The sequence below is a fragment of the Mirounga angustirostris genome, unplaced genomic scaffold (genome assembly GCF_029215605.1).
Source record: "Mirounga angustirostris isolate CCGP_5_RB_7025 unplaced genomic scaffold, mMirAng1.0.hap1 SCAF_33, whole genome shotgun sequence".
Lineage (NCBI taxonomy): Eukaryota > Metazoa > Chordata > Mammalia > Carnivora > Phocidae > Mirounga > Mirounga angustirostris.
In genome coordinates this window covers 248,729-392,907 of record NW_026991741.1, presented here as the reverse complement: position 1 = coordinate 392,907, position 144,179 = coordinate 248,729, and the positions used below count along the sequence as shown (strand labels likewise).

The 144,179-nt window shown below is 39.1% G+C and overlaps 2 protein-coding genes and 1 pseudogene across 12 annotated transcripts; 1 reads left to right on the top strand and 2 right to left on the bottom strand.

The window, feature by feature from the left end:
• Positions 1-3,687: 3,687 nt before the first annotated feature.
• On the bottom strand, positions 3,688-6,217 carry GSPT2 (G1 to S phase transition 2). The gene is made up of 2 exons (XM_045870729.2): positions 6,111-6,217; positions 3,688-6,004 (listed from the first exon to the last, which is right to left on the bottom strand). Exon 2 carries the CDS (start codon positions 5,991-5,993, stop codon positions 4,110-4,112), a length of 1,884 nt encoding a protein of 627 aa, XP_045726685.1. The 5' UTR covers positions 5,994-6,004; positions 6,111-6,217; the 3' UTR covers positions 3,688-4,109.
• Positions 6,218-33,168: 26,951 nt separating this feature from the next.
• On the bottom strand, positions 33,169-40,484 carry LOC123843839 (pleckstrin homology domain-containing family A member 1-like; annotated as a pseudogene).
• A 16,952-nt stretch (positions 40,485-57,436) lies between these two features.
• MAGED1 (MAGE family member D1) lies at positions 57,437-123,069 on the top strand. Of its 11 annotated transcripts, none has more exons than XM_064583832.1 (15): positions 57,484-57,523; positions 77,199-77,286; positions 105,175-105,217; positions 116,798-116,871; positions 117,582-118,298; positions 118,973-119,641; positions 119,770-119,833; positions 120,058-120,137; positions 120,311-120,402; positions 120,626-120,705; positions 120,797-120,839; positions 121,098-121,160; positions 121,913-122,027; positions 122,267-122,652; positions 122,860-123,069. In XM_064583832.1, exons 4-14 carry the CDS (start codon positions 116,827-116,829, stop codon positions 122,642-122,644), a joined length of 2,346 nt encoding a protein of 781 aa, XP_064439902.1. In that variant the 5' UTR covers positions 57,484-57,523; positions 77,199-77,286; positions 105,175-105,217; positions 116,798-116,826; the 3' UTR covers positions 122,645-122,652; positions 122,860-123,069. The 11 variants fall into 11 exon arrangements, 10 of the variants coding, with proteins under 10 accessions (XP_045734024.1, XP_054364012.1, XP_045734034.1 ...); XM_045878062.3 differs by having other exon boundaries at positions 105,175-105,383; XM_045878068.3 differs by lacking the exon at positions 77,199-77,286 and having other exon boundaries at positions 57,437-57,523; positions 105,175-105,383.
• The last annotated feature ends 21,110 nt before the right edge of the window (positions 123,070-144,179 follow it).

Below are 144,179 nucleotides of genomic sequence, written 5' to 3'. Positions count from 1 at the left end.
CTGAGCTAAAGGCAGGCCCTTAACCGACTGAGCCACCCAGGTGTTCCCTGTGTGCCCTTCTTAAATATGTGAAATGCATAGTTGCAGCTCATCTACTATTTCAGACCACAGTTCTTTTTGGCTTAGCACGCACTGAGGAACACGGATGGGGATAGAGCATTCTGTCATTAGCACCACTCAGAGATAAGCCTTTAGATGTTTAAAAAATGTATTAATACATTTTATTTAACCTATTCACATATACCCTACCAAACTGGCAAAAGAGGCTAAAGCAGTTTAGAAAGCTAAATAATATATGTTACATGAACATCAGTTAAAGCAAGGTGCCAAAAGAAAGACAAAGGTAGAAATCAAACACTAACCTTTAATCCAAGGACTGTCAGTTAAACCTGCAGAAGCCATTTGGGGTCTGTCTTAGTCACTTGCCATGTGACAATGTATTCTGTGAATTTATTGGTGTGGCAAAAGGTCACTGGCAGAGCTAGTAAAAGCACTCTCTGGAGGAGATAATTCTAGTCTCTGTTAGAGACTTTAGGAAGCCTTTTACTAAGTGTACCAAATGTGACAGAAGAGTTTTAAGTGGATACATATTGGATACATAGTGTATCAAGTGAGAGATACACTGACTCGATTGCATACAGCAGCCTGACTATGGACAAGTCTTTTTGTTTGTTTTTGCCCTCTCATGCTAAAATTGGGGGACAATATTCTCTGCTTAGACTTTTGAAGTTCAGCAATCAAAGAGAACCTTCATTAGATGGCTGAGAAACGTCTTCAAATTTTCTGTGTAGGTAAATTCTGGTTGCTTAATAGGAATCTGTAGAAAATAAGGGGCTTTGCTGAACTTTTTATTGATGGCTGATTCTTAGAGCTTGAACCTTTTGCCCACTAACTTATAAAAGAAATCATACAATATTTTTAAGGGTAAGTAAAGCGGATATTGTAACTGAAAACTAGAACAAATGGAAATATACCAACAGTCTCAACAGAAAATATCAAAAGAACCCCTTTAAACATAAACATAAAATCTGGATCAATGTGAACATGTTCAAGTGCTCAGGTCTTGGCAGAACTTCCATGGTCGTTGGAGAGTTTCTTTTTTAATGGTCATGAAATGGTAACTAATCATCTCCCTACTGAAAAACAGTCCATTTTAACTAAAATGAGTTGAATATTTGAACTGCAAAATGTTTATAAGTAAACTTTATAAAAGCAGGTTCTTGCATTGCAGTAAAACAGAATCAAGAAATTGTGAAAGGAGTGTCTATTTTGAAAAAGGATTTATCTTTTGAAGACAGGAACAGTAACCGTAGTATTAAAAGCACTGGCAGTTTGTTCTGGGTACCAGAGAAAGATGCTCAAAGTGAGTGATGTGGGAGGTCTGCTAGCTTCTACCCAGTCCAAACCTTCCCTTTTCCTTTTTGGGTCTCTGCTGCAAAACAGAATAAGTTGGCCCCTTTCCCTGAATTTCAGATTTGTCCCATAATGACCAGAGAAATAAAGGCAGAGGTTTGGGAGAAAAACTGCCAAGAGCCAATGGGTAGACATTTATTGAGAAAGCCTTAAGCAGGAAGTTCATAATGTTTTTACAGCATGCAGCCTGACTTGGGGAGATTCTACATTATATTGGTTGCCAGATGAAGCTCTGAAGACAGTTAAGTTAAACTGGCCTGAAATGGAGGCAACAGGGGACCTCTGAAAGGACACTGCTCAGTATGCCCTAGGGAGAACTAGTGTTGTGTTTGTGAACAGCCCCACGTTTGCAGTATCGGAGACCACCATCAGACATTAAGAACTAGAAAGGACGGTATTCAGGAAGTTAGAAATGTTATCATGAGTTTATGTCCAGTTTCCTAAAGAGCCAGTCTGGTGTCTCCAATCACCTGGACGATCTGTTTTTCACTGAAATGAAAAGAACTAGTTTCTGAAATCTATTTCCAGAGGTTTATGTCCTGGTCTCTGAAGTATGTATACATGTGCGCATGCACGCACACGCACACACACACACACACACACACACACGGTTCAGAGCTCCTGGTGGAGAATTTGCTATTCAACTGGCTATTGAGAAAGACATTTAGGAGCCAGTTTTTGAGGGGAAATTATCCAAATTGGATGGAGAAAAAGTTCTGTCCTGCTTGTGGCTTTGGCCTATTAGTGAAAGATATCTGCAATAATCCTATTGGTAAACTACTAAAATTCTGAAAAAATGAGGTTGATGCAACACCAGAAATATATTTTTTTAAGTGGCTGCAGGGCAAAACTTCTGGCAGATACTGAATTGGTCTGTTTTGTACAAAATTCAGAGCACAGAGGCAAGAGAAGGAATCTAAAATAAAGATGAAACTCTTGCCACTGACATTTTATTAAAGGACTGGGTCCAAGACAATATGAGGTGTATCCATGTAGATTAGGTTAGCTGACATAGGACAAAAGAAAAATCCTTGTTTCCCATGTGGGTGCCCCTGAAGATCTATGATGGATGAGTCACAGAACCATGCTACTGATGCTCTGAAAAGACCTGTGGCTATCTCTGACAGGTTAGAAATCCTGGAGGAACATGGGTACACAAACCAAGGGACCATGGCGTACCTTGCCTAAGCATGGGCCCAGGTTGTTCTGCAGCCAGTCTCCACCCCTTTCCAACCATCCCATGAGTGTGAAGAACAGGCCCTGCCCACCATTGGGCAGATGTTCACATTGGGTCACTACCACTTACCAAGACTGAAAGCTCTTGCAGCTGTAGATAGTTATGCAGGTTATAAAGCTGCCGTCCCAGCAATCAAAGCAGCCACCTCAGGATGGAGAGTTGGATGTTTTCCTTAATACACTGTTCAGAGACAAGTCTAGTGACTCTGACTCAAAAGTGGGCTGTGATCTGATTGTAAAAATGACCTTCTACCTTTCCTACCAACTCCAAGCACGGAAGAATACAAAAGTGGAATAGGCTAATTTCCCAGCTCAGGGCCCACACTAACCCTTACTTTTCAGGAAATGACTTACAGCCCTATTGCAAGCATGTATCTTCTCAACATTCATGTCCCCTATCGTGTTGTATCCCGCATCACAAGTCTCATGGTGAACAAAGCAAAGGGGTATATTCAGATGATGGAGTATGGATAAGAGTTTAGTCAACATATGGTCTGAATCCCCAGGTATTCTTGTAATATGGCAATGCTTTCTTCTCCAAATCACAAGTGGGGAGACAGAAGAGCTCCTTTATTGATTCGAATTGGACAGAGAAAACAAAATTCACTGGGAAGAGCCCTCAAATAGATTTTTTTTCCGAATGGAAAATCTTCTTTTAATACAAACCTGTGCATTGTTTGTAAATGCCTCTTTCAAAACAGTGAGTGTAGGACAGTATTTAAAAGCCCAAGTAGGGGTGCCTGGGTGGCTCAGTCGTTAAGCGTCTGCCTTCGGCTCAGGTCATGATCCCAGGATCCTGGGATCGAGCCCCGCATCGGGCTCCCTGCTCGGCGGGAAGCCTGCTTCTCCCTCTCCCACTCCCTCTGCTTGTGTTCCCTCTCTCGCTGTGTCTCTCTGTCAAAAAAATAAATCTTTAAAAAAAATAAAATAAAAGCCCAAGTAATATGATGTGTTCAATGACTTGAGAAAGTAAAAAAGCTAATTGAATACTATTATGTACAAATTTTTAAAAATATTCAAAAGCATTTCAGATACCAATAAGAGTTTCAAATGGAATATTTTATTGACATGTTAGTTGTCTTTTTAACATGTACACACACTGACACACTCTGATCTGCGTGGAACAAGGGTTGTCTAAATATCCTAAGAGAAAATGAAAAATTAAAAAATATATTAATTTTTCATTGTTATAGACAATTACACCCACATCACTTACAAAGCTATTACTGGTTCTGTCCAAGGGAGCAAAATGGCAGAGGAGGAGGAAAGTTGTGGGTCAATTCAACAGTGATATAACTGAGATCTCAACATGAGAAAGCTGACAAAACATGGATTTTTGCTGTGAATTTTCTCTTTGCAAAATATGAAGAAAAGTCTGTCAATGGGCAGTAAATAAGAGAAAGTGGTGAACTTTTGTAGTCAATTCTCACAGTATTGTGCAGGGGCATCAAGAAAACTGCTTAGTCCTTCTCTGGGACCAGTTTGAGAACTTTTCCAATTGCAATGGTCTTACCCTCATCTCTTAAAGTAAAACGACCCATCTGAGGAAAATCTTTGAATGTTTCAAGGCAGATAGTCCCTGCTGTCCTTAAACGGGCAATGCACACTTGATCTTGTTTCACGAAGCGGGGCCGTGTCTTACTTTTCTCTCCTGACTTTTTGTCTACCAAGGAGATTAAGGCTGTTATCTCAACTTCCTCAATACAAGTATGAATGTGCAGCACCGCATTATAGCCTGGGCAGATGATGGACTTGTGCTCAATAATCACTATCTGAACATCAAAGGTGCGTCCAGAATGGCACAGATTATTGGGGTCACAAAGTATGAATCCTGGAAGAATCTCTTCTTCTTCAATTCCCTTCAGTCTGATTTTAAGGTTTTCACCTGGGGCTACATAATCAGTTTCAGCATCATCAGAAAGAATTCCAAGAACTTCCACATTGTGCTTGTTTGGCATCATCACAAGCTGCTGGCCCTTAAAAATGGATCCTGATTCCAGCTTTCCCAGGACTACAGTGCCCATATCCTTGTACTTATCCACAATTGGCAGTCTAATTGGTCCATCAATTGATCTGTTGAAGTTTGGCATATTATCCAAATATGGAATAAATGGTAATCCAGTGTACCAAGGGCAAAAATCTGATTGCTCTTTAATATTTGCCCCCGTCAGCCCTGAGCAGGGCATAAAGTGAATGTCCTTTTTGGGACTAAAGCCGACTTTTTTCAAAAAGGGCACCAGTTTTTCTTTACATTCTTCATATCTCTCGCTGCTCCAATTAACTGTGGGATCATCCATCTTATTAATAAGCACTACTAAATGTTTTACCCCTGCTGTTTTTGCCAACATTGCATGTTCTCTTGTCTGTCCACCCTTCTCAAATCCAGTTTCAAATTCTCCTTTCCTGGCAGAGATTACCAGTACAGCCAGATCAGCTTGAGAAGCACCACCAATCATATTTGGGACAAAACTCTTGTGTCCAGGAGCATCTAAAATGGTGAAATGTTTCTTTTCTGTTTCAAAATAGGCACGACCCACTTCTACTGTTTTACCCTTGTCTCGTTCTTCCTGATTTGTATCTAAGGCCCAGGACAAATACCAAGTTTCTCTGTTTTTTTCCTTAGCTTCTCTCTCATATTTCTCAAGTGTCCTTTTGTCAACCATTCCTGTCAAAAACATGATTTGTCCTCCAATGGTTGACTTTCCAGCATCTACATGCCCAATGAATACCACATTTACGTGTTCTTTTTTAGGAGCACCTGAGGGCACGAACACAGATTTAGCTTTTCTCATTTCCTCTTTCTCCATCATTTCCTGGCCACTTTCTTCTGGGGGCCCTGAATCTCCCAAGGAACTACCCCCTGGCTCAGCTTCACTTACTTCTTTATTGTGCTCCCATGACTCTTCTAGGATCATCTCCACCTCTCCATTTTCTACAACAGGTTCTGAAAGTTCCATGGTAACGGCTGAATTGGAACCTTCATGCAACACTAACTGTTCCTCTTTGGAATGTTCCACAGGTGCCCCCCGTCCCAGCCTTTTACCTTGAGGGTCGCCCGCGCCGGGGCAGGTTTCATCGATGCTGGTGATGTCGGCCGGGGGTGTCTGCGGCTGGGCCGAGCCCCGCAGAAAGGACGGCACGAACTCCGCGGCGTGTACGTTAGGCACGAAGGGTTTGGCATTGACGTTGAGCTGACGGCTGAAGGCCGAACTGAGATGCTCCCGCTGGGCCTCGGCAAGCGCCGAGGAGGCTCGGTCTCCGCTCGGGGCCGAACCCGGGGCTTCCATGTCCACCTGGTCCCAGCAGTCGGGCGCCGAGTCGCTGCTGCTGCTGCCCGGATCCATGGTCTGAGGACCTGATGGGTGGCGGGGAGGGAGCGGGGTTAACACGCCAGAAAGAGCGGGCTACGCCGCCAAGGGGTAAGGCTGCAAGAGCGAAGTGCCGGGGGGAGCGACACGAACCTTAGCGGCAGCGCGGCGGCAGCTACGTCCCAACACTGCATTCGCAACTGCGGCGGCAGCAGCAGCAGATATGGCGGCTCAACCCTCTCCTCTTGTGTGTGAGCGGATCTCCTCCCCCAAACCCCAACCACTTCCGACTCCTCCACCGCCGACCCAACGCGGGGCGTGGACTGACCCCTCGCTGCCATCCGTACGCTCGCCTCCTTGGTTCTCAGCCATGGGCTAAGTCCAAAAGTAGAATTTGCAAAACGAAATTGTCCATTCATTTCTGTTCACACGGTCTGGGAGAGCAATTGGACGGTGTAATGATTAACCCTAGACTGGCACACGTGGCTTACAATTCTACTCAGAGATCCAAGTAAAAACGAGAATGGCTATTGAACAAATGGAGGCAGGAGATGGGTTAACTACCCCGAAACCCAGCAACCAAAGGAAGACATTAGCGACTAGAGAGGCACTCATGAAATAGATGAAGATGTACCTGAACCTAGGAAATGCCACTTAAGATCGCTCATTAATTTGAAACCCAGAGGCTTTTTGATTTTCCTTCTTCCGGAGGGCCCCCGTAAGCCTGTAACTCTTGCTGATGGCTTCTGTGCTGTAAGCATGGGGTTAGAACTTGTTTTCATGTTAAGCACCGTGGCTGTGTATGTGGAAGGAACGCCGAAGGAAAACCTTGTCCTGGTGAAGCTGCCCAACTTACAGCTTTTGTGCAGGTGCCTGAAAAATGGCTACCCTAAAATGCTCTGGTGGGTCCCACAGGCAAACCCTGGACTCAGATCATTTGTATGCTAACCAACTGTATCCGGCCCCACTCACCAGCACCTCCCCAGACTACACTCTGGGTCCACAGTCTTTCTTGCCCCATTCTGGAGGCTTGGAACCCTACTCACTGCTGGTATTGCTGGTACTGGGTTTGTCTAAGAACAAATCAGTGTCATGTTGGACCCTTTCTCAGTTAGTAGTAATGACATGGGGCTGTGGATGTCAGCCTAATTAAACTGATGAAGACCTCTGAGATGAACAAAGTCCATAGACACTAATCAATAGAATCTCACCCTCAGAAAGAGCTTGTAACATTTGAGCCAAAGCCTAGAAGAGCTGGTCTGTAAATTATCTTAATTTAGATAAAACTGAAATAGAAAAAAAAAGATCTTGGGAAAATACAATTTGCTAGTACAAGGTAAGGTCATAAAGTTGGATATTAAATAAATCCAACAACAAATCAAAATACGTTTAAAAATTGGTGACTGATTTCTAACTTAACAATTTTGTTCTCAGGACTTTAGGAGTAGAAAAAAAAAGTTCTATGTCTAACAGACCTGGACCCTTGATGGTTTTGGTCTAGTGCTGTCACTATTTTACTAGTTCTGTGCTGTTCCCAAGCCATTAGATATCAAACCCCTTCATTCTTTTTGCCTCTGGTAATGGCTTAATTATTTGTTGTCACATAAAGAGAGTGTGCATGCTTATTCACAATGAATAGGAAGAACTGTGAGGTTGAATGTGCAGAGAACCTTGGACAATACTCCACACGTGCTGGAGCCTTTCTTGGGCATTCTGTAAACCTAGGATAGACTTAATAAAATGTCTCTGGGAGAACTTGTCAAGCAAGGTTTAGGCAGTTGTGTTCACATTAGTTTCGTATTAGCAAGGAAGCTGGACAGACCTGGGATGTTTTCTTCACCTGGGTCAATTGCATTGATTATGAGAATGTTAACATGACTACTATTTAATAATATCTCTGCTAGAGAACAGAGGATGCTTCACTTCTAAAACCTTAAAGAAAAAATGAGAAATAGTGAGAGGATATCCTCACAAGCCATCATCCTTGGGGCTCAGGGTGGGGGCAGGTCCATCCAAGAGAGAGAAACATTGACAGGACTATACACACAGAAACTAACCTTGGACCAAATTCATTTGATTTGCAACATGGGGTGAGTGTCTCAAGTTTATCTGCCTAGAACTTTGAAAGAGTTCATCAATAAGTGAGCGAATTGTCTTCACCAAAGGTTTTTTTTTTTTTTTTTTTTTTTTAAGTGCAGGCAATATCTGGTCATTGCCTAATCATTTCTTCTTAAATTTTTTTGTGAAATATAGCACAAATATAGAAATTTGCATAACGAAAAATTATTGTTTATTGACTTAGAAGGGAAACACACTTGTAACCACCACAAATCAATGATTAGAAATTTGCTGGCCAACTCAGCAGACTTCTCAGTACCCTGTCCAGTCACAACCCACCCCCTCTCTCTCTAAGTGTAACCACTATCCTGACATTTATGGTTTATCCATTATTTCCTGTATAGTTTTATCACACTGATGTATACTCAAACACTACAGTTCAATTTTACCTAGCTTTTTTTTTTTTTGATACCTCTTTTAAGTCTCAATCTACAGGTTCCCAACCTATCCTCCCTTATTTCTATATCATTTATTCATTGAAGAAAATGGATGATGTGACTTGTAGAGTTTTCTACATTCTTGAGTTTGCTGATTGTATCTTTATAGTATAGTTTAGAATTTTTTTCCCTCTATTTCCTGTATATCAATAATTGGATCTATGAGCTTGACCAGATATAGGTGCAATTTTTAGCATTTGAGTATTTCCATAAAGAGGCACATAAGATCAAATTGTGACTTATTTTACAGTTAGCAGAAATTAATGATGATTGTGTAGAAACACTATATCATTAGGGGTTGCAAAATTGTGATATTGGACTTCTGTCCTTTCTTTATTAATTGGAATACAGCTTTAAAACAATTTTCCTTCAACAATTTTGTTACTTTGAGGTATAAATTTGAAAGGAAACACAGGGAAGCGATTGATTATTTCTCTTTGAGAGTTTTCAAAATAATGATTTAGTTGCCTATAATCCTTCACAGATGACAAATAAGGATATTTCAAAAGAATAATTATGAATTATTGGATTTACATATATTTGATGTATTTAAAACAATTTTCCTTACCATACTTACTGGTTTATTTATTATCTGGTATGACAAAATGTACCAGACCAATTTTATACATTTCTATTAAACCAGGAATACTGGTTGTCAATGATAACAGGGATAATAAAATTTGAAAATAAAATACTCATTTGACTTATTACATTTTTACATAAGTAGTCTCAGTACTACCAACACCAGTATGATTAGAGGAAACAGATTTTTTTCACAAGGTCTCCATGTTCTCATCCAGTACATTACAGTTAAACTACATCTATCTGATGATAACTCACTTTGTTGTGTGTGTGTGTGTGTTTTAGTAGCAGGTCGTATTTCAATGATTTTCGATGGATTCTCTTATTTCATTTTCCCTACCATTCTGTGAAGAAGGTAATCTTAAATCACTCTCTTTTACAGATAAGAAATGGATGTTTAGAGAGGCTGAGTGAATTATCCAAGGTTACATAGCTAGTAAATACTGGACTTGGTGTTCAAACACGGACAAAAAGATTCTAAGGCCATACTGACTTGTAGCATCTATTATATATCAAGAAAGGAATCGGGAGATTTGGTGAGTATAAATCACAAATGGAGGAAGAGGATATAGTCTTAGATTATCTGCAGAGAATGGAAATATGGATGAATTTAAGAAAGGATAATTCAGTTGAGTTCTTCCTGAAGTAAGAGATAACCCTGTGGAGATTCTGAGGGAAGATTGCAATAAGAAAAATGAGGAATGGGGGAAGATATAGAATAGACCTTTGGGGTATAGGTAAGGTGGCTGACTTGGGAGTAGTAAAATTATTTTTTTAAGAATTCCAATTAAACAAAAGCATAATACATAAACACATAAAAACATAATACAGTACTCCAGGTTTGGAGATTCCCTTTTCCCCCCAACATACACCAAGCATCATTGAGCAGCCTAGAGTACAAGCTGAGTTTTAAATTTCATCCAGGATTGAGGAATAGTAGCATCAGATGGGCTAAAAGAAGAACAGGAAAATATCAAGACCCTAGTGAACACAGGGTTAAGAAGACTGTTTTGGATGCCTTATATTGGTTCTCTCAGGATATCTTTGAGCTCTGTTCATAAATTTGCCTCTCTGTATTAAAGAAGATGGAAAGCTTAAGTTTCCATTTCCTAGAGTTTTTGCTCCTAAGGTTCCCGATGCATTTTACCTTCTGTCAATCTGATGCACACTGATCAGATTTACTTTAAAGCCAACTTAAATGTAGAGACATGTGGGGTAAGGCAGGCTTGATCTGAGCTATGGAGCCACCTGAAGAAGTATCTTCACTGAGATAACAACTCTGGCAGACTTTCCTGCTTCCAGGTAGGCAACTAAGGCACCCTATGCCTAAAGCCAACAGTTGCACTGAAAATATACTGATTTCCCCTCTCCTCAACTGTGGCAGCAGTGACAGCTCCCCTTGGGGGCCAATTCTGATGTATGTAATAATCATTCTGAGAGGCCATGAATACACTTATATCTCCAGGCCCTTCAAGGACAATATTTAAAAGTCTCTAACTCCCCAATTAATCCCTGTGCTATTAACATAGAGTGTTTTCTATTAATAGCAACCAAACACTGACTAGTAGAAGTGCCAAAAAAGCTGGGGTTCAAATTCAAGGCCTGGCATTTCAAACTATTTCCTTTGTTAAATTTCTTTAACTACTCTGTGACTGTTTCCTTAGATAAGTGGAGATGAGTCCATATTCACACGTACATCCTAGGGTGCAAGGTGCAAGGATACATGGTGGGGACAAAGAATCACAGAGGCTGAAATTACAAGATACTTCAGCAGCTTCATTACTGCTCAGATACCACTACTATAGTAAAGTGTGGGACAGCAACATCAATCGTGGCTGAAATGCCTGATAGCCAAGCCTGGGAGTATGCGCAGAGAACATAGCCTCATTTGAGTTTAAACTGGGGAAAATGCATCTCCATTCTAAGGCAGTCCCTATTGCCTACAGTGTTCACACCACACACACTGGGAAGTTATTCATCCAATGTTGCAAATACTAGGTGAGAACATAACTACAAAACTAAAGCTGATGAGGCAATCCTGTAACTTTCAGAAAAATTTACACACAATTAAGGGGAATATGAAGAACACTGTACCCTCAGCATTGATAATTTTCTACCAGAACCAAAAACGGCTACAGTAAAATTCAAGGAGGCATACAAATAATAATTGTGTGACATCATAGAAATATTAGTTAATACTAGGAGGTGATCAAGTACATTATGTGTGTCATACACACATACACATACATACATACATATAAAATAATATACCAAAATAATCATGCCCACCTTAAATTTACACAAAATAATATGTCATTTATACCTTAATAAGAAAAAAAATTAAAATAAAATTTGAGGAATCAACCTCCACTAGAATTGAATTACCCAATAGCCAATTGCTGGAGTAGCCTTTCCAGAAAGTAGTTAAATCTGGGGGTTAAAGGGGGAAAAGGGATCCCTACATGTTAACACAATAGCCAACCAACTCCTGCAGATAATACAGTGATCCATGTGTAAATATTACCGCCATCTCTAAGAGTGCTGGGATAAGTTCAAAGTGTTGTCAAATTCCCCCACATTTAATCCAACACAGGTCATTGTGGGCACAGAAAGCTTACACATCCGGACGTTGTATGATTTATGACGTTCTAACAATCTCTTGTGGAACTCATTTCACATCAGTACAGGAGAGCCAGCTCTTACCCCATGTCAGAAATCAGAAAACTGAAGTTTGAGGACACGGAGGCTGGTCACCAAAGGGTCTTTGATGTGACCCAGGTCAAACACTCGGCCTTCAACAGGCACAGCCATAACCGGAAAAACCACTGAGATGAAGAAGCAGAATAAAGACACTTGTTGATGTGCTGACAAACTACTTCCATAGGAGTGCTGGGACAGTGATAAGGAGGAGCTGTATGAGGGAAAGAGGAAATCTGGGCTCTGCAAGCTTCTGGGAAGTAGAGAAATAGCAGATGATGGCACAGATGAGCAGAGAGAAAACAGTGTGAGTGAGAATTAATGGTCATGGGGGAAATGAATTTTGGAAGCCAAAAGACAATCAGACCCATGAGTTGAGGTCACTTGTCCCCCACCGCGCCCCCACGAATGTAGAAAGATCCCAGGAAGGAGGGTGAGTGTTCAATTTTCTGCTCCCACTGTAGTACTACTTGAATAACACCAAAGAGGGCAAAGGGGTGATGTCAGTTTCAAGCATTTGTTGGAGGGGCAGGCCCAGTAATATAATGTTGTGGCAAAACAATCGAGGATGGTAGCGATACACCTCACTCAGTTCTTTGACACACTTTCAGCACCATTTACTAAGCCCCTGCTGAGAGCTCGCGCCTGTGCCGGCAGATTGAGATTGAGTCTGCGTCACTTAGGGACAAACCGAGTGTCAGTAAGAATCAGAACTGAGATGGACCTAAACACATCAACTGTGATTAAATATTGAGTCCACAGCGACTCTAAGGAGACAAAGACCTCAGAGTCACCATTATTAAATACTACGAAACAAATTCATTATCTTGAAATTGGGTGCGCAGAGGCCAATAATGAAACGATTATCCCGTGTCTGGCATATGAACTGTAACACTGGTTCCCGAAGAGTGGATGGGGGAAGTTGCTCATCAGAGAAGAATTCCATCTCATACATAAAGAAGGGTAGATAGAATTAAAAAATCTCAATTTTAAGCCTCAAGGGCCGCCGGCGCCCCATGCCGGCATTATAAAAAGAGGGGCAGCCGTGCAGTATGTGCCTCCTGAGAGAATAATGCAACACTGCCTCTGAGACTTTCTTGCCAAACTAGGAAGACCGGATCGGAAGATTCCAGCTCTAATTCCCTGTCGCAAATGGCAGGATTTCCTTCTTTCTGATGGCTGGATTAACATCCCACTGCACATTCGTCCTTCTTATCAAGAAACAGAATCTTCCACAGAAGACCCCTACATGTGGCCCATCCACTTCTGTGGGCAGAACTGGGTCACGTGGCCACCACCGTTAGGTGTAGGGGAGGCGGGAAACACCATCACCCGGCAAAGGGGAATGGGATAGCCATGACTGCACTGGAGAGATCCAGAGTCCCACCCCGGGATCGGGCATGATACTTAAAAAAAAATCAGTTTTTCTTACAATAGGGCATTGGTAGGAAAGGCTGCTGCGTCAGAGATGAACAAATCCAGTGAGAAGGAGAGGCAGGGCTCCTAGGATCAAAAACACAGCCAAGGGTAAGGATTGGATATGCACGGAAGGGTGTAAACTCACACAGATTGGGCCACATACCATTTCAAGGCACTTTCATAACTGCCACCTTCTTCCGTGCTTCCAACCATCCTATAACACAGGTAGCCGGCATTAATCTCCTTGCTATGCATGAGGGACCACAGACTCCTAGAGACGGGGTGAGGTGGCTTGTTCAGGGTTCCGATTAGTGCCTCTAAGGCACATTATTTTCCCTCTACCCTGGATCATCGTCCCACCTCTGACTTGACTCCGTTCACCGTGGGAAACACAAGCAGCGGAAGGGAAAGAGGTCCGCTATTTCCTCAGCACAGTGCAAGGCGTATTGCATGTCAGGAAGGGGACACACTTTTAATTCTGGCCACTTCTCTGATGATGGGAGACGGTGGCACAAAAGGGGCTGACAGGGTGTCTCAGAGCTGATCCTGCCTGTTATGGGCTGAATCGTGTGCCCTCAAAATTCATATCTTAAAACTTTAACTGCCAGTACCTCAGAATATGACTGTACTCGAAGGCTGGGTTTTTGAATACGTGATGATCAGGTTAAAATGAAGCCGTTAGGGTGGTCCCTACTCCAATCTGACTGGTGTCCTCATGAGAAGAGGAGATGAGGACACACGGAAGGAAACCAGGGGTGTGTGACCACAGATGGACAACACGTGAAGAGGCAGCAAGACGGCGTCCATGTGCAAGCCAAGGACAGAGGTTCCAGGGGAAGCCAACCATGTGGGGACCTTGACCTTGGCCTTCCTAACTCGAGCTGTGAGAAAATAAACTTTTGTTCTTAAAGCCACCCAGTGGGGGACATTTTGTTATGGCAGCTCTTGTAAATGAATGCACTGCCCCGCACTATCCCTGCTGCCCATTCTGCACAGCCTGATCAGACATGACATGTGGGATCACATGAGCTCAGCCATGCACTGACACAAGAAGACTCCGAGGCCTAACACACGACTAGGGAGAGGGTCTCACAGACTTAGCAATCTTACCATACTCAGAGGTAGCTGCCACCCTGGTCGTGTTGCCAGCACGCCCAACCAGAATCACAAAGAATGCCTCTGATGTGCATTTGGTTCCACGTGCCTCTGTCATGACACCAGAGGCCGGCTGATGTCCTGCCAGAACATCAGAGGAAGTTCCCGGAAGGCCTTTCTTATGCCCCATGCTCCCTTTCATGCCATACTACGTTGCCATTCACAAAGGCAAATAGTTGTTCCGTTTTATGTCGACTTTGCTCCCCTACCGTGTTTTACCCCACGCCAGGAGGGTGTGACTCAGTTCTCCTCTGTCCCCAAGGATTGTGTTTCCTGAGATGAGAATCCTGCCAACTGAACGCTCCGTTCTCTAGTTAGGTAGATGCATGTGGCTCAACGCCATTTGTAGACTGACGAGTTCTTGGTGTGTGAGTCTGTTGTGAAGAGCACCGGGGAGAGGGAACTTCCCATTACCAAAACAACCCAGGATCTAGTCTTTGGGTGTTTTAAAAATATTCCGTTACATTTCAATCAATGTTTTCATATGTCATGAGAAACTCGGTTGCGACATCATAATCCTGCAGACTCACCTGTTGACATGTGACATTTCCTCTCTCCTCTGAAAACTTATTGTGGACTTACTCAACTCTTCCCAGAAAATCACGGCCCTGAAGGTAAGAAGCATACCTGCTCACAGTAGGTACTGTAGGCGAGTAAGAGCAAGGACGCAGGAGGATGCCCCGTCATTACTAATTCTATTATTATCCTGTTGATAGTTCCATGCTTGCCTATTGGTTATAAAATCTGTCTTGCAATAGATGAAGCAAACCGTTCAGATGCCCAAATGAGAAAGGAGAAGTAGTGTGGTGTCTGGGTGCTGTCTCCGTCGATTATATTGGGTGTATTGTCAGAGAAGAGTCGCCTAATGTGAGAGAAACGGTGAACAAACACTGACCCTGGAAAAAATGGGGTTTTCTTTGTTTGTTTGTTTGTTTGTTTGTTTGTTTTTCTTTCCCACAGGAGATGGCTGAGTTTCTTTGATGTGAGTTCAGGAAGAGAGTACAGTTTCTCTGCTCTGATCTTGAAGTAATTCACCTCCTAAGAAAAGAAACTTCACCACCAGAGGTCTGAGAAACCAGTGTAGATAACTTCTTATCTCACTTAATTTGATCTTGAATAGAAAATAAAGAGTCTGTGATGAAAAAGCCTTTTGATTCTTTTCTGTCCCCCAGAATGGAGAGCATCCCACTCACTCGTTTACTGAAACAACACAGCTATTACGGGAGACTTGTCGGCGAGGGGGAACCTTACTCGATCATTGCCTAAACTCACCCCTAAAATATCTGAGGTGTGGCTGAAAAGGCATTTGGTGAATTATGCACATGCTTACAGTGGGATCCCAAAGGTTGGTTCCAAATTCTTCCTGCCAACCGGAAAGAAAAATGGAAACCTTGTTGTCTCTAACCTTTAAAGCGTCTTTAGGATACATGCTACAAGATGGTTAACCTTGCAAACATTATGCCAAGTGAAATACCCCAGACACAAAAGGACACATCCCTTAGGATTTGACAGATCTGCAATGTCTAAAGGAGGCAAAATCATAGAGGCTGAAAGTAGAGTAGAGGATACCAGGGACTAAGTGGGAAGAGTAGAGGGGGACTCACTGTTCATTGTGTACAGAGTTTCTGTTCACAATAGCAAAAGGTTTGGCAAGAGTGGTGACAGTTGCCCAAGATTGTGAACCTAATTAATGCCCTGAACTGTACACTTAAAATGATTAAAGTGACCGTTTCACACTCTATACACGTTTTGACCACAATAAAAACATTTTGGGGCTTTTGATCAGGAGGCAGAAGTGTCTCTTGAGGGCCAGAGGCAGCCATCTCGAAGGGGTCCCTAAGTCTGTCTCTGGATAAGGATTGCACAGCCCAGGCAGAGTGTCCAGTATCCAGCAAGGGCTGCATGGGTATTAGCTGCCGCTTGAACCATCGTCTGTCCTGTTCCTTCTATGCACGGGTTGTGTCTCTGAGATCCCACGGACAAACCTGTGCACCTGTCAGCCTTCTGCTTGCCCTTTCCCTGAACTTTTCTCTCTCTTCCCCCTCCATTCTGCTGGTTCTGATATGTTGTTGCACTCAAATGTAGAATTCTTAATGTCAGCGATTGTATTTTTCAGTTTTCCATCTTCCAGTGTAGCTATTTGATTGATTTAGAACTTCTAGTGTTCTGATGAAATCTCAAGTTTGTCATCCATATTCTTGGACATATTAATCACAATGATTTCACAGTCCATGTCTGATAAGTACGCTACTGGGGTATTCTGGGGGATGTTTTTTTCTTCCTCTTTCTCTTAATCTGGTTTTCTGATATGTCTGGTGGTTTAGTTGTCAGGCATTGTTTATGGAAAAGCTGAGTGGTTCTGGATGATGCTTCTCCCCTCCATAGAAGTTTCGCCTTCTCCCTGGCAGGCCTCCAGGGTAGGGGCCATGACATCATCAACCCAGCCAGGCGCTGAGCTGACTCACGGGTCCTCGGGGCTTTATACGATTTGCACCACCTCAGGTTTTCCCCCCTCCCAGATGGCGGCACTTCAGGGGTCCCCACTGACAGTCTGGGGTGTTTCCTGGGGGACGTCTTTCTGGTGAGTTCTGCACTCTTCTTTTTACTTCCCTGCACCGTGGGACTGCTGAGAAACCTGTTGAGACTTTTCACAGCTGCCTGCTCAGCTTCATCGTCCCATGTCCCGTGCAGCTTAGGTATGGAGAAATGCCTCCAGAGAGAAAACCCCTCAAGGCAGGCCTCACGTCTGCTGCCTTTCTTCTTCCGAAGGCCTTGACTTCTCAAATATTGACTGCTTTGTAAGTTGGACTCCAAGTTTTGTTTCCCCAGCCCCGTGAGTTTTCTGAGGAGCTGCTGTCTTCTCTCACTTGGTGGGTGCTTTGTCTACCGAACGAACGATGCCCTGTCCCTCAGGGTAGTGCGGCCTTCAGCAGTTCCCTGAGGGGAGAAAAGAAGCACAGGATGGCTGCATTCCCCTGCAGAGCTTCCCTACTCTCCAGTAGGAAATGGAAGCTCAACTGTGGCATAAAGGAGAGATGGACACACAACAGAAGCACCAAGAGGGACTGCCTGCAGCATTTCTAAGAGCTGGTCCTGGCCTGCGGGGCAGGTCCATCCACTCTGCACCCCAGAACGAAGGAAACGACAGGATCCACCTTCCCAAAGCAGCACCTATAGCTGATTCTCAGAGGCCTGACCCACCCCACGCACTTGTCAAGACTACCACAGTTGTGCCTCGCCACCAGCGCAGGTGACTCCAGCAGGATTCATGTCTCCTAGGGGTCCCTTCAATGGCAGAAGGGGATCCAAGGCCAGCACTTCCCTCTACTCCAGCCAACACAAAGGTTCCAACTGGATATGGTGGCTCATGGTATTCTGCCCAGCAAAGCAACCCCCAGGCCAGGCACCTGCAGTCCCTCCACTCACTGGCAGAAAGCAACCAGGCCTGGTATTTGCACCAGAAGGTGAACTGCTTTTGGGGTGCCTCCACCCAGTGGCGGAGAAATAGCCAGGCCTGCAGCTCCTAGTCCTCCCAGCAGCAGCAGCAGGTGTCAGGGTAGATGGCTCCCTCCCCTGGGTATCCGGGCAGATATAGAGTAGGAAGGCCAGTGGTAGGGGCGACTGAAAAACAGGCCAGGGGGAAATGCTCTACATCCTTTAGGTCCTGAATCCCACACCCCCACCTAATGACACCCCACGGCCCGTGGAAGCATTTTCTGCTACCACGGGCATCTCTGGCAATCGCCCGTCAGAAAATCAGGTGGACTCGGAACAATGTGGTTCAGGAATGCTTTGCAAAAGCACATGAAACTAAGTGACTATGGGACTACAGGCCCCCACAAAGTAGGCCAGAACAGACAGGCCAAACCTGAAAACAGGGCAACTTCCGATGAAAGGAGCAAGAGTCTTTTCGTAGAATACGCAAACTATGCAGGCCAGGATAAAAAATCCTTCTTCATATGTAGAACCAGGGAAGCCAAAGCTTAAATGACAAAAGGCAATCCCCGACAGCAACAGAGATGAATCAGATGTTGGGACCAGTTTGCAAAGATTTTAAAGTAGCCAATATAAAATTTCTTGAAGGAGGAATTATGGATTCCTGTGAAATTAAAAAAAGATAGCCAACCTCTGCCAAGTTACAGAAATGACATAAAACGTACCAAAAGGAAATTAAATATTTAAAAATATAATAAACAAAATTAAAAACTTGCTGGCTGGGATCCATTGTAGAATGTAGGTGACAGAAGATGAAATCCGTGAACTTGAGGACAGATCAACAGAATACGCTGCTGTTCAGGAACGAATATGTTGTTAAGGAAAATGGTACAACAAGCAAACAAACATGGGCAGAGAGTTTGGGAGCTGTGGGACGAAAGCCAAAGGGCTAACATTTGAATCATCTGAGTTCCAGAAAGAACAAACAGTCGAAGCAATACAGATCCAATTCAGATATGACACAGCAGCTGGAGTGATCAGACAGGGAAGATAAAACAACTATGATAAATATGCTAGGACTTCTAATGGGAAAAGTAGACAACGTAATGGAAGTAGGCAGATGGAAACTGTGAAAGAGAATAAAAAGGGAATGCCAGAATTCATGCTACTGCAATAGCTGTGAAAAATGTCTTTGATGGGGTCCTCAGTTGTGACCTGTCCTAGGAAAGAATCAGTGACCTTGAAGAACGGCCAGCAAGGACTTCCCAAAGTGAACCGCAAATAGAAAAAAGATGAAAAAATGCGGAGTAGAACATCCAAAAACTGTGAAACAATTTCAAAATACATGACATAGACGTAATTGGAATGCCAGAAGTGGAAGTAAGAGAAAAAAGAGCAGAAAAAATATTTGAAAAATGATGACTGCAATTTCCAAATTACTCTTAGGCACTGAATCAGATACCCAGAAAGCTCACAGGACAGCAAGCTACCTCATGGCCTATAAATTTGAATTAAAGAAAAGATAAAGAAGAAATCTTGAAGAAAGCCAGACCAAGACACACACACACACACACACACACACTCTCACACACACACACACACCAAGAATACCAAGAACGAAACCTCCTTACCCATAGAGGGACAAGAGGAAAATTACAGTGAAGTCGTGTGAGTGACCATGCAAGCAAGAAGAGAGTTAGGGGACATTTTTAATGCGCCAAAAGAAAAATATTTCACCAACCTAGGATCCTTATATATCTAAGAAAAACTATTTGGTAAAAAAGACAGAGTAAATAAAGGCTTTTTCTCTCAGACAAATAAAAATGAAGGGACTTGTCACCATTAGACCTATCCACAAAAAATAGAAAAGATTTTATTCAGGAAGAAGAAAAATGATAAAGGTCGGAAATTTGGATTTACATAAAAAAGGAAGTGCATCAGGGAAGAAACACATAAAGGTAAATAAAGTTAATTTTTCTTGTTCTTAATAGATCAAAAGGTAACTTGTTTGTTTATGTTTTTAAAGATTTTATTTATTTATTTGAGAGAGAGAGACAGAGATAGCGAGAGAGAGCCCATGAGCGGGGAGGAGAGGGAGAAGCAGACTCCCCACTGAGCTGGGAACCTGATGTGGGACTGGACCCCAGGACTCCGGGATCGTGACCTGAGCCAAAGGCAGACGCTTAAGCACCTGAGCCACCCAGGCGCCCAAAAAGTAACTTGTTTAAATAATAAAATTTATCTTATTCTTGATAAATGCCAAATAAATGTTTAAATAAGGACAGTCATAATGTGGCCGGGGAGTATAGCATATGAGTAAGTGAAAAGGATGGCAGTCATGGGAAAATGGGCAGAAATATTGTAAGTTACCCGCTCAACTCGTCAACAGTGTCACTTGAAGGTGGACTTAAATTAGTTTGAAATGTATATGTAACCTCTAAGGAAAGATCTAAAATGCTTTTAAGCACCCATAATTGGGACACTAAGAGGTGAACAAAAAAACTGCCTTCATATAAAATGTTCAATTAAAACCTGCGAAGGCAGGAAAGTAAGCCTCTTGTAATGAATACAGAACGGCTACAAACATGGTTGATATCAATGCAAGTATTTCAATAACCACTTTAAATAGGAATGGTCTGTAAATAGCAATCAAGAGACAGTGAATTTTAGAACTTCAGCAGTATATATTGTCTGCAAGCACCTATTTTCAATACAGTGATTCTGATAGGCTTAAGTAAAGGGATGGAGAAAGACATACCATGTTAACAGTAAGCTAAAGAACTCTGGAGTATTGATATTAATTTCAAACTGTCAGGGGCATAAAACTCACAGAAATCGACAGAATTGTCACAGCCACGAGAAGCCTAAGAAGATACTAAGAGTACGAAATATGAGTTTGTATCCTGCGTGGGACCTTGGAATCCAAAAACAACATTAGGGAAAGTCTGAATAAAGTATAGCCTTTGGTTAATGATGACATCTCAATATCAGTTCGTTAATGTTACAAATGTACCCCGTTAACATAAAATGATAATAATAGGGGAATCACTTGTGGGGTATATGGGAACCATCCTTACTCTCTTCATAGTAATTCTGTAAGCCTGAAACTGTTTCAAAATGTAAGGTTTATTTTCAAGAAGCACATTGCTACTATGTTGCAAGAGTTGCAGTTATCTTGAGGCCCTCTGGACAGATACTTTTAAAGACGTGAAATGTCAGTTTTTTTAAAAAAAAGTATACTTAACCCTACTCCTGCAACAGGGCTGTGGGCCAGCAGCGTCCGAACAGCTGAAGTGTGGATGATGAATTTAAAGAGATCTATGGCCATCACAACCCCCTGGACATCCCTGCCGTGTTCCTGACCTTAGGGGGAAAGCTCTCAGTTTTTCCCCATTGAGAATGATATTTGCTGCGGGTTTTTTATAAATGGCTTTTATAATATTGAGGTATGTACCCTCTATCCCTACAGTCTGAAGAGTTTAATCAAGAAAGGATGCTGTACTTTGTCAAATGCTTTTTCTGCATCTATTAAGAGGATCATATGGTTCTTGTTCTTTCTTTTATTAATGTATTGTATCACATTGATTTGCTGATGTTGAACCAACCTTGCAGCCCAGGGATAAATCCCACTTGGTCATGGTGAATAATCCTTTTAAAGTACTGTTGGATCCTATTGGCTAGTATTTTGGTGAGAATTTTTGCATCCATGTTCATCAGGGATGTTGGTCTGTAATTCTCCTTTTTGATGGGGTAATTGTTTGGTTTTGGGATCAAGGTAATGCTGGCCTCATAAAACGAGTTTGGATGTTTTCCTTCCATTTCTCTTTTTTGGAACAGTTTCAGAAGAATAGGTATTAATTCTTCTTTAAATGTTTGGTAGAATTCCCCTGGGAAGCCATCTGGCCCTGGGCTCTTGTTTGTTGGGAGATTTTTTTTACTGCTTCAATTTCCTTAGTGGTTATAAGTCTATTCAGGTTTTCTATTTCTTCCTGGTTCAGTTTTGGTAGTTTATACATCTCTAGGAATGCAACCATTTCTTCCAGATTATCTAATTTGCTGGCATGTAGTTGCTCATAATATGTTCTTATAATTGTATTTCTTTGGTGTTGGTTGTGATCTCTCCTCTTTCATTCATGATTTTATTTATTTGGGTCATTTCTCTTTTCTTTTTGATAAGTCTGGCTAGGGGTTTATCAATCTTATTAGTTCTTTCAAAGAACCAGCTCCTAGTTTTGTTGATCTGTTCTACTGTTCTTTTGGTTTCTATTTCATTGGTATCTGCTCTGATCTTTACTATTTCTCTTCTCCTGCTGGGTTTAGGCTTTATTTCCTGTTCTTTCTCCAGCTTCTTTAGGTATAGGGTTAAGTTGTGTATTTGAGACCTTTCTTGTTTCTTGAGAAAGGCTTGTATTGCTAAATACTTTCCTCTTAGGATCACCGTTGCTGCATCCCAACTATTTTGAACAGTTGTATTTTCATTTTCATTTGTTTCCATGAATTTTAAAAATTGTTCTTTAATTTCCTGGTTGACCCATTCATTCTTTAGGATGTTCTTTAGCCTCCATGTATTTGAGTTCTTTCCAACTTTCCTCTTGTGATTGAGTTCTAGTTTCAAAGCATTGTGGCCCAAAAATATGCAGAGAATGATCCCAACCTTTTGGTACCAGTTGAGACCTGATTTGTGACCTAGGATATGATCTATTCTGGAGAATGTTCCATGGGCAGTAGAGAAGAATGTGTATTCTGTTGCTTTGGGATGGAATGTTCTGAATAGATCTGTGAAGTCCATTTGGTCCAGTGTGTCATTTAAAGTGTTTATTTCCTTGTTGATCTTTTGCTTAGACGATCTGTCCATTTCAGTGAGGGGGATGTTAAAGTCCCCTACTATTATTGTATTGTTGTCAATGTGTTTCTTTGCTTTTGTTCTTAATTGGCTTATATAATTGGCTGCTCCCATGTTAGGGGCATAGATATTTACAATCGTTTGATCTTCTTGTTGGATAGACCCTTTAAGTATGATATAGTGTCCTTCCTCATCTCTTATTATAGTCTTGGGTTTAAAATCTAATTTGTCTGATCTAAGGATTGCCACCCCAGCTTTCTTTTGGTGTCCATTAGCATGGTAAATGGTTTTCCAAGCCCTCACTTTCAATCTGGAGGTGTCTTTGTTTCTAAAATGAGTCTCTTGCAGACAGCATATCAATGGGTCTTGTTTTTTTATCCAATCTGATACCCTGTGTCTTTTGATTGAGGCATTTAGTCCATTTACATTCAGGGTAACCATTGAAAGATATGAATTTAGTGCCATTGTATTGCCTGTACGGTGACTGTTACTGTATATTATCTCTGTTCCTTTCTGGTTTATGTTACTTTTAGGCTCTCTCTTTGCTTAGAGGACCCGTTTCAATATTTCTTGTAGGGCAGGTTTCGTGTTTGCATAGTTTTTGTTTGTCCTGGAGGCTTTTAATCTCTCTTTCTATTTTCAGTGACAGCCTACCTGGATATAGTATTCTTGGCTCCATATTTTTCTTGCTTAGTGCTCTGAATATATATGCCAGTCCTATCTGGCCTGGCATGTCTCTGTGGATAGGTCTGTTGCCAATCTAATATTCCTACCATTGTAGGTTACAGACCTCTTGTCCTGAGCCACTTTCAGGATTTTCTCTTTGTCTCTGAGACTTGTAAGTTTTACTATTAGATGTTGGGGTGTTGTCCTATTTTTATTGATTTTGAGGGGGGTTCTTTGTGCCTCCTGGATTTTGATGCCTTTTTCCTTCCCCAAATTAGGGAAGTTCTCTGCTATAATTTCATCCAGTATACCTTCTGCCCCTTCTCTCTTTCTTCTTCTTCTTCTGGGATCCCAATTATTCTAATATTGTTTTGTCTCGTGGCATCACTTATCTCTCAAATTCTGCCCTCGTGATCCAGTAGTTTTTTATCTCTCTTTTTCTCAGCTTCTTTATTTTCCATCATTTGGTCTTCTATATCACTAATTCTCTCTTCTGCCTCATTTATTCTAACAGTTAGAGCCTCCATTTTTGATTGCACCTCATTAATAGCCTTTTTGATTTCGACTTGGTTAGATTTTAGTTCTTTTATTTCTCCAGAAAGGGTTTCTCTAGTATCTTCTATGCTTTTTTCAAGCCCAGCTAGTATCTTTATAATTGTCATTCTGAACTCTAGTTCTGACATCTTACTAGTGTCCGTATTGATTAAGTCCCTGGCATTCGGTATTGCCTCTTGTTCTTTTTTTTTGAGGTGAGTTTTTCCATCTTGTCATTTTGTCCAGAGGAGAATAGATGAATGAGAGAACAGAATGCTAACAGGGCAACAAAGATCCCAGAAAAATATACACTAAACAAATCAGAAGAGACCTGAAACTGGGGGAAAAGAAAGAAAAAAAGAAAAAAAGAAGAATATGATCAGGCTGGTGAATAGATTAGTGCCACACCCTGGATTCGGGGCATATTTTGGTCTGCTAGACGAAACTGCCTCCCAAAATTTTAAAGAAAGAAAAACTTATATATGTACAAAAATAAGGGTAAATATGATGAAGGGATGGAATATGACTATAAAGATGAAAATTATAAAAGATTTTATAGAAAGAATTGATAAGACGTTTATTGAAAAAAGAAAGAAGAGAAATTTTAAAAAAATAGGGAGAGAATATGATCAGGCAGGAGACTAGAACAAAGCCATACACTAGAGATTTAGGGTATATTTTAGTCTGTTAGAAGAAACTGTAACGCAAAATTTTAAAGAGAGAACAACTTATATATATACCAAAAATAAGGTTAACTACTATGAAGGGATAGAATATGACTCTAAAAATGAAAAATAAAAAATATTTTTTAAAAAGGAATAAGATGTTGGTTGAAAAAGGGAAAAAGAAAAATTCAGAAAAATAGAAAAAGAAAAAAAAATTTTTTAAATTGACTTTGAAAGACGAAAGAATCATGGGGAAAAAAGCCATGAATTCTATGTGCTGTATTCCCCAAGTCCTGGAGTTCTGCCATTTTCATTGATCGATAAACTTGGTCTTGGCGGGCTGTTCTTGCTGATCTTCTGGGGGAGGGGCCTGTCACAGTGGTTCTCAAGTGTCTTTGCCAGAGGCGGAATTGTCCCACCCTTGCCGGGGCTGGGCTGTAATCTGCTCCTGTTTGCTCTTGGGAGCTTTTGTTCCCTGCAAGCTTTCCGTACAGCTTTGGAGGACAAGAGTGAAAATGGCAGCCTCCCATTCTCCATCCCAGAGGAGCCGAGAATTCAGGGTCCCACTCCTCAGTGAGCCCCCAGAGAATAGCAGTCAATCACTCCCGTCGCCCCAGTCTCAGGCCACACTCCATGCTCACCTGGCCTGTGACCGAGCATTTCTATCTCTGGCTCACGACACCGTGTGGAGTCTCCAAACCCAGCAGATCCCTGTGGTGTGCTCCCGCACCACTCCTCCCGGGGGAGGAAGGGGAGTCTCCCTGGATCTGCCACTTGTAGGGTCCCTGCTGGAAGAGGGGTGGCCCGACTGTGCCGTGGATCATGGTTTATGGCAACCCCCAGCTGAGAGCCCACTCCTTGGCTTCCCCGCTCCAATATCTGGGAGCTCTGCCGCACTCAGGCACCCCCGGTCTTTCTGTGACCCTGAGGGTCCTGAGACCACACTGTCCCAGCGAGGGTTCCACCCCCCGCTTAGCCACTGGAGTGACATCCCTCAGTGGAGCCGACTTCTAAAAGTTCCGATTTTGTGCTCTGCTGCTCTATCACTTGCTGGTAGCAGCTGATGGAGGCTCCCTCCCCCTGCAGTCTATCTTCCCGAATATTGCCTCGGATTCATTTCTTCGCACTTCCTACCTTCCAGAAAGTGGTCGCTTTTCTGTTCAGAGAGTTGTTGCTATTCTTTTCTTCAATCTCCTGGAGTTGAGTTCATAGGTGTTCAGAATGGTTTGATCCCTATCTAGCTGAATTCCTGGGACAAGATGAAATTTAGGTCTCCTGCTCCTCCACCATCTTGCTCCTCCCCCCCTGGCAAGTTGTAATTTTTGAGGACTATTTCTTTCTCTTTTAAGTTGCCAAATTTATGACTATAAAGTTGTTTGTAATATTTCCTATTATGTTTTTAATTATGTAGGATCTATAATGAGATCCCCTATTTCATTCCTGGTATTGGTGATTTGTGTATTCTCTCATTTTATTTTTGCTCTTCTAGCAAAAGGTTTATCAATGTTATCGATTTTTTTTATAATTTTTTATTATGTTAGTTACCATAAGTAGTACCTCATTAGTTTTTCATGTAGTGTTCCATGATTCATTGTTTGCGTATAACACCCAGTGCTCCATTCAATACATGCCCTCCTTAATACCCATCACCAGGCTAATCCATACCCCTAGCCCCCTCCCCTCTAAAACCCTCAGTTTGTTTCTCAGAGTCCATAATCTCTCATGGTTCATCTCCCCCTCTGATTTCCCCCCTTCATTTTTCCCTTCCTTCTCCTAATGTCCTCCATGCTATTCCTTATGTTCCACAAATTAGTGAAACCATATGATAATCGTCTTTCTCAGTTTGACTTATTTCACTTAGCATAATCTCCTCCAGTCCCATCCATGTTGATATAAAAGTTGGGTATTCATCTTTCTGATGGCTGAGTAATATTCCATTGTATATATGGACCACATCTTCTTTATCCATTTGTCTAATGTAGGGCATCTCAGCTCCTTCCACAGTTTGGCTATTGTGGACATTGCTGCTATGAACATTGGGGTGCATATGGCTCTTCTTTTCACTACAGTTACTGATTTTTTTTAAAAAAAATCCCTTTATTAATACTTACATTGTTTATTGTTTATTTTTTCTGTTTTCAGTATAATCAAACTATGTCATTGAATTTGAAGTTTCTTATAAACAGCAGCATGCAGTTAGTTTTTTTGTTATTTTGTCACAGGTTCTTCAGGCTTTGGTTTGTTTGTTTTTACTCTATTTCTATGTCCACATTGGATAAATGCTATTGATATGTCCTCAATTCATTGATTCAATGCTTTGTCTTCTCCATTCTACTATAGAGTCTACCTTAGGCAGAGTTTTCTTATTTCAGTTATATTATTATTTCTTACCGAGAATTTCTATTTTTCTTCACTTAAGAGAATTTTAAATTGCTTGTTGAAGCATTTTTATAATGGCTGCTTTAAAGTTTTTGTCTTTGATGTCTCAGGCCCTGGGGATGAAGAAGCTTCCTGAATGGAGCTACTTGTTGTCCAGGGAAGAAAAGCACTTCCCCTACTTGCTTATTATCAGCAGGTCTCCTGATAGATCCTCCTGGCCATTGCCACCAGGCCTCATTGGTGTTGGTGATGGTACTTCAATTCAAGGGAGAAATGAACCTATCTGAGCTTTCTGCTATTGATAGATTGGGCTTTGGGAATTGCCAGACCTGGGTTGCTTTATTCTGTTGAGTTGGAGGGAAGGTAATAAGATATTCTCTCCACCTTCCAAGGTCTTGTTATATATTTTTTATGTACCAGGTGTAGAATTTTTAGTTGTACTTGGTGGGAATTTATCTTGTCCCAGAACCATAAACCAACAGGTGATTTTTAATAAGAATTTTAGTTTGCAAGTGGATCAATGATCTGTATCTTTCTGTCTACATGTTCTTTTCCTATCTACACTGGATAAAATCCTAATAATAAGGTTCCTTTGTGCACAATAAGTCATAACTCTTATGAGTTATGATTCTTATGTCAATGACCCTAACATACTCATCACTCTTACCAAAAGGAATTAAATGTTCAAATTTTCTTAATGCACCACTTTCTGGACTCTATACTGAGAATCCACTCCCTCTTTTTTTTTAAGATTTATTTATTTATTTGTAAGAGAGAGAGGGAGAGGGAGCAATAAGCAGAGGGGGAGGGAGACTCTCTGCCGAGTAGGGAGCCTGACGTGGGACTCAGTCTCAGAACGGTGAGATGATGACCCTAGCAGAAGGCAGACAATCGACTGAGCCACTCAGGCGTCCCCCACTCCCTCTTTGTTTATTAATTTTTCTACAGTCTGTGCCCAATGGAGTTTTTTAGGTTTCAAGTTTCTTGGATTCTATCTACTCTTTTAATATTTCACTCTTGTCATTTATACAGACCTATGTATTGGTAAATTACCTCAGGTACAAATTTGGAAATATGAGTGCAATATAGTGTACATGATAAACCATCTTATGCTATGTAAAAGCATCTAATATCTGAATAATACATGATAAAATTGTTAAAGTGAACTTAATATATGTTAGAGGCATTATAAAATCATTTTATAAGTTTAAAAAGAGATAGAACTAAATTATCTGAGTTCTTATGATCATTAATTTAAAGTACTAAATAACATGTTAAAGACATAAAAATGTATACAGAGGGCTTGCCATCCTGTGCCATCTGCATCTGCAGCACTGGCTCCACCCGCACTGAGAAATGGACCAATTTTGACAAGATGTAGTGCTGCAGTGTGCCTGATGGGATATATTCAATCATGGCATCCAAACTTTCCAGAAAACCTTGCTCAGAAGCTTCCAAACCCTGTGGAAGTGTACCTTCACTCAAATGACATAATTGTGATTCCAAAAGCCATTGGGTCCCTTGTAAAATTCCAATGTTTGGATCTTTGTGACAATGCCTTAAAAATTATTTGCCCAGAATTTGGTTATCTGAGAGCATTATGTCATTTTCAATTAGCTAATAACCAACTGCAATTCCTACCTCCAGTACCTCACTGTGGACCAATATCATCTATGGTGTGTGCTGTACCAACTCTGCTAGCTTCCCAGCCTCAGTGAGCTTTCCATGGCTGGTAACCATCTTGCATTTTTGCCACTTGGCAAGGACAACAAGAGCAAAAATAATCAAATGGGACTACATCAAACTAAAAAATTTTTGCACAGTGAAGAAGACCATCAACAGAACAAAAAAGCAACTTACTGAATGGGAAAAGATATTTGCAAATGATATAGCCAGTAAGGGGTTAACATCCAAAAATATAAAGAATTCATAAAACTCAATATCAAAAAAATAAACTGGTTAAAAAATGGACAGAGGACCTGAATAGACATTTTTCCAAAGAAAACATACAGATGGTCAACAGGCACATGAAGAGATGCTCAACATCACTAACCATCAGGGAAATACAAATCAAAGCCACAGTTTGATATTTCACCTCACACTTGTCAGAATGGCTATTATTAAAGAAATAAGCAATAACCAATGTTTGGGAGGATGTGGAGAAAAGGAAACCTTCATATACTGTAAATTGGTGCAGTCACTATGGAAAACAGTATGGTGGTTCCTCAAAAAATTTAAAATAGAACTACATTACGATCCAGCAATTCCACTTCTAGGTATTTATCCAAAGAAAATGAAAACCCTAATTTGAAAAGACATATGTACCCCTATATTCATTACAGCATTATTTACAATAGTTAAGGTATGAGAGCCACCTAAATGCCCACTGATAGATGAATGGATGAGAAAGATGTCGTATATACATACAATGGAATATTAGTCATAAAAAAGAATGAAATCTTCCTATTTGTGAAAACATGGATGGACCAAGAGGGTATTATGCTAAGTGAAATAAACCAGACAGACAAAGACAAATATTGTATGACTTAACTTATATGAGGACTCTAAAATACAAGACTAACTAACAATCTAACAAATTTACCAACTATCTATGAGTTTTGATCATAGATACGGAGAACATAGATAGCTACAGAAAACAAACTAATAGATGCTAGAGTAGAGGAGGTGGAGGGATAGATGAAACAGATGAGGGGGATTAAGTGGTATGATTTTCCAGTTATTTTTTTTAAGATTTTATTTATTTATTTGACAGAGAGAAAAAGAGATAGAGAGAGAGCACAAGCAGGGGGAGTAGCAGGCAGAGGGAGAGAGAAAAGCAGGTTCCCTGCTTGAGCAAGGAGCCTGACACAGGGCTCGATCCCAGGACCTTGGGATCATGACCTGAGCCAAAAGCACACGCTTAACCGACTGAGCGACCCAGGTGCCCCCAGTTTTCCAGTTATAAAATAAATAACACACAGTGATGTAATGTACAGCATAGGGAATATAGTAAAAAAAGGTACAGATGTGAAATTTAGAAAAATAAGTAGTATGAGGACTAGGTCTTTGAGCAGAATCCTGGTCAGGAAAGTTTTTGTTAATTTGGTTTTGGAATTCAGAGTTTTTAAAATAGTGACAAGAATGTGCACTACTAGGAAAATCTGGAAGATGTTGTCAGTTGACTTCAAAGCAAAAATCTGGAGTTTCTATCAGTCATTGTTTTCAATAAAGTTCTTCAGTTTTGGGGAGGGAGAAAAAAATCAGGTGCAAGTCCAGCTAGGCAACAGCTCAAGATGAAATGCAGAATGAAGACATTGTGCTCTCCACACTGCTGCCATGGCATCGGAAGATAAACTGTTGTAAGTCCTGAGTCTGTGTTGGGCAAACAGCATGAAATCTCGTTCTCTAGGATCTTCTCTGAGGGAATTCTTGGTATTTCTTGAGATTATTGTTGTAAATCTGTAAGTCAGAACTACCTCACCAGGTTTTGATCTTTTAAAGGAAGCATAGAGATATTTTGTTCATCACATGTCTCCTTGGCAGTGTCTCCTGACATCATACCTGGATGCTTGGGCACAGTGCCTGTCCTTTGGCACCCACAGCATTTATGCAGCTTGCTAGGTAGTATCACCTCCTACATTATGTGGGAGTTCCCTGCTTATATGGAAGTGATGTGTTTTGGGAGGCTGTCTAACTAACATCATGGTGAACCAGGCTGACATCCTTTTAAATTCCAGCTCTGCTATTTAATAGCTGGGTGAACTTGGGCTTAGAAAAGCTTTTAATTTGTCTGTCTCAGAAACAGGGTAAAATTAATACCTACTTCATAGCATTATTTGAAAATTAAATAAGATCCATTTAAAATACTTCTATCACTCATAAATACTACACAAGCATGCAGTCAATTTGAACTATTACTATTGTTTCACTAGACTGTTAGAAAGGGTTGGAACTGTGTGTGTCTTCACTTTTGTACCCCAAGCATCTAGCACAATGTCTAGTCCATTGCTCATAATAATTTCTTTGTTACCTGAACTATGCAACAGAAATAAATATGCTGATGCCTGAATATTTAAACCAACAGAAAAGGAAGTTTTCATTCAAATTCATTAAAATAAGTTTAATTTTTAAAAAATGTATACAGGAGTTGTACAATGTAGCCCATGCATCCACCAGCCAACCTAATAAATTAAACTATGCTTATGCTAAATTTTGTGTTCTTTGGATCATTATTATGGTTCTGCAGATTTTTTTTAGTAACTCAGTGTGAGAGTTTATTATCTGAAAAGCAAACAAAACACACACCCAGAGCAGAAGCATGAGCCATGCAGCATACATGTGCAAGTTCCTTCTTAAAGCAATGCATTTTAATTACATTGTTTTTAATTTTTTTTGAGTATAGTTGACACACATTATATTAGTTTCAAGTGTACAACATAGTGATTTGAAAAGTTTATATATTATGCTATGTTCACCACAATGCTATTACAATATCATTGACTATATTCCTTAGGCTGTGCCTCTTATTTCCATGACTTATTCATTCCATAACTGGAAATATTTATCTTCCACTCCCCTTCACCCATTTTGCCCATTCCCCTCACCCCCCCTCCACTCTGGCAACCATTACTTTGCTCTCTGTATTTATAGGTCTGATTCTGCTTTTTGTTTCTTTACTCATTTGTTCTTTTTAGATTCCTCATATGAGTGAAATCATATGGCATTTGTCTTTCCCAATCCAAGACAATGCATTTTTTTAAATTTTTTATTCTTATGTTAATCCCCATACATTACATCATTAGTTTTAGATGAAGTGTTCCATGATTCATTGTTTGTGCATAACACCCAGTGCTCCATGCAGAATGTGCCCTCCTCAATACCCACCACCAGGCTAACCCATCCTCCCACCCCCCTCCCCTCTAGAACCCTGTTTGTTTTTCAGAGTCCATCGCAAGACAATGCATTTTTAAGAGTGAGTTTAAAGCAATGACACTTAACCATCATTTCCACTATCGTTTCCACTAAGAAATCAGCTCTGTCACCAAAGCCAAATTTGGCAGCTTTGCCACCTGAAGATTCAGTCAGCCTAAACTAGAATGCAGTGTTCCGGTTGCAACTAAATTGTATTTAAAAGGAAGCCTACCAGTTTTATCCTTTTATTTCAGTGTATATTCTCAATCGACACTAGGAATTATCCCACATATTTTAGAAGAACAAAAAATGAAAATGCAGAAAATAAAAATAAAAGGTCATGTTTCTTTATATTTCTTTAATTAGCAGAACTCAACATTTTTCACACCTATTATTTTGTCTGGCCATCTGACAAATTTAGTTTTCTTCCCTGAATCTCACTGTAACCAATAACAGCATAGTCTTTTCACCTTTCCTTTAATTGTATTTATTTAGTGTTGAATATGTCACACATTCATATAACTTAAGATTTTAAATGTAACAAAGGGCACATATTTAATCATTTACTAAAACTGCAGTGAAAAAAACTGCAGTGAAATAATTATCAGTTGTAAATATTAATTTTAATTTGTTTCCACCTAAATCAAATCTAAATATATCCTTAAATATGACCATTCTAAATGCACTGCCATACAGTCCCTAGTATGCTGTGTTTATTTATGACACTAGTGACTTTGAAAACAAAGTGGTACAAATTAACAAAACACTATAGATTCCTATGAGGTGGCTAAATTTCACCTGATATTTAAAATTCCATGCAAACTATAGTAATGTAGAGTTTATCCAATGCATATGCATGTATGAGTTTGCATGTACTCTTAGAACAAAGGTGCATTTCAGGGCGCCTGGGTGGCTCAGTTGGTTGAGCGACTGCCTTCGGCTCAGGTCATGATCCTGGAGTCCCTGGATCGAGTCCCGCATCGGGCTCCCTGCTCGGTGGGGAGCCTGCTTCTCCCTCTGACCCTCCCCCCTCTCATGTGCTCTCTGTCTCTCTCATTCTCTGTCTCAAATAAATAAATAAAATCTTAAAAAAAAAAAAAGAACAAAGGTGCATTTCAAGTGGTGTGGTATAAAAAATTTCAAAATACATAAAACATAGAAATTGAAACTCTAGGGCCAATTCAGTACATTAATTTTTAGTAGATAGCTTAATGTGATTTTTTTCACATTAAAGTTCCATTTTTTCATAATTTATCATTTAAAAAATATACTTATACAACCTGATGACTGTCGAGAAAGTTTGCATTGTTGTTGACAAAGTCAGTTACCGTAACTGTAAAAGGCAGTTTGGTTAACTCAACTTTCTATGATCAGTTGTAAGTACTGAGTAAGTCCTGGGACTTGTTTTTTTTTGAGTCAGTCCCAGAGACTTCTTTAATTCACCTGTGCATCTCTTCAGGGCTATCAGCCTGCACATAGAAAGTTTAAAACAATGTTACACTTTCAAAGAGATTGTCCCTCATCATTACATTGCTCTGTCTACATTCCTGTACTTCGTGATCTTCTTTAAGTGGTATTATCTGGAGAGATTCCTTCTCCAGTTCAGATTTGAAGTAGCCTATTGTGTTTTCATTCAATTGAAAAAAATATCTTCTACTCCAGTTGCTTCATCACCACTCCTTGCTTAACACAATATCCAGCTTTGATAACTGCACTATCTGAAGGAGGTTTAGGAGTAAAGAAGATGGCTTCATGACCACTTCAAATTATTTGCCAATACTTTCACCATATTTATTTACTTCTTACTGAGTTGGAGTAATGATGGGTATACCACCAATGCCAGTTTTCTAAGATGCTTGCTTCTTCCTACATTCACCCTGCTGACTTATGTCATCAGAATGATGCTGTGAATCTGACTGCTTTGGTCTTGTAGTTTTTATGGCTTAGTTCAACATATTTACTCATTCTACTAGATCCTGCTGATCATTAGCTTGTAAGGAAATATTTCCTCATCCCTGCATTCATGACAAGAAAAAAATCAGCCTTTGGTCTTAGCTTACTTGCATTGCTACCTTTGAAATGTAGGTAAGATTAATGGCTCCAATGTATGATGATCCAGAAGGTAGGTCTTGTGGATTACCCATGCACCATACAAAGCAATCTTCTCTGGACAGAAGAAGATGGTGGTGGAGTAGGAGGTCACCTCATCCCATGAACACAACTAGATAACTATCAAATCATCCTAAATACCCCAGAAATCAACCTGAAAACTGACAGAAAAAAATTCCACACCTAAAGGGAGAGAAGAGTCTACATCAAAGAAGGTAGAAAGTGTGGAGACCTGGTTTGGGGAGAAATGTATTGTGGGTGCTGCAGAGGGGAGGGAGCCCTAGTTGTGGAGAGGGCGAGAGAGAGAGAGAAAGAAAGAGAGAGGAGTACATGGAAGAACCCACAAAGAGAACATTTCTCCAAAGTCGTTGCCTTGGAAAATAAGAAGGGCTGAATTTCATGAGTTCTTACAACCAGCAGGGCTTAAAGACTGGAGTTTTAATTGTTTTAAGATTTTATTTATTTATTTGGGAGAGAGAGAAGAGCACACAAGCAGGGGTAGAGGGAGAGGGAGAAACAGACTCCCCGCTGAGCAGGGAGCCCAATGTGGAGCTTGATCCCAGGACCCTGAGATCATGACCTGAACTGAAGTCAGCCCAACGACTGAGCCACCCAGGTGCCCCTAAAGCCTAGAGGTTAGTGAGCTTGGCTGGGATAGAGCCTGAGGGCACAGTGTTGCTCCTGGAGAGAAGGCAGGCAAACAACACAGGGTCAGACAGCATGGAAACAGTAATCTGAAGAATGCCTGGGACACACATGGGGAGATTATTTGTTTTTCTCCCAGTGTGTCCCTGAGAGGTAGTGTTCATGGAGACACTTCTCCAGGAAGAAAGGAGATGTCTGGCACCATTTTCCTACACTGTCCCTCAGCATAAACACAGAGCCACCTGTGGGAAGCAGTGTAGCACCAACACTGGATGCCAACTTGCTTACACCAAACCCCACCACTCTATACTCCAGTAGTACTACCCTTCTTAGTCACACATGCCTCAGTCCCTCCCCCAGAAGACCAGCACAAACCACTGCCCACACCACATCCCCAGAGAGTTCTGCAAGGCCTCAGTTCTGGTGGAGATAGTGTCAGGTCTCATTTCACAAGCAGAGCACATGTAGTTAAAAAATCACCACACTCTGGCCAAGGACCAAACACTGCCCAGAGCAGGCAAGGAGAGCCTCTGCAGATGACTGGCCTGAAGGACAGAGCAGCCAAAACACAACAGCAGAGTACACATGGCACACAACAGAGACATTCCCTGAAGTGGCAAGCCCTGGGCACTACATGACTTCTTCTTCAAAGGTCATTACTCTCAGGAGCAGGAAACATGACTGCCTTTTCTAACACAGAGAAGAAGGCAGAGACCTAGACAAAATGTGAAGATGAAGGAATTTATCCCATATGAAAGACCAAGATAAGGCCATGGCCAGAGATCTAAGAGAAACAGATATAAGTAACATGCTGATGGAGAATTTAAAGCAATGATAATAAGGATACTCACTGGGCTTGAGAAAAGAATAGAAGACATCAGTGATACCCTTACCACAGAGATAAATGAGTTAAAAAAGAATTAGTCAGAAATGAAGAGTGCAATAAATGAGATTGGAAACAGGCTTGATGCAATGAACAGCAGACTGGAAGAAGCAGAGGAACAAATAAGTGATATAGAAGATAAAATAATGGAAAATAATATAGCTCAACAAAAAGAGAAAGAAGAATTACACAACATGAGAATAGACATAAGGAACTCAGTGACTCCATCAAATGTAATAACATTCATATTATAGGAGTCCCAGAAGAAGAAGAAGAGAGAAAAAAAAGAGAGCAGAAAATTTATTTGAAGAAATAATAGCTGAAAACTTCCCTAATCTGGGGAAGGAAACAGACATCCAGATACAGGAGGCACAGAGAACCCCCATCAAAATCAACAAAAGCAGGCCAACACCAACACATATTGTAATGAAATTTGCAAAATACAGTGATAAAGAAAAATCTTAAAAGTAGCAGGACAAAAGAAGTCCTTAACTTACAAGGGAAGACCCATAAAGTTAGCTTCAGATCTCTCCACAGAAACTTGGCAAGCCAGAAAAGACTGGCATGATATATTCAAAGTGCTGAATGGGACAAATCTGCAGGCAAGAACACTCTATCCAGCAGGACTATCATTCAGAATAGAAGGAGAAATAAAGAGTTTCCCAGACAAACCAAAACAAAAGGAGTTCGGGGCGCCTGGGTGGCTCAGTTGTTAAGCGTCTGCCCAGGGTCCTGGGATTCCCGCTGGGCTCTCTCTTCCGCGGGAAGCCTGCTTCTCCCTCTCCCACTCCCCCTGCTGTGTTCCCTCTCTTGTTGTCTCTCTCTCTGTCAAATAAATAAATAAAATCTTAAAAAAAAAAAAAAGGAGTTCATAACCACTAAGCCAGCCGTGCAAGAAATACTAAAGTGGACTCTTTGAGTCCACTCTTTTGTCAAAAGTGACAAAGACAAAGGATCAGAGAAATCTCAGGAAACAATGACAAAACAAGTAATAAAATGGCACTAAATACATATCTATCAATAATTACTTTGAAAGCAAATGGACTAAATGCTCCAATCAAAAGACATAGGGTGTCAGAATGCATAAATAAAAAACAAGACCCATCTATATGCTGCCTATAAGACACTCATTTTAGACCTAAAGGCACATGCAGCTCAGAAGTGAGGGGATGGAGAAACACTTATCAAACAACTTTTTTCAGAAGAAGTAGACTTTAAAACAAAGCTTAACAGGAGACAAAGAAGCAAATATATAATCATAAAGGGGACAATGCAACAAGAAGATATCATAATTGTAAATATTTATGTACCTAACATGTGAGTGCCCAAATATATAAAACAAAGGCAAACATAAAGGAACTAATTGATAATAATACAATAATAGTAGGGGACTTTAACACCCCACTTACATCAATGGACAGATCATTGTAACACAACATCAACAAGGAAACAATGGCTTTGAATGACACACTGGACCAGATTGACTTAGACATATTCAGAACATTCCATCCTAAAGTAGCAGAACACACATTCTTTTCAAGTGTACATGGGATATTCTCCTGAACAGATCACCTACTGGGTCAAAACAAATACAAAGAGATTGACATCACACCATTCATCTTTTCTAACCACAACATTATGAAACTAGAAATCAACCCAAAGAAAAATTTTGGAAAGACTACAAATACATGGAGGTTAAACAACATGCTACCAAACAATGAATGGGCCAACCAGGAAATCAAAGAAGAAATAAAAAAATACATGGAAACAAATGAAAATTAAAGCACAATGGTCCAAAACCATTTAGATGCAGCAAAAGTTGTCCTAAGAAGGAAATATATAGAAATAGAGGCCTACCTGAAGAAGCAAGTAAAATCTGAAATAAACAACTTACACCTAAAGAACAACAAAGCTTAAAGCTAGCAGAAGGAAAGAAGTATTAAAGATCAGAGTACAAATAAATGATATAGAAACTAAAAAAACGATAGAACAGATCAATGAAACTAGGAGCTGGTTCTTTGAAAAAACTTAATAACATTGGTAAACTTCTAGCCAGACTTATCAAAAAGAAAAGAGAAAGTACCCAAATAAATAAAATCACAAATAAGAGAAGATAAATAACAACCAACACCTCAGAAATACAATTATAAGACAATATTATGAAAAACTATATGCCAATAAATTGGACAACCTGGAAGAAATGGACAAATTCCTAGACACATATAAACTATCAAAACTGAAGCAGGAAGAAATAGAAAACTTGAACAGACTGATAACCAGCAAAGAAATTTAATCAGTTATGAAAATCTCCCAACAAACAAAAGTCCAGGGCCAGATGGCTTCACAGGCAAATTCTACCAAACATTTAAAGAAGAGTTAATACCTTTTCTCATAAAACTATTCCAAAAACTAGAAGAGGAAGGAAAACTTCCAAATACATTCTATGAGGCCAGCATTACCCTGATATTAAAACCAAGTAAAGGCTCCACTAAAAAAGAGAACTACAGGCCACCATCCCTGATGAATATGAATGCAAAAATTCTCAATAAAATACTAGCAAACTGAATGCAACAGCACATTAAAAGAATCATTCACCACAATCAAGGGACATTTATTCCTGGGTTGCAAGGGTGTTTCAATATTTGCAAATCAATCAACGTGATATACAACATTAATAAAAGAAAGGATAAGAACTATATGATCCTTTCAATAGATATAGAAAAATCATTTCACAAGGTACAACATCCATTCATGATAAAAACCCCTCAAAAAAGTGTGGTTAGAGGAAACTTACCTCAACATTACTAAAGGACATATATGAAAAACCCACAGTGAATATCATAAATGGGGAAAAACTGGGAGCTCCTCCTCTAAGGTCAGGAACATGACAGGGATGTCCACTCTCACCACTATTATTTAACATAGTACTGGAGGTCTTAGCCAGAACAATCAGACAAGAAAAAAATAAAAGACATCCAAATTGGCAAGGAAGAATTAAAATTGTAATGATTTGCAGATAACATGATACTCTACATAGAAAACCCTAAAGACTCCACCAAAACCTGCTAGAACTGATACACGAATTCAGTAATATTGCAGGATACAAGATCAATGTACAAAAATCTGTTGCATTTCTATACACCAATAATGAAGCAGCAGAAAGAGAAATCAAGGAATCAACTCCATTTACAATTGCACCCCAAACCATAAAATACCTAGGAATAAACCTAACCAAAGAGGTGAAAGACCTGTATTCTGAAAACTATAAAACACTGATGAAAGAAATCGAAGAAGGCACAAAGAAATGGAAAGACATTCCATGCTCATGGATTGGAGGAACAAATAGTTAAAATGTCTGTACTGCCCAAAGCAATCTACACATTCAATGCACTCCCTATCAAAATATCACCAGCATTTTTCACAGAGCTAAAAAAAGCAATCCTAAAATTTGTATGGAACCAAAAAAAACCCCCAAATAGCCAAAGCAAACTTGAAAAAGAAAAGCAACTCTGGAGTCATCACAATTCTGGATTTCAACATATATTACAAAGCTGTAGTCATCAAAACAGTATGTGCTGGCCCAAAAATAAACAAATTGATCAACAGAACAGAATAGAAAACCCAGAAATAAACCCACAACTATATTGTCAATTAATTTTCAATGAAGAAGGAAAGATTATCCAAAGGGAAAAGGACAATCTCTTGAACAAATGATGTTCAGAAAACAGGACAGCACCATGCAAAAGAGTGAAACTTAACAACTTTCTTACACCACGCACAAAAATAAGTTCAAAATGGATTAAGACCTAAATGTGAGACCTGAAACCATGAAAATTTTAGAGAAGAACATAGGCAGTGACCTCTTTGACATTGGCCATAGCTACTTCTTTCTAGATATATCTCCTGAGGCAAGGGAAACAAAAGCAAAGATAGATTATTGGGACTTCATAAAAATAAAAAGCGTCTGCATAGCGAAGGAAACAACCAAGAAAACTGAAAGGTAACCAATGGAATGGGTGAAGATACTTGCAAATGACATATCCAATATAGGATTAGTATCCAAAATATATAAGGAACTTATAAAACTCAACACTCAAAAAATAAATAATCCAATTAAAAATGGGCAGAAGACATGAAAAGACATTTTTCCAAAGAAGACATACAGATGGTCAACAGACACATGAAAAGATGCTCAACATCACTGATCATCAGGGAAATACAAATCAAAACTATAATGAGATATCACCCCACACCTGTCAGAATAGCTAAAATCAACAACACAAGAAACAACAAGTGTTGGTGAGGATGTGGAGAAAGGAGAGCCCTCTTACACCATTGGTGGGAATGCAAACTGGTGCCCCCACTGTGGAAAATAGTATGGAGATTTCTCAGAAAGCTAAAAATAGAAGTATCCTAGGATCCACCAACTGCACTACTGGATATTTACCCAATGAATACAAAATTACTAATTCAAATGGATACATGCACCCCTATGTTTATAGCAGCATTACTTTCAATAGTCCAGTTATGGAAACAGCCCAAGTGTCCATTGACTGATGAATGGATATGGAGGATGTGGTACATACATACAATAGAATATTACTCAGCCATAAAAATCAGTGAAATCTTGCTATTTGCAATGACGTGAATTGAGCTAGAGAATATTATGTTAAGTGAAATAAGTCAGTCAGAGAAAGACAAATACTGTATGATTTCACTCATATGTGGGACTTAAGAAACAAAAGAAATGAGCAAAAGCAAAAGGAGAGAGAAAGGCAAACCAAGAGATAGATTCTTAACTATAGTGAACAAACTGATGGTTACCAGAGGGGAGGGGGGTGGGGGCGTAGTTTAAATAGGTGATGGGGATTAAGGAATGCACCTGTGATGAGCACCAGGTGTTGTCTGGAAGTGTTGAATCACTATGTTGGATCCTGAAACTATTACACTGTGTGTTAACTAACTAGAATTTGAATAAAAACTTTAAAAATAACTATCTTCTCTGGTATCCAGTATGAAGTACCTTTGGAGAAATTTCCCCGTTTTCATTTTCTTTGATGTCTCATAAAATCACAAATGTGGCTGTGACATTTCACACAGGTATTCCTGAGCTTCAACATTACACTGGGTGACCTTGGGCAAGTCACTTTCAACTCTGGCACCAGTCATCTGCACCATTAAGGTGTGAACGTAAAGCACGATTCTATGGCACAGGGCAAAATCCACTTCTGACTCAGGGAGTCCAGTGCTTGCTAGCCCCTTAGCAGACCAGCAGTTGCCTCACACCTTGCCCAGCTGCTCTTCAAGCCAAACTGCACTGCAGTCCTCCACCCATCCACGGCCCTCCATCCATGCAGCCCTCATGCCTCTGTGGCTCATGCTCTCATAGGCATGAACTGCTGGCACTATGCACGTGTTCCTGGCTGTCTCAGCCTCCACATGGTGGCAGAGATTCCAGAGCCCACACTCCCAGTCCATGGAGACTCATGGTTCTGCAAATTTTGAGTACAGCATAAAGATCATGGGTATTGATGTCAGGCCTAGATTCTAGTCCAAGTTTTAATGGACCCAGACAAGTCATTTAACCTCTTTGAGACTCAGTTTCATCATCTGTAATACTGTGGAAAAGATAGCACCCATTGCTCAAGTCAGTTGTTATACTTAAATTAGATCATTTTGTTAATTAAGATGCTTTATCACAGGGCCTGGCACCCAATAAATGTAGTTTCTATTGTCATTTTTGTATCATCCCAAGCACTGCAAGGGGTACAGAAGTGAGTAAGCCATGGTTCTTGTTTTCAAGGAGCTTGTGATGAGCACTGGTGTTATAAGCAACTAATGAATTGTTGAACACTACCTCAAGAACTAATGATGTACTATATGTTGGCTAATTGAACATAATAATTAAAAAGTAAGGATATAATGGATATACAAATAGCTACTCTAAGAGCTATAGCTCTTATAAGATAAATGAAACAAGGGTAGGGTTATCAAAATGCTGTGAGTTCAAAAGCTTGAAATGTGGTAGCTGATGTCAGAATTTTGTATCTAATTGTTACATGTGTGATTTTGTTAACGCTGATGTCTGGGAATACAGTGTTAAAGCTAGGAGGCAAGTATGCTGCCACCCTCTTTCCTATATCCATTGGCAGACACCACTACTTGATCTCAGATATGGCCTTAAAATTTTTGACATACTGCTTCAGACATCATTACTAATCAATTGGATTTGTCCTTGAAATGGTACCTGAAGTATGATGCTCCTGAGAGGACATCAAGAAGAAGGGGACATAGGCTAACAGTACCAAGTAGTAGAGGTAAAAGAGATAGAAAGGTATCAATTTTGAAGAAAATTATCACTGATGAATATTGAGAGACAAATTATATTAAGTTGTAATGTATGATCCATAGTAAAAGTCATAGAGTTGGAGTTTAAGGTAGATAGAATTAATGGCTATTGGAGTTGTGGGCATCAAGGAGCTTTGAAGCTAAATTTGGATGAACAATCTAAAAAAATCTTGAAGTTGCCCATGATGATGGTAGAAATTGCAGTGGAAAACAAGAACTGACTGCATGCCAAAGAGCAATGACTTAGGACACAGTAGATTATAACAAAGAAGATTTATTAAACATGTTCACTCCCTTTACTAGATTGTGACATGTAAAACCCAAGGAATTAAATCTTATTTTCTTTGAATCCCAGGATTTAAATGCAATGTACAAAACATTGAATAAATGGACGAATGAATGAAGGAACGTTTAGTGATCACCAAGAAAGTTAATGTAGACAACTTATTTGAGCACAAGTTGAAAAACCATCCTAAAAGAGATTAGTTTGGGACTAAAGAGAAGTAATGAAAACTGAGTTTCCCTTGAGCAAATCATATCCTCCTTTTCCTGGGTATTCAATAGGTAATTTGTCCTACTAAGCACTCATTCTTATCTCAGTCTATGCCAAAGGTACTTTATCTGCAAGTTAGAAACACCTAAATACTTTTTAAAAAATCCAATTGCCCCAGCTTCACCTCAGACACATCAAATTAGAATCTCTGGAGGTGTGATCTAGTCTTCAATATTTCTTAAACTCTTTTTTAAAGGTTTATATTTCTAAGTAATCTTTATACCCAATGTGGGGTTTGAATTTATAACCCTGAGATCAAGAGTGGCACACTCTACTGACTGAGCCAGTCAGGTAGGCCTAGTCTTTCATATTTTTAAAAGCGCCCCAGGTCAGGACACTTGATGTAATGAACACTGGTTGTTATATGCAACTGATGAATCACTAATAATACACTATATGTTAATTAATTGAATTTAACTTTAAAAATAAATACATACATACATACATACATACATACATACATACATACATACATTTTTAAAAAGCTCCCCAGGTAATTTATGCTGTCAAGATTGAGAACTATGGGGTTGGGACTAGATAAAACAAGGTGCAAGTGTATTAAATTATCTAATTACACAAAAATTCTACATTACAGCTAGAATTGCTAATAATTTTCTGTAAGAAATGAAGTATCTCAGTTCTCAACTTCTACTTAAAATGTTTATCCCATAATTACATAGTGCCCGGAAGCCTACAGATGGGTTGTGTTTGGCCCTCATAATGCTGAAAATTTTTGAATTGATGGCCAACATTTAAAAATCAAATTTCACATAAAAATGAGAACTTGCAACTTTTCTTCACAATTAGAAGCACCAGTAACATGATGTTTGCATTCCCTAGTGGAAGAAGTCAAAACTCAGTAACTGCTGCCCCATTTAGATATAAATGGTCATTGAATTTTCTTTTTTTCACTTTGATTAGAGATTTATCAATTTTATTGATCTCATAGAACCAGATTTTGGGTTCACTGATCTTCCATTGTTTTAATTTTTTTCTCTTCCATCAGTTTCTACTTTGATCTTTATTATTCCCTTTCTTCTGCTTACTTTGGGATTAATTCTCTCTCTGTGCCACCCAGAAGCCTCTATTTGGACTTGTTTTTATTCCACAGAATATTATTCATATTGTTAAGTGTTCCACGTGTACTTGAGAAGAATGTATATTCTACCGTTGCTCAGTAGAGTGTTCTATAAATGTCAATCAAGTCTAGCTGGTTGATTGTGTTGTTCAAGTCTGCTTCATATCCATGATGATTTTCTGCTTACATTTTCTATCAGATATGAGAGAAGAGTATTGAAGTCCTTGACTATAATTGTGGATTTGAATATTTCACATTGCAGTTGTGAGATAATAGAAAAAAAATATATTGGTTTCAGGCCCCAGTTTCTGGCACAGAGCTCCTAACACCCTTGTAAATTCCTAAGTGATAAGAACACCAGGAGCATCTTTTGTTATAATACTTGCTCTTTGACCCTGGTTCCAGACACTGAGCTCCTGACACCCTTGCAAATTCTCAAGTGATAAAAGGACTAGTGATGTGGGAAACAAAGGCAAAAGAAATGTAGCTTAAATTAAAATCTCCTTACAGCTTGCAACCCACTGATAGATACCTGAAACATGCAGGGTGTGACCTTCCTCAAGGAACTCGTGGCTGCCTTAGTGACTTAATGTTTAAAAGGAACTTGATCTTGGCAGCAGTTGGCCCCTCAAGGTCCTGAAGACTTGCTTCCAGATTCTTGGAGATTTGCACTATCCCTAACACCCACTAATAAAAAAGTATACAATCAGTCACCCCTCACAATCCCAGTATAGCCCTTTCTGCCCACAGGTCCTGTCCCATGAATAGGGAAGGGGTTAAGGTATAGGCAGAAGAGAGAGGAGGCCCCTGATTCCTCTGACTAGGTTCTGAAACTATTCCTGGCAGGTGGAGACGCTGAGACAGAATGCAACAAGAGATAAAGAAACAAACCAAGATGGCACAAGAATCTCAAGGCCACAAGCTTCCCAGTCAGTTCTCAATAAAAGACTGCCTCTAAAGGCCCTCAGTGGCAACCCATTCGGGACCCCTCTCACTCTAGAGAGCTTTTGTCTTTCCTTTCTGCTCTCACCTTCACTTAATAAACTTACACTTCACTTCACCCTTTTGTGTCCGTGAGATTCATTCTTGGACTCTGTGAAACAAGAACCCTGCAATCCTGCAACACTAGGAGCATCTTTTGTTCCAGTGAGGTGACTTTAAGTGGGATCCTGGATGGTGATTGGTCACCAGAAAGTCCAAGCTAAGATTAGAAGCTTGGAGTTTGCAGCCCTATCCACCCCATCCCCATCCTCCAGAAAGGGGACGAGGGCTGGAAATGGAGTTAATAATTGACCATGCCTATGTGAGGAAGTCTCCATAAAATCCCAATAAGTATGGGATTCAAAGAGCTTCTAGGTTGTTGAACACATCCACATACCAAGAGGGTGATGCAGCCCAACTCCATGGGGATAGAAGTTCTGGTGCTCAGGACCATCCCAGACCTCATCCTATGCATCTCTCCATCTGACTGTTCCTCTGTATCTTCAATCATATCCTTTAACAAACTGGTAAATAGGGACGCCTGGGTGGCTCAGTTGGTTATGCAGCTGCCTTTAGCTCAGCTCATGATCTCGGGGTCGGGAGATTGAGTCCCACATCGGGCTCCCTGCTCAGTGGGGAACCTGCTTCTCCCTCTGCCCCACCCCACCCCCCTGCTTATGCTCTCTCTATCAAATAAATAAATACAATTTTTTAAAAATAAGTAAATTGGTAAACATAAGTGTTTCCCTGAGTCTTGTGAGTCACTGTAGCAAATTAATCAAATCCAAAGAGGGGGTTGTGGGAGCCTCAGATTTATAATCCATTAGTCAGAAGCACAGGTCTTGTGGGCCTGAGTTCTTAACCTGTGTACCTGATGCTATCTTCAGGTAGATAGTGTCAGAACTGACTTGAACTGAGTTAAATCGTAGGACACCCAGCTGGTGTAGCAGAATTGCTTGTTTGGGAAAACCCCACACACATCTGGTGTCAGAAGTGTTATGAGTGTGTTAGTACTGTGAGAATAAAGGAGAAATACTGGAGGAGGACTAGGTTTTATCCTAACACAATAGTTCTATCAGGTTTTCCTCCATGTATTTTGATGCTCTATTATTAGGTAGATAAACATAATTGTTATGTTCTCTATCTGATTGACTAATTTATCATTATTAAATATCCTTATTTTAACGTGGTGTTATTCTTTGCCCTAAAATCTACTTTGTCTCTTCTTTACACTAGAGTTAACATGGTATATTTTTATCAAATCTTTTATGTTTATTCTATTTGTGTCTTTAAAAGTAAAGTGTACCTCTTATAGGCAGCAGATAGTTGTTTCATTTTTATCCAATCTGCCAATCTATGACATTAAACTGGAATGTTCAGACCAGTTATATTTTGTCATTATTGATATGGTTTGGTTTGAGTCTAGTATTTTTCTATCTTTTATTAGTCTTATTGTTTTCTGTTCTTTTTTCTCTCTTTTTCTGCCTTCTTTTCCATTAGTCAAGTATTTTTCTGAATTCATTTTATCCTTGTTGTCAGCTTATTACCTATAACTTTTTTATTTATTTATTTTATTTTTTATTTTTTTATTTTTTTAGTGGTCAGTCTTGGATTTATGGCATGCGTTTTTAACTTACTGTAGTCTACGTTCAAGTAATATTATACCAGTTTGGGTACAATATAAGATCTTTAAAATAGCTTGCCCATTCTTGCCTCTTGACCTTTATTCCATTGTTGTATACATTTTACTTTTACATATGTTATAAAACTTACAATACATATTATTATTTTTGTCTAAACATTCAATTTTCTTTTAAAGAGTTTTAAATAAGAAAAACACTTTCTTATCCATTTTGTTACCATTTCCAGAAGAAAAACACCCTTCTGTGTGTCTCCTCCACTCTCAATACTCTACTACAATACTACTTCACTTCTAACACCAGATGTGTGTGTGTATGTGTATGTATGTGTGTGTGTAGGGAGGCATTCCCCCATACCAAACAATTCTTAACCAGTTGAGTTTCCTACAATTTAATTCCACAGGTTAAAGGCTCAGTCCCACAGAACTGCCCCCCCCCATAACTTCAGACACCAATAGCAAGTCCAAGTTGTTACCTATGCTTCTGACCAACTGACTGTGAATTGGAGTTTCACATGACCCCCTCCTTGAGTTTGATTAATTTGCTAAACCAGCTCACATAACTTAGGAAAACACTTACTTACTAGATTACTGGTTTATTATAAAAGGATATAACTCAGGAACAGCCAGATGGAAGAGATACACAGGACAGTTTCCATGCTCTCTCCAGGCACACAATTCTCACATCTCCAAATATTCACCAACCTGGAAGTTCTCTGAACCCATCCATTTGGGTTTTCATCGAGGCTTTACTACATAGGCATGATGGATTAAATCTTTGGCTGTAAGTGACTGAACTCAATCTCCAGCCCCTCTCCCTTTCCCACAGGTTGGGGAGGGTAGATAGAATTGAAAGTTCCAACCCTGTTATCAGGCTTGGTTCCCCTGGCAACCAGCCTCCATCCCTAGAAGCTTTCCAAAAGTCACCTCGTTAACATAATCTCAGGTGTTGTTGAAAGGGGTTTGTTATGAATAACAAAAGACATCCACTTCACCTTTATGTTCTGAAGCTATTTCAGGAACTAAGGACAACAGACCAAATATTATAACAAAGGATGTCCCTATGGCTCTTAAGAAATTATAAGTATTTTAGGAAATATGTGCCAGGAATAGTGGACAAAGACCAATATGTATTTATTATAAATAGCAATATCACACCATTTCTGGCCCTCTTCATTCCTTTCTATAGATGCATATTTTTATCTGCTATCATTTTAGTTCTGCAGGAAGCACTTTCTTTAACATTTCTTATAGTACAGGCCTGCCAGTAATAAATTATTTCAGCTTTTCTAAGTCTGAAAAAAATGTCTTTATTTTACCTTCACTATCAAAAGATATTCTTGTCAGTATAGAATTTTACCTTGACTTTTTTTTTCTTTCGGTATGTTAAAAATGTTTCTTCACTGTCTTGTGTGCGTTGTTTCCAAGGGGAAATAAGATGTATCGTTATTTTTGTTCCTCCAGACACAACATGGCTTTTATCTCTGGATGTTTTAAAATTTTTCTCTTCTTCACTGGTTTTAAGCAATTTGATCATAATATACACAGTTGTAATTTTCTTCATTTTTCTTGTGCTTGGAATTTATCTTCCTGTTTCTTTATGTTTATAGTTTTCATCAAATTTAGAAATCTTCAGCTATTATTTCTTCAGTTTTTTTTCTCTCTCCTTCCCCTTTCCTCTTTCAGACACTCCAATTATCCATCCAGTAGTCACTTGGTAAATTGTCCCACAATTCACTGATCTCACTGACACTCTGTTCATTTTGTAGAATTCATTTTTTCTACTGTGTTTTATTTTGGATAGTTTATGTCATCAACTACATTAATCTTTTTTTTCTGCAGTGCCTAATCTGCCATTAATTCTATCCATCATATTTTACATCGAACAAATTTTAGTTTTCATCTCCAGAATGTCTATTTGGGTCTTTTTATATATATTCCATGTCTCTACTCAATTTTCTGAACAGATGGAACATAGTTAAAATGTCTTTAAATGTCTATGGTTCCTAATTCTAACATCTCTATCAGCCTTGGATCAGTTCCAATTGTTTTAATTTTCTCCTCGATATAATTTGTATTTTTATGTATTCTTTTCATTCTTTGTAATGTTTTATGAGATATTAGCCAGACATTGTAGATTTTACCTTGTTCAATGCTGAATATGTCTGTATTCCTTTAAATATTCTTGACATAGTTCTGGGACACGTTAAGGTACCTGGAAATACTTTGATCCTTTTGAGTCATGCTTTTAAGTTTTGTTACAGGACTGGAATAGTGTTCAATATGGGTCTAATTATTCCCTTACCAAAGCCACCCTTCTGTGTACTTTACCCAATGCCCAATGAATTTTGAGGTTTTCTAGTGTAGCTGGTGTGAACAGGCATTGTTTCTGGCTCTGCATTCACCCCAGACACTGTTAGCTCTAATCCTTTTGGGTGATTTTCTACCTTGCCTTGAGGGTACTTTCCTCAAATGTGTGTTCTGATCAGTCCTTAGCTGAACGCTAAAGGGGGATCTTTGTAGGTATCTGGGGTTTTACCTCTATGCAGTTTCTCCTCTTTAGTACTCTCTCCTGAAAATTCTAGCCATCTATGTCTTTCTGGACACTCATCTCTATCTTCTCAATGCAGGGAGTCCATCAGTCTTTTCTTCAATTCTCCCTCCCTGCACCATAGCACAGAAAAATCTCTCAAGACAATAAACTGGGGAAATCTTTGAACTCACCTCATTTGTTTCCATATCTGCATCTCTGGATCTCCAGTGTCTTGAAAACTGATGTTTCATATGATTTGAAACATTTTTTGTTGTCTCAGCTATGAGGGTAAATCTGACCTTTTACTCCATATTGCCCATAAGTGAAAGCATCTGTTCTTTTTTTTAAATGCCTTTTAAATTGAGGTATTTTACAAGCAGTAATATGCACTACTCATGTGTGTACAGCTCAATTATTTATATATCTGTGCAATCACCATCAAGATATTAAAATTTTCAAGCACTTCTAGAAGGCTCCCTCATCCCCCTCCATTGTTGTTTTACTGGAAGCTAAACACTTTGTTATTTCACTTTGACCATGAGGAAACTTACACTACAGTCGGGATAAAGCCATGTAATTTTATTGTTGCTGCACTTCAACTATAAATCCCTGTCTTCTAGAAGTAGTCTCATGTCGTATATTCTCTATTTTTTTTATAGATGGCCGTTACAAAATAGAGTGAATTTTTTGCTTTATTTTTTTATTGAGGTATAATTGACATATAACATTATATTAGTTTCAGCCCTACAGCATAATGAGTCAGTATACATATATATTGTGAAATGATCACAAGTCTAGTTAACATCCATCATTATACATAGTTACAAAATTTTTTTCTTGTGATGAGGACTTTTAAGATTTACTCTCTTAGCAACTTTCAATGCAATGCAATATTATTAACTATAGTCACCATGCTTACATTACATCCTATAACATATTTATTTTATAACTGAAGTTTATGCCTTTTGACCCCCTTCACCCATTTTGCCCATCCCCTACCCTCTGCCTCTGACAACCAGTTTGTTCTGTGTCTGTGAGCTTGGTTTTTGTTTTGTTTTAAATTTCACTGTAAGTGGGATCATATGGTATTTGTCTTTCTCTGTCTGACTTATTTCACTTAGCATAATGCCCTCAAGGTCCATCCATATTGTTGCAAATGGCAAAATTTCCTCCTTTTTTATGGCTGAATAGTATTCCTGTGTGTGTGTGTGTGTGTGTGTGTGTGTGTGACACATCTTCTTTATCCATTTTCCCCTTGATAGACACTTAAATTGCTTGCGTATCTTGGCTATTGTAAATAGTGCTGCAATGAACATGGGGGTGCATAGACCTTTTCAAATTAGTGATTTTGTTTTCTTTGGATAAATACCCAGAAGTGGAATGGCTGGATCATACGGTAATCCTATTTTTAATAGTCAAGGAACCTTCATACTATTTCCCATTGTTGTGGAACCAATTTACATTCCCACTAAGTGCAAGAGGGTTCCCTTTTCTCCACATTCTCGCAAACACTTTTCTCCCAAAGTACTGGGCTTACCTAAATATACAGATTTTCCCAGTTTTATACTAAAACCCACCCCAATCTCATTGTTATCAGTTGTTTATCATTCACATAGTAGAATATCAAAAGACGGTAGCAAAGGTGAGTGGTGCTAATGGAATTATGATTATGACTTTGATCAGGAAAAAAATAATGAATTCCTCTTTTTCATCTTTTTTTGTCTACATAATAAGCCAAAAACTATTTTTAAAGACATGGTGTTCTTTTCTGAGTTTATGATTTTTTTGTTTGCCAATTACCAATATTTCATGTTTCCTAGACCTCAGCAACCAAGAAATAAAATAACACTTAAAAAGGAATATTCCTTTAATTCTGCTTTCACTTAGTCTTCAGAAACTTCAGTCCTTGACAAATTCTACCTAAATGGCTTTGAATGAACCTAGGGAGGTTTCTTATGCCCCCAGGTTTTCTCGCCTTGATCGTTATCAAAATTATCTCAGAACTATCTCGGATCCCATCCTCAAGGAGCTGTTATGGTTCCTTTTATTTTGTATTCTGCTTTTATTACCATAATCTTTCCCTAAAACTCAATCTTTGAGTCCTTGAGGCAGGGCTGGTGGACAGTCTGAATGACTGGCTAGGTTATATTTATCATTCCTCTCTTCATGGCTTTGATATGCATTTTCCTGATGGCTAATGATGTTGAGCATCTTTTCGTGTATTCACTGGCCATTTGAGGAATGTCCATTTGGATCCATTGCCCATTTTTTAAGTTGGGTTATTTGTTTTTGAGTTGTATAAATTCTTTATATATTACATATACAAGTCCTTTATCAGATACACGATTTACAAACATTTTCACCCATTTTGAGTGTTTTCTTTTCACCTTCTTGATGGTATCCATTGAAGCATGAAAGATTTTAATTTTGGTAAGTCAAAATTTACCTATTAGTTTTTTATTTTGTTATTTGGACATTTGTATCATATCTAAGAGGGCTTTGCCTAACTTGTAGTCACAAAGATTTACTCCTATATTTTTTTCTAAGATTTGTATAGCTTCTGCACTTATATTTAGGTCTATGGTCCACTTTGTGCTAATTTTTATATATAATATGAGGTAGGGTCAGGAGGCTTCATTCTATTCCTAGTTTGATGTTTTTTATTTTTATCATGAAAGGGTGTTGGATTTTATCAAATGTTTTTTTTTTTCTGTGTCTGTCCAAATGATTATTTGGTTTTTGTCCTTTATTTTATTGATATACTGTTTTACTTTAATAGATTTTCAGATGTTATACCAACTTTGCATTTCTTGGATATATTCCACTTGCTCATGGGGTATAATTCTTTATATATGTCAGTGGGTTTGGTTTGATAGTATTTTACTGAGGATTTTGGAATAAAGGCCTGTGGTTTTCTTTTCTTGTCATGGTTTTGTCTACTTTTGTTAGCAGGAAAATACCAGCCTTACAGAATTTGGAAAATGTTTCTCTTCTATTTTCTGTAACAATTTGTAAAGAATAGGTATTGATTGTAATTAGTTATTTAAAAGTTTGGTAGACTTTATCAGTGAATTTGGACATGGACTTTTTCTTGTGGGAAGTTTTTTAAATTACAAATATAGAGATTGCTCTATAGTTGTTATGGGTCTTCTTTGGATTTTCTACTTCTTGAATTTGTTCAGTAGTTTGTTTCTTTCTAAGAATATGCCCATTTTGCCTAATCTATCTAATTTATTGCAAACAGTTATTCATATCTTATTTTCTTTCTCTTTCTTTAAAGTCTGTAGTAACAACTGCTCTGTCATCACTCCTTTTAGTAATTTGAGTCTTCTCTTTTTTCTTGGTCAGTTTAGCTAAAGATTTATGAATTTTGTTGGTCTTTTCAGAGAAGCAATTTTTTTTGTTTTGTTGATTTTCAATTTATTGAGGCTTATTTTGTGACCTAACATATTGTCTATCCTGGGGAATGTTCCATATGTACTTGAAAAGAATATGTATTCTGCCTTTTCGGAGGGGAGTATACTATTAAGCCGAGATTCTTTATATTGTTGTTCAAGTCTTCTATTTCCTTTCCAATCTTCTGCTTTGTTGTCCTATACATTCCTGAAAGTGGAGTATTAAAGTTTCCAACTATTGTTGAATTCTCCATAACACTCTTAAGTTCTATAACTTTCTGTTTCTCTTCTTTGGGGTTCTGGTTTCAGGCGGATATGCACCTGTGTTTGTAATTTTAATATCTTATAGATGGATATACTCTGTTATCATTATACAATGTTTTTCTTTACTTGTAATAAAATTTTCTGTTTTAAAGTCTATTTTTTTCTAATATTATAGCCACTCCAGCTTTACTTAATACTGGAAAACTGAATGCTTTCCCTTTAATTTCTGGAACAAAGCAGAGATTCTTCTCACCACTCCTATTCAACATTGTAGTGGAAGTCCTAAACAGTGCAATTACTCATGAAAAAGAAACAACATTAATACTAATTGGGAAGGGGAAAAAACTTTCCTTACATTCAGACAACATATTTGTCCAGAAAAAATTCCCCAAAAATCTACAAAACAAAAACCCTTAGAAATATCAAGTGAGTTTAACAAAAACTCAGGATGTAAGTCAATACACAAAATCTATCATATATCTAAAAACCAGTAAGAAATCTTAAAAAAAATTACAATAGCTCCAACAATTAAACAAAATTGAAGAAGACAATACAACTTATGATAACTCAAAAAAAGAACAATTAGGTGTGAATTTAGCAAAAAGTAAACACAATCTGCATGTTGAAAACTATAAAGCACTGATTCAAGAAATCTAGAAAGATTTAAAGAAATGGAGGAATCTCCTATTCATGGATTTGTAGGATCTACAGAAATGAAGAATATCCCCCAATTAATCTAGATTTAACACAATTTACACCAAAACCACAAGATTTTTTGTAGTTAGAGAAAAGCTGATTCCATAACATATAGGAAAAATCAAAGGAATTAGAATAACTAAACCAATTTTGAAAAAGAAGAATAAATGTGAAGGGATTACACTACTTGAGATTAAAACTCACTTTAAAACTATAGTTATCAAGACAGTGTGGTATTGGTAAAAGGGGGACATATACATCAGTGGAAAAGAATAAAGTATTTAGAAATAGACCAATACAAATATGGTGAGCTGATTTTTTACAAAGGTGCTGTTTCAATGGAGAAAAAATAGTCCTTTTAACAAATAGTGTGCATACTAAAGCCACAGAGATTCTATCTACCACATACCTATTTGAATAATTAACATTAAGAAAAGTATGAAGGGGCGCCTGGCTGGCTCAGCTGGAAGAGCATGTGACTCTTGATCTTGGGCTTGTGAGTTCGAGCCCCATGTTGGGTGTAGAAATTCCTTAAATAAATAAAAACTTTAAAAAATATATGAAGAATACCAGGTGCTGGCAAGGACATTCAGCAATTAGAACTCACACATTGCTGGTAGGAATGCAAAATGCTTCAGCACTTTGGAAAACATTTTGGCAGTTTCTTATAAAGTTAAACATCCAGATACCATAACAATTTATGAGCAATCTTACTCCTAGGCCTTTCTTTTGAGATATTAAAACTATGTTCATACAAAAACCTGCATATAAATGTTATAGTCTTTTAACTCATCATCTCCAAAAGTGGAAATTACCCAAATGTTTCAATTGGTGAATGGATAAACAATCTGTGATACATCTATACAATGAAATACTATTCGGAAATAAAAACTAATGAACAATTGATACATGTAACAACTTGGATGAATCTCAAAGGTGTTATCCTAAGTAAAAGAAGCCTGTCTCAAAAGGTTACTTATTCTATGCTTCCATATATATGATATTTTAGAAAAGTAGAAACTAGATTGAAAGAGAACAGGAGTCTTTGCCAGGGTTTTTGGGTGAGGAAGACTGTGTGACTAAAACAGGGTATCATAGAGACTTTTGGGGGTTATGGGATTGTTCTATATCCTGACTGTGGTGTGGTTACATGAATCTATGCATGTGTTAATACTCATAGTACTGTTCATACCAAAAAAGTAATTTACTATATGTAATTTTAAGAAATGACAAATCTTTTTATTTAACAAGGTGAAACACATGCCTACATATATAGTTAAGTAAAAAAAATCTTGGTGCAAAATAGTTTGTATTATATGTTGTTGTTTGGTAAAAATGTAAAAAATACATATACATGTGTTTGCTTGCGTATGTATAAAATATCTTTGAAAGAATAACTAAGAAACTTACGAGGTGACTAGGGGCCAGGTATAAGGTGGAAAGTTTTTATTGTATATCATTTTGTGTCAGTTTTGGGTAACTGTTTAAAATTATTCTTTAGATCTTTTATTATAATATATGATATATACAAAATAATGCATGTGGTTTTCATGGGCACCCAGAGTTGAAAACTACTGTTTTATAAGTTCCATATTTATTATGCTATTTTGTTTATTGCTTGTCTTCCTCACTAAAATGTAAGTTTTAAAAGTGGGAGGATTTTTTTCCACTCCTTTGTTTATGCAAGTATCTCTACTGCCTTGAACAGTGACAACCACGCAGTGGTTGACCAACAAATGTTTGTTGAATGAATAAAATAAAGTGATAAGAACAGGATGTATGGTGGAAGCAGAAAAGAGGAACAGTTGTCTGGTTTTGGTTAAGGAGTGGAAGGAAGAGTCAGTAAGGCTTAATGAAAGAGTTAAAATATCAGCTGATCTATGAAAGGTGAATACTAGATAGCAGGGTGTGAAAGCACACATATTTGAGATCTCAGTACACTTTCCAAATTGTAAGCACTTGTGTGAGACTTTGACTTAGGGTGGGAAAAGCTGAGTGGTGAGAGATGAGGCTGGAGAGACAGAGAGACCAAGTTAGGCTACCAAGGCTTTTGTATACCATGCTAAGGAGTTGGGATTTGGGGAGAAACATGGAGGGTCTGAACTAAGTGATCCTGATGACTGAGAGAAATGGATGAAGTCTATAAACATTCATATATCACCCTTTCAGTGAGCTTTTCCATAATGGCCATCTTCTCCCCCTCCCCTGTGTGCATTGCTATCCTACTTACTTGCTTTATTTCTTCATAGTACTTGTCAATTTCTGGCATGTATTTTCTTAAGTATTTTATTATCTGCCACAAGAATGTAGTTTATGTGAGGGCAGAAATTTTTGTCCATTTTGGTCATGGTTCTATCCTTACATCTTGGTGCATATTAACTGCTTGATAAATATTTGTTGCATGAATTTTTCAAAACTTTGACTGTGGAGGAAGTCAAAGAAAAATGATCAGGTTTCAATGCCTCTGGATTTCTGATAATCCATTGGCTAATTTTTCCACCTCAATTCCCAAATATAATTAATTATTAATAGCATAAGCCGCTAATTTTCTGTATTTATTAATTGATTACTGTAATATCCTCTAAATCAACTTCTCTGCTTCCAGATTGCACCAGTACAACCCATTTTCTATATTCTGGTTTTAAACATTACCATATACTTTTTTTTAAAACTTATAATGTATTATTTGTTTCAGAGGTACAGATCTGTGATTCAACAGTCTTACACAATTCACAGTGCTCACCATAGCACATACCCTCCCCACTGTCTATCACCCAGCCACCCCATCCCTCCCACCCCCCACCACTCCAGCAACCCTCAGTTTATTTCCTGAGATTAAGAATTCCTCATATCAGTGAGACCATATGATACATGTCTTTCTCTGATTGACTTATTTCACTCAGCATAACACCCTCCAGTTCCATCCATGTCATTGCAAATGGCAAGATTTCATTCCTTTTGATGGCTGCATAATATTCCATTGTGTATATATATATATATATATATATATATATATATATATATACCACATCTTCTTTATCCATTCATCTGTCGATGGCCATCTTGGCTCTTTCCACAGTTTGGCTATTGTGGACATTGCTGCTATAAACATCGGGGTGCACATACCCCTTCAGATCCCTACATTATTTGTATCTTTGGGGTAAATACCCAGTAGTGCATATACTTTCTTGCTTAAAATTCTTCTTTGGATTTCTGTTTCCCTTAAGCTCAAACTCCATGACATGGCTTGCAAGGTCCGTCCTTCTCTGCCTTCTTACATTCAGCTTCATCACTCATTACTGTTCCTTTCACACCATACTTCAAGTCCACTGCCATTCTTCCCTTTCACTCATCCATTCAATAATCTAGTCAACATTAAACAAGTCTTCATTGAGCACCCCTTAGGAGATAAGGTATATTTCGGGTTTTTAATATTCACCAATCAATGGGATAACCATAGTTCCTACACTGCCTCCTCTACCTATTATTTTGTCACATTATAATGCTGTTAGTTGTTTATGTGTTCATTTCTCCCACTGTTTGGATGACCTTGAAATCCAGGATTGTGTCTTATTTTTCTTTATATGAGCAATATCAGGAACAGAACCTTACACTGAGTGGTTGCTCAGAATCTGCTGGTTGAGTGACAAAATATGAGTTAAAATGTTGAAATGAACTATAAAAATACCAGCAAAAGTAAGGACCTCGTGCTGGCCCCTGTCATTTCCCTGACCACATTTTGGTTATTTATTCATCAAACATTGATAATCACCTATTTTATGCCAGGCTGTTATGCATTTAAAATGTCACCTTTAGCTCCTAAGCTGTGGGGTTCCTATTACAATGCTCATTGGTGTAGCATAGTATTTGGGACATGGTAGATGCCCACTATATACTTGTAGATTGACTGAAAATAACCACAAAAAAGAACTGGGGTACAGACTTTGGGCCCAGAAGATCTTTCTGGAAGTAGTGGCAATAGGTAATTCAATACTGAACTTTTAACCACAGTAAGAATTATTCTTATTATTTAAAATTTTGTCAACTGTCATTTTCTTGGGGGGGGTATATACATATACAAGAATGCTTTCTAGATGAGTTTCCCTTATTTATTTGGAAATTTGAGTATGGCATGTAACTCTTTGGATACCATTCTGAGACAAAAAGATTCAGACTTCAGATTTTTTAAGATCTTGAAATCAAAGTATGCCACTAAAAAAAATGAAATTTTTTTCCAACATGGTATGCCAGAAAACAGTAAATCAGTATGACAAATACGTAACTGTAGACATCCAAGAGTTAAGGGACTAGGGTTAGGAAGGTGATACGTGCGGTTTGGCTGAAATAATGCAGTTCTTGGGATGATGAGAGCTAGGATTTGTAAAAACTTACTGATTCCCTCTCCCAGCCTGTTTACATCACTATCCACCTTCTGATAGGGTAAGAGAGCCAGAGCGATAAAGTATTGTAAGAGATTGCTAGAGAGGCACAGGAAGTTGCCTGGTAAAGGGGGCGTGGCGGAGGAAGTCAGGCTTCCGCCAAACGAAGGAAAATAGCACTTCCGGTCACGCCATCGTTGCGTCGCGGCTTTCTTCGGCAAGGTGAGTGTAAAGAAAGAGACTGATAATTTTCACAAGTGAGTCCCCAAACACCCCGGGGAAGCTTTCCTCCTTGCTTCAACATGGGGCGGAAAGACGTTTTCATTCCTGGAGTACGTTGTGTGAAGGATGTTTCTGACGCTTAGGTTCCGGTCGCCTGTCTTCTCTCCCCCACTCTGAAGATGGCAGGCCGTCATCCCCTCCCCTTTCTCTCGTAGTCCTTTTATCCCTAGTCATTCTTCACTTCTCCTCATTATCCCAGATCCTCTTCCTGATCTTTCTGAGCCTGGGTCATTCCCTCTACCACAGATTCTTTTCCTGTCTTTTACCTCCCACTTGTTCCCCGCCCCCTTTTAGCCTCAGAACTTTTGCAACCCCCTTCTCCCACTCTTCCTTTTCCTTCGATTCCAATACTTTACTCCCCTTCCTGCCCCACAAGGCTTCTGATCCCTCCTGTCCCCCTCCTGCAGAGGCAATTGAATTATGTACTTGCCAAAGCCAGGTGTGACTTCAATTTCATGGTCAGCGTTGTTTTTGTTCATAAAAATAAGCAGTGGCAGAAATTTTAGCCCTAAGAGACGTAGGGTCTTGTTCAAATAATAATGATAATTATTATCATTATTATTTTTATTTTTACTCTAAACAAAATGATACATCAGAAACTGCACTGATTTTAACCCTCTACTCATGACATTTAAAAAAAATTGGCATAGAATGCAGTCCCCACTTTTTAAAGGGGCAAACAAAGTGGGTTTTGTCTGTAACCTGGTGTCAGCTCTTGACGGTGGAAGCTTTCCCATCTCCTTTAGAACTTCTCATGGAATAGAAATGGTTGACAGATATGACATCCAATTACAAATTTATTTTTTCATATGAGTTACGTTTATTATGCAAATCCTTTTCTGGTCTCTTGTAGCAACATTGAACAAGAAAGCTGGCAGATTTTTCAGACAAAGTTTTCCTGGGAACTTTGCAAGTATTCTCTATTTGGTGCAAAAATGTATTTTTCTGTCCCATTCATCAGGTTTAATTTGTCTTGTGAGAACGTTAGTTAATCACAATTTATTATTCCAATTATTTACCCAAGAGAGGAGACATCATGATCATTAAACTTAAGATGAGGCTCAGGGTTTTTCAGGCTCTAAAGAGGAATTTAACCAAGGATCTCCTTGAACAAGCAATTTATTCCTCTTCTCCTGTAACTACTGTGTTATACTTGCCAAAATAAGAGGTAACTCTTTTTCTGGGCCAGGTATAACTTTCAGTTCTTTTAGAAAAAACAAGGCAGAGATTTTCATGATACTAAAACACTTAGGAACTCTTTTGAAGGATATTGCTGGTGTCTCTGCTCTCTCTTCAAGTCATAATTACACAGCATTTAAATATCACCCAGCTTCAACCCAGTGTGCAACCATCATTTATTCATCCAAGAACTTTTATTGAATAACTTTATGTGTCATACAGTGTTAAGCCCTGAGGATACAACAGTGGAAAATAAAAAATGTATTAAGCTGTAGTTGAGAGACAGACAGTAAATGAATATATAATAAATACGAATAGGTTGTGATGGGGAGGGGGTGTACTGTTTTAAATAGTCCCTGGTAAGGCAACATTTGAGCAGAACCTAAAGGAAGTGAGGGCACAAACTATACAGCTATTAGTAGGAAAAACAGGATATATCTATGTTGGTGTCTCTGTATTTGTTGTTCACTGTGCTTCCTACACACCCCCCCCCCCTTTCCCGTGGTCACTTTTCTGCATAGCTTTAAGGCAGCACTCTGCATACTGAAATAACCTAATCCAGGTACATACATTTCCCATATTCTTTTTATCCTAGCTAGCTTCTTCCTGTCATTTAGGTATATTGTCAGTTACTAGCCCCGCTAGGAAGACATCTTTATATCCATCCTCAGTTCTCCCTCAGTCTGTTTATCTGTGGTGCATTGTGTGCTATTCTACCGCATATTTGCTTACCTCTGTCACTGCCCTTATCACTGTGTGTTCATGATATGTTGCCCATAAATGTTTGGTATGTTAAATTGGAAGAATTCAGTACTTGCTCTGTCTGTACAGGCAACCTTTTAAATATAGTTGGTCCCTTAATGTTCAAAACCATCCTCTAAGGTCAGTATTATCATTATCATTTTACTGATGATAAAACCAAGACTCAGAGGTAGATAGTAACTACTATTGGTGGAGTTCATGGAGGTGTGGTCTGCGAAACGCTCAGCCCTGGCCTGATTCTCTTTGTCTTTCTGTCTGTCTCTCTTTCTCTGTTTATTAATGAGAAATAGAAAATATATGGAGTATTTTATTATTTTATAAAACATAATCTGGGTATAGAAATTACATTTTAAAAAATTTCCTTTCTTGGGGGCGCCTGGGTGGCTCAGTTGGTTAAGCGACTGCCTTCGGCTCAGGTCATGATCCTGGAGTCCCGGGATCGAGTCCCATATCGGGCTCCTTGCTCAGCAGGGGGTCTGCTTCTCCCTCTGACCCTCCCCCCTCTCATGTGCTCTCTCTCTCTCATTCTCTCTCTCAAATAAATAAATAAAAAATCTTAAAAAAAAAAATTTCCTTTCTTAAGTCAGATTATATCAGGTACTTGTTATAAATAATATAGAGCTGAGAAGCATGGTGACTCTTTTTACTTGAACATTTTTTAATTTAACAAGCATAAGTTGAAAGAAGAGTACAATGAATACTTTTATGCTCTGAACCTAGGTTCAGCAGTTGTTAACTTTTGCCATATGAGCTCACTTGTTCACTCACTTGCTCACTCATCCATCCATCCATCCATTCATTTTTTTAATTAAAGTATAATTGTTTATATATTTTCTGATCTATTTTGGCTGAACCATTTGAGATTTGCAGGCATTATTTTTAAGTAAACTTAAATACACACAGAAAGGTGCACGTATCATAAGTGTACGGCCCGAAGCACTTTCACAGTGTAAACACCTGTGTAACCAGCATCCAAATTAAGAAATAGAACACGCAAACAATGTATCATGGAACACTACATCAAAAACTAATGATGTAATGTGTGGTGATTAACGTAACATAATAAAATAAAATAAAAAAAAAGAAAAGAAATAGAACATGATTAGCATCTGAAGTCCCTTGAATGTATCCCCGATCAGTCACATCTAAGCTCCCATTAGTCACAATCTTGGCTTCTATCACAGTATAATAATTTTGCCTATTTTTGAACTTTATAAAAATATGGTAGTGTAATATTTTTTGTGTGTGCCTGACTTCTCTGACTTAAGATTTTGTTTTTAAGGGGCGCCTGGGTGGCTCAGTCACTTAAGCATCTGCCTTTGGCTCAGGTCCTGATCTCAGGGTCTCAGTAAATGGTCCTGGGATTGAGCCCCGCATTGGGCTCTCTGCTCAGCAGGGAGTCTGCTTCTCCTCACTCTCCCTCTGTGTGTGCTCTCTCTCTCTCTCTCAAAAAATAAATAAAATCTTTTAAAAAAAAGGTTTTGTTTTTGAGATTCATCCATATTATTGGGTACAGTGGTAATTCCTTCATTCTCATTGCTATGTATTCCATTGTGTGAATATATCATATTAGATGGACATTTTGCTTTCATTTTTGGCCTGTAAATAATACTGTGAATAATCTAGTACATGTCTTTTGTGATATATGCACACATTTCTGTTGGGCGTATACCTAAGAGTAGAATTGCTGAATTATAGATTATGTATATGATTAGCTTTAATAGAAGATGTCAACTGGTTTTCTGCAGTGGTTGTACAGACACACCTCATTTTACTGCATTCTGCTTTATTGCACTTTGCAGATACCGTTTTTTTACAAATTGAAGGTTTGTGGCTATCCTGAGTGGAACAAATCCATTGGCACCATTTTTTAAAATTTTATTATGTTATGTTAGTCCCCATACAGTACATCATTAGTTTTTGATGTAGTGTTCCATGATTCATTGTTTATCGACACCATTTTTCCAACATTTGCACACTTGATGTTTCTGTGTTACGTTTTGGTAATTCTTGCAATATTTCGAGCTTTTTCATTATTATTATATTTGTTAATGGTGATCTGTGATCAGTAATGATGACTTGCTAAAAGCTCAGATGATGGTTAGCATTTTTTAGCAATATTTTTTAATTACAGTATATATATTATTAGACAATGTTATTGCATACTTAATAGACTACAGTATAGTGGAAACATAACTTTTATATGTACTGGGAAACCAAAAAATTCATTTTACTTGCTTTATTGTGGTATTCATTTTATTGTGGTGGTCTGGAACCAAATCCACAATGTCTGAGGTGTGCATGTACTATAAAACTCTCAGTATAAATCTTTAAGAGTTCCACTTGCTGTAGAATATTGTCAACTTGTTACTGTCTTTGCTTTTTAAGGAAAAAAAAAGCCATTCTAGTGGTTATGAATGGTATCTTATTGTGGTTTTAATTTGCAAATCTGATGATAAATGTGCATCTGTTCATATGTTTGTAGGCCTGGATATCTTTTTATGAAATACCTGTTTAATCTTTGACCACTTTTTCTCCTGGACTATCTTATTGATTTGTAGGAGATATTTTTTTATTAAGAATGTTGATATTTTGTTAGATATATTTATTGCAAATCTCAGTTACTTGCATTCTCAGTTTCTTAAAGGTATCTTTGGATAAACTGAATATCTCAATTTTAATATTGTTCAGTTTCATAGTTTTTCCCCTTTATGGCTAGTGCTTGTTTTGTTAAGAAATCTTTGCCTTTCTCAAAGTCATGAAGACATTTTTCTATGTTATGTTATTGTTTAATCTTTCATTTGTATTCACAATATATTTGAATTGATTTTTGTGTATGATTTCAGTATGAGTAAAGCCCCCCCCTTTTGTATGTCAAAATGGACATTTAGGGGTGCCTGGGTGGCTCAGTTAAGTGTCTGCCTTTGGCAGGTCATGATAATGGACATTTAGGGGTGCCTGGGTGGCTCAGTCAGTTAAGTGTCTGCCTTTGGCAGGTCATGATCCCAGGGTCCTAGGCTTGAGCCCCACATCAGGCTCCCTGCTCAGCGGGAAGTCTTCATCTCCCTCTCCCTGCTCGAGCTCCCTCTCTCAAATAAATAAATAAGTAAATCTTTAAAAAAAAGAAATGGACATTCAGTCAACCCATTATCACTTACTGAAAAGATCATTCTTTCCCTTGTATAGAGTCATATTTTTCATAAATCAAATGACTAGATTATATATGTGGGTTCGTTTCTGAATTCCATTCTGTTTGGTTTGTTTCTCTATTCTTGTATAAGTACCACTTTCATAATTAATGTCATTTATAATATACCTTATATATAGTCATTTAGTCCTACAGTTTTGTTCTTTTTCTTCAGTAATGCCTAGTTATTTTTGGTCTTTTGCATTTCCATATGCATTTTAGAATCAGCTTGTCAATTTTCACAAAAATGCTTCTTGACATTTTGATTGAGATACCACTTAATAGATCAATTCATGAGCATGCATCATGGAACTTTACCTCTAAATATCTCAGTGTTCATCTCCAAATATTAGGGACATTTTGTAAGTAATTTAATTACCATTATGTTACCAAGAAAAATTAAGAATAATTTCCTAATACCATCTAATACCTAATCCATTTTCAAATTTCTTTTTTTCCCCAATGAGCCTTTTATAGCTGGTATTTCTTGTTTCTTAAAAAAAGAAGACAAGCAGTGTTTACTAAGGTTCTATTTTTCATCAGGTAATATATACATATTTAATCAAAACAAAAAGGAGTAAAGATGTACATATTCTTCCATTTTATAGGAAAGGAAAGGAATAATACTTGGTTAAGAAACTTTTTCAGGGGCGCCTGGGTGGCTCAGTCATTAAGCGTCTGCCTTCGGCTCAGGTCATGATCCCAGGGTCCTGGGATCGAGTCCCACATCGGGCTCCCTGCTCGGCGGGAAGCCTGCTTCTCCCTCTCCCACTCCCCCTGCTTGTGTTCCCTCTCTTGCTGTCTCTCTCTCTGTCAAATAAATAAATAAAAATCTTAAAAAAGAAAAGAAACTTTTTCAATCATAAAGCTTCAAAGGCTGTTCATATTCAAATGCATAGTTCTATAATATGAAATCCCATGCTCTTATCACTGTATCATATCATATACAAAAGAATAAAGGTAAAAATCAAATAATAAAGAGGTAGGGAGAGGAAGAAATCCTGCTGAGGGACCTATTAATTATAAAATGCAAAATATAGGTCTTATAGCTGGTTTTTAAAACCATCACCCAACTTAAAGTATATTTTCTATTTTTTGAGATTTTTTTGTTGTCCTTTTCTCTATTGTGTTGAACTTGTGGCTATTTATATATTTAGTACTTTTCAATCCATTGCAGTCATCATTTCTTCTGTTGCTCAAACTGCCAGTTTGGAAGGAGCCAGTTGCAACCCCTGACATTGGCTTCTTTTTTCATTTATTACTGAAATTTTCCAATATATTTAAAGTAGATGATAGTAAAATAAACAAGCATGTATCCATTTCTCAGCTTCAACAATTAATACCATTTGGCCAATTTCCTTTGATCTTTTCTCCTCACTCACTTTTTTCACTGGGGTATTTTAAAGCAATCCCAGACATTATGTCATTACACAGGTAAATAACTCATATCAGTCTCTGACTTTTTTTTTTAAGATCTTATTAATTTATTTGAGAGGGAGAGAGAGTGAGAGAGCAAGCAAGAGCTCAAGAGCAGGGGGAGGGAGAAGCAGACTCCCCTCTAAGCAGGGAGCCTGATGTGGGGCTCAGTCCAAGGCCGCTGGGATCATGACCTGAGCTGAAGGGAAATGCTTAACCAGCTGAGCCACCCAGGCGCCCCACATCTCTAACTCTTAAGTGCATTATATTAAGTAACCACAAGGCCATTATACTTAATCAGATTAACAGTAATTCCTTATATTATTAATGCCCAGTCCATATTCAGATTTCCATGATTGTCTTAAAGATATCTTTTTAGGGGCACCTGGGTGGCTCAGTCAGTTAAGCATCTGACTCTTGATTTCGGCTCAGGTCATGATCTCAGGGTCGTGATATCAGGTCCTGTGTCGGGCTCAGCATTCTTTCTCTTCCTCTTCCTCAGCCCTTCCCCCCCCGCCCCCCGCCCCGTGCATGTGCACGCATGTGTGTACATGCTCTCTCTCAAATAAATCTTTAAAAAAAGTATTAATAAAAAAATGTCTTTTTATAGTTGCTTTGTTAAATCTATATCTAAACAAGGGCCACTATTTATTGACATTAGATATTTTTCTTTTAAGTCTCTTTTCCTAACCATCTGTAATCACCCCCCACATTTTAAAGACCATTGGTTTATTAGAGAAACTAAGTCATTTATCCTATCAACAAATGGATTTAGATGATTGCTTCCTTGAGGTGGTATTCATTTTGTTTTCCCATCTGCATGTTTCTGTTCACTGGCATTTAGAATTAGAGGATTGATTAGATTCAGTTTCAATTATTTTTTTAAAGATTTTATTTATTTATTTGTCAGAGAGAGAGAGAGAGCACAGCAGGGGCAGTGGCAGGCAGAAGGAGAAGCAGGCTTCCCGTTGAGCAAGGAGCCCGATGTGGGACTCGATCCCAGGACGCTGGGATCATGACCTGAGCCGAAGGCAGACGCTTAACTGAATGAGCCACCCAGGCGCCCCTTCAATTATTTTTTAAGGGAAAAAATTGTTGCAGGTAGTGATATGCACTTTCTTTTGTATTTCATCATATCTGGTTTAACTTTTTAACTGATTCTGGGGTTGATTCGTGTTTTCAGGTTTTGTCAGCCTGATTTCTCCATTGTAGCATCTCCTACCAACCTTTCTCCTGTTGATTTTAGCAGCCATTGAAGACAATTGTTTAAATTCATTATTTCAGGGGCGCCTGGGTGGCTCAGTCGTTGGGCATCTGCCTTCCGCTCAGGTCATGATCCCAGGGGTCCTGGGATCAAGCCCCGCCTCAGGCTCCGTGCTCGGCGGGAGGCCTGCTTCTCCCTCTCCCACTCCCCCTGTTTGTGTTCTCCCTCTCACTGTGTCTCTCTCTGTCAAATAAATAAAATCTTTTTAAAAAATTCATTATTTCAGTAGTAGTTGAAAAGGAGTGGTCTAATTTTATCAATTTTTCTGGGTTTATTAGCTGAAATTATTTTATAAAAAATATCAGCTTTTTTTGGTCCCAAAATATATTTTATAAAAAGAAAGTCAGGGTGAATGCTTTTTTTCATTTGTCAGAGTAAGGGCTTGGTTTCCTAGAGACTTTCATTGTTTTCTTTAATATGATTAGGAATTCATGGATTTTTATGTATTTTAGTGTATGTATCCACTGTGATTTATTTTTGATGCTCAAACTGTGTCATCTTAGAAATTAGACTTTTCTCTTTGGCTCCTGTATCCTTTACATGATCTCATTAGATCTTGACATCCTTGCTTTCTTGTTTTTAATTTAAAATTTAGTTAGTTAACATAGAGTGCAATATTGGTTTCTGGAGTAGAATTCAGTGATTCATCACTTACATACAACACCCAGTGCTCATCACATCACCAGTGCCCTCTTTAATACCCATCACCCATCTAGCCCTTCCTTGCTTTCTGACACAAGATATTTTAGGCTCATTATGTACATTCTCTGCCCCAGTCCTGGAATCAGCCATTTTGCAAGGAGGCATATATTTCTTCAGTAGGGATTGGTACTGAGAAAGCAAGATGTGAGTGCTCAGGGGATTATTATTGTTTTCTTAGTCATGCTACATGACCTTTTGTTGTGCCTTTTTCCGCAATGCAAGTGAATGACTCCACCAGCATTCCATTGAAAATTAAGCTAACCATGGTTTTCATTTGTTTATGTGGTCATTCAGTAAAAATTTATAGACCACACTACCTTGTATCTGGTCTTATGCTGGGTACAGAGGATGTAAAGGTAAACTTGACTGGTTTCCTGTTCTTGATGAAGATTCATTAGAGTGGGGGTATGAGACTGTCTAAAGAGTATGATGAATACTATGGTGGGTATAGCAAGTGGGGGTAAGTGATAGGCTGTAGGGGAGCATAGAAGGGGCATCTGCAAATGCTTTGGAAAGAAAGATAATGTTTGATATTGGATGAATAGAGGAAGTATGAAGGTCAAAGAGCTATGAGGGGTGTTCAAGTCAGAGGAAACTGGAAGAATTGTGGGGGAGGGATCTTGATATAATCAAAGAAAGGCATATTTGTAGTTGGTTATAACTGGAACATTAGTTTTACGTAGAGGAGGAGAAATGAAACTGGAGACATAGGGGCTAGGATGTTGAGAGCCCCAAAAGTCAGGTCAGAGAACTAAGATTTCACTCTGAAGCCTATGAGGAAGAAATAATGGACTTGTCCTAAGTGGATGAGATCTACAATTCTCTTTGTAATGTACTGATGATGCACTGGATGGGCAGATGGGAGTGGGACAGTAGGAGACTGATAAGGAGGGGAGAGGTGTAGCGGTCCACGAGAGAGACAATGTCATGTTACACTGCACCCTATATATATGTGTGTGGTGTATGGGAGAGTCGTGTGTGTGTATTACATATATTATAATTTATTATAATACATAACATATATACACAAACAGTACAGTGTAACATGACATTTTATATATATGTATAATATATATGTAGTATATATTATATGTATATAAGATAGATCTGTGCATACACATGTACATAGTGTCACATGTCTATAGTTCTTTATGTACATATATATCCAGGGGCCGTCTCATTGCAACAGGTCTAAAATAGAGAATATTTCAGTGAAGAAACATTGCCCAAGGACAGCTGAAGAGTGGAAAAGGGCTAACAAACACTCCCTCCTTGACCAAATGTGAGTCATGCTCCTTGGAGCCCTCTTTTCAACTAGATTATCATCTTTGGGCATTGTCTTTGGCCTGTCTAGTCCAGGTTTAGAAAGAATCCTGCTGAATCAACTTAATGAGACTCGCCCCCCCCCCCACCTTGATATGTGATCATCCTGGTCTGCCTTCAACAAGAATTCTGTTTAACAAGAATTTCCCTATTTTTTTTTTTTAAGACACAGAGAGAGACAGTGAGAGAGGGAACACAAGCAGGGGGAGTGGGAGAGGGAGAAGCAGGCCTCCCAGTGAGCAGGGAGCCTGAGGCGGGGCTCGATCCCAGGATGCTGGGATCATGACCTGAGCTGAAGGCAGACGCTTAACGACTGAGCCACCCAGGCGCCCCAAGAATTCCCCTATTCTTGATGTCTCCTCTTAATTTTCTGTCCACTGACACCCCCCCCCCCCCCGCCTCCGCCATCCCCACCCAAATCTACTCCTTGGCTATAGATTCCCAGCTGTCTTTATTGTATTCAGAGTGGAGTCCATTTTCTCTTCCCTATTGCAATAGTCTTGACACCTATCACAATAGCACTTTTAATCTTATCATTTTAACAAGTGTCAGCGTAATTTTTTCTTTAACAGACCCCACCAGAACTTTTGCTTATTGTGTTCTTTCTCTTCAAAGCTCCACCAGTTGGCACTGAGGCCCAGTTGTGTATCCTTGAATAATCTGAGAATTCCTCTTCCTCCTCTTCATGGGATATAAGGGTATGAGGAGGAGTGAGATGATTGCTCAGCTTCTCCCAGAGGTTGGAATGTAGCCTTAACAGTTATCTCTGGGAGAGTGGAATGATAATTGAAGATACTTATCTCCTTTTATGTATTTCTGTTGTATATTAATGAACATGTATTGCGTTTGTCTTTTAAGACTACTGTCTTAAACTTTTTAAAATATAAAATACAAAATGTGAAATTCCTGTACATGGTTATATAAGGTGTAGACTGAGAAGGTACTGTTAGATTAGGGATTTAGGGGAAACCAGAGTAGTGAGTATGTAAGGATCAGTGTTAGTGAAGGCTAATGTGCAGAGGACTAATATAATTGGTGAAAGTGTTGATGAAATGAGTGTAGACTTTCATGTCAAAGATCTTGTCTGTGAAAAGTGGAATAGATAATAGGTGGTACATGTATATTTTTAGGATGAGAGATTTGAACATGTTTATATGTTCTGCAGGGGAGGAGCTGATAAAAACAGAGGTTGAAAATAATAGGAGAGAAAGGGGATAACTGGCGAAGCAAAATGTGGAAAAGATGTGTAGAGAAGGTATGAAGTACCGGCCTCAAATAAGAGAAGGGACATCACTTCTAACACTGGCGTTAAGGAGAGTCAGAAAGGGATGTTTTTAATTTTTACAGTTTTGGAAAAGCAAGAAATAGGAGGAGTTTCTTTCTTGGCGCCCCTATATTCTCTGTGAATAAGGTAGTAAGGGCATTCTGGAGTGTGAGAGGGGATGGCCAGGGGCCAGAGAAAAGAGGAGGAAGCTTGCAACCTTCTTTAGGGAATGAAAGAAGATTGATGGGCAGTAATGAACACCTCTGTAGGCTGGAAATGAAGTGTTTGTAGTTTTATCTTTTTTTCTAGGTATGTTCAGCTGCCAAGAGGTAGGAGCAAAGAAGGCAAACACTGGGTTTGATTTTAGACTGTGAATGTGGTGGTGATGATTATGGGTGGTGGAAGGTTTGAGGGGCTAATAAATAAGTTGTTGAGGTTACTGATGAGATTTGCTCAGGTTACAGACCATGGGATCTAGTCTCATCAGGGAAGAGTATATTCTCAGGAAGATTCTATGGATCCAGAGAAAGAGAAGCTTTGTGAATATGTGCGTGGGTGTGGGAGAAGTTGTATAGAAATTTCAAAGCTCAAAGAGTAGCAGTAACAAGGTGATATGGCAGAAAAGAAATTGTGGTCGGAGTAGATTATTGGAGCTTAAGATTTCAGAGGAAAAGTAATTCTAGATGATGAGTGAGTTGGAGTAGAGGAGGTCAAGGGTCTGTGAAGCTGGGGTGATGGACAAGTTAGCCATGGGATCATCAAAGATACTGCAGAAGATAAAAGGTGATAAAAAGTGGAGAGGAAGATGAAGAAGGTGCTATACTTTGTGGAAGGGATGAGTATAGCTGTGAGACAGATGGCATTGAAAATCAAAGGAGCAGAGATTTTCATAGCAGGGAGATGATTTAGGGAATGGAAGCAGCAATGGCTAACATGAGTTGTTGCCCTTAACCAATTTAGCAGCAGATTCCTTGGATGGCCCTGGCTTTGTCTGTCTCAATTTTGTCTTTGTCTCTGTCTTGGCCCTTTTTTTGGCGGGGGGGGGGGGGGGGGGGGGGCATTAACCAGGGTTAGGGCAAAGAAAGGACTGGTGGTAAAATCTTGAATGTAAGGAGAGCTAAGATAGCATTCTATATTGATTTCTATTTTTGGAGGGACTTAAACAACTGCCCTTAGCAACTTTAAGGGAAATGGTAACTGCTGGTAGGACCCTGGCTTGCCCAGATGTATGTTTCCAAAAATCCTACTGCAAATGGATATGTTAGCCAGTCCCCATAATTTTTATAGAGAGGTAGATGCTTTTTATATAATATCATTCATCATCTCAGAAAGGTTGAGAACACATGCTTTAAGGGAATTTCATAGGAAGGCCCTGGATTCTTCCTTTAAAAAAAAAAAGTTTTTAAATTGTGCAATATAACAAAAATACCGAAAGTTGTGTAAAATGTAAATGTACACTAAAGTGAATAATTATAAAGTAAACACCCATAAAAGAACCTTCCAGAACCAAAAATAGAACATTGGAAGTTACTCAGAAGCCTCTACTCGTAATCCTCTCTCTCTCTCAGAGGTAACCATTTATCCTGACTTAACTTTTATGGTAATTACTTCTGCCTGTGTGTATAGACGCATGCATATACACCGATTTATACATTTTACTGTTAATGGACATTTGGATTGCCTTCTGTTTTTGGCTGTTAATGAATAGTGCTGCTAAGAACATTCTTTTTTTTTTTAAGATTTTATTTATTTTGACAGAGAGACAGCGAGAGAGGGAACACAAGCAGGGGGAGTGGGAGAGGGAGAAGCAGGTTTCCCAGTGAGCAGAGAGCCCGATGTGGGTCTCGATCCCAGGACCCTGGGATCATGACCTGAGCTGAAGGCAGACGCTTAACGACTGAGCCACCCAGGCGCCCCGCTAAGAACATTCTTATACACCTGTTGCGTATGTGCATGAGTTTCTCTAAGATACATATCTGGCAGAGGGATTACTTGGTAATAGTATGTGCATCCCTTCAACTTTATTAGATAATGGAAAATTGATCGCTACAAGGATTGTACCAGTTTTGACTATGAAATGTATGTGGATTTATACCTTGGTTTTTTTTTTTCTTCTCCACAGTACTATGGCTTGGAGATGATCCAGGGGTAGCCAGGACCTGTGATTTGCTGTGGATATGGGGGACTTAGTTACTGTTTCACATTTCTCCTGGAACAATTGCACTTAGCTGCTTCAGGGGGCTTCCACAGGAGAACCTTGGTTTGGTCCTATCTTTCCCAGAACCTTAAGGCCCAGGAATTGGGCTCCAGAATTGAGTGTGGTTGCCCAGCCTCTGAGGTCATTTGAGAATGAAGGAGCCTGCATTATTATCCTGCAATGCAAACAGTTGATTTTAGTAATTAGCCAGGAGTTCTATGGGGGGGCTCTGAGTCAGATGTCTCTTTTTCAGACTCAGAGGTCAAGAATCAGAACCAGAAAGTTAATAACCAGCATCTGTGGATGGCAGAGTATAAAGACTAGTGTAGTGGCTTAGATGATTCTGTGTCTTTGGAGGGTCCTTGAACAACTATCTTTGGCCAGCTCCCTCCTTGTTCCTTTCTTTTCCAGAGTCTGTCCTTTAGGGAGCCCTTGCACAGGGCCAGGAGGGCTTGTTTATTTCTTTCCCAGAGTTTCAAGGTTTTATAGAAGTATACTTGTAGTGATTAAAAAATTAGGAGTTTATTAACTTTCAGAAAATTGACAAAATGTTCTATATGAAGATGTGAAATATTATACATATATTAGTTATTTTTTATTTTAAAACAAATAATGGACTAATAAATAATTCCAGACTTTAATTACAATTAGTATTTAATGTACCTTTTGGACCTGATTATATTTTTTAGTTATTTCACAAAAAATATATTAGCATATTTACAGTTAGAAGATGCTTATTTCATGTTTTAGTTCACTCTTTCTTTACTTTTTATTACTGTTACTAGTTTTGCTTTCTCTATACATGTTGAGAATTTGAATTTTCGAGATATGTCATTTGTTGTAACTCTTCACTTGATATCCTTTCATCCTTTGGCTGCTGTTTGTGTCAGGCTGTTTAATGCCTTGACCAGAGCCCCTCACATATTCGCAAGGCAATGATATTCTAGAAAACGTGTCATCCTTCTTTATTATTGGTTGGGCACTACATTAACCCTGTTAGCTTTTACCTGTTGTGCTCTGTTCTGTAATACATGGCAACCCCCCTGAGGATGTGCATCTCACAGATACTGCTTGAATGGTGTGTTATGCACAGGTTTGGCATACCATTTTGCTGTGGTTTACTAGTTGGGGATGTTGGGATCAGGGTGTGGAAGAATCAGCAGGCTTATGAGAAAACTATCTCATCTGTGGCTAGGTGGAGGGGTTTTCTAAAAATCACTGAAGGGTGTAGGTAAGCTTATTTTTCAAGGAGGGGGATTCTAGAGGTCACAAAGGAAAGATTCCAGGTGGGAAGGAGCACAGTGAACTGATAGCTTCAGGGGGAATTGGGCATAGCTTGCTACTTTTCATTCCCTCTATTTGTCTTGGTTATCAGGAAAATATTTTCCCAGGGCCCTGGCAGATAAGAAGTGTGAGTGAACAAAGAGGGAAGTCATAGAAGGTGAGAGGGGAAACATACACAGTCTAAGAATGTCAGAAGTGCTAGGATACCAGTGGGAAAGTTAGAGTGGAAGCCTTAAAAAAGTTAGATGCACCATTAATTAATCAATCAATTAAGCAAGCAAAAAAAGTGATCTAGACCTAGACTCTGCTGGATAACGAGGACACAGTTAAATTAGATGTGTTTTCTACTGAGTCTGGTGGATGAGATAGACATTGCAACAGGGAGTGCTGTGATGGAGGGGAGACCAGGGTGTGGTACTGTCAATAGAAACATGGAGGAGGGTCCTCTAACCCATCCTAGAGGCTCAGTGAAGGCCTCCTGGAAGGCACCAGGTTGAGAACTTAATTTTGTGTAGAAGTAGCCGTTAATCTGGCAGTGGATGAGGATCATCTGAGTGTGGGGCCCAGAGAGTAAGTGGTCATTAGACCACGTATCGTAGCTGCGGTATGCCATCTAGTCTTGAGCTTGGAAAGTACCTGAAGAAATGGGCAGTTGAGAGGCCACTCTGGTTTAGTAGAGCTAGGGAAAAGAGGTCAAGTAGAAGTGAATAGTTTCATAAATGGTTAAATTTATGATGTAATATTGATAACCTTAGCCCTCATGAAAAAGCAGCCTCTTCTGTTTTCCTCACTATGCCATGAAATTATTACCATTTTCTATATATGCCATGTGTTTTTCAATCTTGTTTACAGAATTCTTTCTTACCTTGATTTCATAAAGGTATTCTACTATATTCCCCTGTAAAACTTTTATTCACAATTAGTTTCCAGTTGTAATTTATTTTTGTGTATTGTATGATGTAGAGAACTTACTTATTTTTTTTTTTTGAATGATTTATCAGTGGTTCCAGGACTATTTACTGAATAGTCTGTTCTTTCTCCACAGATTTATAATGCTGTCTCTATCATATACCAAGTGGTAATAGATGTAAATGTCTGCTTTTAGGCTTTCTATTCTGTTCCATTGGTCTATTTGTCTGTACCTATACTAGTCCTACATTGTTAATCCTATAGCTTTGTAATGCATCTTAATATTTGGTAGAGAAAGACCCCTTCCTTATTCCTCTTCCTCAAAAATATATTTTTTGCCCTTTACTTTTCCATATGAATTTTAAGCTAAGCTTAACATGGTCTATAAGAAACATTGAAATTTTGATTAGAACTTGTTCCTATTTATAGGTTTATAGATTTTGTTGCATGTTTACAACAATGAATGTGGTTCATCTCTCCTTTTGTCTAGGTATTTTTAATGTCTTTGAAAAAAAGTTTTATAGTTTTCTCCATAAGGGTTTCATGCATATTTTGTTAGACATATTTCTGTGTACCTGATAAGTTTTTGTTGTCCTTGCTAATATTTTTAAATTATTTTTGTAACTGATTGTGACTGGTGTACGGGAGTGCTTGATTCTGGTGCATTGTTTTTAGATCCATTCACTTTGCTTACCTCTTTCTCTAGGTCCAATTGTTGTTTATAGGTTTTGTTGAGTTTTTATATAAACTTTATATAAAACATGCTTAAAGGTATGTAAATCATAACTATACAGCTCATTGAATTATCACAAAGTGTTTTTGGCTTGTTAGTGTAATTTGTGAATAATTGTAATTTTTCCCCTTTCAGCCCTTGTACCTTCAAATATTGATATTCTATGTAAAATAAAATAGAATTTCTTTTCTAAAACTATTTTCACTGAAGCATTTCTGAGGCTTCATGCTCTAAATAGTGGTGTTTGATATGTAAATACTTTTGAAGTTATCAAAGAAAGGAAATTACCTTTACTTAGAAATTCCAACAGAACTTAATAAAAGAGCCTGCAGGGTAGTGATATTTCAGTTAATTGACCGCAGTCCCGGATTTGGTGGTCAGCATTTGTGAAATGCTAAAATGAAACTGGGTGATAAACAAGTATATGCAAATTAATGTACTGAGACTAACATAGATATAGAAAGAAAAACACACCCATCCTACCCTAATACATACTTTCTAGTGACCAGAACACTCAGGTCCTCTCTCCAGGGAATGTCAATTTCCATATTGGGATACTTAGGAAATCAAACTAAGAAAACAGCTTGTTTACTGTGAGCATGGAATTAAAGCAAAGAAGGCAGAGAATCTCACAAACATGGGGTCTTTTGTGTGGCAGTGGATCATTTGAGGAATGCGTTTGAATGCTCTACCCTCTCTTCACACTCCAAGCAGTTTGAGGGGCAGCAAGATGTAGTGGAAAAATACTGGACTTTGTTGACAGTTGAAGGGACTTGAATCCTAGCTCTTTGCTTATTGATCTTAGGCAAGTTACTTCTCAGAGTTTCATTTTTCTCACTGGTGAAATAGAAATCATGACACTGTTAATTTAAAAGAAATATATTCTTTCAAATTATTTGTTATAGAGTGAGTCCTGCAGAATTGTGGATTTATATTTGTTTATCCATGCCTGTGGGTGAAGAGGAAAGTGCCAATGATCCTTTCTAATTTGTCAGAATGATTTTAGAAGTATTAATCTATTTCCAAATATAGAGATTGCAGTTACAACTTTATCACTAGGTGGTATGAGCTTCCTATTGCTGCTGTAATAAATTATGACAAATATAAATAATAAACACATTTATTATCTTACAATTCCGGAGGTCAGCACTCCTAAAAATCAAGGTGTTAGCAGGCTTGAGCTCCCTCCAGAGGCTCTCAGGGAGAATATTATTTCCTTGCTTTTTTCAGCTTCTAGAGATTACCTGCTGTCCTTTGTTTGTGGTCCTTTTCTCTCTCTCTACAGATCCTGCAGTATAGCATCTTCACCTTCTCTGACTGACTTTCTACTTCCATTGTTGTATCTCCGTCTCTGACTTTGATCCTTCTGTTTCTTATAAGGACTCTTGTAATTACGTGGAGCCCACCAGGGTAATCCGGGATAACTTCTTCATCTTAAGACCCTTGATCACTTATGCAAAGTCCCATTTGCCATGTAAAGTAACATATTCACAGGAGCAGGACATCTTGGGAAGGCTATTATTCTGTCTACTACGCCAGGTTAATGAGTTAACAAGCAAGATACCTAGTTAGAATTACACATTTCTTTTGTAGGTTATTTTCATAGAACAAAGCATCAATTTCTAAAGTTGTGGGAGACCTACAAAATGTCTTTCTTTAAATAGTACTTCCAAGGAAAGATTTGTATTAACAGAGAATAGAACTAGTTGGTAACAGTTATGATTATTCATAAGTCTCCATATTGTAAAAGAGAACTAGATTGACATTCTTGTTAAAAATTCTCAATTTAACATCTTTTAAATTTAGATTATTTGAAATAAGTATGAAGCAAGATGGTTTCTACCCCTCCACAGCTTGAGGGAAGAGAGTACAGAGCCTTCATCTCTCTTTGAGTTTCCTTTTGTTGATTATGAAGATTTGTATTTGTAAAGTTAGACTCTGGAATTCCATTAGCTAATTTTAAGTAAAAAGCAGGTTTGGAGCCCAGTTTTGCTCGTGGAAATGGAGAAAGGACTGAAAAAAATTTTGTTATCAATGAAATTCTATATTTTGTGCCTTGTAAAGTAGTTGTTAAGATTCAGTGTGATCACTTTCCAAGGCCCTGACACCTGTTTAGTGAATGAGAGCAGTTTGAGTCTTTAATACTCTTTTCTGTACTTTCCATCTTTTTGTCTCCTTGTACTGTACTCTAATAGTTTTTATAAATTATTTCTTAATCTGTTGATTAATGCAATCCCCTGGGTTTTTCATTTGAGGCACTGTTTTTTTCTTCCAAAAGTTTGATTAGGTTTAATTATGATAGTTTCCTGATGCTTGGAAATACCTTCGTTTGTTATTTACTTCTTTATCTGTAGTAAAAGAATTACCTTATAGTTTATGTTTGCTAACCCCAGGATTAAGTCTTTTCTGTTATCAGCTGATCTTGCTGTTCTGCTTCTTTATCTAATTCAAGGCTCGAGGATCCGGAGGGCAAGTCATGTAATTCAGCCTGAGCTGCAGAATGACCTGCTTCGATTCATCAACCCCCTGAGAGGGTAGCCTTTTGGGGTCCCTGCTTATTGTAGGGAGAGTCTCCTATTAGTTTTCCTACTCTGTGTAGTTCTGGACTTTAATCTGCCTCTTTTGCCTTCAAAACAACCAAAATGAAAGTTAAAATTTTTTTGGAATGGACAAATGCCCTTGGGCAGAAATTGCCTCCCTGCTTATCTGTTTCTCTAGATTCTCCTTTTCCCCCTGTTTCTCTGATGTTTCCATATTTTTATTGCCCTGTATTTTTATTGTTTTTAAGTAGATGTTATTTCTTTTTCATCAAGATTTTGTTTTGTTTTCAGCATGAGGGATTGCTAAAACAACCCTGTGGGCAATTACCAGAATTAGGAAAATTTCCTACAACTCTCCTACATTTTCTTTGAGATTAGGTTTAGGCTCAGAACTTCTCATTACCTTGTGGGGTTTCTTTATTTTATAGACGAAACATCCAGTGCTCAGAAGAGTAAAGATACTTGCTCAAGGTCACCTAGCAAGTAAGTACTAATACTGGTTTTGAGCCCAGCTCTGTCCGGTCCTGAAGCCTGTGTGCTTAACCAGTTCAATGTACTGCATCCTTTGGATTCTTTTGTTTTTTGTTCCTGGAATATGGGACATCTTTCTTCTAGGAGGAGAGTAAATGTCGCATTGTGTTTCTCTTACCAAGTTTTTATCCCTCAAGGTCAGCACCCTCTCTTGTTCTTGGGGAATTATGCCTCTTTCAGAAGATCTATGCCTGTTTCTGAGACATCCTAATAAGTAAGAGACCCTCTTCTACCACCTACCGTGTGCTGCCTTTCAGAACTGAATTTAGGGACACTCAGTACCCCAGCTTTAACCACAAAGTTTTATTTTCTTTTCAACTGCAGGATATTCCACCTTGAAAGACCAAAATGCATTCCCAGATGAATTTGGAAAGAGCTAAGGACAAAGGGATCCAGGAAGAAATTCTCTTAGGTGAGCGAAGACAGGAGAATGAGACAGGTAGGAGCTTGAGAATTTATAGTTTTGTTAGATAGTGTTAAGATAGTTTGGGAATTTTGGTTGGTGAATGCCCTCAGGGCACCTTGACATGGTGGAAAACACAAGAGCTTTGGAGCCAGACACACTTGAATTGACAGTTCCCTTACTGATTAACTCTAAAATATTGGGTAAATCAGTTCTCCTCTCTGGCATCAGTTTCTTCATCTATATAATTTGAATAATAATACCTATCTCTCAAGGTTTCCATGTGAAATATAGGTAATATATTTTGGTGTAGTGTTTGTGCTTGGTACATGCTTACTAAATAATTGTAGTGTTACTATTCTTGTTGCAACTGTAGGGGTAGAAAAAATGCTCCCTTTTTTTCTAGGTGGACTGTTTCATATATTTATTATCTGTTTGCATTTCTTTTTTGTGAATGGTTTGCTCATGTTCTTTGCCTGTATTCTGTATTTGGGTCTATCATTTAGTTGATAAAATTTTGACTAAGAATAGTATCTACTTCAAAGAGGGAAATTTCAGAAAAAGTCAAAAATCTTAAGAATGTTAGAGATCCAGAATCCAAGGCCAATTCGTCATAGTCTCTCTGTGGAGAAGACTTGGCATGTGATGACATAGGCTGCAAGAAAGCTTGGCAGGGAAGGATCTAACATACTCCCTTCTCTGCAGAAATCTTTTGTGGGCACAATACTGCCTTTACAAAAAATAATCCAACCGAAGAGAAAGACTGTGAGTACATTGAGGAAAGACTGAGCTAGATGTTTTTTTTTTTAATTTTATTATGTTATGTTAATCACCATACATTACATCATTAGTTTTTGATATAGTGTTCCATGATTCATTCTTTGCGTATAACACCCAGTGCTGCATTCAGTACATGCCCTCTTTAATGCCCATCACCAAGCTAACCCATCCCCCCACCCCCCTCCCCTCTAGAACCCTCAGTTTGTTTCTCAGAGTCCACAGTCTCTCATGGTTCTTCTCCCCCTTCGATTTCCCCCCCTTCATTTTACCCTTCCTACTATCATCATTTTTTTAACATATAATGTATTATTTGTTTCAGAAGTACAGATCGGTGATTCATCAGTCTCACACAATAAACAGTAATCACCATAGCACATACCCTCCCCACTGTCTATCACCCAACCACCCCATCCCTCCCACCCCCCACCACTCTAGCAACCCTCAGTTTGTTTCCTGAGATTAAGAATTCCTCATATCAGTGAGATCATATGATACATATCTTTCTCTGATTGACTTATTTCGCTCAGCATAATACCCTCCAGTTCCATCCACATTGATGCAAATGGCAAGATTTCATTCCTTTTGACGGCTGCATAATATTCCATTGTGTATATATATACACATCTTCTTTATCCATTCATCTGTCGATGGACATCTTGGCTCTTTCCATAGTTTGGCTATTGTGGACATTGCTGCTATAAACATTGGGGTGCACGTACCCCTTCGGATCCCTACATTTTTATCTTTGGGGTAAATACCCAGTAGTGCAATTGCTGGGTCATACGGTAGCTCTATTTTCAACTTTTTGAGGAATCTCCATACTGTTTTCCAGAGTGGCTGCACCAGCTTTCATTACCACCAACAGTGTAGGAGGGTTCCCCTTTCTCCACAACCCCGCTGACATCTGTCATTTCCTGACTTGTTAATTTTACCCATTCTGACTGGTGTGAGGTGGTATCTCATTGAGGTTTTGATTGGGATTTCCCTGATGCCGAGTGATGTTGAGCACTTTTTTATGTGTCTATTGGCCATTTGGATGTCTTGTTTGGAAAAATGTCTGTTCATGTCTTCTGCCCATTTCTTGATTGGATTCTTTGTTCTTTGGGTGTTGAGTTTCATAAGTTCTTTATAGATTTTGGATACTAGCCCTTTATCTGATATGTCATTTGCAAATATCTTCTCCCATTCTGTCAGCTGTCTTTTGGTTTTGTTGACTGTTTCCTCTGCTGTGCAAAAGCTTTTTATCTTGACGAAGTCCCAAAAGTTCATTTTTGCCCTTGCTTCCCTTGCCTTTGGCGATGTTTCTAGGAAGAAGTTGCTGCGGCTGAGGTCAAAGAGGTTGCTGCCTGTGTTCTCCGTTAGGATTTTGATGGACTCCTGTCTCACATTTAGGTCTTTCAACTATTTTGAGTCTATTTTTGTGTGTGGTGTAAGGAAATGGTCCAGTTTCATTCTTCTGCATGTGGCTGTCCAATTTTCCCAACACCATTTGCTGAAGAGACTGTTTTTTTCCATTAGACATTCTTTCCTGCTTTGTTGAAGATGAGTTGACCATAGAGTTGAGGGTCCATTTCTGGGCTCTCTATTCTGTCCCATTGATCTATGTGTCTGTTTTTATGCCAGTACCATACTGTCTCAATGATTACAGCTTTGTAATAGAGCTTGAAGTCTGGAATTGTGATGCCACCAGCTTTGCTTTTCTTTTTCAACATTCCTCTGGCTATTTGACGTCTTTTCTGGTTCCATACAAATTTTAGGATTATTCCATTTCTTTGAAAAAAAGTGGATGTTCCATTTCTTTGAAAAAAGTGGCTGTTATTTTGATACGGATTGCATTAAATGTGTAGATTGCTCTAGGCAACATTGACATCTTCACAATATTTGTTCCATGAGCATGGAACGTTTTTCCATTTCTTTGTGTCTTCCTCAATTTCTTTCATGAGTATTTTAGAGTTTTCTGAGTACAGATCCTTTGCCTCTTTGGTTAGATTTATTCCTAGGTATCTTATGGTTTTGGGTGCAATTGTAAATGGGATTGACTCTTAATTTCTCTTTCTTCTGTCTTGTTGTTGGTGTATAGGAATGCCACTGATTTCTGTGCATTGATTTTATATCCTGCCACTTTACTGAATTCCTGTATGAGTTCTAGCAGTTTTGGGTTGGAGTCTTTTGGGTTTTCCACATAAAGTATCATATCATCTGCAAAGAGTGAGAGTTTGACTTCTTCTTTGCCAATTCAGATGCCTTTTATTTCTTTTTGTTGTCTGATTGCTGTGGCTAGGACTTCTAGTACTATGTTGAATAGCAGTAGTGATAGTGGACATCCCTGCCGTGTTCCTGACCTTAGGGGGAAAGCTCTCAGTTTTTCCCCATTGAGAATGATATTCGCTGTAGGTTTTTCATAGATGGCTTTTATAATATTGAGGTATGTACCCTCTATCCCTACAGTCTGAAGAGTTTTGATCAAGAAAGGATGCTATACTTTGTCAAATGCTTTTTCTGCATCTATTGAGAGGATCATATGGTTCTTGTTCTTTCTTTTATTAATGTATTGTATCACATTGATTGATTTGTGGATATTGAAACAACCTTGCAGCCCAGGAATAAATCCCACCTGGTTGTTGTGAATAATCCTTTTAATGTACTGTTGGATCCTATTGGCTAGTATTTTGGTGAGAATTTTTGCATCCATGTTCATCAGGGATATTGGTCTGTAATTCTCCTTTTTGATGGGGTCTTTGTCTGGTTTGGGGATCAAGGTAATGGTGGCCTCATAAAACGAGTTTGGAAGTTTTCCTTCCATTTCTCTTTTTTGGAACAGTTTCAGAAGAATAGGTATTAATTCTTCTTTAAATGTTTGGTAGAATTCCCCTGGGAAGCCATCTGGCCCTGGGCTCTTGTTTATTGGGAGATTTTTGATGACTGCTTCAATTTCCTTAGTGGTTATAGGTCTGTTCAGGTTTTCTATTTCTTCCTGGTTCAGTTTTGGTAGTTTATAGATCTTTAGGAATGCATCCATTTCTTCCAGATTATCTAATTTGCTGTCATACAGTTGCTCATAATATGTTCTTATAATTGTATTTCTTTGGTGTTGGTTGTGATCTCTCCTCTTTCATTCATGATTTTATTTATTTGAGTCATTTCTCTTTTCGTTTTGGTGAGTCTGGCCAGGGGATTATCAATCTTATTAATTCTTTCAAAGAACTAGCTCCTAGTTTCATTGATCTGTTCTACTGTTCTTTTGGTTTCTATTTCATTGATTTCTGCTTGATCTTTATTATTTCTCTTCTCCTGCTGGGTTTAGGCTTTTATTTGCTCTTCTTTCTCCAGCTCCTTTAGGTGTAGGGTTAGGTTGTGTATTTGAGACCTTTCTTGTTTCTTGAGAAAGGCTTGTATTGGTATATACTTTCCTCTTAGGATCACCTTTGCTGCATCCCAACTATTTTGAACAGTTGTATTTTCATTTTCATTTGTTTCCATGAATTTTAAAAATTGTTCTTTAATTTCCTGGTTGACCCATTCATTCTTTAGGATGCTCTTTAGCCTCCATGTATTTGAGTTCTTTCCAACTTTCCTCTTGTGATTGAGTTCTAGTTTCAAAGCATTGTGGCCCAAAAGTATGCAGGCAATGATCCTAACCTTTTGGTACCGGTTGAGACCTGATTTGTGACCTAGGATGTGATCTATTCTGGAGAATGTTCCATGGGCAGTAGAGAAGAATGTGTATTCTGTTGCTTTGGGATGGAATGTTCTGAACATATTTGTGAAATCCATTAGGTCCAGTGTGTCATTTAAAGCCTTTATTTCCTCATTGATCTTTTGCTTAGATGATCTGTCCATTTCAGTGAGGGGGGTGTTAAAGTCCCCTGCTATTATTGTATTGTTGTTGATGTGTTTCTTTGCTTTTGTTCTTAATTGGCTTATATAATTGGCTGCTCCCATGTTAGGGGCATAGATATTTACAACTGTTAGATCTTCTTGTTGGATAGACCCTTTAAGTATGATGTATTGTCCTTCCTCATCTCTTATTGTAGTCTTTGGTTTAAAATCTAATTTGTCTGATCTAAGGATTGCCACCCCAGCTTTCTTTTGGTGTCCATTAGCATGCCAAATGGTTTTCCACCCCATTGCTTTCAATCTGGAGGTGTCTTTGTTTCTAAAATGAGTCTCTTGCAGACAGCATGTCACTGGGTCTTGTTTTTTTTATCTAGTCTGATATCCTGTGTCTTTTGATTGGGGCATTTAGCCCATTAACATTCAGGGCAGCTATTGAAAGATATGAATTTAGTGCCATTGTATTGCCTGTAAGGTGACTGTTACTGCATATTGTCTGTGTTCCTTTCCGGTTTATGTTACTTTTAGGCTCTCTCCTTGCTTAGAGGACCCGTTTCAGTATTTCTTGTAGGGCTGGTTTCGTGTTTGTAAATTCCTTTGGTTTTTGTCCTGGAAGTTTTTGCTCTGTCCTTCTATTTTCTATGACAGCCTAGCTGGATATAGTGTTCTTGGCTGCATATTTTTCTCATTTAGTCCTCTGAATATATCATGCCAGTCCTTTCTGGCCTGCCAGGTCTCTGTGGATAGGTCTGTTGCCAATCTAATTTTCTACCATTGTAGGTTACAGATGTCTTGTCCCGAGCCGCTTTCAGGATTTTCTCTTTGTCTCTGAGACTCGTAAATTTTACTATTAGATGTCAGGGTGTTGACCTATTTTTATTGATTTTGAGGGGGGTTCTTTGTGCCTCCTGGATTTTGATGCCTGTTTCCTTCCCCAAATTAGGGAAGTTCTCTGCTATAATTTGCTCCAATATACCTTCTGCCCCTCTCTCTCTTTCTTCTTCTTCTGGGATCCCAATTATTCTAATATTGTTTCGTCTTCTGGTATCACTTATCTCTCGAATTCTGCCCTCGTGATCCAGTACTTGTTTATCTCTTTTTCTCAGCTTCTTCATTCTCCAGCATTTGGTCTTCTATATCACTAATTCTGTCTTTTGCCTCATTTATTCTAACAGTTAGAGCCTCCATTTTTTATTGCACCTCATTAATAGCCTTTTTGATTTCGACTTGGTTAGATTTTAGTTCTTTTATTTCTCCAGAAAGGGTTTCTCTAGTATCTTCATGCTTTTTTCAAGCCCAGCTAGTATCTTTATAATCATCATTCTGAACTGTAGGTCCAGTATCTTACTAATGTCCGTATTGATTAAGTCCTTGGCATTCGGTACTGCCTCGTGTTCTTTTTTTTTGAGGAGAGTTTTTCCATCTTGTCATTTAGTCCAGAGGAGAATAGATGAATGAGAGAACAAAATGCTAACAGGGTAAGAACGACCCCAGAAAAATGTACACTAAACAAATCAGAAGAGACCTGAAACCGGGGGAGAAGAAAGGGAAAGAAAGAAGAAAGGAAAAAAAAAGAAAAAGAAAAAGATAAAAAACAAACAAGAAAAACCTCAATATGATCAAATATGATCAGGGTGGTGCATATTTCAGTGCCACACAGTAGATCTTGGGCGTATTTTGGTCTGTTAGAAGAAAGTGCCTCCCAAAATTTTAAAGAAGTAAAAGCTTATATATGTACAAAAATAAGTGTAAATATGATGAAGGGATGGAATATGACTATAAAGATGAAAATTATAGAAGATTGTATAAAAGTAATAAGATAAGAAGTTGGTTGAAAAAAGAAAGAAGAGGATTTAAAAAAAAAAAAGGGAGAGAATGTGATCAGGCAGGAGACTAGAACAAAGCCATACACTAGAGATTTAGGGTATGTTTTGGTCTGTTAGAAGAAACTGTATCCCAAAATTTTAAAGAGAGAAGAACTTATATATATACACCAAAAATAAGGTTAACTACTATGAAGGGATAGAATATGATTCTAATAATGAAAAATAAAAAAGATTTTTTAGAAAAAGGGATTGATAAGATGTTGGTTGACAAAGGGGAAAAGAAAAAGAAAAAAAAGAAAATTAAAAAATTAGCTTTGAAAGGCTAAAGAATCAGGGAGAAAAAAGCCATGGATTCTATGTGCTGTATTCCCCTAGCGCTGGAGTTCTGCCTTTCTCATTGATTGGTAAACTCGGTCTTGGCTGGCTGTTCTTGCTGATCTTCTGGGGGAGGGGCCTGTTGCCATGGTTCCCAAATGTCTTTGCCGGAGGCGGAATTGTCCCGCCCTTGCTGGTCTGGGCTAAGTAATCTACTCGGGTTTGCTCTCAGGAGCTTTTGTTCCCTGCAAGCTTTCCGTACAGCTTTGGAGGAGGAGAGTGAAAATGGCGGCCTCCCAATCTCCGCCCAGAGGAGCCGAGAACTTGGGGCCCCACTCCTCAGGGAGCCCCCAGAGAAAAGTAGTCAATCACTCCCGTCTCCCCGGTCTCTGGCCACATTCCGTCCTCACGCGGCCTGTGACCAAGTGTTTCCATCTCTGGCACAGGACCCCGTGTGGAGTCTTCAAACCCAGCAGATCCCTGCGGTGCACTCCCGCGCCGCTACTCCGGGGGGAGGAAGGGGAGTCTCCCCTAGTCTCCCACTTGTTGGGTCCCTGCTGGAGGAGCAGTGGCCTGATTGTGCCACGGATTACGGTTTATGGCAGCCCTGAGCTGAGAGCCCGTGCCTGGGCTCCGCCTCTGCAGCCGGCTTCCCTGCTCCAATACCTGGGAGCTCTGCCGCACTCAGGCACCTCCGGTCTTTCTGTGTCCCCGAGGGTCCTGAGACCACACTGTCCCTGCGAGGGTTCCATCCCCCACTTAGCCACTGGAGCGAGGTCCCTCAGCGGAGCCGACTTCTAAAAGTTCTGATTTTGTGCTCCGCTGCTCTATCACCTGTCAGTAGCGGCTGATGGAGGCCCTCTCCCCCGCCGTCTATCCTCCCGAATATCGCCTCGGATTCACTTCTCCACACATCCTACCTTCCAGAAAGTGGTCTTTTTTCTGTTCAGAGAGTTGTTGCTATTCTTTTCTTCGATCTCCTTTGAGTTCATAGGTGTTCAGAATGGTATGATCCCTATCTAGCTGAATTCCTGGGACCAGACGAAATTTAGGTCTCCTACTCCTCTGCCATCTTGCTCCTCCCCCCCAGCTAGATGTTTTTGTGTGAGGAAAACCTTTAGGAGAAAGAGCAGAGAGGTATGGTTTATTTTTTAAGTTTATTTTTTTATTTAAATTCAATTCACTGGGCGCCTGGGTGGCTCAGTCGGTTAAGCCACTGCCTTCGGCTCAGGTCATGATCCTGGAGTCCCAGGATCAAGTCCTGCATCGGGCTCCCTGCTGAGCAGTGAGTCTGCTTCTCCCTCTGACCCTCCTCCCTCTCATGCTCTCTGTCTCTCGTTCTCTCTCTCGCAAATAAATAAAATCTAAAAAAAAAAAAAAAAAAGATCCAGTTAAATTCAATTCACTAACATATAGTGTATTATTAGTTTCAGAGGTAGAGTTCAGTGATTCATCAGTCTTATATAATACCCAGTGCTCATTACATCACTTGCCCTCCTTAATGTCCATTACCCAGGGATGGTGTAATTGGGTAACAGAGGTATAGTTTATAGGACCATAACTCTGCAAAGTTTTAGAATTTGTGAGACACTAGAAAATTTCCAGTGGAGAGAAGCCCTACATGTATGATTAATGTCTAAAAGCCTTTTGTTGGTGTTCAAGGTTGATGCCTCAGAGTACTCATAGTAGAGAGAAACCCTATGAAGGTAAGGAATATAGAAATTTTTGTCATGATGCTGAACTTATTTGACATCTGAGGATTCACACCTGAGAATTTATTAATTCATATGGCTATGGAAACTTGGAGAGGCCTTCAGGCAGAATTTAATTCTCTTTCAACACCAGAGATTTCATAGGATAGGAAAGCTTTCCCATTGTGAGAGAAATTGCAGTGGGTAATCAAGCTTTTTCAATCATATGAAAATGCATAGAGAGAAACCCTATGAATGTATTAACTATGGGAAAGACTTCAGGACAAGTTCAGACTTAAATGTTTTTAAAAATTTTTGTTTTTAAAAATTTTATTTATTTATTTGACAGAGAGAAAGAGGAGCAGGAGAGAACAAGCAGGGGGAGCAGCAGAGGGAGAGAGAGAAAGAGGCTGTCTGTTGAGCAGGGAGCCTGATGCAGGGCTCGATCCCAGGACCCTGGGATCATGACCTTAGTGGAAGGCAGAGGCTTAACTGACTGAGCCACCCAGGCACCCCCAGACTTTTTTTATTTTAAATGTAAGAGAGTTCATAGGGCAGAAGAACTCTATGTTTGCATTGCCTCTGGGAAGGCTTGCAGATCCAGCTCAAACCTTACTAAGCATGAAAGAATTGACAGTGCAAAGAAACCTTATGGTGTATAATGAATGTGGGAAAGGGATTTTGGTGATATCAGTCCTTATAGAACATCAGAAAATTTATAATGGAGATGGAAGGAGATCCTTGTTTATCATCTGTAAATTTATAGTGGAAAATGAACCATACCTGTAATGAATAAGCCTTCATTTAGAGGCTAAGTTTTATCTATCGTCAAGTGATTCATAAAGGGAGGATTGTCTGTGTTTATAAAAAAATGTGAGTACACTTTCAGCAGAATTTAGTCTTATTCGACATCAGTGGGTCCATAGTGGAGAAGAATCTTTCAGGTGCAATGAATGTGGAAAGGCCTTCAATTTTTTATTTTTTATTTTTTATTTTATTTATTTATTTATTTTAAATGTTTTATTTATTTATTCATGAAAGTCAGAGAGAGAGAGAGACGCAGAGGCAGAGGGAGAAGCAGGCTTCCCGTTGAGCAAGGAGCCCGATGTGGGACTCGATCCCAGGACCCTGGGATCATGACCTGAGCCGAAGGCAGACGCTTAACCCAACTGAGCCACCCAGGCGCCCAGGCCTTCAATTTTTTAAAAAAGTTTTTATTTATTTATTTGAGAGAGAGAGAATGAGAACACGAGCAGGAGAGGGGCAGAGGGAGAAGAAGAATCCCCATTGAGCAGAGAGCCCCATGTGGGGCTCGATGCCAGGACGCTGGAATCATGACCTGAGCAGAAGGCAGATGGTTAACTGACTGAGCCACCCAGGCATCCCGAAAAGGCCTTCAATTTGAAGTGTAATCTTACTCAGCATTAGACAGTACAGGCATCTTACTAATGTAATGATGTGGGATGGTCTTTGTGAGAAAAATCAGATCATGGTAGAAATGAAAAAAAGATTCATAATAAAAGTTGATTAAAATACTTTACATTTGGGTGGCTCAGTCGTTAAGCGTCTGCCTTCGGCTCAGGTCGTGATCCAGAGTCCTGGGATCGAGCCCCGCATCAGGCTCCCTGCTATGCGGGAAGCCTGCTTCTCCCTCTCCCACTCCCCCTGCTTGTGTTCCCTCTCTCACTGTCTCTCTGTCATATAAATAAATAAAATCTTTAAAAAAAAAAATACTTTACATTTATTCCATATAAGTATACACCTACCATGTGCCAAGCAGTATAAGAACTTTATGTAGTTTGTTTAATCATTTAACTCTTGCAATGATCATATGATAATAGGAATTCTTATCCTTGTTTTACATGTGAAGAAACTGAGGAGAGGAGATGGAAGAATTTTTCTAAGCTCACATAGCTATCACTGGAAGAGCCAGGATTTGAATCCTACATAATTTAATTGTTAGGGGTTTATAATGGCAATGTGTAAATCTTCAGAGATGTGTTAGCCTTTATTCATCATTAAGGGATTCACTCCAGAAATTGGAATTCACTCTTCAGTGCAGTGAGTTTTGGAAGCCTTAATTCAGTTTTGGAATCTGGTAGATACTCCCAGAAACTCCACATTGGGCTCCAGAAAATGGAGTAAGGGTTATAAAGAGTTTATCCTGTAACTCCGTTTGAATAGGGATTACCTCTAATCTTGGAAGATTTCACTAATAACAAAATTCTATTCTCAAATGTCCATCCTAACCACTTCTCATGGTTTAGGCAATTTGGTGTAGTATAAAGAACACAGACTCTGGGATTAGCTAAGACAGCTTCATCATCAGGAAGTAAGGGAGAGCAGTCCAATTCTAAAAAAGACAGAGTAGGAATGGAAGATAGACAGATGTGCTGGGAGCTTTAGGAATAGAGCCAGGTCATTTTAGGAATTATAACTAGATAAGCCAAAATAAACAGAATCTAGCCCATAAGAAATAGAGAAACTAGGGTATATGCTATGATTTTCTCCTTGGATGGGTATAGATACAGGTAGCTTGTCTGTTACCCAGTATTCACAGGAACTGCTACTTGAAATTGCTACAGGAATATTCATTGTTCTAGCACTCAAAGATCGGTGTGAGATTTTGGGATTTGGAATAAATGCTCCAATAGATTGTTTTTCATTTGAGAAAGAGGTTTTTAGTCTTCACTGTACTTTTCCAGGGGGTTTGGATGCAGAAGAAATGAAGGAGATAAGTTGATCCATTGTTTCTCCAAGTGTGATAGGCCTGTTACCTGGTTTCTCAGGTGTAGCACTTCGCTTGTTACCAGATTTCTCATCCTTAGAGATGAATATTTTCTGAATGAATTGACAAAACTGAAGTATAAATCAGAATGCCAATATATGGGTTTTGTCTTGATGACAAGATATCTCTCCAATGGGCAGTGCTGGATGCACATGGACAGAATTTACCTCTCAATGCTGATTTTTGCTACAACATTCCTTTGTTATATGTGCCATTGCTGTAGTCATACTGTTGCAAAGATTGTTTAGGAGATACTCTGCCTAATCCCATGTTAATTCTCTTAGATCAACTCTGATAATTATTGAGGCACATCATTGTGGCAGCCTATGCTCCAGGAAGAGAAATAAATTGTATATCTCATGCCAATTCCAACTGATTGAAATAGGTTTTCGTAGTATGCTGTCTTGAGAATGATTCTGAGGTGCAGGGGAACAATATTGGGGTTGATTACTGACGTCTGCCATAGATGTGAGATTGGCATCAGACTGGCCTCGTATATTACATCCTCATGATGAATCTTACTCATTCAGAAACATTTGTTAAGCATCTTCTCTATACCAGGCACTGTGATAGGGGATATCACAGTGTGATATTTTGAGTAGAGATGTGAATAAGACATGCTTTTCTGCTCCCAGAGGAGTTGATATTAGTAGAAGAGACATGTAAACAAATATAGACAGCAGAATATTACACATTTGATTAAAAAATACATATAGAGTACATTAGAGACACAAAGGAGGAAATAGTTAATTTCAGTGGGTGGGAGAGGGTTCCAAAAATAAATTAATGCTTAAGTTAAATATTGAAAGGTGTGTAGATGTTACCAGTGTTAACTGCTGGGGCTGAGGAATAGAGGAGAATCTGTCATTCCAAGCATTGGTGGTATGCGCAAAGATACAACATATGAAATAACTCTGTGTTTACAGTATGTTTATGGTATGTTTAAGAAGCTAAGTGTAGTTGGAACATAGAGAGAGAGAGAGGATGTAATGAAAAGGAGACAGTGGTTAGATCAGGGAGAGCCTTGAATGCTATACTAAGAACAGTGGGGAGATACTTGGAGATTTTAATCAGGTAATTAATAGGATCATATTTGCATTTTAGAACTATCCAGTCGATGAGAGTATAATAAATGGATAGACTGGAAAAGACAGAACTGGGTACAGGAAGAGGGTGTTAGAGAAGAGGAGAGCTGTTGAAGCCTGAGTTAAGGCATGGGAAGGAAATGAGAATACACATACATGTGAGAAATTAAGAACTCAGTCACTGACTGGATATGGGGCGGAGGGCCAATGGAGAAGAAGAAATCTAGGACGATCCTCCATTTTCTTTCTGCCTTAGGTGGTTGAGAAGATGAAAAAGCCATTCCATGAGGGGCTCCTGGGTGACTCAGTCAGTTAAGCATCTGCCTTCGGCTCAGTTCATGATCCCAGGTTTCTGGGGTAGAGCCCTGCATTGGACTCCCTGATCATCGGGGAGTCTGCTTCTCCTTCTCCCTCTGCCCCTACCCCCCATGTTCGCTCTCTCTCTCTCAAATAAATAAAATCCTTAAGAAAAAAAAAAAGCCATTCCATGAGCTGGAGAACTTAGAATGAGGAGCAGATTTGGCGGGGAGGGGGGTGATGAGTTCAATTTTGAACATGCAAAGTCTCAAGCACCTTCAGATTGTCCAAGAGGAATTATCCAGTAGGTAGTCAGGAATTTATTCAGCTGCCGTTAAGCAAGTAAGATTACAGATAGATTTGGAAGTCATTAAGCATTGAGGTGGTGGTTTTAAGGTATGAATGAGATTGCTCCAGGGGAGTGTGTGGAGTGAGGGAATAAAAGGCGAGGGCGGGAGAGCAGGGCAGAATCCCAGAAACACAGGCATTTTAAGGGAGGGCAAAGCAAGCTGAGAAAGAGCTGCAGGAAAGGTAGGAGGGGAACCAGAGGAACTGTTGCATTCTAGTTGTGCCCTCTTGTGGCGGTCTGAGTTTCCTTCCCACAATAAATATCCCCTTTCCTATTTTCAGTCTCCAGGCTCTTTGGTCCCTGACTAATTTGGACCCATAATGCCCAGTCCCACTCTACCTGTAAGATTGGGGCTACCAAGTCCCCTGGCAGTCACTTCTCAAGTGTAAAACTCCTCTTTGATTGCTACAATTTAAGAGCAATTTGGAATACCCCCTCAAAGGAGTTGCAAAAGAATAAAAAGCAAACATTGGGGGCCCTTCAGTTTCTACGTTTACATGTTCCCCACCTCTTTTGATCTGTTCTCTTGGCCATATTTCACTAAATCCCAGTTCTTATCACATCCCTTTCCTTTATAGTTAAACAGCTCCCTTTATAATTAAAACATTTTATTTTGTATTTTATTATATATAATAGCATAATATATATTATTTATTATAGTAAGACCTATATATGGCTTAAAAACCAAATAGTAACAAAAAATAGTAGTGTTTATCTTCACCTTTTCCCACCCACCAGGCTCAAACACCTGAAGTAGCCAGCTTTGAAACATATTGGCTATTTCTTTGGTTTTTATCTCAATAATGCTAAATAATATGGCTATACTGGCGTAGCTTGGAGATACTGTGGGTTCAGTTCCAGACAACTGCAAAACAGCGAATATTATAATAAAGTGAGTCAAACGATTTTTTTTTTGGTTTCTCAATGCATGTAAAAATTATGTTACACTATAGTCCACTAAGTGTACAGTAACATTATGTCTAAAAAGCAATATACAGGGGCGCCTGGGTGGCTCAGTCGTTAAGCATCTGCCTTCGGCTCAGGTCATGATCCCAGGGTCCTGGGATCAAGTCCTGCATCAGGCTCTTTACTCAGCGGGGAGCCTGCTTCTCCCTCTCCCGCTCCCCCTGCTTGTGTTCCCTCTCTTGCTGTCTCTCTGTCAAATAAATAAAGTCTTAAAAAAAAAATAAAAATAAAAATAAAAAACAATGGGGGCGCCTGGGTGGCTCAGTCGTTAAGCGTCTGCCTTCGGCTCAGGTCATGATCCCAGGGTTCTGGGATCGAGCCCCACATCGGGCTCCCTGCTCAGCGGGGAGCCTGCTTCTCCCTCTCCCACTCCCCCTGCTTGTGTTCCCTCTCTCGCTGTGTCTCTCTCTGTCAAAATAAATAAATAAAATCTTTAAAAAATAAAAATAAAAATAAATAAAAAACAATGTACAGAACTTAATTGAAAAATACTTTATTGCTAAAAAATGCTGACCATCATATCATCTGAGCTTTCAACAAGTTGTAATCTCTGATCACAGATCACCATAACAAATATAATAATACTAAAAAAATTTGAAATATTGTGAGAATTACCAAAATGTAGCACAGAGACACAAGGTGAGCAAATGCTGTTGGAAAATTGGTGCCAATAGATTTGCTCGATGCAGAGTTGCCACAAATCTTCAATTTGTAAAAAAAAAAAAAAAAAAAAAAAAGTAACTATCCGGGGTGCCTGGGTGGTTCAGTTAACCAGGTTAAGTGTTTGCCTTTGGCTCAGGTCATGATCTCAGGGATGGAGCCCCACGTTGGGCTTCATGCTCAGTGGAGAGCCTGCTTCTCCTTCTCCCTCTGCCTCTCTCCCCGTTCTCTCTCTCCCTCTTTCTCGCCCACTCTCACTTGCTCTATCCCAAATAAATAAATAAAATCTTTTAAAAAATGCAACTGTCTATGAAGCTCTATAAAGCAAAGTACAATAAAATAAAATATGCCTATATATTATTTCTTGTGTTATTTCAGATATTATTTGTTGATTGCCCATTTACAGTAGATAAAGATTAAACTCTTTTTCTCTCCACTTTTCTTCTCCATCCTTTTAATATAGTTACAACATATATTTTGGTTAATGATAATGTTTATATTGTGGTTGTGCAAACAGTGTACACTAAAGAGACAAGTAGTTGTGATTACATTTCTCTTCTATACATTTTTGTCATTTCCAGAGATAATAATTGCTTTTCACCTCCATATTTTAATATATTCCTATCCTTTCCATCAGATCGGTCATGTCTTTTTTTTTTTTTTCCACATGTTCCCAAGTAAGTCATATTATCCAAAAAAAAATTTTTCTGGAAATCCCCTTCCTAGGGCCTTTTGTTCTGCTTCAGTATGGACTATTTCTACTCCTGATTTCTGGAAGCTTTTAGAATTTCCACTTTATCACTGATACTCTGAAATTTCATGATGATGTGTGGATATTGCATCTATTGTGCTGGACAACTGGTAGACTCCTTCACTTTGTATGTTCTTGTACTTAGGCTTCTAGAAATTTTTATTATTTCTTTTTATAATTTGAGACTTCTATAAGGACAGTGATTTTTATCTTTCTTATTTCTGTGTCCCTAGTGCCTGAATAATAATAATGCCTGATACATGATAGGCACTTATTATTTGTTGAATGAATTGCTATTTACATTTAAAATAATATAAATAATGTAATACCAGTAAACCCACTAGCCAGGAAAAGTAAAAGAACATTAGTGGTACCTTAGTGCCCACCCTCCCCATGTGCCCTTTTCTGGTCGCACTCCTGTCTGCCTCCACCTAGAGATAGCAGTACCCTGGCTATTGTATTAATAATCCTCTTGGTTTTCTTATAGTTTTATCATCTGTATGTATTACAGGTGGTATTATAAACAGCATATTGTTTAGTTTTAAAAAAATTGGAAAGCAAGCACAAATCTAGTTGCATGAGGAATGGGTAATATTGCCCTTGTTAAACTCTTCCAAGAAAACAGGTTCTGGGTCAAAACTGACTTCACCTTCCCTGAGAATTTAATAAAGCCATTTCTGGGAAAATTAGTGAATGACATCATGAAGTTTGGTATTACTGATGAAAGTCCTATGTCTGTCTAATTTCTTTTTTCTTTTTTTTTTTAAAGATTTTATTTATTTAAAAGAGAGAATGAGATAGAGAGAGAGAGCATGAGAGGGGGGAGGGTCAGAGGGAGAAGCAGACTCCTTGCTGAGCAGGGAGCCCTATGCGGGACTCGATCCTGGGACTCCAGGATCATGACCTGAGCCGAAGGCAGTCGCTTAACCAACTGAGCCACCCAGGTGCCCCTAATTTATTTTTTCTATTGTAGGTAATTTTTTCTTTCTATCTGTAAGCTTGTAGGATGCTTTCTTTATTCTTTGAGTTCAGCAATTTGATCACGGTATGCCTAAGTGTGTCTTAGAATGTAAGCTCCATGAAGGCAGGGATTTTTGTCTGTATTGTTCACTGATATATCTTAAGTGCCTAGAAAAGTACTAGATACATAATAGATCCTTATTAAATGTATTGATTAAATGACTGTATGGAAGCATAAATGGGTGAATGGATAGGTAAATCAGTCTTGTTTGGAATTCAGAGAGCCCTTTCTTTAGCTCAGGGAAATATTCTTCTGTCATTTATTTAATGTGGCCTCTCTTGCCCATGTCTTTTTTCTCCTTTAACTCCCCTATCCACCCACCCGTATTCACATGGTAGGTCCCTAAGTATCTTGTCCCTCATGGACTCTATTACTTTATAATAATAGTAATTATCATGATTATTATTTCAGTGCTTTGGTATAAATCTTGCATTTCATTTTCTAGTCCAGTAACTCATGGCTCATAGTGACCCATTATTTTTCATTTTATTATTTAATTGGAACATTTTAAAGTTTTGAACTTCCAGAAAATTTTTGATATGTGTGTGCCATACCTGACTTTTCTTAGGTGTTCTTAGTACTCTTTAGTCAGGTTGTCACATATCTTATCCAACAGTTTTGTTTTATTTTTCTTTTACTGTTGAAACATAATTTTGTTTATATGTTCGTTTTTTTTTTCCTTGCTCACTTTCATTTATTTATTTTTTTATTATGTTATGTTAATCACCATACATTACATCATTAGTTTTTGATGTAGTGTTCCATGATTTACTGTTTGCGTATAACACCCAGTGCTCCATGCAGAACGTGCCCTCCTTAATACCCATCACCAGGCTAACCCGCCCCCCCACCCCCCATATGTTTGTTTTTATGAATGATCATTTTGTTAGCCCCAATGTAGATTGGAAAAGGTGCATTTGCGTCAGTACCTCTAGAACACCAACTATGTGTAGGTATGAAAAGTGTTCCTATGCAAAAGAAGTCACATATGAATTCTAATCCTCACACTGCTGTATTTCCAGAGAACAGCTGGTATTTCTTCACAACACTGATTGTCCCAGGGTAGAACTGAAAATTTCAGTATTTGGGCCTAGTCACCTTGGACACAAATTGTACTCTGAAATGGTGTTCTTTCATTGAGAGCAGACAAACACAGTATTTAAGTTTGTATACAAGGGCTCAAAAGCTAGCATGAAGCTAACTAGCAAAAAGAATGAGAACTAAAATGACTGTTAGATCTAAATTTTTAGAGAACTTGTTGTTAACAAGAGCATCCTATGGTTTTTTACCCTTTAAGAAATGGTTCACATTGATCTTTCTTTAATAAGGCTTCCATACATCTGGATGAATGGCTAAACCCCTTTCTAATATTCCATATAAAGTTTTGCTACCACATCCCATGACAGAGCTCTTTTGGTTTTGCCCTCCTAGGACTTAACAGTATGGCCAAGGAAGATAGATCTGGTTGATGCTCCCCACCATCCTGATTAAGTAGCACCTATTGTACAATGGTAACTCTACTCCTTCAGATTTTGGACTGCCTAATCCAGAGAAATTGTGAGTTTAGGAGTGGTAGACATATAGTTTCCTTGTTTACACCTATTCTTAGTTGCTGCCAAGTGTTTGTCTTAAGTGCTAATCAAAACAAACTTCACTTAGAAACTTCTGTGTTAAAACAATAAAGCCAGTAAAGAATTTTCATGATTTCAATGGTGTGGGAATTTTAAGAGACCAATAAATAACACTTTGTCTTCCCTGCCTAGGTTCAGAACCAATTGAAATACAAATTTAGGACTCTAATAGATGGAAATCAAAATATCATCTTCATTACTGATAAAGATGGCTGGAGAAGGTGGTTTTAGTGTAAACTTCCTAATGGTGGGCCCCAGAATTAGGCAGACTTACCTAGGCAATTATAAGCAATGCTGAAAAACCGAGAGACTCCAGGCCAAAAGTAGGCCCCTTATTGCACGGCAAGGAGCTAGTCGGAATGCATGTTCTCCATAGGCATACAAACCCCTGGGAGAAAAAGCAGAGAGCAAGGGTGTGAGCCATATGTCTCTCAAACATACTAGTCTTATAACTCATTCTCCTGTGGGCAGAAAAGCAGGAGTGCTAGTCTACTTGAAGTTCTTCCACATGGAAATATGAGAAGTAAAGATTAAGTGTTCCCTCTAACACAGCTCAGTGATATATTCAGTATTGCCATTTGCTTGAAGCTGTCTGTCTCTTTAGGACCAAAAATATCACAATTTTGCTGTAACAAGAAAAGCTATAAGGTATTTTGGGAAGACTTTATAGTGCAAATAGCTTAACTGCATAGATCATAATTAAAGACACATCAGTGAAGTATTAAAAACCTCATCTAAATGCTATAACAAAACATGAAGAAATGCTTCTTAAAGGCAAGTATACCAAAAGGAATCCATTCACAACTATTTACCAAGTGAGAACATTAAATATTATATCTTTTGAGCATGATATCTTCCTCTACTTACTAGAGCTTTGAAATGAGGCTTCAGTTGAGAAATTTCTCTGGGTTCATGTAGTATGCACATGTTGGGAAAGTGTGTAGGTATAGATGGGGAGAAGGGAAGGGAGAAAAGAAAATGAGATTTAAGGGGATGGGCACCATGTGTAAAATTGTGGATGATCTGGGCCACGTGTTTGATGCAGAGATGGGGAGAGTATTGAGTGACAGTGGGATAGTGGGAGTGATGAACAAGCAAGGTATGTGTGATAACCATAACATTAGGGACAGTGTGAATAATGGGGGAGAATGGTCTGAAATCACTGAAAATGAAGGGGGGCAATGTGAATGATAGTGATCGGACAAGATCAGAATATATGTGATACTGGTAGTTATAGACACGATGTATGTCATACTGTGGAAGATGAGAATTGTGCTTGTGTGGTATGGTTGTGTGAGAGAGTGAGGAGGGAGATATAATGGTAAAGGACACAATGAGACAGTGGGATGTGGATGGGTATTTCAAGTAGTCATAGGAGGATGTAGACAGTGGGTGGAATGGGGAAAGTTTAAGTGATGGTAGAAGATAGATTCATAGTGGAAGTGATAGAGTTAGTGTTTTTATGTGTGTGTGATGGCTGGGGGAAATGAGAAGTGTATCTACTTTGGGGAACAGATAGATGCGGTTAGTGTGTATGTTAAGGGGGAGTGGAAAAGTGTTATGATAATTTGGAGTGTGGTTATCATGAGTGTCTGAGTGGGGTTGAATAAAGCATATGGGAAAATGCAGTTTCAAGTGTCAGTGAGGAACAGGAAAAGTATGCGTGTGACAACAGAAGTGATGTGGTTATTGGTTGTGAGTGTATAATAGGGAGATGGCATGAGCATGTGGGAAAGTTTTGGAAGATGATGAAGGTTTTATAGTGGGGTTGTGGACTGTGTGATAGTGGGTGTGGTGAGACACTGATAATGTAGGGATTGAGTGATTATAGGTGTGGCTGAGTGATGGCAATGGTGTGTGTTGATTAGAACTAGTTGTATTTGACAGTGAGAGTTACGGTACTGTATGGACATTGTGTGTATGATAGTACAGGGTAGGACAGTGGATGTGCAGAAATGGGAGTAATAGAGATAGTGTGCATGCTAGTGGGATAGTTTGGAGAATTGGGACAGTGTGTAGAGATCATAAGTCATAAATCATAGTAATTATAAGTCATAGAGGGAGTCATGAGTGAATGAGATAATCTGTTAAAGACTGTGAGAGAGAAATTTTTCATGTAACAAATCTGAAAATGAGTTGTTTAAAATGATTAGGAGATATCTTTATCTTACCTAAAATCTAATGAAGTTCAGGATTTCATCAGTGCCCTTCACATACATATATTTTTTTTGTTTCATCATCTTTAGCATGTGGCTCCCATCCTTCAGGTGCCTCATGGTTGCAGGATGCCTTACACAACTTTATCCATCATGTCTGTTTCAGGTAGGAAGATAAGGAAGAGGAGAGGGTAAAATATCTTGTCAGTAGAATTAGTCTCCTTTATACGGAGCTTTCCCAAAAATCTTACCCAACAACTTCCACTTACATCCATAGGACAGAACTGACACATGGCCACCACTATCTGTAGGGGTGTCTGGGAAATGTAAGTTTACAGCTAAGAATGTTGTCACCTATAATAAAAGTCAAGGTTTATTTAGTAAGAAAGAAGGGATGCTAGGTAGGATATAGCCAGGAGAGAAGGAGAATGGTTGCAGGTGTGGGAGAGAGGGTATAATTAAAAGATCAAAATCCCAGAGGTAACAGATACAGGTAAGGTTCAACGTACAGCGATACTATAAGACTAGCATAGTTTGAGATGCTGGAGATATCATGGTAAACAAAAATAGACATGTTTTCTCTGCCCTCACAGAGCTTATTGTCTTGTAATTAGAGACAGACATTAATCACAGACCCAAATATTTGTGAGGTTGACATTGTAATAAGTGTTGTAGAAGCTAAGTGCATGGTTCTGTGAATTGATTTAAAGAGGGTTTGACCTACTCTAGAAGGCCAATGAAGGAGGAAGTGACAATTGAACTGAGACCAGAAGACAGATTCAGAATTAATTGGTTGAAGGATGGCCGGATGGTTGGGATGGAGGAAGAGTGTTCCCAGAAGAGGAAATGGCATGAACAAAACAATGCTCTATTTATTTTTAAAATGTATTTTATTTTTATTTCATTTAGAATATTTGCTATTGTTATGTCTTCAAGTTCACTAATCTATTTACTAGTTAATTCCATCCAGTGAATTTTTCATTTCAAATATTATGGTTTTTATTACTAGACATCATTTGCACCTTAATTAAAAATGTCTCATTTCTCTACTTAACATGACTTTTCTCTAGCTTTTTGCACATAAGGAACACAGTTATAGTACTTTTTTGAGAGAGAGAGACAGAGACAGAGCTCTTGTGGGGTGGAGGGAGGGGCAGAGGGAGAAGAGAGTATCTTAAGCAGGCTTCACGCCCAGTGTGGAGTCCACTGGAGCCTGAGGTGGGGCTCAGTCTCACCACCCTGAGATCATGACCTGAACTGAAATCAAGAGTCAGACGCTTAAATCAACTGAGCCACCCAGGCGCCCCAATTATAGTAACTTTTTAAATGAGTTTGTCTTCTAAATACAACATCTATGTAAGTTGTGGGTCAGTTTGGATTGATTGATTTTTTTTCCCTCACATTTTTCTGCTTCCTCGCATGCCTGGTTTTGTTTTGTTTTCTTTGTTTTTTGAATGCTAGGCATTATGAATTTTACCTTTTGAACTTTACATTTTGGTAATTTTTTTGCCTTTTGGTGCTAGATATTTTTGTATTATTATATATCTTCTTGATGTTTATTATGAGATGCAGTTATTTGGAAGGAGTTAAATCTTTTTTGAGTCTTGCTTTTAAGATTTTAGGCAGGACCATAGAAGTGTTTTGCATAAAGCTAATTATCCCAGACTAGTGAAGCAAGGCCCATCTGAATACCTCGTGCCTCATGAATTATGAGTTTTTCTGCTCTGGATGGTAGGAACAGGTGGGAACAGGCATGATCCCCAGACTTGTTTGAGCTTTTGACATTTGTGCATTCTAATCTTTTCAGGTTGTTCTTTCCCCAGCTTTGGGTAATTTATTTATATGCATTAACTGATCAGTATTCTGCTGAATACTTTATGACAGTCTTTCAAAATTCTTCAGAATTTTCAAGTGCAGCTCTCTACTTTTTGGTATTCTGTTCTCTGAACTCTAGCCACCTTGTTCTTTCTGATCTCATCTCTGTCACCTCAACGAAAGAAATCCTCTGGGCTCTGACTGTGTTCTCCTTCATTGCACCATGAACTGGAAACTTCCAAATTGTAAAGGCTCACCTTATCCTCCCCCCCCCCCGCCCCCCCCCGCCCCCCCATCTCTCAGGGATCACTGTTTTTCACTGCCTAATGTCTGATGTCTTAGAAACAGTGATTTCATATGTTTGTCCCTTTTTTTTTAGTGTTTTTGTCAGGTTGGAGGGTAATTCCAGTCCCTGGCTTGCCTCTTAGGAAGCTATATGGTGGAGACTTGTTAGATAACCCTCTCCTTTTCCTTTTTTCTTTTTCTCTTCCTTTTCCTCTTCCTTTTCTCTCCTTCTTTCTTTTCCTTTGAGCTTGTTGGTTTCCTCAGTACTGCCAAGTATCAGATATAAGTGACAGTTGCACTTCTAAAATTTTTGTTATCAAGATGAGAAGGAAGAGTCTGAACAAAATAAGAAACATATTCTAAGATTTTTGGATCACAGGGGATATGACCACATATTCCAAGGGTAAATCTTCATGACTTAAAACTTAAGAAACTTCTGAGTATAAAGTCAAGCTAAAGAGACAGATTAACTTCCCTTCAAAGGATAGATTTTTAAGGCTTGGGATAGATACAGGATTGTATCCAAGACTACAGTAGGTGTTAGAATAATTGTGCTCTAATTTCAGACACTGTCGTACATGAGGATGAACCCATACATAGGACAGGCAGCCCATGGTGTGGGTCACAGGATCTTAGCTTTCTTTATCCAATTTCAATTTCAGAGATCACGGGTCACCAAGAAGGTTATGATGGTGAGAAAACATGTATAAAGAGCGTTAAAGAGCCCTGAGCCAGGCTTCAGATTTTGTTAACATCAGAAAATTCATCAGTAGAGATAAACCCTATGAATGTAGTGATCATGGGTCTTTCAACCAGAGTTCAAATGTTAATTTGGTATAGTTGAATACATGGTGAAGAGAAGCCATAGGAATGCAGTCAGTGTAGAAAAGCCTTTAGGGGTGACTCAAACTTGAGTAATCATCAGAAATTTCAATCTGGAGAGAAACTATTAAATATCCAAAATGTGATAAAATACTTCCTTCTGTTTTTACCCCATGCAGGCTCCCCCAATCTCTATAAGTGATTCTTTGGATCCCTCCTCTCATGGCTTTGACAAAGGAGGGAAAACACTTTCCCAAGCCAAAGACTTACAACACTGTGAATTCTTCTCTAATTTTTCGTAGTCTCTAAGTGCATTTGGTCAGAGAAGGAACAGAATAAGTATCAGTATGGTGAATAGTCTGCTATTCTGCATAAGTCCTGTAGGAATGTGTTCAGAACTCCTTGGTGGTTCCCTTTAGAATAGGGAAATACTTGGTTATACTTGGTTTCTTTTTTTTTTTTTTTTTTTTTTTTTAGGCTATGTGGCTTTAACTAAAATTCTGAGGCAACTTTAAAAGTCACATTAGATACCCTGCTAAATTCGATACCCTGCTAAATTGTTTTCTTCATGCTGTAATAGAAGTCGGCTTCTGTCATTGTTTAAACATCATAATAATTTAGATTTGTATAATTTCCCACTAAGAACAAAGTCTTCATAGGTAAATTACTTATTTTAGGTGCTAAGTATGCATTTCTGAATTACTTTCCATAAAAATGAATATTTACTTGGCTTTTGAATGGTTAAGGACAGTACTAGTATTTTTTTTTTTAAATGGAGGAAATGACTGTGGAAAAGAAAGTAATAGTTTGCATGTTTCCTGTATCAAGAATTCATGAACAAAATTAAGAGGCAAGCCACAAGCCAAAAAAATGTATTTATAACAAATATGGTAGGAATAAAATTAATATCCTTAATGTTTAAAGAACTCTTATAGAAGTAGAAATGACTAAAAAAACACTGAGAAGTGTGTTTCCCTTCATTAATCATAAAGTAAATACAATTTAAATCTATTAAACATTTATCTATCAAACCAGAAAAGATTTTTTTAAAGCAAATACTGAATATGATCAAGGGACATGAGAACTCTTCTACATTACTAGTGTCGATAAAACTTTCTGGAAAGCATTTGGGTATTGAATAACAGCCTTAAAATAGTTCATACCCCTTTGACCTAGTAATTCCATTTCTAATAATATACCCTAAGGAAATAATTGGAGATAGGCACAGAGCTTTGGAGGAAGAATCACCACAATGATAATCTAATGAACAAAAATGAATGGAAACAACACCTTTGTTAATTAGTTGAGTAGGTACATTTATATAATGGGATATTATGTAATTATAAAGAAGTTTACAAAGGCTTTTTAATATCTTGGAAAATGTTTTAATATCAGAATAATTGTTATGTAACATTATGTTCTAAAAACAGTCTCAGATGCAGTATATTATCATTGTGCATGTTGGGGGGGGTGTGCAATGTTGGAGATGGTAGAGACCATTTTTCCAGTGTTTTTCAGATCATCCTTGTTTCATAAAATGAAATCAGAAAATGCCATAAGCTGAAGTATGTGATGACTTAAGTCCAGCTCTGTATCTTTTATAGTTTTTAATGCTTTATGATTCTCAAATTAGGTGGTTTTTAAGTTTTATATTGATGCTGAACATGAGGACACACCTATGGAGCTAAATCATATCCCAGGTATTTAAGAACATTCAGATATACCTGTGAATTTTCCAATGCACATGACAGAGGGTCTCTAAGTCACAAGATACCAAAAGCCCATATGGTAAGATTATCTAATGAGATATCAAAAACCCTCAAACTGCATGGAGGTTCTACTTGCAGGCTTCCTCTTGTCTCTTCTGATAACCTCTTTGATAACCTTCTCCTTATTAATGTTAATTGTTGTGGTGATGGGAGTGAGGAATTAATTGGAAGGAAATAGGGAATTGGTCGTTGTGAAGGAAGATGTAACCTATTTAAGTTTATGCCAAGATCATTTGATATAATCTTGAGATGTCACTTTGCCTGCTCTCATGCTGCAAATTGGCATCAGAAAGCTCCATAAAGTATCTCAAAATTGTGCAAGTCTAACTGGACTCAGTTTTGTTTACATTTGACTGAGATCCAGTAGTCCTTGAAAAGAGGTAATACACGTGTTTTTGCTCATCATTGTTTCCCCAGCACTTATCACAATACATAGCATCTAGTAGGCATACTTAAATTTCTTTTAAAATTCTTACACAGATAGAAATAAAGGAGGTAAAATAAAGTTAGCTTCCATCCAAAAACATGGAAGGATTTAAGAATTCTGTAGTGCTCATTTTGAGGCACCATAATATTTTTTTAATTTTTTAGTTTTTTAATTCCAGTATAGTTAACATACAGTATAATATTAGTTTCAGGTGTACAGTATAATGATTCAATAATTGTATACATTACTCAGTGTTCGTCATGATAAGTGTGCTCTTTAATCCTCGTCACCTATTTCACCCATTCCCCCCACCCAACTCCCCTGTGGTAACCATCAGTTTGCTCTCTGTAGTTGAGTCTTTCTTGGTTTGTCTCTCTCTTTTTTTCCCTTTACTTACTGGTTTTGTTTCTTAAATTGCACATAGGAGTGAATTCATATGGTATTACCTTCCTCTGACTGACTTATTTTGCTTAGCATTATACTCTCTAGCTCCATTCATTCTTTGTTATGGCTGAATAATATTCCACTGTATATATACACCACATCTTCTTTATCCATTCATCTATCAATGGGCACTTGGGCTGCTTCCATAAGTTGGCTACTGTAAATAGTGCTACAATAAGCATAGGGTTGCATATATCCCTTTGAATTAGTGTTTTTGTATTTTTGGGGTAGATACCCAGTAGGAAGCATCCTAATGTTTTATGTTTGGGTCTCAATGTATAGTACCTATGTAGAAGTTTCAGGAAGGACCCATTATTTCATATGATTATTCTGTCATTCACTCCACTATGATTTTGGTTTTATTATTTCTTCTTGCATATCTGTTAAATTATGATTTGTATATTATTTATATTATGCAGTGAACTTTTCATCTAAAATAATATTTTACCTTAAAGTACTATGTCTGATATTAATATATCATTTGTTTATTGTGTGCCATAACTTATTCCGTCCTTTTATTTTTATCCTGGATGTATGTTTATGTTTGAAATGTTTCTCTTATGTATTGCATGCAATAATGGAGAAATGTTTTGCATAAATTTCCTTTGATTAAAGCATCCTAAAATATCTGTAATTGCGGTTTTGATTTCCTCTTTGAAGGAAAGCTTCATTTATTCCCTCTCCAATGCTCCTGTCTTTGTGTGTTCCAAGATTCTGCCCTATATTGTTTTCCTCCTGCTCCAAGAAAATCTTTTAACATTTCTTGTAGGGTAGATCTGCTGGTGATGAATTCCTTCAGTTTTTGTTTGAGAAAGTATTTCTCCTTCACTTTTAAAGGATACTTTGCTAGATGTAGAAATGTAGGTCAGTGGGTTTTTTTCTTTAACGTTTTAAATATTTCACTCCACTCTCTTCTTGCTTGCGTTGTTTCTGATGAGAAGCCTTCAGTAGTTCTTATCCATGTTCCATTGTAAGTAAGATACTTTTTTCTTCTGGCTTCTTTCAGGATTTTCTCTTTGTCTTTGGTCTTCTGCAGTTTGAAAATTATGTGCCTCAGTGTAAATCTTTTAGTATTTACCTGTTTGATGTTCTTTGAGCTTCCTGGATCTGTGATTTGTTGTCTTCATTAATTTTGGAAAATTCTTAGCCATTATTATTTGCAATATTTCTTCTGCTTCATTCTTCTCCCTCTGTGTTCCAGTTATGCATATGTTGCATCTTTTGAAATTATCTCATAGTTCTTAAATATTCTGTTTTTTTAAAATTATTTTTCCTATTTACCTTTCAGTTCGGGAAGTATCTCTTTAATCCACCTTCCAGCTTTCCTCAGCTGTGTCCAATCTACTAATGAGTCCACCAAAGGCATTCTTCATTTGTTATGATTTTTTTCTAGCATTTCCTTTTGATTTTTTCTTAGAATTACCATCACTCTGCTTACTTTACCCATATCTAAGATTCTTGCATGTTGTTTGCTTTTTTCATTAGATCCTTTAATGTATTAATTACAGTGTGTTGAATTCCCTGTCTGATAAGTCCAACACTCTTTCATATTTAAGTCTTATGCTTCCTTTGTCTCTTCAGACATTTTCTTCTTGCTTTTTGATGTGCCTTCAATTTTTTTGTTGAAAGCTAGACATGATGAATTAGGTAATAGGAAGTGAGATAGATTGGTCTCTAGTGTGAAGACACAGGTTAACCTTGCCAAGAGCGGGCTTTGTTTAAAGTTTCCTTTAGTATTAGGTGTGAGAGCCTCCATATTCTTCTAGCATCCTTGATTTTGTTTCCTCTTTTGACTTTGGGCTTCCTTAAGTCCTCTTCCTTAGAGAGTCTGTCTTGCAGCTCATTCAGTTATAACCCATTGTTAATATACTGGAGCCCTGTTGCTGTGGTGGTATGGTATGAGAGAAAAGGGAGTGTTTTGTAATATTCCAGTTAAATGTCGGAGTTTTAGTGAGCCTGTGACCTTTACAGATATTTCTTCTTGTGTAGTCCCCCTCTCTGTGCCCCTACCTTAGATGAGATAGGAAAGCTAGAGAGTTTGGAATGAGAAGGATGTCCTTCCTCCATGGCTTTGGAACAAGGCTCTGGTAGTCTTTCCTCCTAGAGAGTAGGCCTCTGTTGTGGAGAAGGCTCTGGGCATATTTCATAAGGATATTCACAAGGATTCTTCCCCTCTTCCTGCCAGGGCCACAAGGGTGTCTTTCTTGGATCTGCACTCTGAGAACCTGGTGAGATTCCTGGAAGTAAAGCCCATGAAAGTGTGCCTCCCCCCAAGACTACCACTCCCGGGATTTTCTCACTTTTACTCTAGTCCACACTCAGCCTCCAGCAACTTGTCAAAATTATCAGTTAAGTGTTCCTGCAAGTTTATAGCTTTAGTGGCTTCTGTTTCAGGTAAGTATATTTCATTTGTGATTCTGGATTTACCTATTCCTCAAGATTTCAGGATGGTGGTTTGTTCTGAAACCTCATTTCTCTGTCGGGTCCAAGAAAAGTCATTGATTTTTAGTTTGTTTAGCCTTCTGTTGTTTTTAGCACTTCTTTTCAAGGTGTACCTCCAGCTTCACATTGATTGTGTTGAGAAGAAAAGCAGACAAGAAGCAAAGAGTTGGTAGATATTGTGGGTTCCTGGAGAAACCTAAGCCCTGTATTTCAGGGATGGGAAGAAACCCCAGGTTGGTTTGTGAGATCCTCTAACAATGTGGCCTTGTGCCTCAACTTCCTGGATAAGGCCAGGAGAGATGAAGACTACAAAAATAGAAATGGTTGTGTGGTGTCTATAGGGATTTTGAGCTTTAGGCCTCCTCACATAGTTTCTCTCAGCTCAGGGTATCATGGGAGTATAACAATATATTAGGCAAAGACAGCCTCACAGAGATGAACAGACCCCATCATATGATAGGAGCCACAGAATATTTCCCATGTATATGAAGTGGTATATGACACCCTCAGAGAGAGTCAGACCCCAAGAGGGGTTTGTAGTAAAGAATGAGGCTCAAGTAAACAGCTACTTGGTGAGCCAGATATCACATGAGTGTCAGTGTGGATATGGGATACTCAACAGAACCCATTCTGATGTTTTGACACTAAGGTCTATAACTTAGACACAACCCCAAAGAAGGGCGTAAGGAGAACTCCATACTGCTGGAGATTGAGTTTCAACCACTCAATCGATTGGGAAGTTGACATAGAATTTATAAAATGAGTTGCAGAGAAAAAGTAAACTTACATTTCCTGCATACCTGAATTTGTCAGATAATATCCATACTTGATGAACAACCAGCAGCATAAAGTATGTGATAAATGATGAGTATTGCAAACAAATTTATCTCTTCAAAATGTGGGGCACATGGTTCTTACTAGTTGAAAACCACAGTGGTCTTACCTCAAGGCAGGAGTGACATCATGTGAGAAATCACCTCCGGCACTTTGCTGGGTACCAAATACAAAGGAAACTGGGTATTTGAGGAGAAAAAAAGAGGAGCTTCTTATATTCAACATTCTTCTCTCTGCAGAATGAAATCTGCCATTTGTGAGGTGTGATTCCACATCATTTCTTCTTCTTGTCCCTGTCCCTCTTACTTCAAACACTTCTCTTTTCTCCCTTATTATTTCCTCTACTGCTTTCTTCCTCATTTCTTCCTTCTCCTTTTTTATTTTCCTTTCATCTACTTATTAATCTCTCTAACTCCTCCCATCCCCCCTCATACTCTTCTGTACTACATCTCTTCTTCCTTGTGTGTTCTGTTTCCTTATTCTCTTTCTTACTGCTTTTTCTGTTTCGACTTAATATATATTCTTTCTCCACTCTTATTTCTCCTTATCTTAATTATTCCATTTACTTGCAACTATTTTCATTCATCCTTTCCCTGATCCCTGTTTTCTTCTTTCTTCTTTCCTTCTTCCATCTATTCCTCTTCCCCCCTTTTCAATTTTTCTTTCTCCAGTTCTCCCTCTTCATGCTCCCTTCTAACAACAAGATGATAAAATAGAATGCAATTAAGGTGTACTTATAATGGTAGACTCAACAGGAATAGGTGATGGATTAGATTTGTGAGTAAGGCAGAGGAAATATTATGAATAAATAAAATAGGAAGGGAAACTACTAAATATGATTTTTAAAACTACTTGTAAGAAAGCAACAAACATTCTAAATGTTGAAATGGTAAAGTCATTTCAGGAAAAAGAAAAGGATGTTACTTATTGGGATTATTACCCAAAATTGTTCTTGATGTTTTAGCAAATCATCTAAAACAACAAAATAAGTGCTGTATGTATTGTAAAATAAGAGATCAAATTATATTTCTTACAGTATGACTGTACATTAGAAATTCCAATCATTGTACATTTTTTAAAAGCATCAGAATTGAGGACTTTTGCTTCCAGTAGGAAGGAGTAAATGGTGTAGATATACTTTACCCTATTGATCCCTGGGCATTGTATATAAACCAAACATGAGAAGACCTTGAAAGTTAGAGATAAGATGGCACACCTTCTAGGGAATTTGGATCCCAAGGAATGACATGGTGGTGAGTTCCTTGGGTTTTCTTTTGGCTTCATATATCGCAGACCAGATGCTGGAGAAGCTTGCAAACTGGAAACACCAGAGGACATAGACCAAAAAATAAAAAGCCCCAACATAACTCTGTTCTTTCCATATCTAAAAGACAAAGACAGCATAGCAAGACAGAAAAATTTTTTTAGACAGTAACTGCCCTACTCTAGCTAAATGCCAGAGGGGAGACTGCGTCCCTATGCCTACCAGCAAAAGCCAACTAGGGACCCTATACTTCCATGTTTGCCAGGCTGTAATGAGGTCTTTAATCTCCGGACAGAGTGTCAGGGAAGGGCAAATGGGGAGTGGGAATAGCCCAGTCCCACAATATCAGAAACCATGTGGGGAGCCTGGATCTCCATCCCTAAAGATGATAATGAAATGCACCTCCCCCTAACCAATGAAGTCATGTCAAAAGAAGGCATAGTGGGCAAATGGGATTTTTATCACCACCCAGCACTAAAAATGATACACATTTACCATGTAATTAGGTACCCAGGTCCCTCCCAGTCAGGCTGATACCAGTAAGACCTTAATATGGAGCTGGAACTCTCACTTAGCCCTCAATAAAAAGGAGCCCCTCTCTCTCAGGTGTCAGTGGAGGCTGAATGGGAATGTGGACTCACCCACATGTGATAAAACAGAAGATTTAAGTAAGATTCAGATCCTCATAACATACTATGCAAAATATCTAGGATTCAGTTGAAAATGACTAGTTATATCAAGAACTATGATAATTACAACTTGGATGAGAAAAGACAGTCAACAGACACCAACACCAGGATGACACAGATATTAGAATCATCTAACAAGGATTTTTAAATAGACATCCTAAACATGTTTCAAGAACAGTTGTGAGCATTCTTAGAACAAATGGAAAGGGGCGCCTGGGTGGCTCAGATGGTTAAGCATCTGCCTTCCGCTCAGGTCATGATCCTAGGGTCCTGGGATCGAGCCCTGCATTGGGCTCCCTGCTTGGCTGGAAGCCTGCTTCTCCTTCTCCCTCTACTCTTCCCCCTGCTTGTGCTCTCTCACTCTCTGTAAAATAAATAAAATGTTAAAAAAAAAAAAAGAACAAATGGAAAAATAGAAAGTCTCAACAAAGAAACAGAAAATCTTCCAAAGAGGGGTACCTAGGTGGCTCAGTCAGTTAAGCGTCTGCCTTCGGCTCAGGTCAAGATCCCAGGATCCTGGGATCGAGTCCCACATTGGGCTCCCTGCTCAGCAGGGAGACTGCTTGTCCCTCTCTGCCCTGCTCGTGCTCTCTTTCTGAGTCTCTGTCTTTCTCAAATAAATAAAATCTTTTTTTAAAAAAAGAAAATCTCCCAAAGAAATAGAAGATATAAAGAAGAATCAAAAAGAAATTTAAGAACTGAAAAAATCTAATAAATCAACTTTAAAAAAACCTCAGTAGATGACTTCAACAGGAAAATAATATGACAGAAGAATAAATCAGTGAACTCTAAGATGGAACAATAGAAATTAACCAATCAGACCAACAGAGAAAAAAAAATAGAGTGAAAAACATAAACAGAGCCTCAGGCCCTTGTTGGACTATTAACAAAAGATTTAACATAGGTATTGTCATAGTCACAGAACAAGAGAGAAAGAAGGGCTAGAAAAGTAGCTGAAAATTCCCCAAATTTGGAAAAAAAGCAAAATCCCATAGAGTCAGGAAGCTGAGTAAACTCCAAAAAGGATGCAGCTAAATAAATTCATACCAAGGTGCATCATTTGCAAACTTGTGAAAGCTAAAGACAGAAATTAAAAATCTTGAAAGCCACCAGGGAGAGAAATGGTACTTTACCTGTAGGAGACACCAAATCGATGACAGCAGATACCTCATTCGAAACCATGGAGGCCACAGTATTTTTCAGGTGCTCTGAGAATGAAACTGTCAACCCAGAATTATATACCAAATAAAAATATCCTTTAGTAATATATAGAGGAAATTGAGACATTTTCAAAAGAAGGAAAACTGGGGCGCCTGGGTGGCTCAGTCATTAAGCGTCTGCCTTCAGCTTAGGTCATGATCCCAGGGTCCTGGGATCGAGCCCTGCATCGGGCTCCCTGCTCAGCGGGTAGCCTGCTTCTCCCTCTCCCACTCCCCCTGCTTGTGTTCCTTCTCGCTGTCTCTCTCTCTCTGTCAGGTAAATAAATAAAATCTTAAAAAAAAAGAAAAAAAGGAAAACTAAGAGAATTTGTTACCAGCCTTCCTATCCTAAAAGAATGGCTAGAGGCAGTTCTTGAAAAAGAAAGGAAATGATAAAAGAAAGGGTCTTGGACCATCAGTAAGGAAGAAAGGACAACAAAAAGAATAAAATATGGGTAAACATAATAGACCGTCCTTTTCCTCTTGAGTTCTTTAAATTATGCTTGAAGATTGAAGCCAGAATTAGAACACTGTCTAGTTCTCAGTGTATGAAGAGATATTTAAGATAATTGTATATATATAAATATATAAATTATAAATGTAGTATAAATGATGGTAAAAGCATGTAAACAGAGGTAAGGTTTCTATACTTCACTAAACTAGCAAAATGTTACTACATGAGTGGTGTGTTGATCTTAGACTTCTCAGCCTCCAGAACTGTAAGAAATAAATTTTATAAATATATATATATATGCAATTAGGCACCCAGATCTCTCCCAGTCAGGCCAGTATCAGTAAAACCTTAAAATATATGTGTGTTGGGATACCTGGGTAGCACAGTCAGTTAAGCGTCTGCCTTCGGCTCAGGTCATGATCCCAGGGTCCTGGGATTGAGTCCCACATTGGGCTCCTTGCTCGGCGGGGAGCCTGCTTCTCCCTCTGCCTGCTGGTCTCCCTGCTTGTGCTCTCTCTCTCTCTCTCTCTCTCTCTCTCTGACAAATAAATAAAATCTTTAAAAAATAAAAATAAAATATGTGTGTATGTATACACACATATATTTATGATATATATAATGTGATACCTATAACAATCACTATAAAAGTCTATTTAAAGTTGTATTTATATAACTTTATAAAGTTATATAAATATGTTATATGGCATTTATAAAGTTATATTTATATATGCTCAAAAACATAGGTAAAATAGACTTTGTCTTAGTCCATTTGGGCTGTTATAATGAAATACCACAGACTAGGTAGCTTACAAACAACAGAAATTTATTTATCACAGTTCAGGAGGCTGAGAAGCCTAAGATCAGGGCACCAGCATGGTTACATTTGGTGAGGTCTCTATCCATAGCCCTCTTTTCATGGCCTCTTCTTGCTGTGTCCTCACATGGTGGAAGGGATTAAAAATATCTCTGGAGCCTCTGAGGCACTAATCCCTTTCATGAGAACTCTACCCTCACAACCTAACCCAAGGCCCACCTCCTAATATTATCATCTGTGGGGAGGTTAGAATTTCGACATATGAATTTTAGAGGGATACAAACAGAATAGCAGAATTCTACAAAAAAATTTAGTTCATCGGAAGGCAAGAAATAAGAGAAATGAAAAAGAGAAAAAGAAACCAATTAGAAAATGGGCAAAAGACATGAAGAAACATTTAGTACATGTTAAAAATGTTCAACATCATTAGACATTAGGGAAATGCAAATTAGAACCACAGTGAGTTATTAGTTCACATTTATGAGAGTGGCTAAAAATATACAACAGGTTGCTGGCAAGGATTTGGAGAAAATGGATCACTCACACATTGCTGGTGGGAGTGTAAAATGATACAACCACTCTGGGAAAGTTTGGCAGTTTCTTATACAACTAACGTGTTCTTATTATACTACCCAGCAATTGCAGTCCTCAGCATTTATCCCAGAGAAATGAGAACTTATGTTCACAGAAAAAAAAATTGTACACAAATGTTTATAGCAGCTTTATTCCATAACAGCCCCAAACTGGAAACTACCCAGATGTCCTTCAATGGGTGAATTGTTAAACCAACTGTGGCACATCTATATCATGGAATAGTACTCAGCAATAAAAAGGAACAAACCATTAATACATAACAATTTGGGTGTATCTCAAAGGTATTATGCTGAGTGAAAAAAAAAGTCACAGTGTGACCTCTTGTATGATTCCAATTTTATAACCTTTTGAAATGTTGAAATTATAAAGTTGGAGAACACATTAATGGCTGCTAAGGGTTAGGGATAGTGGAGGGAGGGATGATGAATGTGAGTATAAAGGAGTAGTATAGGGAAATCTGAGGATGGTATAATTCTGTATATTGGTTGCTGTGGTGATCACTATAGAAACCTCCACATGTGATAGAACTATACGCATATATCATACCAATGTCAATTTCTTGGTTTTGATATTATAGTTTCGTAACTGCCCATTGGGGGAAGTGGCTGAAGGGGTACGTAGGACCTCTCTGTACTATCTTTGCAATTTCCTGTGTATCTATAATTATTTCAAAATAAAAAGTTAAAAAAATTTAAAAGTAGAATTAATAATTTGTTTTTTCAAAAATCATGCCATAAGTATTAGCTGGTTAGCTACCATTACTGCCACCACTGAACACTGGATAGTAGATGATGCCCTTAGCCCTGCTACCAGTGCTGCTCCTAGAAACTGGATTGTAGTACAAGAATTGACTCCACAGGTGTGTGCGGTCCATAAACCTGTGATTTCCAAAAAATGTCTGTACATTCCAAAGATAGGCCTGGCTCTTAACAAGCTCCTGCGGGATAATCTCCAAGCCCTTGGAATATCCTGCCTGATTAGAGTGCCTTTTTGTTCACTTGGAACTTTGGGCCATACTAGGTAGTTTATGTTAACAGTATGATTTATAGTGGGCCTTGGCCCTTTTGGTAGTATATATTACATATATAGTGGGCCTGTGGCCTTGTGGCACCTCTGCACAGGCTAGAGGCTGAGTAACTAAGGTCAGCCACACAAGTGTCCGATGCCTAACTGCCTGACCCCCAGTAAAATCAGCTCAGGCAAACTTCCCAGCTTGCCATATATCTTGCTGGGAAATTTAAGCACTGGCCATACAACTCCCCTGGGAGAAGACAACCAGAAGTGTATGCCCGGTTTCTCCTGGAGTCTTTCCTGTGCACCTTTTAGTTTGGCTGATTTAAAATCAGTATGCTTTTACTGTAATAAGCAATAGCCATGAGTGTAACACCTTTTCTGAGTTCAGTGAGTCCTTCTAGTGAATCATTGAACCTCAAGGTAGTTTTCAGGACCCTGCCACACTGGTAAATCCTAGATCACATTCTCTTGGCTGCTAAGGGAATGTGAAAAAGTGAATATCTGGCCTTTATAAAGGCTTTTGCAGTTTGAACTGTTATGTAATATAGAGTATATACACAGTATTCCCTTACTAAAATGTGAAAAAAAATAATTGAAATGTATCTAGCCCTAAGGGTTTTCAATAAGCATCTGTAGGACTGTATAAAGAAGTCCTAAAAATAAGACAAAGAGACAACACAAGATAAAAGACTTGCCCAATTACTTTATAAAAGAAATCTAATAGGTCCATTAATATAAGAATGTGTGTTTGACTACTTATATCAGAAATGTAAATTAAAACCACAGGAGATACCAATAAAATACACATCACATTGACAAACGGTTGGAAATGTTTTTATATTACCAAGCACTGTAGAGTATGTCAGTCTTATTCCTGGGCATCTAGTGTGACAGGAACGAAAAACATTAAGCATAAAATACAAGGATATATGTACAAGTATTTTATTGCAGTGTTGTTTGTATGTATGTGCTCCCCAACACCTTGAAACTAGAATGACCATCAGTGGAGAAATGATTGACTACATTGCAGTACATCCCTATCGTGGAATATTATACAGCAATGTAGAAGAATGAGTCAGAGGTAGATTAGCGTTAACTAAAATAAATCCGATGCATTAAAGTGTATATGATCTTAATTTTTGTAAAATAGTAAAAAATAAGATGACTTTTTAAACATGGAAAGATATAAAAATGGTTGTTAAAATGCATGTTTGGCAGATGAGGGTTGAGGTGGAAGGAGTGGGAGGCAGTAAGCAAAAGAATGCAATTTAAAATATGGCATATATATATAATCCCATTTATGTAAGCATATATATGCACGAAGTGTTACATGAAAAGGTAGCATCCAAATCTTATTGGCAGTTATCTCAGGGTAGTGTGGTGCCATTTGGAGTGATGTTTACTTAATTTCTAAAATATTTAATGTTTAAATTTTTATTTTTTATTTTCATTTTTAAAAGATTTTATTTATTTAGAGTGTGTGTGAGTGGGGCAAGGGGCAGAGGGAGAGGAAGAGAATCTCAAACAGATTCCACACTGAGCATAGAGCCCGACGCGGGGAAAATCTCACAACCCTGAGATCATGACCTGAGCTGAAATAAGAGTCAGATGTACAACCCGACTGAGCCTCCCAGGCGCCCCAGTGTTTAAATTTTTCATGACAAATATGCATTGTTTGTATAAGGAAAAGTAATTGAACTCATCACAGGAAGGAAAAAAGAAAGAATACCTCTCAGGTTTCTTGCTTGAGCAACAGGGTGGATGGTGTGATTCATTCATTGAGCATATAAAATACGCCAGGTACCATTGTAGGTACAGGGTATACAGCAATGAATAAAACAAAAATCCATCTCCCTAAAAGGCTTTTTATTCTAAGGGGGAGAGAGTGGCATGACTAAAGGAGAAACACAGTGTTGTTGAGGAAGAGGATACATACAAAGGAATCAGTTTGCGACCTGTTAAATTTGGAGATATTGAGGAATATCCAGTTGCAGAAGTGAGGCAGGCAGTTGGATTATGGATCTAGAATTCATAGGCCAAACCAAGACTGGAGATACAGATACAGAAGCAGATAGCATATAAAATGGTGTTTCAGACCTCCTTTCCTGAGTCTGATCACGTCCCACTGCAGACACTTTACAGAGGAAGTGCTGAGGAAAAACAGGCAGCTGACAGGGGAGGTTGCTATGCAACAGATGAGGAAAGTCATCCAGCCAGGCAGAATTGATGTTGGCCCTTGGGGACCAAATGCTGCCATCCTTCCTAGCATTAGCTTTCTTTCATATGCAGACTCCTGGCAGGAGCTGATGCCAGAACAAATGTGAAATGTACCAAGGTCTGCCTTGTATTTTTGGAAAGTATCAGTTCAATTTGAGTCATTTCACATCTGTATATGATTTTCTGTCTGAGTCTCCAGTCATCTGGAAGCATAGCAGCATGTGTGTCCTTGGGTCGGACTCCAGTCAGTGCTATTTGTGCTTCCCATTTTGTATGTTGAGAATCTGGCTCCGAGAAGTGGAATGACCTGAGCCAGCTCACACAGCTCAGTAGAATGGCCCAGCAATTCGTCCCAGGAATTGAGGCCCAAGCCCTGGAAGGAACCAGGGTAAACATTTACACTGAATCCAGGCTTGCCATGGTTCAGGGACACAAGTGCCTGATTGTCCTGGCTGCTCAAGCAGGCACCAGGAAGGCCTCAGGGGCAGCGGTGTTTGTGCCACTCACAGGGAGCGAACTGACTGGGAGCATGGAGTGGACCCCTAGGAACAATTCCCACACCTGGAGGGACCCACACAGAGTGGGTGGGGCCTAGGGGTCTTTATCTGTGTTCTCCTAAATGCAGAGCATGAGCTTAAGTCTCAGCACAAACCTTGCTTGTTTGGGACAGGTGTTGACAGGGCAGGAGAGGTGTATGTGTGGGATCTGTCGCTCAAAACCGAAGAGGGGAGGGTGCCTCAGTTCCCAGGCCAGCACTAGTGGAACATGGGTTTTGGAGTCAAGACCCGAGGCCCACATTTTGCATTTTCTGTTTACTGGCTCTGTGGCCTTGCCTAGTTCATGCAGCGTGTCTGTGCTTCAGCTTTATGACCTGTAAAATGGGGATGCTGACATCCACCTCCCAGGGCTGCCATGAGAGAAAGACAAGCCCCAGCACAGGTTGCGCTGTGATGTTCAAGCTGTTCCCTTCCCTCCCTTCCTCACCTGCACGCAAAATATGCGCATGGCTGGAGCTGCACAAAAGGCAAGAAAGAAGCTAATGTTTATGAGTCTGGGATCTGTTGAGGGGGATCATACAGATTCTTGTGGCAGGTGCAGACTTTTTCTACCTCCAACAGTGTTTTCTCTCTGGCCATTCCTTTTCCTGGGTCCCAAAGTAGGGGGGGGCTTAGCAGGAGCCTAAGCACTTGTTGCAGTTAGAGACCCCACGGACACCTTAATAGTGACCTAAGTGGTGCTAGGCAGGGGGGTGGAGATGCTTGCCGACCGGACAGGAGGGGCCACAAGAGGGGAGGGATAGAACAGAGACGCATTGCGGAAAAGGTAGGGGGCCGGTGTGTGGGGCAAGGGGTGGGACCTAAAGGCACAGCGCATCTGTTTGGGGGAGGGGATATTGATGAAGGAGGTGGGACTGTGGTATACTGTCGACCTGGTTGGTGGTGGGATGGTGTGTTGGCAAAGGGGCGGGATTGCCTCCCACTGCACATGCGCACCATGGTGTTCGGGACGAAGCTTTTGTTGGGGAAGCGGGCGGGACTTTTATTTGGTCGGTCAGTTCTTGCGCATGCGCACAACTATCTGAGGCGGTGGGTGGTATATTAGGCGGAGAGGCGGGGTCGTCCTAGCTGCCGCGCTGGCATTTTCTCCTGGACAAGGAGAGGGTGCGGCTGCAGAGAGCCGAGCACTGCAATCCCGATCCTCTGAGTCGTGAAGAAGGGAGGCAACGAGGGGGTTGGGGTTGGGGCCTGAGGCAAGGTGAGAATTAGCCCCCAGACAGGGCATCTGCCCCCTGGTGCGGGCCCCCCATTTTTCATTTCGATCCCTTTACCCCGGATTCTGATCCCCCTTCCACTCCCCGAACCCCCATTCACACCCCTCACCCGATCCTCCCTTACTCAGAACCCCTGTTCATTCTCCGAACCCCTCCCATCGTTAAAAAATCTCCACAGATTTCTCAACCTCAATCTGTACTGTCATACGATTCCTCCCGATTCGAAACCTCCATTCAATTTACCATATGCGAGTCCCAACCCACTCCCCTTGGATTCAGAACTGTTACTGGCTTTCCGAACCCCGATTTGAAGCTTCTCCCCGTCAGTAGCTTCTCGGGATACAGAGCCTCCATCCTGACACCCATTCACTTTTCCCACTCTGATCCAGCCCGTTCCCCTCACATTCAGCGCCTCATTCGCCCCCACAGTCAAACCCCAGACACCCCCCCCAAAATTCGGTCCTTCGTATTTGCCCTCTGTAGTATAACGCCCAGCTCCTCCCCCACACCCCCCAGGCTCTGCTCTTGCCAGAGGGACAGGAGCCATGGCTCAGAAAATGGACTGTGGTGCGGGCCTCCTCGGCTTCCAGGTGAGATCTCCACTCCCCACCCCACCATTTCCCTAGCCGACAGTTCCCTGGGGCCCCTTTGGCCACCCAAAAGCCTGGATCTGATTTTGCCCTCTTCGTGCCTAGACTCCGTCATCTTTCAAATTCCCATGGTTTATGGGGGGGAGGGGCGTCCCTTTTCAGCCATCAGTCCCTGCTTAGAGAAAGGGGAGACCCTGTTAGTAGTCAGGGCAATCTGCCCAGAGAATGCGGGTTGGGTAAGGAACCATTTTTTTCCACAGTCCTGACGCTTGTAGAGCAGTCTGCCACCCCCTCCCCCAACCTCCCGCCGCCACCCTCCCTCTCTCCTGCATTCCCCATCCCTGCGACCCCCCCTTATTCTCCTCAACTCCTCGAGGCGGCACCCTTGCTCTGGCTCGCCTCGAGTCTGTAGCTCCTGCCGCACACCGCATTGCTCTGCTCTAACCTCCATCAACCCCCACCACCCCCTTCATTCTACTTCGTCCCCGCTCCTCATTCCGCCCCACCCCTCATTTAGTCCTGCCCGACTCCATCCCTACCACACGTTTTGTTACCATTCTGCCTCCATCGCCCCTTGCTGGTGGTCTAAACCTGCGCCTCAGCCTTTTTGCACCACCCGCCTGCCTGCACTTGCCCTGCACTGCTCCCCCTACCCTCCTGCTTCCACTTCGGAGGCCCAGAAATTTCATTTTCTCCCCCTGTATTTGCAGGCTGAGGCCTCCGTAGAAGACAGCACCTTGCTTATGCAGACCCTGATGGAGGCCATCCAGATCTCGGAGGCTCCACCTACCAACCAGGCCACAGCAGCTGGGCCGAATGCTAGTCCCCAGAGTTCACAGCCCCCAACAGCCAGTGAGATGGGTGATATTCAGGTTTTAGCAGCTGCCGCTAGGCCCAAAACAGCCTTTAAGGCTCAGAATGCCACCACAAAAGGCCCAAATGGTGCCTATGATTTCTCTCAGGCTCTTAATGCCAAGGAGATGCCCAGTGCGCCACCTAAGGCAGCCTTTAAGTCCCAGAATGCTACCCCAAAGGGCCCAAATGCTGCCTATGATTTTTCCCAGGCAGCAACCACCAGTGAGTTAACTGCTAACAAGTCTGAGATGGCCTTTAAGGCCCAGAATGCCACTACTAAGGTGGGCCCAAATGCCACCTACAATTTCTCTCAGTCTCTCAGTGCCACTGAGATGGCCAACACTCAGCCTAAAACAGCCTTTAAGGCTTGGAATGACACCACTAAGGCCCCAACAGTTGATACCCAGACCCAGAATATTAACCAAGCCAAGATGGCCACTTCTCAGCCTGAGGTAGAGACCAACCCAGGTATCCCTGAATCTGATGGTGCAGCTGCACAGACATCAGCAGATGGTTCCCAGGCTCAGAATCTGGAGTCCAGGACTATAATTCGGGGCAAGAGGACCCGCAAGGTGAGATCCCTGCTAGCTCCACTTTGCTTTGGGCTCTCTCCTTTCTTTTCTTAGGTTCATTCGTTCTAAACAAAACAAAACATACATATATAATGGCCTGTATTCAGTTAGGTTGTAGGGGATGATAAGGTGAATGTAATAATTTCTGCCCTCTGAATATCCACAGACTAATGGGGAAATGAGACATGGACACATTATATATATATATATATATATATATATATATATATTCTGTATGTAATTCAGTTTACATTTTTATAATAGCCACCATGTGTTAGGTCTTGAGCTAGGCATATTCATACAGGTTATCTCATTAAATCTTCAAGATATTACCAGCTAGGGTTCATAGTGTCAGTTTTACAGAGAAGGAAACTAAGTCCCAGAGAGCTGAAGTGACTTGAGTGATTTGTCCAGGGTGGTACAAGCAGAGCCAGTGTTGGACATAGGAAGAGGAGAAGCCTCAGGCCCCACCCTTGGGTTGCTCCTGGCCTGATTGAGAGATGAAACTCCTGCCTGGAAGACAGTGAAAGACAAGCCCAGGACTCAGGGTGACCATTGGCTAGTGGGTCAGGCTGTCACTACAGGTGAGGGTTTTAGGGGGCCTTCCTGGAATAGATAGGGTAAGGAAACAAACATCTGGTGACCCTGGACCTTCCTTCTCTCTGATGATACAGATTAATAACTTGAATGTGGACGAGAACAGCAGTGGGGATCAGAGGCGGGCCCCACTGGCTACAGGGACGTGGAGGTCTGCACCGGTTCCAGTTACCACTCAGAGCCCACCTGGCGCACCCCCTAATGTGCTCTGGCAGACCCCATTGGCCTGGCAGAACCCATCAGGCTGGCAAAACCAGCCAGCCAGGCAGACCCCACCAGCACGTCAGAGCCCCCCAGCTAGGCAGACCCCACCAGCCTGGCAAAACCCAGTTGCTTGGCAGAACCCAGTGATCTGGCCGAACCCAGTGATCTGGCAGAATCCAGTGATCTGGCCGAACCCCATTGTCTGGCCTGGTCCAGTTGTCTGGCCGAACCCACTGGCCTGGCAGAATCCACCTGGATGGCAGACCCCACCTGGATGGCAGAACCCACCAGGCTGGCAGGGTCCTCCAGATTGGCAAGGCCCTCCTGACTGGCCTCTACCACCTGACTGGCCTCTACCACCTGATTGGCCACTCCCCACTGACTGGCCACTCCCACCTGACTGGATCCCCACTGATTGGCCAGTTCCACCTGACTGGCAGAACCTGCGACCCTCACCAAACCTGCGCCCCTCTCCCAATTCGCGTGCCTCACAGAACCTGGGTGCCTCACAGCCCAGAGATGTGGCCCTTCTTCAGGAAAGAGTAAGAACTGTTATTCCCAGTTATTTTTTCCTCTCTTCCTCCTGTCATTGTCGTCCTTCTATCTATAATTCAATCAGGTTTCCTGTAAATATCTTAATAACTTTAATGATTTCCTTTTCCCCTCCCAGGCAAATAAGTTGGTCAAGTACCTGATGCTTAAAGATTATACCAAGGTGCCCATCAAGCGCTCAGGTAGGCATCCAGTGCTCTCCCCTAGCACTCTGCCCTTTCCCTCACCCCATGCTCTGTGGACATCCCTTTGCTTATATGTCCCCTCTCCTTCAGTCCCCTCTTTCTGTAGCTGATTGTTTTTCAGCCTTGAGGGCCCTGACTGTGTTCCCTTTAGCGGGACTGGCAAAGGGGTTATAGCTCTGTGGCTCCTGCTCAGCTCAGGTACTCTGTTCTCTCTCCTACAGAGATGCTGAGGGATATCATCCGTGAATACACTGATGTTTATCCAGAAATCATTGAACGTGCATGCTTTGTCCTGGAGAAGGTGAGAAGACAGCCCCGAGGAACAGGAATAATGAGGGAAGGTTTTGATATCAAAGATTCATGGGATTCCTACTGGGAGTTTAGAGCTGAAGTCTCACAGGGAGGTGAGCAACTGAGTATGAGTAGCTGGTGCTAGATATTGTAATTTCATAGTCTATTTTCTTGTCCCTGTAGAAATTTGGGATTCAACTGAAGGAGATTGACAAAGAAGAACACCTGTATATTCTCATCAGTACCCCCGAGTCCCTGGCTGGCATACTGGGAACGTAAGATGGGAAAAGAGGTGGAACATTGCCTTTCTCAGTGGTGCTTTTTTCCCCGGGAGTGTCAAGTAGGTCAGGGTCCAAGATTCAGGACCACATACCAGGTCATTGTCAGAACTGAGGTACAATTACCCCGTTGCTGAGGAATACTGGGAAAGCTAGATGGATAAGCTGCCTGGGGTGTCTCGTACAAATGGCTGAAAATATTTTTTTTGTACTCCTTCAGGACCAAAGACACACCCAAGCTGGGCCTCCTCTTAGTGATCTTGGGCGTCATCTTCATGAATGGCAACCGAGCCAGTGAAGGTGAGTGGCTGGACCTGCAGCTGGGGGTCGGCTACAGCCTGATTTCCATGCTCATTTTCCGTCCCTTGTCTCCCCTTGCCTCCCATTGCAGCTGTCCTCTGGGAGGCACTACGCAAGATGGGACTGCGTCCTGGGTATGATTGGGCTCTCTCATCTCTTGCCTGTTTATATCATCCTTTGGCAACAGAGGATGGTCCCAGGACTGCATCAGCCTGGTGGTCTAGGGGAATTGGTTTGGGGAGGTACAGAGCCCAAGGATGTGACCTGGGTGGATGGGCAAATAGTTCTAAACTCTATGCCTCTTCTCTCATCTCTGACCTCTGTGCTAGAAAGTGCTTTTCTTTGGGCAGTGTCATGGTCTCTGATTATGGGTTTCTTTTTTATTCTATCAGGGTGAGACATCCTCTTCTTGGAGATCTGAGGAAACTTCTCACTTACGAGTTTGTAAAGCAAAAGTAAGTGATATCTAAGGGGTTTTGTCTGGTCCTCATGAGTTCTATGTGCTGGTCAGCCTCGGACAGTCCTCCCTATGCTCATTTCTTAAATTATACATATACATTCACATAGAAAAACACATACGTACTTGGAAGTGTTTATTGAGTATCTCTGCTTGTGGTTGGATTTTTCTTCAGTATAGTTAGTTATCTTGCAAGTAAAGCCTGCCCACTATCCCCACAGTAGGCATTTCCAATGCTGAGATTTACACTGCACAGTAACCATTGCAATGGGCCAACTGTGGCTCAGTAACAAGATTACAAGAACGTGGAGCTAGAGCTGTGACACAAGGGGTGAGATTAAGCATTGTCCTTTCTGTGACCTTATATAAGCCACTCTGCACTTCCAGGTGACTGCTTAATGTAGAAGCACTGGTATAGGAATTTGAAGACCTGGCTGTTAGAATATAATTAAGCTAGGTTTATGGGGCACCTGGGTGGCTCAGTTGGTTAGGCATCTGACTCTTGATCTCAGCTCAGGTGTTGATCTCAGGGTCGTGTGTTCAAGCCCCACGCTGGGCTTCACATTGGACATGGAGGCTACTTAAAAAAATATATATAAATAAATTTTAAAAAAGAATAGAATTAAGCTAGGTTTAGGAATGAGTTTGGGGTGGTTGCTACCTGAAATTGGGGGTGTCAAATATAGTATGATGCACTGTTGGACTACCATTCTTGTCTGGGTAGAAACAAAGACCTTTCTGCTCTATAAGGTACCTGGATTACAGACGAGTGCCCAACAGCAACCCTCCTGAGTATGAGTTCCTCTGGGGCCTCCGTTCCTACCATGAAACTAGCAAGATGAAAGTGCTGAGATTCATTGCAGAGGTAATAGGGGAACTGCTCCAGACTTGATAGGTCAAGGGATGAGGTATGACTGGCTGGGAAAGGTCCAGAGCAGGAATAAGACCTTGGATATTGCACACGTTAGGTGCTGCATTCCTGGTGATATTTATTGTTGATGTTATGTAAACAGTAGCACAAAGTAGGGTACTAAATATATAGCAGGTGCTTTATAAATATTAGCTCCTACTATTACGGATTTTGTTTTATTTTCTTCCTCTCAGGTTCAGAAAAGAGATCCTCGTGACTGGACTGCGCAGTTCATGGAGGCTGCAGATGAGGCCTTGGATGCTCTGGACGCTGCTGCAGCTGAGGCTGAGGCCCGGGCTGAGGCGAGAACCCGCATGGGGATTGGAGATGAAGCCGTATCTGGGCCCTGGAGCTGGGATGACATTGAATTTGAGCTGCTGACCTGGGATGAGGAAGGAGATTTTGGCGATCCCTGGTCTAGAATCCCCTTTACCTTCTGGGCCAGATACCACCAGAATGCCCGCTCCAGATTTCCTCAGACCTTCGCTGGCCCCATTATTGGTCCTGGTGGTACAGCCAGTGCCAACTTCGCTGCCAACTTTGGTGCCATTGGTTTCTTCTGGGTTGAGTGAGATGTTGGGTAGGTATATCACTTTGGTTTTGGCAGCTAGGGTTATTGGGAGATATAGGGTCTGTGGGAATGTATTTATGTGCACAGTCTGGGAGTCCTAGGGACACCCGTGGTGGGGAGATGAGGAAAGTATAGGAAAGCACTATTTGGTATTTATATTTCTTACTGCTTGAAATATATCGTTGATTGTTAATTTTTTTTTTCTTATGTCCACAGATATTGCTAATCAGTTGCAATAGTCTTTCCCCTGAGTGAGGCTGAAGCCTCAGATTCCTTCTAAACACAGCTATCTAGAGAGCCACATCCTGTTGATTGAAAGTGGCATGCAAGATAAATTTATTTGCTGTTCCTTGTCTGTTGCTTTTTTCCCCCTTGTGTGCTGTCAAGTTTTGGTATCAGAAATAAACGTTGAAACTGCAAAGTGAAGTGGATGTGCTCTCTGCTTTTTTCCATGTTGGGGAGAGATCAGCTTGTTTATATGGGAAAGAGAGGGCTTCAGTTCTAGCCTGAGGGGCAGATGAGCTTTCAACTGGTAAAAATATGGGTAGATCCTGTTAATGGATTGGAAAACAAAGGAGGAAGTAATCAACACAAATGTTAATGAGGTCCAATAACTAGTATGGTTTACTTTATAAATATTACTTAAGTGACTCATGTGATAGACATGCTGCTAGGTGTCCTGGAGTGACATTAAATGAGATGAAATAATGGGAGAGGGTGTAGGTGGTCAGATAGTTGCATTTAAGAAGACAGAGGAGGTAAAACTCCAGCTAATGACAAGGTCCAGAGAGTGGGTAGTTGAAGGTGAGGGAAAATAACTGTTCCTGGAGATGATGTCCCTGGGATCCCAGGGTGTTGGTTGTATTATCCATGTGGAAAGTGAAATAACTCCAGGATGGGGGCAGGAGTAGGAGCAGAGAGCACTATGATCCAGGTACTGGAGTTTCCTGTGTGAGAAAAAAATTTCATACCCTTAGCCACACTGTCCATAAAGAGAGGGTTCACGAGGCCCCCCTTTTCATCTCTGGAAATGCTACCCAGGAACCTGTCCCTCTAGAAAGCCCTCACAATCCCCCATCCCAACAGGACCAGGGCCTCATCACAGAGACAAGTTTTTATGGATAGTGAAGGAGACCTCACATTGGCCTCTTCTCCCCTCCTGCAAGGAGAAAGAGTAACCTTTGTTGCTTAGAGAACAAAAATTGAGAAAGTAAGACAAGGCTTTGTGTAAAGCTAGACTGCCTTGTGACTGAAAAAGGACCCGACTTGAGCTGCTGAGATCTTCACTGGAGCTCTCAGGATGAAATTAGGCTAAGCCATAACTTCTTCAGAGGCTTGGTGGTACCTAAGCATGTGGGCAAGGGCAGAAACAGGAGCTCCCAGGGTAGAAAAAAACAAGAGCAAAGGCAATTTAGCCTCCTGGGAAGGGCTCAGTAATGGGCAGGGATGGTGTCCAGGGCTTCTTCAGGTTCTGGAGTGATGTCAACATTCTGAGGGGAGAGAGCCCAGGATTAATAGGAAGGAGCCAGCACTGTGGAGCCCCAGCCCCTCCCCTGCCTCCTGTCCTCACTGCCAGGCTCCCCTCCTTCAGCCAGGCCTGGATCCTGACCCTTTTCTCAGACAAGCCTCTGGGGAATCTCAACCTGAGGACTTAGGGGTAGGTGTTGCTCTAGCCCTGCATCTCTATGGCACCTCAGCCCTGGGCCATGGTTCCTGCATTTCTGGGTGCTGGTTATTCTCCTTGTTGGTATGAAACACCCAAGCTCTGTGGGATTGGGGCGGCCTTTCTGTGCAGGTGGGTGCTTTCACCATGTGCCAGCTTAGGCCACAGAGTCCCTCACCTACCTCAGGTTTCTCCCAGTGTATGTTAATGGCTCCCACATTCAGGTAGATGGACTCCACTTTACAGTCTCAGAAAAGAATGACCTGCCCATCTATAAGCTCCCCAAGGTAAGTACAGGTCTTCCTTGAAGTGTCATTCGCCCCTCACCCCCAGCTCCACACTGTGTGCAGATTGTGACTGTTATGTAGGGAGGGGAATGTAGACCAGCTGTGTGTTGTATGGGGAAGACACCAGGTCTAAGAGACGCCAATGGGATGTTCTCCCAGCTGCCCCTAATAGTCTCAGACTTCTCTGAGCCTCAGTTCTCAACTTCAAATGTGAAGATGAGAATAGATGATCTCTGGGGACTCCCCCAACTCTTGTGCTCTGTGAGACAGCAGTCTATATAATAGTGATGGAGCTCTGTGGATCTTCTAAGCTGTGTTAGGTGCTGAAGTGGTGGAGGAGTCTCGGGGCAATCAGTTCCAGGTAAAGTTTATTTAAAGAAATATGTGGTTATGGCAACACCAGAGGTGTGGAAGGCCACAAGGGAATTCTGGAAGCCTAAAGAGAGGAAAGGTATCATTGGAGCCCAGGAATGGCAGAAAGGCCCAATACCCATGGAATCCCCCTTAACTTCATCCCTGTGGATTGCACCCTACTCTGGTCTTTAGTGCACTGTCTGCCCTTTTCACACCCCAGAAGAGATTTGATTCTGTCCCTTCCTTGCTCACAAAATTCTAGTGCAATGTGGACAGTTGGCAAAATCTACTGAATAAGGTATTTAAATTAGATAATAGCATTATATCAGTGTTAGTGGTCTGATTTTGATTATTGTACTGTTCTGTAAGAGAATGCCTTTGTACCTTACACTCAAAATATTTTAAAAATGTGTGTGTGTGTGTGTGTGTGTGTAGAGAGAGAGAGAGAGAAAGGATAAAATAAATACAATAAATGTTAACATTGGTGAATCTAGGTTAAGTGTATACAGGAAGTATTTTTACTATTCTTGCAACTTTTTATTAGAGAAAGAGCAAGAGAGAGAAAGAGAGAGCCCAAGTAGGGGGAGCGGCAGGCAGAGGGAGAAGCAGGCTCCCGGCTGAGTAAGGAACCTGATACAGGACTTGATCCCAGGGCCCTGGGATCATGACCTGAGCCGAAGGCAGACCCTTAACTGACTGAGCCACCCAGGCATCCCTCTTGCAACTTTTTTGTAAGTCTTATATAAGAATAACAAAAAATAAAAATTATTTTTATTTTAACAAATATTCATTAAAGTTTACTTATCCATCTATACACACTTCCTGCCATTGCACCCTTTGGAAAAATGGCATTGTAACATGATGCAGTTATTCTTCATGCAAACAAAAGTGCCTTCACTCCTCTCTAAAGAGAAAAAAACCTAAGTTTCATAAGTTGTTGCATCCAGATCCAAGCCCAGGGATAATGGTTCATCCCAATTAGCAGAGATTTTGAATGAAGACATTCGGGGAAATGGACACAAAACAGATTTAGGGAAATGGTATATGAACTTCTTGGGACTGGTCAGGAGCATGAGACTTATGTTGGATTTGAATACTCACCAAAAGGCTCTCTCAGTAATCAGGTGAGCAATACGACCTACTCAGTGGTGGTCAGTAGGCCTCTTTATTCAGCTACTCTTGTGCTTGCTCAATGGGCACCTGTACAAAGTGGTCACAGTAGCATGAGCAGAGGCTATGTATGGCCTCAGCAACATGGTTTCCCCTCACAAAGGCTGATATGACCACCCTCCTACCAGTTGCTGAATGCCCAACTTGGCAACACTAACTATACTGAGTTTCGGATATGTACCAATCTCAAGAGGACCAGTCAGGTACCTGGGAGAATGATAATTAATTTGGACCAATTATATCATGAAGAAGTCACTTGGCTTTATAATTTCTCTGGAATAAATGAGTATCTTTGATACAGATTTGCCTTTTCTGCCTGCAGTACTTCTGTCAGCACCACCATCTGTGATCTTACAGATGTGAAATTTCATACAATGTTGCTTCTGGTCAAGGGACTCACTTTAAAACCCAAAGTGTGGTGATTGGTTTACACCCATGGAATTCACTGGTTTTATCATGCACTGCACCACTCAGAAAAAAGTTGTCCTTATACAATGGAATAATGACTCTATTGCAGACAGTTATGCCACCATTCAAGAGACAACACTTAATGTGTTAGAGGTGCTGTCCTACAATATATAGTATATATTCTAAACTAGTCACCAACATATATAATGCCATCTAGTCAACAACCAGGATTCCTAGGTCTAAGAATTAAATGATGAAAGTTAGAGTTGTTCCTAAAGACATATTCACAAAATGTTTTGTTTGTGGTCCCTATAATTTTGGGTTCTACCAGGTTAGAATTTTTAGTACCCAAGCAAGGCATGTTTCTATCATGTTACTCAACAATGATTCCATTGATTTGGAAGTTGAGATGTCCACCTGGCAGTTTTGGAATCATCATGCCAATGGACAAATAGGTAAAAATGGGGGCTTTTGTACTGGCTAAGATGATTGATTTCAATTTTCATGAGAAAGTAGGGTTGCTGCTACATAATGGGGGTAGAAAGGAGTGTGTCTGGAGGGTAGGAGATCTTCTAGGTCCTTTGTCACATCCCAAAGTGGTTAAAATTATTAGGCTACTACAGCAACCTCATACATGCAAGGCTACCAATCCCTCAGACTATACACATGAATAAATGTTTGAATCATTTTTCTAGGTAAAGAGCCCATCTGACTGAGATGAGAAAACATGATGTGGAGAGTAAAGAAAAAGAGTTTATACCAATTTTGACCTGGTAACTAGTTTTAGAAATGAAGACTACAGTAGTTACTCATATTTTATTTTTTATAATATGCATATATTTATATATTTTAATGTGTCCCATTTTATTTCTCTTTTACCTACTATTTTATATATGGTGAATTGGTGACAGTTGAGTTTTTTATTTATCCGCCTTATTACAAAATATTGATACAGCATTCATTTGAACTAGAGGAAGAATGGATGTCATCTGAAGATCCTAAACTTGAACCTAGATGCTACGATTGATAAGACTTTGTTTATCTCCATTTAGGGATGACTGAATGCATTTTGCTTATATGAAGAATAGTTGCCTATTGTCATTTTTCCAAAGTATGGGATAGCAAAAGTATGTGCAGATATTGAACAAACGTACGGTAGTGAATCTCTCTCTTGTTGCTATCCATTTATCTTTCCTAATGGCACTCAATTTCCTTTTAGGTAATACAGTTCCCCCATTTTTGTAGTAGATGAAACTGTGGTAGATAGAATTCAGGGATGGCCTACAAGATCCCCATCCCTTGGTTACATATACCTTTTCACCATTATTCAATAAAACGCTAATCTAGATGCTGCTGTGAAGGGATTTTCCACATGTAATTAAGGTCCCAAATCAGTTTAACTTAAAATACGGAAATCGTCTTAGGTGGGCCTGACCTAATCAGGTGAGACCTTAGAGGGGACTGCACTCTCCTGGCAAGAAATATTTGAAGAGCGAGAGGGATTTGATGCATGAAAATTCTCTATTCCTGGATTTGAAGGTGGAGGCTATATTGCAAAGAATATGGGTGGCCTCTATGAACTAAGTGAGGCCTTTAGCAGATAGCCAGCAAAGAAACAATGACATCAGACCTACAGATGCAAAGACAGGAGTTCTGCCAACAATCTGAATAGCTTGGAAGTGGATTCTTCCCCAGAGGCTCCAGAAAGGAATGTAGCCCTGCCAACCCCTTGATTTCAGGCTTGCCTGAACAGAGAAACCAGTCAAACCATGCCCAGACTTCTGACCTACAATTATTATGAGGTAATAAATGGATTTTGTTTTAGCCACTCAAGTTGTGGTCATTTGTTGTGCATTAATAGAAAACTAATATGTAGTCTTTGTGAGATGACATGTCCAGATGCTTGCCTCCCCCTATTGAAACAGAGTAAGCCAGATTCTTTCTCTCCTTGTTCTGGTATTGCCAAGGGGGCAGGCATACAATCTACTCTTACTCAATCACATGCCCTTTTGTTGGACTTTGAAACTTAAGTGATTGACACAGGAGTGAAAAAGAATGGCTTATGGGGATTTTATCCCCAGAACAGAAGCCTGATCAGATAATTCCTATCTTTGTGCTTCCTATCCAGTTCTCAAGTTACTTTCTTCAGTCACCCTTCAGTTCTGTGAGTCTCTGACATCTTTTTTTTTTTTAAGATTTTATTTATTTATTTCCAGAGAGAGAGTGAGAGAAAGAGAGAGAGCGAGAGCACAACCAGGGGGAGTGGCAGGCCGAGAGAGAAGCAGGCTCCCCGCCGAGTGAGGAGCCCAACTCGGGACTTGATCCCAGGACCCTGGGATCTTGACCCGAGCCAAAGGCAGACGCTTAACCGACTGAGCCACCCAGGTGTCCCTGAGTCTCTTTCCAGTAACATCGATTTATTTACATTGGCAAGAAAAACTTCCTGTTGCTAATGACCAATAGTGTGTTGGGGCCAGCTTGCACCAGTGTGCACTTTGTCCCGCCTTTTTACATTCAGTGAAATTGGTAACTTGAAATTGGCCATGGCGGGATTATTTACTCCATGAAAAGTGGCAACGACTACCAATCAACAATTTGTTTTGTTTTGTTTTGAAAACCAGTTGTTTACCATTTACCAGCATGCTATTGCTTACAATCAAAATCATAAATGATGGAACATGTGAGTGTGTGGAAAAGGCTGGGATAATGTGAGCTCTAGGAGGACAGAGGCAGCAGGGTGTTGTAGAAAGAATTTGTATGTTGCCATCAGAGAGCCCTGGCTTCTAATTCTGAACCCCTCAGTGTGTGATTTGGGGCAAGTATTTTCTCCTCTCTGTGCCTTAGTTTACTCATCTATGAAAGTATATGAGGAAAATAAAGTACTTGGGGGGAAAACAGCACTTAGTGTTTATGAAATTTCTATGCACTCTCCTACATTTCTCAGCCACATTGCAGTTTTGTTGGGGTCTATTGATATTGACTACCAATGAAAAGTAGTCATATATGCACTTCCAGGACTACACCTAAGAGCTCATATTATCTTCAAACTATTGTGTGCCCAGCAGAGTCCAAGGGGGGAGGTTCTCTGGGTGGATAGCCAGATGTCCTGGTGGAGGTGAAACTGGTGGTAGTAGAATGAGACAGGGAAAGACTGGAATGGCCTTTAAATCTGGGTCTGCCTCTTACTTTCTCTGTCTCTGCTAGTGTACCCAGCTTTACAAAAGGGCTCACATGCAGAAGGAGTTGATTTTAATATTTCTTTCAGAGTGGAGGGGGTAAGTGAAAGACATAGACAGACTAGATTGGGAGACCTAGTCCAAAGGTGACCAGAGGGACAAGTGTAGATTGGGACCAGGTTCAAGAAAAGCTTCAAAGAGCAGACTGAACAATTTAGACTCTCTTCTGGGGCATTAGCCATGCACACGATGTCATTTTTTTCACCCACTAGTTTTAGTATCCATTGATGATTCTTACCTCATTCAATTATTACCATGCTTATTGTCCAGAGATGACTTTCTATTTTCATCACTCTTTCTACTTTCTAAAGGTTGGATTTCTATGGCGATTATTTTTTGCTATAAAGAAATTTCTTTACCTTCCCATGTAAGAATGCATATAAGCATGTATGTGTATCAGTGTTGACTCACTGATATTGTTCTATTCAATGTGTTATAATCCTTTACTAAGATTAATTATTTAGATATGATAATAGTTACAGATTTGGTCAGTAGGAAGCCCTTAAAGTTGACTCCTGAATTCATTTAAAATATTCCCATCATTTTTTTTAAGCATTTCTTATATTTGGCACAGCAAGATATTACAGATTCATCTTGAATGTTTCCTGCCCCAGCTGTCATACATTTCGCCCATGGAGCCCTGGCTTTTATCGGTAGGTAGTAGTGCTTATAAACCAAGATCTGGGTGTTAAATATGCTCACAGCTATTGAGGTATCATTGCTATTAGGCCCTCTCAGAGGACATATCTGGGAGATATATATGTGTATGTATGTGTATGTGAGTGTGCCCACATTTTAATCTACTTTACATCCATATTAAAAACCATGAGTTCATACTATTACTCAAATTACAATCCAATACAGGATTATTTCAACTTTCTCCTTTCAATAATTGTAAACCCCTTCTCTGACAGTAAGAAACAGCTCCCCTTATCCAACTATGTATATAATTTATTTCTTTACTCAATGCATGTCTACACAGAAATTAGTTTCAGAATTTCTAACCCATGATTCTTGAGGAAAAATCAAATCAACAGCAAAAGCAGCAATTAAACTATTAGAGTTCAAATTTTTTGTGTATTTTTTATTTTAATTCTAGTAAACATACAGTGTTATATTAGCTTCAGATGTACAATATAGTGATTCAATAATTCCTTACATCACCCATTGCTTATCACAACAAGTACACTCCTTAATCCCGATCACATATTTCACCCCCCCACCCACCTCCCCTCTGGTAACCATCTATTTGTTCTCTCTAGTTAAAAGCCTGTTTCTTGATTTCTCTCTCTTTCTCTTTTCCTTTCCTCATTTGTTTCGTTTCTTAAATTCCATATATGAGTGAAATCATATGGTATTTGTCTTTCCCTGACTGACTTATTTTGTTTAGCATAATACTATCTATCCATGTCATCGCAAATGGCAAGATTTCATTCTTTTTTATGGCTGAATAAAATTCCATTGTATATATATACACCACACCTTCTTTATCCATTCATCTGTTGATAGACATTTCAGCTGCTTGTAAACAATGCTGCTATAAACATAGGGGTGCATATATCTTTTTGAATTAGTGTTTTCATTTTCCTTGGGTAAATATCCAGTAACGGAATTATTGAATCATATGGTAGCTCTATTTTTAACTCTTTGAGGAACCCCCATACTGTTTTCCAAAGTGGCTGCACCAGTTTGCATTCCCACAAACAGTACAAGAGGCTTCCTTTTTCTCCACATCATTGCCAACACTTGTTTTTTCGTGTGTTTTTGATTTCAGTGATTCTGACAGGTGTGAAGTGATATCTCATTGTAGTTTTGATTGGCATTTCCCTGATGATCAGTGATGTTGAGCATCTTTTCATGTGTCTGTTGGCCATCTGGATGTCTTCTTTGGGGAAATGTCTTTTCATGTCTTCTGTCCATTTCTAATTAGATTATTTGGGTTTTGGGTGTGAGTTGTATATGTTTTTTACAAATTTTGGTTACTATCCATTTATTGGATATGTCATTTGCAAATATCTTCTCCTATTCCGTAGGTTGCCTTTTAGTTATGTTGATTGCTTCCTTCCCTGTGTGTAGCTTTTTATTTTGATGTACTGCCAATAGTTTATTTTTGCTTTTATTTTCCTTGCTTCAGGAGACAGATCTAGAAACTTTGTTATGGACGATGTCAGACAAATTACTGCCTGTGCTCTCTTCTAGGATTTTTATGGTTTCAGGTCTTTAATCCATTTTGAATTTATTATTGTGTATGGTGTAAGAAAGTGGCCCAGTTTCATTCTTCTGCATGTAGCTGTCCAGTTTTCCCAACACCATTTGTTGAAGAGATTTTTTCCCATTGGGTATTCTTTCCTACATTGTGGAAGATTAACTGACCATATAATTCTGGGCTTTCTATTCTCTTCTATTGATTTATGTGTCTTTTTTGTGCCAGTACCATACTGTTTTGATTATTACAGCTTTGTAGTATGACTTGAAGTCTGGAATTGTGAATACCTCCAGTTTTGTTTTTTCTTTTTCAGGATTGCTTTGGCTATTTGGGGTCTTTTGTGGTTCCATACAAATTTTAAGATTATTTGTTCCAGTTCCATGAAAAATGCTGTTGGTATTTTTATAGGAATTGCATTAAATGTGTAGATTGCTTTGGGTAGTACAAACATTTTAACAATATGCGTTCTTCCAAACTATGAGCATGGACTGTCTTTCCATTTCTTTTTGTCCTTTTCAATTTCTTTCATCAGTGTTTTATAGTTTTCAGAGTACAGATCTTTTACCTGTTTGGTTAGGATTATTCCTAGGTACTTTATTATTTTGGGTGTAATTGAAAATGGGATTGTTTTCTTAATTTCTCTTTCCGCTACTTCATTATTAGTGTATAGAAATGCAACAGGTTTCTGCACATTGATTTTGTATCCTGAAAATTTACTGAATTCATTTATCACTTCTAGTATTTTTTTGGTGGAGTCTTTAGGGTTTTCTATATAGAGAATCATGTCATCTGCAAATTGTGGCATTTTACTTCTTCCTTCCCAATTTGGATGCCTTTTATTTCTTTTTGTTGTCTGATTGCTGTGGCTAGGACTTCCTGTCCTATGTTGAATAGAAGTGGTGAAAGTGGACATCCTTGTCTTCTCCCTGACCTTAGGGAGAAAGCTCTCAGTTTTTTCCCATTGAGTACGGTGTTGGCTGTGGATTTTTCATATAAGGCCTTTATTATGTTGAGGTATGTTCCCTCTAAACCTACTTTGTTGAGGGTTTTTATCATGAATGGATGTTATACTTTGTCAAATGCTTTTTCTGCATCTATTGAAATTATCATATGGTTCTTATTCTTTTTCTTATTGATGTGTTGTATCATATTGATTGATTTGTGAATATTGAACCACCCTTGCAACCCAGGAGTAAATTCCACCATGGTGAATGATTTTTTAAATGTATTGATGAATTTGGTTTGCTAGTATTTTGTTGAGCATTTCTTTTGCATCTATGCTCATCAGATATATTGACCTGTAGTTCTCTTTTTTTAGTGGTGTCTTTATCTGGTTTTGGTATCAGGGTAATGTTGGTTCCATAGAATGAACTTGGAAGTTTTCCTTCCTCCTCTATTTTTTGTAATAGTTTGAGAAAAAGAAGAATTAACTCTTCTTTAAATGTTTTTAGAATTCCTCTGTGGAGCTAACTGGTCCTGGACTTTTGTTTGTTGGAATTTTTTTTTCTTTATGTTCAATTAGCCAACATATAGTATATCATTAGTTTCAGATGGAGTGTTCAACGATTCATTAGTTGCATATAACACCCAGTGCTCATCACAACACATGCCCTCCTTAATACCCATTACCCAGTTACCCCATCCCCCCACCCCTCTCCCTTCTGTAACCCTCAGTTTGTTTCCCAGAGTCCAGAGTCTCTCATGGTTTGTCTCCCTCTCTGATTTCTTCCCATTCCATTTTCCCTCCCTTCCCCTATGGTCCTCTGTGCTATTCCTTATATTCCATATATAAGTGAAACCATATGATGATTATCTTTCTCTGCTTGACTTATTTCACTTAACATAATCCCCTCCAGTTCCATCCATGTCGATGCAAATGGTGGGTATTCATCCTTTCTGATGGCTGAATAATATTCCATTGTATATATGAACCACATATTCTTTATCCATTCATCTCGGCTCCTTCCACAGTTTGGCTATTGTGGACATTGCTGCTATGAACACTGGGGTGCATGTGCCCCTTCTTTTCACTACATCTGTATCTTTGGGGTAAATACCTAGTGGTGCAATTGCTGGGTCTTAGGGTAGCTCTATTTTTAACATCTTGAGGAACCTCCATACTGTTTTCCAGAGTGACTGTACCAGCTTGCATTCTCACCAACAGTGTAAGAGGGTTCCCCTTTCTTTCTCCACATCCGCGACAACATTTGTTGTTTCCTGTCTTGTTAAGTTTTACCATTCTAACTGGTGTGAGGTGGTATCTCATTGTGGTTTTGATTTGTATTTCCCTGACGGCTAGTGATGTTGAACATTTTTTCGTGTGTCTGTTAGCCATTTGTATGCCTTTTTTGGAGAAGTGTCTGTTCATGTCTTCTGCCCATTTATTCCTAGGTATCTTATGGCTTTTGGTGCAATTGTAAATGGGATTGACTTCTTAATTTCTCTTTCTTCTGTCTCATTGTTAGTGTATAGAAATGCAACTGATTTCTGTGCATTGATTTTATATCCTGCCACATTGCTGAATTCCTGTATGAGTTTCAGCAATTTTGGGGTGGAGTCTTCTGGGTTTTCCACATAAAGTATATGTCATCTGCAAAGAGTGAGTGTTTGACTTCTTTGTTGCCAATATGAATGCCTTTTATTTCTGTTTGTTGTCTTATAGCCGAGGCTAGGAGTTCTAGTACTATGTTGAACAACAGTGGTGATAGTGAACATCCCTGCTGTGTTCCTGACCTTAGGGGAAAAGCTCTCAGTTTTTGCCCATTGAGAATGGTATTCACTGTGGGCTTTTCATAGATGGCTTTTATGATATTGAGGTATGTTCCCTATATCCATACATTGTGAAGAGTTTTAATCAAGAACAGATGCTGTATTTTGTCAAATGCTTTCTGTGCATCTATTGAGAGGATGCAGAGAGAACCATATGATTCTTGTCTTTTCTTTTTTTAATGTAGTATATCCCGTTGATTAATTTGTGAATGTTGAACCACCCTTGAAGCCCAGGAATAAATCCCACTTGGTCATGGTGAATAATCCTTTTAGTGTGCTGATGGATCCTATTGGCTAGTATCTTGGTGAGAATTTTCGCATCCATGTTCATCAGGGATATTGGTCTGTAATTCTCCTTTTTGGTGGGGTCTTTTTCTGGCTTTGAGACCAAGGTAATGCTGGCCTCATAGAATGAGTGATTGAGTTCAGCTTTCAAAGCATTGTGGTCTGAAAATATCCATGACCTTTTCTGACCAGAGTGCCATGAAAGTAGAAGTCAACCAAAACTAAAAATCTAGAAAGACCACAAATACATGGAGGTTAAACAACATGCTACTAAACATTGAGTGTGCCAACCAAGGAAATCAAAGAAGACATAAAAAATACATGGAAACAAATGAAAATGAAAACACAATGGTCTAAAACTTTTGGGATGTAGCAAAGGCAGTCCTAAGAGAGAAGTATATAGCAATACAGGCCTACCTTAAAAAGCAAGAAAAACCTCAAATAAACAATCTAACCTTACATCTAAAGGAGCTAGAGAAAGAATAACAAATGAAGGGTAAAGCCAACAGAACAAAGGAAATAACAAAGATCAGAGCAGAAATAAATGATAAACTTTAAAAAATAGATCAATGAAACCATGAGCTGGTTCTTTGAAAAAATTAATAAAATTAATTTTATTTTAAAAATTAATTTCACAACCCTGAGTTCATGACCTAAGCCAAAATGAAGAATCAGATGCTTAACCAGCTGAGCCACCTAGGCACCCCACTAACTGGAATTTAAATAAACACTTAAAAAGAACTCTCACCAAATGATAGAACTTCTTCACCTTGTAGAGGATAACTGCAAAGAATCTGCAGCTAACATCATACTTAATGATGAAACATTTAATGCTTTCCCCCTAAGGTCGGGTACAAGGCAAGTATGTCCATTCTCACCACTCCTTTCCAACATACCTTAAATCCTAAGCCAGTGTACTAAGGCAATAAAAGAAATGAAAAGCATACAGATTGTAAAGGAGGAAACAAAATTGTCCCTGTTCTGTGTAGAAAATGTCAATTAATTCTTCAAAAAATGTAAAATAATTAAACTCCTATAATGAATACATGAGGGCTCAAGGTCATAAGTTACAAGGTCAACAAACAAAAATCAATCCTATTTTTATATCCTAACAATGTAAAATTGGAAAATTTAAAAAAGTACTGTGGATATTAGCTTAAACAAACAAACAAAAAGGTACATAGTGTGATGGTCAGTTTTATGTGTCAAATTGCTAGGTTATAGTACTCAGTTATTCAATCAAATACTAATCTATGTTTCACTGTGAAGATATTTTGTAGTTGTGATTAAAGTCTATAATCAGCTAACTTTAAGTAAGAGAGATTATCTTAGATAATCTGGGTGGGTCTGAGATGATCTAGTGAGTTTCAGATACCTGTAGTCAACTATGGTCTGAAAGATGATGATCCTTCCAAGGAATGTCAAAAGGTCAATAGTAGCCTAACCCTAGGTCACAATGCCTATGTCAGTCACTTCACTTCATCTCATCACATAGGCATTTTACCATCTCACATCATCACAAGAAAAAGAGTACAGTACAATAAGATATTTTGAGAGAGACCACAATCACATAACTTTTATTACAGTATATTGTTATAATTATTCTATTTTATTGTTAGTTATCATTGTTAATCTCTTACTGTGTCTAATTCCTAAATTAAACTTTATCATAGGTATGTATAAGAAAAACATAGTATATATAGGGTTCAGTACTATCCATGGTTTCATGCATCTGCTGGAGGTTTAGGAACATATCCCCCACAGATAAGGGGGAAACTACTGTACATGCATTGTACCAGTACCAATTTACTGGTTTTGATATTGTGCTATAGGTGTGTAAAATGTCACCATTGGGAGAAACTGGGTGAGGGATACACAGTAATTGTCTATGATTTTTTTTGTAACTTCCTGTGAATCTATAATTATTTCAAACTAAAAAGTTTTAGAAAAGTTAATGAAAAAATCAAATGCTAGAGAAAATTGGAGCAAATGGAAATCTCATACATTGTTGATGGGAATGCAAAATAATAAAAACAATTTGGAAAATGGCCTGGAAGTTTTTTATAAAGTTAAGCATACATTTGCTATATAACTCAGCAATCACTCTTCTGGGTATTTATCCTTGACAAATTAATTTATGATTAAATGGAAACCTGTACATGAATGTTTCTACCTATTCCATTCAAAATCTGAAAAATCTGTAAACCAGTCAAATGTCCTTCAACAGGTAAATGGATTTTAAAAAATCTTGGGTCAAATTCTTTTATGTCCGGTGATGGGTATTAAGGAGGGCACGTACTGCATGGAGCACTGGGTGTTATATGAAAACAATGGATCGTGGATCACCACATCAAAAACCAATGATGTATTGTATGGTGACTAACATAATATAATAAAAAAACTCTTGGGTCAAAAAATAGAACATACCTCAGCAATTGGGTTGCCTGGGTGGCTCAGTCAGTTAAGCATCTGTCTCCTGGTTTCAGATCAGGTCATGACCTCAGGACCGTGAGATTGAGCCCCGCACAGGATTCATGCTCAGCATGAAGTCTGCTTGGGATTCTTTCCCTCTTTCTCTCCTTCCCCCTTTGCTCCTCCCCCTCCCTCTAAAATAAATAAATAAATAAATAATAAATAAATAAATAGTCTTTTAAAAACGAACACACTTCAGCAATAGAAAGAAGTGAACTATTGACATATGTAATAACTTGGGTGAATCTCAAAAGCATACTTAATCAAAGAAGCCAGTCTGAAGGAGTTACATAATGTATTGTTCTATTTATATGATATTCCCAAAAAGATAAAATTATAGTGATGCAGGACATATAGTGATCATTGCCAGGACAAGAGCTGGGTTGAGGGTGTGACTATAAAGCAGTGGTTTGTAACTAAGGGAGATTTTGTCTCCTCCCAAGGGAACATTTGGCAATGACTCCAGACAACTTTGGTTGTCACAACTTAAGGAAGGCTGCTAATTGACACCCCTTGGGCAAAGGCAGGGATGCTTCTAAACATCCTACAATGCATACAACAGCCTCCCACAACAAAGAATTATCCAGCCTAGTATGTCAATAGTGCCAAGGATGAGAAATCCTGCTATAAAGAGATAGCAAAATGGAGTTTGGGAATGATGGAACTGTTCTCTATCCTGACTGTGACAGTGGTTACATAAATGACTTCATGTGTTAAAATTCATAGGACCAAGGGAAAATCAGTTTTAATGTATGATGACTTCAAAAATAAAATAAATTTAAAATTTTTTAAAGATTTTATTTATTTATTTGACAGAGAGAAACACAGCGAGAGAGGGAACACAAGCAGGGGGAGTGGGAGAGGGAGAAGCAGGCTTCCTGCCAAGCAGGGAGCCCGATGTGGGGCTTGATCCCAGGACCCCAGGATCATGACCTGAGCCAAAGGCAGATGCTTAACGACTGAGCCACCCAGGCGCCCCAAAATAAATTAAAAATTTTATGTCACCTGAGCTGCAGAACCAAATAAAGCATATGGGAACTATTCAATACTGGTCTAAATATATAATAGCAATAATCAGAGGGGCAAGCCAGAGGATGTAGAATGCTCAGAAAGTATGTACAATGCTCTACATCTCAAGTCCAATGTTTGTATGCACAATAAGTTGAGAAACATTGAGCACTGGCATACAAATTCATATCCAGTGTCTCCAAACCCATACTGTTTCTGAAAATCATTTGTTTTACAAACTTAGAGGACTCTTTCAGGAGCTATTATCTCCTAAATCAAAGAAATATTTAAACAAATTTCTCCTCTTCCTTGTTTCACCTTCATTTATCTAATTATACCCAAAGTTAATTTATTGTTTTTGATTCTGAATAGAATGTAGGGCATAAACCTATTGTCAAATTCATTTATGTCAAGTTATCTTTCTTTCTAGCTAGCTACATATTAATCTATCCTTTTAATTCATAAGTGAATAGAAATATATATCAATGAATTTTTAAAATTAAACTTTAGATTTTGAGTTAACTATAGATTCTTAAAAAGTATATGAGATTTTGAAATTGGCTTTTCAAAAACTCAACATAATTCTTCTAAGATTCATATATATTGTAGCTTTTCGATTTTTAGTTCCTTTTTATTGCTGAGTGGTATTTCATGGTATGGCTGTATCACCATTTGTTTGCCCATTCAACCACTGAAGGACATCAGAATCATGTCCAGCTTTAGCTATTATAAATAAAGATAATATGGACATACATGTACAGATTTTTACATGCATCTAAATTTCCAATTCCTTTGGATAAATGCTCACTAGTGGAATTCCTGAGTCATATGATAATTGCAGATTTGGATATATTTCACTGAGTTATAACTCACATATAATAAATTTCATTCTTTTATAGTGTTCAATTCAGTAGTTTTTAGTATATTCACAAAGTTGTGCATCCATTACCACTATCTGTTCCAAAACAATTTCATCACCCCCAAAAGAAACCCATTAGCAGTGATTTCCCATTTCTCCTTTTTTTTTTAGATTTTGGCAATCACTCAACTAGTTTATGCCCTATGGCTTTCCTTATTTTGGACATGTCATAAATAATGGACCATACAACATGTGCTGTTTTCTGACTGGCTTCGTTTGTATAGTATCATGTTTTCAAGATTCATCCATGTTGTAACATATGTCAGTTCTCCATCCTTTTTATGGCTAAATAATATTCCATTGTATGAATTTGCCATATTGTGTTTATGTGTTCACTAGTTGATGGACATTTAGGTTGTTTCCACTTTTTGGCTACTATGAATAATGCTGCTATGAAAACATTTGGATACAAGTTTTTGCTTAGGTAAATGTTTTCAGTTCTCCTGAATATATACCTAGAAGTAGAATTGCTGGTTTATATAGTAATTCTATGTTTAACTTTTGGAGAAACTGCCAAACTGTTATCTGAAGTGGATGAATTATTTTATATTTCCACCCATGCTTTATGAGAATTCAAATTTCTCTATGTCTTCACCAAAACTTGTTATTCTCCACATTTTTTATTATATCCATCCTAATGGTTGTGGAAATTATTTCATTTTGGTTCTGACTTACTTCCTCTAATGACTAATGACATTAAGCATATTTTCATGTGCTTGTTGGCAATTTGTACAGTTTTTTGGGGGGGAAATGTTGATTCAAATCCTTTGACTATTTTTTAAATTGAGTTATTTGTTTCTTTGTTTTTGAGTTGTAAATATTTATATATTCCAGATACCTATATGTACCTATATACACTTACATCCCAGATATCTATATTCTTAGATATATGATTTGCAAATATTTTTGCAATTCTATGGGGTGAATTCTCACTTTCTTTAATTTTTAAAAAAAAATTTATTTTTTATTTATTTGAGAGAGAGAGCGAGAGCGAGAGAGAGAGAGCATGAACAGGGGGTTGGGGTAGAGGGCGAGGGAGAAGCAGACTCCCCACTGAGCAGAGAACCTGATGTGGGACTCGATCCCAGGACTCTGGGGTCATGACCTGAGCTGAAGGCAGACGTTTAACCGACTGAGCCACCCAGGTGCCCCAAATTCTCACTTTCTTGATAATGTCTTTCGAAGCATGAAAGTTTTCAACTTCCATAAAGTCCAATTTGAATGTTTTTCTTTTGCCACTGTGGTTTTGGTGTCATATCTAAGATATCAATGCCTAAACCTAGTTCACTAAGATATACTCATATTTTCTTCACAGAATATTATAGTTTTAGCCATTATATTTAAGTTCTTTATATGTTTTGTGGGTTTTTTTGCTTATGGTATAAGGAAATGGTCCACTTTAATTCATTTGCATATGGACATCCAGTTTAACAAGCATCACTTATTGAAAGACTTCTCCAATGAACTGTGTTGGCACAGTTTCAAGAATCCATTGAACATGAATATAAATTCAATTGTATTCCATTGAGCTATATGTCTATCCCTGTGCCAGTACCACACGGCCTCGATTATTGTGCTTTTTTTTTTTTTCGGATATTGTGGCTTTTTAGTAAATTAAAAAATTACAAAGTGTGAGTCCTCCAACTTTATTCTTCTCTTTGAAAATTGATTCAGCTATTTTTGGACCATTGTATTTTTCCTCCAGCTTTATTGAGGTATGATTGACAAATTAAAACTGTATATATTTAGGTAGTACAACATGATGTTTTGATATATGTATACATTGTGAAATAATTACCATAGACAAGCTAATTAACATATTTATATCTCACATTGTCATCCTTTTTTTGTGGTGAGAACACGAGCTCTAGTCTCATAGCTAATTTCAAGTATATAATACAGTCTTATTAACCTTAGTCATCCTGCTATACATTAGATCTCCAGAACTTATTCATTCTTTAAGTAAAAGTTTATACTCTCTAATGAACAGTTTCTCTTTTCTTCCACTCCCCAGGCTCTGGCCTGGTAATTACTATTCTACTCTCCATTACTATGATCTGATGTTTTAACTTAAATTCCACACATAAGTGAGATCATACAGTATTTGTCTTTCTCTGTCTGGTTTATTTCACTTAGCATAATGTCCTCCAGGTTCATCCATGTTGTCACAAATGACAGAATTTCCTTCTTTTTTTTTAAGGTTGAATAATATTCTATTGCATTTTCTCTACCCATTCATCCATCAGTGGACATTTAGGTTGATTCCATGTCTTGGATGCTGTAAATAAAGCTGCAGTGAACATGGGAGTTCAGATATTTCTTTGAGATAGGGACTATTTCCTTTGGATATATACTCAGAAGTGGGATTGCAGGATCATATGGTAGTTATATTTTTAGTTTTTTGAGGAATCTCCATACTGTTTCCCATAGTGGTTGTACCAATTTACATTCCAACCGACAGTGTACAGGGTTCCCTTTTCTTCATACCCTCATCAGTGTTTTTTATCTTTTGTCTTTCTAATAGTAGCCATTTTAACAGGTGTGAGGTGATAACTCATTGTGGTTTTGCTTTATATTTTCCTGATGATTAGCGATGTTGAATGTCTTTTCATATACTTGTAGGCCATTTGTTAATTGTGTATGCCTTATAGCTTTTTTGTCCTTCCTTTCCTCTCTTAACTGCTTTCCTTTGTGTTTTATTGATATTTTTAGTGACATGCTTAGATTACCTTATTTACCTTTATGTATATTCTATAGATTTTTTTGTGCATACCATGGAGATTATATAAACATCTTTTTTTTTCTTTTCGATTATATAAACATCTTAAAGTTATAACTATCTCTTTAAACTGATAATAACAACCCCAAAGTTATACAAAACTCTACTCCTTTACACCTCCACCACCACTTTGTTATTCATGTGAAAAATTATATCTTTACATATTGTGTACCCATTAATATAGATTTATAATTGTTTTGTGCTTTTATCTTTTAACACCTATGTTAAAACTGGAGTTATAAACCAAAATTATAATACTGCAGGTTTTTATGTTTGTCCATATAGATACAACTTTGCTGAAGCACTTTATATTTTTATATGGTTTCATGTTACTGTCTAGCCTCCTTTCATTTCCAGCTTGAAAGACTCACTTTGTCATTTTTTATAGGGCATTTCTAGTGGTAATTAGCTCCTTAGCTTTTATCTGGGCAAGTCTTAATTTCTCCTTCATTTGGGAAAGTTAGATATGCTGGATGTAGTATTCTTGGTTGGAATAGTTTTTCTTGGTTGACAAGTTTTCCTTTCAGCACTTTGAATATATCATGCCACTCCATTCTGTCCTGCAAGGCTTCTGATGAGATTTCCACTGATAATTTTATAGAAGCTCCATTATATGTGATGAGTCATTTTTTTCTTACTGCTTTCAAAATTCTCTTTTTATTTGAATTTTGACAATTTATTTATAATGTGTTTCAGTTGGGTCTTTTTGAATGTATACTAGCTGGAGTTCACTTACTTTCTTGGATTTGGATATCCATTTTCTTCCCCCAATATATGGAAGGTTTTTGGCCTATTAAAAAAAAAAGCTCTCAGCTCCTTTCTCTTTCTCTTCCCCCACTGGGATTCAGATAATGTGTATCAGTTTAGTCAATAGTTTCTACTCTGGGCAACAGTATGGAAGTTCCTCAAAAAGCTAAAAATAGAATTACCCTATAATACAGCAATTGCACTATTAGATATTTACCTAAAGGATATAAAAATACTGGTTCAAAGGAACACATGCTCCCCAATGTTTATAGCAGCATTATCAACAATAATCAAATTATGGAAAGAGCCCCAATGCCCATTAATTGATGAATGGATAAAGAAGAGGTGGTGTATATATATGTATATATATATATATACATATATATATATATAATGGAATATTATTCAGGCATCAAAAAGAATGAAATCTTATCATTTGCAACAACATGAATGACACTAGAGTGTATTATGCTAAGTGAAATAAGTCAGTCAGAGGAAAACAAATACCATATGATTTCACTCATATGTGGAATTTAAGAAACAAAATAGATGAACATAGGGGAAGGAAGAAAAAAAAGAGAGTGATGCAAACCATAAAGGAAACTCTTAACTATAGAGAACAGACTGAGGGTTGCTGGAGGGGAGGTGCGTGGGGAGGGGGGAATGGCTAATTGGGTGATGGGTATTAAAGAGGGCACTTATGATGAGCTCTGGGTGTTATATGTAAGTGATGAATCACTAAATTCTACTCCTGAAACCAATATTACACTATATGTTAACTAACTAGAATTTAAATAGGTTTTTTTAGGCTTTGTTCACTTAAAATTTTTAGGCTTTTGTTCACTTAAAACTTTTCGCTTTTGCTCTTCTTACACAGAGAGAACTAAACAACACAGAGAGTTTTGTTCACTTTTAGGCTTTGTTCACTTAAAATTCTTTTCTTTTACTCTTCTTACTCAAAGATTTCAAATGACTGTCTTCACTGATACATTTTTCTGCCTAATCAAATCTGCTATTGATCCCCTTTAGTGAACTTTTCAATTCAGCTATTCTATTTTTCTGCTCTAAAATTTCTGCTTGGTTCATTTTTATAATTTTTATCTCCTCGTTAATATACTCATCTTGTTGATGTCATTTTCCTGATTTTGTTTAGTTCTCTCTGTGTTCTCTTTTACCTCATTCAGTATCTTTAGAACAATTATTTTATTTTTTTATTTAAATTCAATTAGTCAA

What these genes read in the sequence shown, in the direction of transcription:
- GSPT2 (XM_045870729.2), bottom strand. Translation starts at nt 5,993, where the DNA reads ATGGATCCGGGCAGCAGCAGCAGCGACTCGGCGCCCGACTGCTGGGAC.
- MAGED1 (XM_045878068.3), top strand. Translation starts at nt 105,242, where the DNA reads ATGAAAGTGTGCCTCCCCCCAAGACTACCACTCCCGGGATTTTCTCAC. An exon ending in TGGCCCTTCTTCAGGAAAGA is followed by an intron (nt 119,642 to 119,769) that starts GTAAGAACTGTT and finishes TTCCCCTCCCAG; the next exon opens with GCAAATAAGTTGGTCAAGTA. An exon ending in TGCTGAGATTCATTGCAGAG is followed by an intron (nt 122,028 to 122,266) that starts GTAATAGGGGAA and finishes TCTTCCTCTCAG; the next exon opens with GTTCAGAAAAGAGATCCTCG.